This window comes from Eubalaena glacialis, chromosome 5, assembly GCF_028564815.1.
Source record: "Eubalaena glacialis isolate mEubGla1 chromosome 5, mEubGla1.1.hap2.+ XY, whole genome shotgun sequence".
In the NCBI taxonomy this organism is placed as follows: domain Eukaryota; kingdom Metazoa; phylum Chordata; class Mammalia; order Artiodactyla; family Balaenidae; genus Eubalaena; species Eubalaena glacialis.
In genome coordinates, this window is record NC_083720.1 from 47,022,915 (window position 1) to 47,167,093 (window position 144,179).

Below are 144,179 nucleotides of genomic sequence, written 5' to 3' on the forward strand. Positions count from 1 at the left end.
CTTGCTTTTAACATGCTCATGTCGTATGTGGAGGAAAAACATAGAGCAAGAAGAGTAGAAAGGAAATTAACAGCTGAGTTATAGCATCATATGCATTCAGTCTTTTCTTTCTTTTTATAGAATATCTTAGATGAAATGGGGATAAGGATTATAAAGAAGGTCCAAAGAATATAAAAAAGATCAATTCCTTACAATAGAGAAGTATAGATGTGCACAATCAAAGATGAGCTCTTTGCACAAGCTATATTTTATAGCAAACATTATAATAGTTTGATTAGGAATCAAAATAGCCTGTAGTTCACTTGAGAAAATATCATGAAAGCTTTTATGTCTAATGAAAAGCTCAACAAATTCTTCAACTTCATAACAGTATCAGGTAAGAGTAGATTTAGCTATTGTCTAGTTTGAGGTAAGATTTTCTCATAAACTGTTTAGATTTGGCAATATCTCTTGAGGTTGTAATATAATTAAATTTAAAAGCATTGACTCTTTCATTCTTGCAGGGTGTCTGCTCCTGTGAGAATATGATAAAAGTTATGGACCTTGCCATAAGAATAATATACATATGCACACATATTTGAAATATTTCAGAATTCCATAACCCGATTTCCCCCTTTTCTGAAGTGCTCTCATTCACCCTTGAGAAGTCATGAACCTCTGCTTTTGAGAATATTGTCTTCCAAAGCTAAATAATTGTCCCAGGAAATCCAGATTTTCACTTCTCATTCTAATGCACAAAACAAGCAGGAAAGTTTGTGGAATTTCAAAGATGATGGATTTTTAAAAGTCTACTTTAGTTTGCTAATGCAGAAGAGAACAGAGCAAGTTAAATCATTTTGAAGGATAGAGATAGCTGTGCTCATCAAAAGTTCCTTCTCTTTCCTCTTGGAGATGCATTCTAGCTTTGTATAAGCTTTTTAGAGGTAAGTTGGGATTGTATAAAGAAAATAGACTTTGATATTAATTGTATATGAAACCCAGCAATGGATCAGGCCCAGACATAACAAAAATGGGACATTCACAATAGAAAAATTTGGCCAAAGCAAACACTCCCCTCTGACTCCTCTGCAGTCCATAGGGTACTATTAACATCATGGTTGGCTGAGCAAAAATTCCCAGGATATGAATTCTCCCAAGAAAGTCATGGCAAAGCCACCAGCCTCCAGGTTGAAGAAGCCAAAGAAGTCACAGGACTGGCAGGGCTGCCATCTGTTCTCTTTGTGCCACCATCTTTTTTATCCTCTGCACTTCAAACCGACCAAGAGCTGATTTCTGTCTAGGGAGGGTTAAGATGCATGCAGGTGGCTTTACCACCTGTGACCATGGAGATTCGGCCAAAACAATGCTCTCTGGAATGCATGGCTGGGAATTTGGATAAATGCTAAGAGATGACTCAGAGACCAGAGCGGAAGAAGACTGTTTCAAAAGTGGGGAGAGAGCAGGGAAGGTGAAGGTCAAATAATACATATGAGTGATTCTCCTACCTCCTGCCTCTCTTTGCCTCTTAATTCATTACATGATGGATGGTTGATTAAGTAAAGATATTGATACTTCATGTTAAAATGCACAGTCCTATTAAGAACAAATGATTTACACCTGGCATTTGTGTACTTTGGGTTTTACTTTATTCCTGAGACTGTTTTTGCTTCTATTTCCACTGAATCTTTCTCCTGGGCTTTAAATTTAATGCTTCCTGTCAGAAAGACTTTTCTATATCTCCCTTCTGTGGGATGATACAGACATCTGAAAAGGAGAGAAAAAAATACTTTGGATTATCATGCTAAAACACAAGCATCATGAGATATATTCATTTATTAAGTGCTTACTTTGTGCCATATACTGTGGTGAGTATTTTACATGGATAGTTTGCAATCATCACAACAACTCTGCAAAAGGCTTTCATTACATGCATTTTCAATTGAAGAAACTGAGACACAGAGATATTAAATGAACTGACAATCTTATCTGTGAAGGAGAAAGACCAGAAAATACCTTAAAGGAGGGCCAGAAAGTGTGAGAATTAATAAAGGCCAACATTTGGGCCATATAATCTCTGCCATGACTATTCCAAATACTTTGCATATACTTATTATTACCGGAATTATATGAGGTAGTCTCATTTTAACAGACGAAAAAACTGAGACACAGAGAATTCAAAGTCAATTTGATAGCAAGTCTCATGGTCCCAGAGAATCCCTGAGTTCTTAGAGAATGGTGGGAACACAAAATAAAAGGAGGCTGGATTCCTGAATTTTTACAGTGAGAAAATCTTGCCCTATTTGGACACTTTGGAGAGTTACGTCAACACGAAATAAATGTTTAGTATGTTAAGCAACCGAAATATTGGTGTTTATTTTTAGAGTTGCTACCTTCACCTTAACTAAGTTAATGATTATGATAAGGACAAAGGTTATAGCAATTATTATATTTTCCCAAACACATAAATTTATTAAGAAGTAGAATCAGTATTATAACCTAGAAATAGCTAGATTTAGTTCTAGTTATAGCTATATATATCTATATCAATCGATCGATAGATTATAAATAGGTAGATAGATCTATATATACCCACATGTCTGTCTATCTAGTTATCTATCTATCTATCCATAAACTTTTACTGTAGCATCAAACAATTCTGATATCTCAATTGTTTTAAATATATAGTTCTTATTCATGTACACAAGAATAGCAATCTGCAGTTAGATTAGGTTTATCTGAGCTGTGCCAGGCTTCTGGACTACGTTGTGCTTGGTTCTATATGTCTCCTTATTTCAGAAACAAGGCTAAAATTATAGTTCTCCTCTGTGACATAATTTTCTTATAATAGAGGCCAAATAAGAGACAGAAACATGCACAAGTACTTTGAAAATTTTGGTTCATGTGTGGTATATAGCATATTCACATTTAATTGTCCAAAGGAAGCCACATGTCTAAGCCCAAAGGTAATCAAGCAAGAGATTATATCCTCTCTAGTAGAAAACATGGCAAGTGCAGGGAACAAATGAATAATCATGAACCAATAATACATCCACTACATTTTGGGGTCCATATTCTTTGCATTATGATATTTTAGCAATAGCTATGGAAGAAGATGAACATCATCATATACTCCTAATAAAGCTGCTTAACTAATAGAGTGATCAGTTGACCTTATTAAAGACTAATCTTATGCCCTTACCTATAGATAAGACACATATTGAAGACAGCATGTTAAAACGGGATATGGAAAAGAATACAGGGTGTTTTTAAGGAGGCATCTGAGCCATCATAATACAAATGTATCCATTTTTCTATTTGTGCCAAACAAATCATGAAAGCCACCACCTTAAAGTAATTTTTTAACTCTTCAAATTTGTACAATTCCATATGTGGAATTTACTCAATGAAAATTCAGTTAATAGTTATGAATCTCAAAATGTATTGAATTTTGTCATTAAGAACTAATATAATTTGAAATAATCACTTCCACTCTACCCAGAACCCTTAACAAAACTTTTTCTTCTCTTTCTTCTCTTTATAACATCTGGCTAGAAGAACACAGATATCCTCTTTGAAAACCATTTGGTGAGTAAGGCCACCCATGATTGAAGTCAGTCATACAACTGAATTTATCTCGCTAGTTTTAAAACATCCAATTGTTTGATGAAATTCAGTCTGGTATCTACCTTTTTTCCCTTCAAGCTGGAATAGTGTGTTCCTTTGTGTGTGTGTGTGTAATATCCTCAACTGTAAGTTCCACTTATTGATACCAGTTAAGAAAAAACAATTAGAGAATGATGGCTGACTGGGTAAATTTTCCACATCTCACTCAGACACACAGGTGTTGTGCTCTTATACAGAAGACATTGTATAAACATAAGTTCACTGCAAATTAATTAAACAACTAGACATGTAAAAAATATATAAAATAGTTTGTATTGGTTCACTTTCATTAATGGTGGGCAGGATACACTGGATCTCTATTAAGTTAAAAAGACGTGCTGAAGGGTTAAGGGAATGGGCAGTTGTTATTTAACAAATATAAAGTTTCAATTTTACTAGATGAATGAGTTTTAGAGATGTGCTATATAACATAGTGTCTATAGTTTACAGTATGGTATTGTGCACTTCAAAGTTTGTTAAGAGGGTAAATCTCATGTAAATTATTCTTATCAAACACATACACAGAGACAAGCACACAGACACAGAACAATGGGACACACAGAAGTTTCAAGAGTTGTTGGATGAATATAATGTACATTACCTTAATTGTGGTAATGGTGTCATAGGTGTTTACATATGTCTAAGTTCATCAAATTGTACACATTAACTATATGTGGTTCTGTGTATATTAATTATACCTTGATGGAGCTGTTAAAGTTGCATATAGACTTCATTAAACATATCTTCACAACTGAACATTAATATAGGTGCTGTAATGCCAATTTACTTATTAGGCTCAGAGTTACCAAATGATAGTAACACTTGTATATATCAAAATACAGTCCGTTTCTTCCTAGGTCTGTCAGAGTTTCTTTTGCTTCATGGAAGAAATTATACCTATTTCTGTGAGTCTCCTAAGCACTACCTTGTCATGTGGCTGTGACTAGATTCAAAATAATAATAATAATAGTGATGATGATGATGATGATGATTATAATAGACACGATCTTCACCCTCTGTGAGTTGATGGGTAATCTATATGACAGTAAGATGGACATAATACTCACAGTACATCAAGCAACTTAGACATCTTTAACCCCTTGGAAGGCACATGCTATTAATTAATAGAAATACAGTTCTTACATTTCAGTTCAAAATATATACATGTAGCATTTATCTCCATGTCAGTGGCTTAAGGAGGGATTAAGCAATTTAGTCTAAGGACAAGATCAGTTGACCTCAGTCTGGTATTTCATTCTTAAGGTACTTTGGGATAAAATGGGTGGGATGCCTTCTCTTTCATGTTATGTAACTTGGAGCACACTGTAAAGACTTAATTCTAGAAGAACTTAAAGCAATAAATTCTTATAACTTCATTAATGGTTTTATAACAAGAGACATTAAAATTCTTCCATGTTAATCAGCTGCATGGGAGGAAAGAAATATATGAAAGAAAGAAAACAAAAATTTTAAATTTTAAATTGTATGTTCAAAACTTTAATAAAATAATTGATGCTGTGATTTCAAAGACTCAGGGCAAAGTCAACATTGATTATAATCATGAAAAATTAGAAAGATCCTAAATATCCAAAAATAGGAAAAAAGTTACTCAAATTTTGATACATGTACATAATTTAACATTAGGAAGTTATCAGTAAAATATACTTTTTATACTACATATTGTGTGAATAGTGAAAATCCAAGTATAAAATATAGTGAAAATAGTGGAAAGAGAGAAACAAAATATATAACATAATGTAAACATTAGATATATTTGAGTGATAAGAACATTTAATTTTCCTTTTATTTAACAAATACTAATATAATACTAGGTGACAGGCATGAATTCAGCATCTTGTGAATATTAATTTATTTATCCTCCAAATAATTATATGAAAGAGGGGCTATGCATTAGTTTTCTATTGCTGTGTAAAAAATTAGCACAAACTCAGTTGTAGTTGCACTTCAGCAGGGCTGCATTCTGATCTGGAGGCTCAACTAGGAAAGAGTCTTCTTCTGAGCTTATGCACATTGTGGGCAGAATTCATTTCCTGTGGCTTTATGAGTAAAGGCCCTGGTTTCTGACTGTCAGTTGGAAAATATCCTCAGGTTTTTAGAAGCTGCCTGAACTCCCCTGCCACATGGTCCTCTCATAGGGCATTAAAGACACGGCTGTTTGTGTCCTCAGTGTCAGCAGGGAATCTCTCTTGCTGCAGTCTGCTGAGACAGAGTCATATAATGTAAGGGAGTCAGGGAGTGATAGTCTATCTTGTTTGCCATACAATGTAGCCTAATCAATGGAGTGACATCCCATCATTTTGACATATTCTATTGATTAGAAGCAAGTCACAGATTCTCCACGCACTCAGGAGGAAATTATACAAGGACATGACTCTTTGGAGGTAACCTTAATTTGCATCAGCCACATAATATTTTTCTTATCATTTCATGAATAAGAAAATTGAGATTCAGAGAGATTAAGTAGCTTGCCTATGGTTAAACGTTAGTAGTAGGAAATGCCGGTATTTGAACTCAAGCAATATGAATCTAGGATCCTTGTTCTTAATCTTATCTTTTCTAAAATTCAATATACATTCAATATATAAATTGAGTGTCTCCAATGTGTTAGGTAGTATGGTAACATTGGAACTACTGTAGCAGAAAAGATATAATCTTTGCCCTCAAAGACTATGCAGTCTAGTGGGGAGATGATATAACCAGGTGCGCAACAAATACAATCGAGTATAAAGACAATGCAGACAAAGTGTGGAGTGCTGTGGAAGCCCAGAGAAGGGCCACCTAATCTAGAATTGTAGAATCAGTGGAGACGCCCAAGAAAGCATGACATGAAAGCTATGGTGAGATGAACGGATAGGAATGGAGATGGAGGGCAAGAAATGAGTAAAGGCAGCAGGTACGCAAAGTGCTTCAGGAGATGGAAGAAACAATATTCAGAGGTACCATGGTGAGAATAACATCACTCTGACCAGGAATTAAACGTATCTTCACAGCTTCAGCCAAAGATTCTGGGGCCATAATGGGAAGGGTAGACATAAAACTTCTGGGTTAGGAAGGGACTTGTGAAGGAACTTGGCTTTATATGAGAAAATGGGAAATCATTGAAGAAAATATTTTCTCAACTTATAAATATTTTACTGGCTACAGATAGAAGGATAACTGCAGGCTGGGGGCCCAGCTAGAATATTGTTGTAATAACCCAGGTGAGAGATAATAATGGTATGGGCCAGGTTAGTGAGATTTGGGTTGGACAGGGTTGATACATTAAGAGACTATCTCTATGCTTTTTTGTCTTCCTTACAGTTTTCTGTATGTTTTCAGGATTATAAACGATAAGCATATCTCACTTTTAATGTCAGAGATACGTGCTTTTAATAAGGAGTCAAAGCAGATATTCTCCCCAAACATCGTGCTCTACTAATTTTCCTACTAAAGTTAGGTTCATTTACTGAGAAGAATAATTTTTACCAGCTGGGGCACTTATGCATCTTTTCTACCTTCTTTCCTAAAGAGCTTAGGGTTTCATAATGAAAAGCTGCTTCATTAGTTTTAATGGTTTCCCTGTCACATGGGTCTATCCAGAATTAGTTTTTCGTACTTATCTGTAGGAAATCAAAAGACTCAAAAACCTAACTTATAAGGGCCACGAGATAGGAATGCGGGAGTGTTCCCAGAAACGGGCCACAGTGCTTATATTTCATGCTCGCTGGACTGCAGTGGCACATAGGGAGTGAGCAACTCAGTGTGAGTCTCAGCATTGTCTCCTCCCCAGATGCTCAAAGATATGTGATATAAAAAGCTTGGCACCAAGAGTCCAGAGTCCTGACTCCGGAGCATCTGCCCCATTTCCATCATCTCAGAATGTTCCATTGAATACCCTTGGTATATACATTCTCCCCAAGTTTTACAACGGTTTAAATTCTTCATTCTAAATGGCACTGAGACTTGGATGTGTTTGAACTCTCCTCTGTCTGAAAAAAGAAAAACAAAAACAAAAAACTATTCTCAATCAATCATGCTGCACCCCCAAGATTAAGCTATTACCTGGAAGCAGTTTGAGAGATAGACAGCAGGCTGGATAATGACCATATAAAGATACCAAGTCTTAATCCTTGAAGCTTGTAAATCTTACCTTATTTGGGAAAATGTCTTTTGCAGATATAATTAAGGATTTTAAGATGTGGAGATTACCTTCAGTTATGCAGTTGGGCCCTAAATGCTATCACAAGTATCCTGATAATAGAGAGAGACAAAAGGAGATAACAGAAGAGAATGATGCTGGATGGAGCAGAGAGAAATGCAGCCACAATCAAGGAATGCCAACAGCTGCCAGAAGCTGGAAGAGGTGAGGAATGGATTCTACCTTAGAGCCTCCAGAGGGTGTACTGCTCTGCTGACATCTTGATTTCAGGCTTCTAGCCTCTAGAACTGTTAGAAAACACAATTATATGCCTTAAGCCTCTAAGTTTGTGGTAATTTGTTATGACAGCCCTAGGAAAGTAACACAGGAGGGATAAGATAATGTTAGAACATTTTCTGTGCAAATTAAAAAAGGAGTTTGCTCTTTGAATGGACAGAGTTCCATAGACAACCAGCCTGGAGAAGAGGTACCTGGGTTGGATTTTAGCCTCCACTTATCTCTTCAGAAGGTACCTTTGTAAACAGAACAACTTGCACCACAGTCCTAAGAGTGGAAGAGACAACAAGATTCTGGGTTTACACAAAGGCAGAAAGAGAGTGCAGAAATAAGAGTCAGGTGGCATGGAGGACGCATTAAATCATGATTAGAATTCTCACTTCAGAGTGTATCTCAAAAATGCTTCATGTGAATTACCTCTGTGGCCTCACAATATCCCTTGAGAAAGACACTAGCCCAGTTGCCTCTGAATTCTGTTGGATACTCTAAGAAGATTCACTTCCAAATATTCTCCTCTGTTTCTTAGTTTCCTGTCACCGTTGGGTTGACTAGGCAGAATCACTTTATTCTATACAGAGTTTAATTAAGCAATTCTTTCAGGAAGCCCAGCAAGTCTAGATTGATTAAGATTGCTTTCAGAATGATATTTAATTGGGATAATGGTTTTCATTGGTTATTGATGGGGGGAAGATTTGCTTGTGACTAGCTTAATTCCCTCTGGATGCGATCAGAAAGCTTTCCCCGGCCAGTATGTAGTTCCTCGGATAATTTGAAAAAAATTATATTAGGCATAATTAGCGACTGAGAAAATGCTTGACTAAGGTGATCTAAGAATTTAGCCAAACCATCAAGAGTATAAACTCTCTAGAGGAGACACACTCTAAGTGACAAACGATTTCCACAGAGTTGACTGTGAATTTCATGCTAATTTTTTGCTTTCATAATATATACTACAGGTCAGAGGCAGGCATTTGCAGGGTAAGCAACAACTAAGAAGTCCGGAGTCCTGCCAAAAACAGAATTAGGCATTGGACACTCCATACCTTTAATCATTATGCTGCTCTGAGTAGAATTTTATCATTCTCGTTTAACAAGGTTCAGAGATATCAAATAAATAATCCAAGACCACACAATGAGTAAATGGTGATTGGTAGCTTTAAAGCTCAGATCCCTCGGAGTCTGATGCTAGTTCATTCATTCAGCAACTATTTAATAAATACCTACTGTGAACTAGGCACTAATCTAGGCACTTGGGATAAAGCAGAATAAATTAGATTCTGTCATCTGAAAGCATACATTTGAGTGTGGGAATCAGAGAGTGAAACGATATAAAGGGAAATAAATTAAATATCAGGGTATAGGAGAAGTTAAATGTCCCAAAACATACTGTTCTCTCATTCACTCTTTCCTCTTTTTTCCCCAAGATACTGTCTTGTCAGGGACCACACAAGGTCATGGATTCAAACAAGAACTTTTAATAGTAAGTTTCCAGGAAGATATCCTCTAAGCAGACAAGGGCAATGTGAAGAGTGCCTCGTTTCTAAGAGGTTACAATGGTGATTTTATAAAGATGAGGTCTTAATAATCCCCCCTGTTGTGGAACTTCTCAAATCATCCCATCTAACCTATTTATCACTCCATTTATTTGTTAATCATTGATGCTCTGGGACAAAGAGGAGAAAATTCTTACTTGAGTGTAGGATTCCATGGTAAGATTATTCAAGGTTGAAATTAGACCTTGTCATCCACTAGTTGAGGCTCAGTTTTCTTATCTGTACAGGGGACCAAAGAATCAATGGGAAAGCATAGAGAAAGTGCTTAGGATAGGGACTGGTACATAGTAAATGCTCAATAAATGTTAGCTATTAATACTAATCATTATTCCATCAAAATACTTTATGGTGAAGAAAACAGGTTGGGGATTGGGCAAGGTCTTTGATGACAAAGTTCTGAGGCTTCCTTCTGTCCCCAACTCTCTCCCCAGCTTGTCCTGTGATTGATTCTCTCCCTTATCTGTGTGTCCCACAACCCAACTTACATAGTCCTGCCTCCTCCTCATACTTGCCCAGCATTTTCTTGTCAACTTGAAAGTCAATTCCCCTAAGTTCTGGCTTTGCCCTTTCATGCCTGTGTGGCCTTCAGCAAGTTTCCTAACCATCTGAGCCTGTTTTATTATTTTTCAAAATCAGGATAGTAACTCCATCACAGCATTGTTATGGAAGCTAATAATTGCTATAACTACTATATGTATACATATATATAGGTTATATATATATATATACATATATATACACATATATATGTATGTGTATATATATATATATATATATGTATGTATTTTTATCAAGCAGAGGGTAAGCAATTTACGAGAGTATCTTCACAGCAACCCTATCCAGTGAATATTACTTTTCTTTTCTTTTTATGTTTATTTATTTATTTTCTTATTAGTCATCCATTTTATACACATCAGTGTATACATGTCAATCCCAATCTCCCAATTCATCCCACCACAACCTCCACCCACCACCGCTTTCCCCCCATGGTGTCCATATGTTTGTTCTCTACATCTATGTCTCAATTTCTGCTCTGCAAACCAGTTTATCTGTACCATTTTCTAGGTTCCACATATATGCGTTAATATACGATATTTGTTTTTCTCTTTCTGACTTACTTCACTATGTATGATAGTCTCTAGATCCATCCACAACACTACAAATGACGCAATTTCGTTCCTTTTCATGGCTGAGTAATATTCCATTGTATATATGTACCACATCTTCTTTATCCTTTTGTCTGTCAATGGGCATTTACATTGCTTCCGTGACCTGGCTATTGTAAATAGTGCTGCAATGAACATTGGAGTGCATGTGTCTTTTTGAATCATGGTTTTCTCTGGGTATATGCCCAGTAGTGGGATTGCTGGGTCATATGGTAATTCTATTTTTAGTTCTTTAAGGAACCTCCATACTGTTCTCCATAGTGGCTGTATCAATTTACATTCCCACCAACAGTGCAAGAGGGTTCCCTTTTCTCCACACCCTCTCCAGCATTTGTTTTTTGTAGATTTTCTGATGATGTCCATTCTAACTGGTGTGAGGTGATACCTCATTGTAGTTTTGATTTGCATTTCTCTAATAATTAGTGATGTTGAGCAGGTTTTCATGTGCTTCTTGGCCATCTGTATGTCTTCTTTGGAGAAATGTCTATTTAGGTCTTCTGCTCATTTTTGGATTGGGTTGTTTGTTTTTTTTTAATATTGAGCTGCATGAGCTGTTTATATATTTTGGAGATTAATGTTTTGTCTGATGATTCATTTGCAAATATTTTCTCCCATTGTGAGTATTGTCTTTTTGTCTTGTTTATGGTTTCCTTTGCTGTGCAAAAGCTTTTAAGTTTCATTAGGTCACATTTGTTTATTTTTGTTTTTATTTCCATTACTCTAGGAGGTGGACCAAAAAATATCTTGCTGTGATTTATGTCAAAGAGTGTTCTTCCTATGTTTTCCTCTAAGAGTTTTATAGTGCCCGGTCTTACATTTAGGTCTCTAATCCATTTTGAGTTTATTTTTGTGCATGGTGTTAGGGAGTGTTCTAATTTCATTCTTTTACATGTAGCTGTCCAGTTTTCCTAGCGCCACTTATTGAAGAGGCTGTCTTTTCCCTATTGTATATCCTTGCCTCCTTTGTCATAGACTTGTTGACCATAGGTGCGTGGGTTTATCTCTGGGCTTTCTATCTTGTTCCATTGATCTATATTTCTGTTTTTGTGCTAGTACCATATTGTCTTCATTACTGTAGCTTTGTATTATAGTCTGAAATCAGGGAGTCTGATTCCTCCAGCTCCGTTTTTTTCCCTCAAGTCTGCTTTGGCTATTCGGGGTCTTTTGTGTCTCCATAAAATTTTAAGATTTTTTTGTTCTAATTCTGTAAAAAATGCCATTGGTAATTTGATAGGGATCACATTGAATCTGTAGATTGCTTTGGGTAGTATAGTAATTTTCACAATATTGATCTTCCAATCCAAGAACATGGTATATCTCTCCATCTGTTGGTATCATCTTTAATTTCTCTCATCAGTGTCTTATAGTTTGCTGCATACAGGTCTTTTGTCTCCTTAGGTAGGTTTATTCCTAGATATTTTATTCTTTTTGTTGCAGTGGTAAATGGGAGTGTTTTCTTAATTTCTCTTTCAGATTTTTCATCATTAGTGTATAGGAATGCAAGAGATTTCTGTGCATTAATTTTGTATCCTGCAACTTTACCAAATTCATTGATTAGCTCTAGTAGTTTTCTGGCAGCATTTTTAGGATTCTCTATATATAGTATCATATCATCTGCAAACAGTGACAGTTTAACTTCTTCTTTTCCTATTTGTATTCCCTTTATTTCTTTTTCTTCTGTGATTCCCGTGGCTAGGACTTCCAAAACTATGTTGAATAATAGTGGTGAGAGTGGACATCCTTGTCTTGTTCCTGATCTTAGAGGAAATGCTTTCAGTTTTTCACCATTGAGAACAATGTTGGCTGTGGGTTTATCTTATATGGCCTTTATTATATTGAAGTAGGTTCCATCGATGCCCACTTTCTGGAGAGTGTTTATCATAAATTGGTGTTGAATTTTGTCAAAAGCTTTTTCTGCATCTATTGAGATGATCATATGGTTTTTATTCTTCAATTTATTAATATGGTGTATCACATTGAATGATTTGCATATATTGAAGAATCCTTGCATCCCTGAGATAAATCCCACTTGATCATGGTGTATGATCCTTTTAACGTGTTGTTGGATTCTGTTTGCTATTATTTTGTTGAGGATTTTTGCATCTATATTCATCAGTGATATTGGTCTGTAATTTTCTTTTTTTGTAGTTTCTTTGTCTTGTTTTGGTATCAGGGTGATGGTGGCCTCATAGAATGAGTTTGGGAGTTTTCCTTCCTCTGCAATTTTTTGGAAGAGTTTGAGAAAGATGGGTATTAGCTCTTCTCTAAATGTTTGATAGAATTCACCTGTGAAGCCATCTGGTCCTGGGCTTTTGTTTGTTGGAAGATTTTTAATCACAGTTTCAATTTCATTACTTGTGATTGGACTGTTCATATTTTCTATTTCTTCCTTGTTCAGTCTTGGCAGGTTATACCTTTCTAAGAATTTGTCCATTTCTTCCAGGTTGTCCATTTTATTGGCATAGAGTTGTTTACGGTAGTCTCTTAGTATGCTTTGTATTTCTGCGGTGTCTGTTGTAACTTCTCCTTTTTCGTTTCTAATTTTATTGATTTGAGTCCTCTCCCTCTTTTTCTTGATGAGTCTGGCTAATGGTGTATCAATTTTATCTTCTCAAAGAACCAGCTTTTAGTTTTATTGATCTTTGCTATTGTGTTCTTTGTTTCTATTTCATTTATTTCTGCTCTAATCTTTATGATTTCTTTCCTTCTGCTAACTTTGGGTTTTGTTTGTTCTTCTTTCTCTAACTCCTTTAGGTGTAAGGTTAGATTACTTATTTGAGATTTTTCTTGTTTCTTGAGGTAGTCTTGTATAGCTATAAACTTCCCTCTTAGAACTGCTTTTGCTGCATCCCATAGGTTTTGGCTCAACATGTTTTCATTGTCATTTGTCTCCAGGTGTTTTTTGATTTCCTCTTTGATTTCTTCAGTGATCTCTTGGTTATTTAGTAACGTATTGTTTAGCCTCCATGTATTTGTTTTTCTCACATTTTTTTCCCTGTAATTGATTTCTAATCTCATAGTGTTGTGGTCAGAAAAGATGCTTGATATGATTTCAATTTTCTTAAATTTTCTGAGGCTTGATTTGTTACCCAAGATGTGATCTATCCTGGAGAATGTTCCATGCGCACTTGAGAAGAAAATGTAATCTGCTGTTTTTGGGTGGAATGTCCTATAAAAATCAATTAAATCTAACTGGTCTATTGTGTCATTTAAAGCTTGTGTTTCCTTATTAATTTTCTGTTTGGATGATCTGTCCATTGGTGTTAGTGAGGTGTTAAAGTCCCTCACTATTATTGCATTACTGTCAATTTCCTCTTTTAGAGCTGTTAGCAGTTGCCTTATGTATTGAGGTGCTCTATGTTGGGTGCATATGTATTTATAATTGTTATATCTTCTTCTTGGATTGATCCCGTGATCATTACGTAGTGTCCTTCCTTGTCTCTTGTAACATTCTTTATTTTAAAGTCTATTGTATCTGATATGAGACTTGCTACTCCAGCTTTCTTTTGATTTCCATTTGCATGGAATATCTTTTTCCATCCCCTCACTTTCAGTCTGTATGTGTCCCTAGGTCTGAAGTGGGTCTCTTGTAGACAGCAAATATATGGGTCTTGTTTTTGTATCCATTCAGTAAGCCTGTGTCTTTTGGTTGGAGCATTTAATCCATTCACATTTAAGGTAATTATCAGTATGTATGTTCCTATTACAATTTTCTTAATTGTTTTTGGTTTGTTTTTGTAGGTCCTTCTCTTCTCTTGTGTTTCCCACTTAGAGAAGTGCCTTTAGCATTTGTTGTAGAGTTGGTTTGGTGGTGCTGAATTCTCTTAGCTTTTGCTTGTCTGTAAAGCTTTTGGTTTCTCCATCGACTCTGAATGAGATCCTTGCTGGGTAGAGTAATCTTGGTTGTACTTTCTTCCCTTTCATCACTTTAAGTATATCATGCCACTCCCTTTTGGCTTGTAGAGTTTCTGCTGAGAAATCAGCTGTTAATCTTATGGGAGTTCCCTTATATGTTATTTGTCATTTTTTCCTTGCTGCTTTCAATACTTTTTCTTTGTCTTTAATTTTTGCCAATTTGATTACTATGTGTCTCTCCTTGGGTTTATCCTGTACGGGACTCTCTGTGCTTCCTGGACTTGGGTGGCTATTTCCTTTCCCATGTTAGGGAAGTTTTCGACTATAATCGCTTCAAATATTTTCTTGGGTCCTTTCTCTCTCTCTTCTCCTTCTGGGACCCCTATAATATGAATGTCGTTGCATTTAATGTTGTCCCAGAGGTCTCTTAGGCTGTCTTCATTTCTTTTCATTCTTTTTTCTTTATTCTGTTCCGCAACAGTGAATTCCCCCATTCTTTCTTCCAGGTCACTTATCCGTTCTTCTGCCTCAGTTATTCTGCTATTGATTCCTTCTAGTGTATTTTCCATTTCAGTTATTGTATTGTTCATCTCTGTTTGTTTGTTCTTTAATTCTTCTAGGTCTTTGTTAAACATTTCTTGAATCTTCTCGATCTTTGCCTCCATTCTTTTTCCGAGGTCCTGGATCATCTTCACTCTCATTATTCTAAATTCTTTTTCTGGAATATTGCCTATCTACATTTCATATAGTTGTTTTTCTGGGGTTTTATCTTGTTCCTTCATCTGGTACATAGTCCTCTACATTTTCATCTTGTCTATCTTTCTGCGAATGTGGTTTTTGTTCCACAGGCTGCAGGATTGTAGTTCTTCTTGCTTCTGCTGTCTGCCGTCTCATGGGTGAGGCTATCTAAGAGGCTTATGGAAGTTTCCTGATGGGAGGGACTGGTGGTGGGTAGAGCTGGCTATTGCTCTGGTGGGCAGAGCTCAGTAAAACTTTAATCTGCTTGTCTGCTGATGGGTGGGGCTGGGTTCCCTCCCTGTTCATTGTTTGGGCTGTGGCAACCCAACACTGGAGCCTACCCGGGCTCTTTGGTGTGGCTAATGGCAGACTCCAGTAGGGCTCATGCCAAGGAGTATTTCCCAGAAGTTCTGCTGCCAGTGTCCTTGTCCCTTGGTGAGCCACAGGTGCCCCCCGCCTCTGCAGGAGACCCTCCAACACTAGCAGGTAAGTCTGGTTCAGTCTCCTATGGGGTCAATGCTCCTTCCCCTGGGTCCTGATGCACACACCAGTTTGTGTGTGCCCTCCAAGAGTGGAGTCTCTGTTTCCCCCAGTCTTGCCGAAGTCCTGCAATCAAATCCTGCTAGCCTTCAAAGTCTGATTCTCTAAGAATTCCTCCTCCTGTTGCCAGACCCCCAGGTTGGGAAGCCTGATGTGTGGCTCAGAACCTTCACTCCAGTGGGTGGACTTCTGTGGTATAAGTGTTCTCCCATTTGTGAGTCACCCACTCAGTAGTTATGGGATTTGATTTTATTGTGATAGCACTCCTCCTTCCATCTCATTGAAGCTTCTCCTTTGTCTTTGCATGTGAGGTATCTTTTCTGGTGAGTTCCAGTGTCTTTCTGTCGATGATTATTCAGCAGTTAGTTGTGATTCCTGTGTTCTTGAAAGAGGGAGTGAGAGCATGTCCTTCTACTCTGCCATCTTCAATATTATTTTTCCTAATTTGCTTTACAGATGAGAAAAAGGAGGCTTAGTGACTAAACATGATATGAGATTGAGTATGGAAAAGTAATGCAAGATTAACAATAGAAGTGACATAACAAAAGAAGCCAGGATACAATTTCCTTTAGAGGCCCAATGAAATTGTAATGGTTATGTATAATTTCAAAAGGCATTGCTATAAATTTAAATTGAAACTTAAAGGACCTGGAAGACTTTGATCAGCCAAGGTAGCAGAAGGTGCTAGGAGAAGATACAGTTTTTAAAATTAAAAACTATACCCCCATACAGTTTTTTCACTCTCAACATTTCTAAAAAAGTGGTGTGTCTTAAAATTGATGAGATCATTTTAGGCCATGCTATTTCTTTTTTCCTCTAAAAATCTATCATCAAAACAATGGTTTTGTTTTGTTTTATTTTTGTTTAAATAACTAATGTTGGAAAACCAGGATAATTTTCCTGTCCAACTCATAGGGTTGGTTACAAATTTAATAAATACGAACTCTCCTGACATCTTTAATATTCTGTATTAAATGTCTTTTACATTTAAAAAACTAAAAATAGAACTACCATACGACCCAGCAATCCCACTACTGGGCATATACCCAGAGAAAACCATAATTCAGAAAGAGTCATGTACATTTTTGTAAATTTTTTAAGGCCATCAAAAACATTGAATTTTTTTTCTGTATCTTTGTTTATTTGGGTAGTATTGGCCTGTTGAATAAACATATGATTGAATAGTTATTATGGTAAAATATTTTGATAAAAGTGTAAAAAACAAAACAAAACAAAAGAACCACACACACACACACACACACACACGCACACACCACACACAGGCACCTGTTATTGTTAGGCAACCAACTACTGGAAATCAAAGAACCACCAAAATTTAGCTTGTATTATGTGCCCCACACTATTCTAGAAGTTGGAGATGCCATTGTGAACAGGATAAACACAAGTCCTGCCCGCAGTGCCTTATAATCTTGTAGGATTTAAAGCATCTGCAGACAGTTCAGCAGAGGCAACGACAGCCTCTCAGGGTGTAGTGAATTATATTCCCTTTAAAAATTTTATTTGGAAAGTAGTGAATCACTTTGATCATTCAGACAGCTTTTCATAATTTTTAAGTTAGCACCTATAGTATAGAAATAGAAAAAATTACATTTCAAAACTTGGATAAGACCTATTTTGTTTCCTGACCCTGGATATTGTAAAATATATGCAAAGACAGAATACTGACTTAAATTCACTAATTTTTAAAATGATTTTTTAAATTTCAAAAACTGTATAAATAGATGAATTGGTTTATTTTATTTTATTTATTTATTTTTTAAGTGGTTTTATTTATTTTTGGCTGTGTTGGGTCTTCGTTGCCGCGCGCAGGCTTTCTCTAGTTGCAATGAGTGGGGGTTACTCTTTGTTGCAGTGCGTGGGCTTCTCATTGCAGTGGCTTCTCTTGTTGTGGAGCACGGGCTCTAGGCACGTGGGCTTCAGTAGTTGTGGCACAGGGGCTCAGTAGTTGTGGTAGATGGGCTTAGTTGCTCCGCGGCATGTGGGATCTTCCCAGGCCAGGGATTGAACCCGAGTCCTCTGCTTTGGCATGCAGATTCTTAACCACTGCACCACCAGGGAAGTCCCATATTTTATTTTTAAAGACATTTCTAATGTTACAATTTCATAGGAATTCCCCATAAAACAATAAAGAAATAAGTAATCTAGCAATGTCTGTTTCTTTTCATGATTAATTATTAAGCAAACTTAGAATTTCCTTCAGAATTAATAATAAAACTCTCTGGATTTCAGTAGCATTCCAATTAGCAGATGAGTGTTTAAAAGAATAGACTAATCTGTGAGAGCTACCTTCATGTGTGCAAAACCCCTGCTTAATATTTGAATGACTATCTAGGTGTCATTCTGGTAGCAGAATTTTTAGAATAAGAAGACAAAAAGATCACCTTTGCAGGGTATATGTTTATCTTGATATTAATAAGGAACATCAGGAAAGAGGATTCTATGCCCAATGCATTCAGAGAGAGTGATTTTCTTATCCTATTACAGTATAGCTAATTTCTTAATTATTCTAGATTTCTTTCTGATACACTTAACAAACTGAATAATAGGTCCATTCACTCCCTTGTCAAATAATGCCTTTTCTATATTGCTGGTTGACAACTGAGTTATTGGTTGAGAGTAACTCTTGGATTTTAAATAATTCAGATCTAAGGAAAATAGAAATAAAATCTCTGTGAAGAGAATAGCTGAGTGATTCTTGTAAAATAGCTGAAGATGTATTTGTTCACTTCTGCTGCCAGAAAGCCCCAAAAGAAATGAAGAAAATATGTCTTAAAACAAGATGGCAGGGCTAGATCAAACATAACTTTCATAGCAAACATTGAATTAAAAAATCACAAAAGTATATACTATGTAAAAGCAAAAAACTGGAAGCAATGTGATTCAGAAAAGTTTAAAATGAAAGGATGGGCAAAGGCATAGAAAATAATATAAAACTACAAGGAGACTTAGGCAGAAACACAGTATTATGAGTTATTAATATGTTTCTTTTTTACATCCACTTCCCAATTTAAGCAAAGAATAATAAGAATGATATAGAGAATGTATTTTTAAATGGCCATGAAAAAGATCATATAATAGATAAAAATTAAACAATGTTTATTAGAGTTCTAACTAGTGGAATTAGTACATCTTGGATACTTTGATACAGATGGCCTGATTTCCCATTCCAGCTCAGCCACCTTGGACAATTCCCGTAGTCTTTCCATGCCTCAGCATTCTCATTGTAAAATGGAAATTATAATGTTACCTACCTTATAGGGTTATTGTATGTGTTAAAAGGTTAATAATAAGTAAAGCTCCTAGAACATTGTCTGGCACTATATAAATGTTAACTGTTATTATTTCTAGTTCTCTTCCTATCAAATAATTTCTCTGTTCTGTATATCTCTTTTCTACAATCATTTATTTTTCTTTTGCTTCTGCATTCTGGAGGGCCTTTACAGCTTTGCTGCAGTTCTCAGCAATGCCAGTTCTTTATTACCTACAAATACATTTCAATTTTGCTATTGCATTTCATATAACCTCATATTTTCACACAATAGTCTGATTATTTTTCATCTCTGAAATTATTTCATCATACCACCATATGATATCTTACTCTCAATTTATTAAAAATACACCTTCTTGCAAATATCTTATATTTAGGCAATGCTTTCTAAAAGTTTAATTTTTTAAATAATTATTTTCAGAGAATCTTATTTTTCTGAATTTTAAGACAATACAACCTTTTCACACATTTCCTTGAAAACAGATAGAATAACTGTGTTCACTTGTGATATATGTTTACAGTCTTCATTTATTCACAGAGAGAATAATTGTGTCTGTAGTATTTTTCATCATGCAATCAGTGACTAGACTTTTTTTAGCCATCAGATATCCATTCAATTTTCAATAAAATGTATACTGAGGACTTACTAACTTGCAAACACTGTTCTAGATGATGGGGACACATGAAGCACAGGTCAGAAATGATTACTGATTATGTGATGGACAGACAGCTGACAAACAATATATGCATACATAAAATAATGTTAGTACTAGGAAACAGAAAGCAGGATAAGGGGCTGGAGAGTTACAGAGAATAGAACAGAGGGAGAATGTGACTAGCCAGAGAACCTTTTATCTCATAGCACTATCCTAGATGTAATTATATATGTTTTTGTCTTTTTATATAATACCTGTCTCCATCATTAGATTTCAAGTTCACTGACAACAGGGTTGATGTCTGTTTCATTTATCACTGTACTCTAAGCCTATCACAATGTTTGCCCCATATGAAATGTTTTAATTATTATTTGTATTTAGGAGGAATGAGAGGAAGACCAAATAACATAGAAGGTGTTTGATACATATGTATTCAATGAGTGCATTATGAGAGAAAGAAAGGGAACAGGAGATGAAGGGAACTGTGGAAGAAAATCACATCACCAAGAAAATAAAAACAAAAAACACACCGAGAAATAAAAGTAGAAAATGAGAAAAGAATTGGGTTTGGTCAGCCTAGTGTTATTCAATACTAGCTTCCTGTTTTTTGTGGAAAATCTTCTAAGAAATATATATTATAGTTAAGTATGAAATTTATATTTCATCATCAAGAAATTTCTAGTTAACACAAATATTCCTACCATAATAACAGTAGACAAATCACCTCACTTACAAAATAATATTTCATGCTTTATGTGTAAGATACAAGAGAGAGATTCACTGAAGACTCATGTCTTCTAAATTATACATATATCGAAAGAGGAATTAGTCTGGTTTTGGTAAGAAAGTGGGGGGGACCAAAGAGGTATGGTGAGGTGAGGGGATATTAAAAATATCAACTTGCTCAAAGTTCTCGATGAGAGATCAGGGAAAGTAGAGAATATAGGTTGTGTTCAAAGATAAACTGAGGCATATTAAAAATCTGAAGAGTTTATTTGACCAAAAATCCATTGGAATAAGGTAGCGCCAAACCAAAAGTAGTTAGGAGTGCTCCAACTATAGGAGCTGGGGAAAACCTTTTGTACAGAAAAGGCAGGAAACAAAGTAGGAAAATTATTGATTGACTATAGCATAAAGCCCAGTTGGCTGTTTGCAATTGGTTGTCCTTAGGTTTTGATTTTGTAATCTTGAGGTATTTAAAAATTTAGATTTTGGTTTTCTCATGTAGGCCACCACTGCATTAGAGCCACCTCAGTCTAATATGGCCACCTTGTTTAATTAATTTAACAGTTAAAATAAATTGTTTTTTCTAGAGAAATGGAGAAAGAGCAAGAAATAATTACTATGTTATCTTATAAAACAGGAGATTTTAAGAGTAGAAAGGTCAATTTTCAGTTTCTTAAGGAACCTATATACTGTTTTCCTTAGTGGCTGCACCAATCTACATTCCCACCAACAGTGTTGGATGGTTCCCTTTTCTCCACACCCTCTCCAGCATTTATTGTTTGTGGATATTTTGATGATGGCCATTCTGACTGGTGTGAGGTGATATCTCATTGTAGTTTTGATTTGCATTTCTCTAATAATTAGCGATGTTGAACATCTTTTCATGTGCCTCTTGGCCATCTGCTTATATGCAGAATCTAGAAAAAATGATACAAATGAACTTATTTACAAAACAGAAACAGACTCACAGACTTAGAGAGCAAACTTATGGTTACCAGGGGGGAAGGGATAGTTACAGAGTCTGGGATTGACATGTACACACTGCTATATTTAAAATGGATAACCAACAAGGACCTACTATGTAGCACAGGGAACTCTGCTCAGTATTATGTAACAACCGAAATGGGAAAAGAATATGAAAAAGAATAGATACATGTATCTGTATAACTGAATTACTTTGCTGTACACCTGAAACTAACACAACATAATCAACTATATTGCCATATAAAGTAAAAAGTGAAAGAAAACCCAAAAAACAAAAAAGGTGTAAACAGGTCAAGATTTCTCTTACCCTGCTTGAGGACAGTTGGACAGGGAGAATGTTTCCTAAACAAACTTCTTCAGTTAGGGGTTCATGCTTGAAAACTGATAGAAAACAGGAAGAACCAAGAAATTAAAAGGAAAGACTGTTCCTGCAAGATTTCCGTGCCTCTCTTGCAGATTCAAGTACTTCAAGGTCTTCCATGCAAACTAAGCCTACAACCTAAAACACTGGTCCCAGAGGAAGGAAAGGAATTCAGTCTAAGTAATCAGGGCCCTAGTTGTGAATGGCTCATCCTAAGAAAGTAAGCTAGGTGTAGTCTAACAATATTTTTTTTTTCTTATCAGTTGCTTAGTGAACACAACAGGAATGCAGGAGCAGTGGAAGCAAGCTCAGCTAACAATTCACATGGAATCATCTTAGTAATGGACAAAAGTAGAAAAACATTGTCTCACATTTTAGAATATTGAGGAAAGAAATATCAAAGTCACCATTAAAAGTAAATTGTGATATCATATGATATTTGTCTTCCTCTGTCTGGCTTACTTCAATTAGTATGATAATCTTTAGGTCCATCCATGTTGCTGCAAATGGTATTACTTCATTCTTTTTTATGGCTGGGTAATATTCCATTGTATAAATATACCACATCTTCTTTATCTACATGATATTGCTTATATGTGGAATCTAAAAAAAAAATGATACAAAGGAACTTATATACAAAACAGAAATAGACCCACAGACATAGAAAACAAACTTATGGCTACCAAAGGGGAAGGTGGGGAGAGGGATAAATTAGGAGCTTGGGATGAACATATACACACTACTATATATAAAATAGATAACCAACAAGGACCTACTGTTTAGCACAGGGAACTATACTCAAGGAATCTGAAAAAATATATATATGTACATATATATATATATATATATACACACACACACATACACACACATATATAAGTGAATCACTTTGCTGTACACCTGAAACTAACACAGCATTGTAAATCAGCTATATTTCAATTAAAAAAATAAGTTTAAAAAAGTCAGTTGCAATAAGCAGAGTGGGGAATAGCAGAATGAAGGAGGAGAGAAGACTTTCAATAGAGAAGATTTGGGAAATTCATAAAGACATTCTGCCTTCCAGAGAAAGAGCCAGAGCCAAATCTACTCTGTTCTATACCCTGTACTCTAACTTGACTTCTTCATATAAACTTTGAAGAATATGCGCCTTTGAATTTTTCAATGGCATACAAAATAAGAAATCCCAAGAGCAAAGATCAGATTTAGAGCATAAAGAAAAAGAAGAAAATATATTTTTCACTTGAGATAATTTATTACTATTATTTTCACTAATGATAATTACAAAGAGGTTTTCCTTTTCCACAGAAAGCTTTCCTTCAGGAAGGAAATTGGAATTAAGGTTTAAGTTGATGGAAAACAAAAAGTACAATAATATTCATTTAAGAATCTACTTGACATTTTCCAGGCACTCTTCCCTTTCTCTGTTTCAGGAATGAGGGAGGGATTTTTGGCTTTCCTGAGTTCTGAGCCTCTAAAGAGATAGGAGCAAAACAGCTAAAAGAAACCAGAGGAGAGCTGTGGTTCATAATGGGGCTCACAGGACTCCAGAGTGAGGTATTGGGGTTCGAGTGACAGCATTTCCTTCCCAGATGCCTTTACTCAGGTGTGAAATGGAAAGAGTTCCTACTTCATTTGTTTGTCTCTTGATGATTATTCCCTCCAAATATTTTCTTTATACATGTATGTTAGAATGATGAGTTACCACATGGTTAAACCCAGGAAATCAGTAATCTCTAAAAATAGAACCACCTTCAGTAATTCATGGAAAAGCCAAGCCTCCAGGATACAATTTATGAAAACAGGGATAATGAATAATAATTGGAACCTCGTATTAATTAACAGCTATGATATCCAATATTCCTGGTATAGCCTCTTAATCACATTAGAAATGACTCACTGGTGCTCTTTAAGTCCAATAATTGCACTAAAGGCTTAGCTAGATTTCTGGTTTTCTTGGCAGATAAAGAAGACTCTGACCTCTGCTCTTGCTGAGATGGTGTCCTTTCATGAAAATCCAATACTTAAAGAAAATATTTTTACCTCCTCAATCAGTTTAATTTTACTTTAAAAAGATCTTTGCCACTTAAGGCAACCTAATAGAATTCCAGATGAAGACCCCTTGTCACCTGTATTACCTATATACATGAGATAGGGGAGAGACCCATAGGATCTACAGCAGAAGTAATGGTGACTTTTGTAAAGGGCTAGAACATTACATATTTAATAAATACATGAATAATTGTCATCTGGAAAACATTGTTCTGGTCCTATGATGGCTACAAAGGTCATATGGATCAGAAATGTTGTTTAGAAGCTCACGGTTTTGTAATGGAGATGAAATGTGTGCATAAATAACTCAAATAATAGTCAGAACTAATATAAATCCACCCTAAACAAAAACCCAATATGAGAATACAAAACAGAGAATAGCAGCCATAGAAGTTAAAATAAGGAAAATGTATTCCTCCTACGGAAAATAAGGATGTTTTAAATGAAGAATACGGCAAGTTCTAAATGGAAAGACAAGATGTAAGAGAAAGTAAGGGATATTTTGGATATAAGGAACAACTTGGGCAATAAAGATAGGCTAGAAATTATAAGGATATTTATTCCAGGTTTCTAGGGTCATAGAATATATTTTCACCAATGGCAATAAAGTGGGAGAATTACTTTCTGGGTTATGAAAATTTTTGGATGCATGTGAAGAATTAAGAGTGCTGAGTGAAAGCTTCTTTGAAGGAGACTACCTGAGGCCTTTATGTGATTAGAACTAGACACTTAGAATATTAATCTGTCAATAGTTATTAAGATAGATTTTGGTGGTTAGAAACTGACTGAAGTATTCCAACTAAGAGATTACTGCTGTGAAATTTTTGTAACAGTACCATTAGAGTGGCAAATATTAATATTGGCACCTGATTAGATGGCAGACACAAAAGTCCAGGAAAAAAATGCTATGAAATGTTTTATTTAGGGTAAAATTATTACATGTCTGTTCTACACAATACTAATTAAAAAGAGTTGCTATACCTAAAAGTGCTCTCTGGTGAAATGTGTTGAGTACATAATAAAAAGCCTTCATTTTATTGACTGACCTTGTCAAGAGAGTGGTATTATAAATGTTGATATCTAGAGACTAATAACGATGATAATGATGATGATGAAGATGATGATGATGATTTCAACAACATTGTGTCAAACAGTGTGCCAAACTCTTTATATGCATTATCTCATTTAAAACCATTAGTGGCCTTATGAAATAGGTATTATTATTATGCCCATTTATGAACAAAAATCTTCAGATGCAGATAGCTTAATAATTTGCCTAAGGTCACATGGCTTATATGTCATGAATCTGCAGTTTGAACACAGGCAGTTGACTCCTAACCTACACTCTTAACCATGATGATATAATTACTAAGAAATTATTTATATCTGTGATTTTAGAAGTATTTAATAGAGGGTTAAACTGTTATTAAAAATGTAGGGCTTCCCTGGTGGTGCAGTGGTTGAGAATCTGCCTGCCAATGCTAGGGGACACGGGTTCGAGCCCTGGTCCGGGAAGATCCCACATGCCGCGGAGCAACTGGGCCCGTGAGCCACAGTTACTGAGCCTGCGCGTCTGGAGCCTGTGCTCCGCAACAAGAGAGGCCGCGACAGTGAGAGGCCCGCGCACCGCGATGAAGAGTGGCCCCCGCTCACCGCAACTAGAGAAAGCCCTCGCACAGAAACGAACACCCAACACAGCCAAAAATAAATAAATAAATTTATTAAAAAAAAAAAAAATGTAAAAATAGAAACTCCCTAAATGTTCCAAATTATGGAATAAACACATCCTTTTTATGAAATAGTGTTAGTAAGCATCAAAACCTATATTTTCAAGTACTAGTCATGTCACCTGACTATAACCAAGTACAATATTAAGTGAGAAATACAGTACACAAAACAATATATAGTGATTTTGTATCTGATTACATAAAAAAAGTAAAAGAAAGAGAACATCACATTTGCACATTTTTCCTAATTGATATGTTTATATGTGAGTTCAATTTTTTCATATTTTTCTCTATTTTCTAAATAAACCATAATTAGGGTGTATTACTGTTATAGTTATTTGAGTTTTATAATCAGCATTTGAGCATTTTCATCGTAGAACATAGTCTCTAAATAGGATAGGCAATGACCTCTACATTTATGTTATCCACCAGCTGAAATCTCTCTAATCACCATCCATTCCTCTTAAAAGAAAATCCAAACCTTTCAATGGCCTCCAAGGCAAAAGTCAGAATGAGTAGGTGATCAGGCCAGTCTGGTTCAAGGAAAGTATTTTGGGAGATGAGATTGACTTATTAAAGTAGGGCCAGATGAAAGCAAAGCAAACCATGTGTGGCTATAGCTCTTCATATGGGACATCATCAAAATCATGGTTCCACATTTGCCTGAGCTGGGGAAAGGCGACAATATTTTGTTTTCACCTAATTCCTTATACACCTGTATTTATTTGAAGCTTTCCATTTTGTGTATAATCTAAACTGCCAAGAGAACCCCATGTTTTATTGCTTTCATATATTAGTGGGCATTAAGACACTAGTGACTAGTCTCTGAGAAACAGTCATGGTGAATCTGATATAATCTAAGTATTATGTCTTTCTCAGAGTTAACCATGTCACCACAGATGACTCAGCAATCATTTTAGCTACAGTTAGAAAATCCATTTCAGACTGGAGATTTTCTTTCTCTTTTCTTTTTACTTGTTCTGTTGTATGACTAGGGGTCAGGGACCCATTTCAACATATACAACTTTCAAAATTAAACTTGGCTAAAACAGTGAGACTTTATTTTCAAACAATTTGTTCAATGTTGTTAACACAAACAGATAAAGTTGGATTGTTTAGCAAGTTGATTTTTTTTTCTTCAAATTAAAGGATTAGTTTGAACCATAAAAGGAAGACAGTCTTACTGTTAGTAAATATGAGAGTTTTTCATATCCAGGGAGATTTTGAATATTTAAAATACATTTTTTGTTGTTTTCCTATAAGTTTAAAAAATCAAACATTAACATGCAGAAAACTTAAACCAAATGTAAAACAAAGAGTGGAATATATTTTCTATGTAAGGAAGAGAGATATTTTTACTAAGAATACACAGTGGGAAAAGGAGAATCAGTTAACTGACAGTTTAAACTTTTAAGGGTGAAGAGAGAGAGCCATCTGTAGTTAATCAGCATAAATCTATAGCTTGCCATAGCTCCACAATTAAGATACTCATAAAAATCCACTGTGTAAGAGCTTTCCTGAATCATAATTTAACCACTGTACATCAAATGACTTTTTTATTCTTCAATTTAAGACCACCAAGAAAATACATGAAGCAACTAGGTGCTGAAAAAGGAAAAAAATATTTACCAGTTGGCTGTTACTTTTCTTCTTGTTAATATAAGTGATAAGAAGTAATTACTTTAATGATTTGATCATTCTAATTTTATAATTTATGATATTATTTATTAATATGTTATATAATAATAACAGATGAAATCGATTTACTTTTCATAAGTCAAATTAAAAGAAACTTTAGATGTTTTAATTTTGGAAGAAGCAATTATCATATCACCATATTAATAATGTATGGGAAACTATGGACTCTAGCTCTAGTGTGCTTGAATTTTAGGAGACAGATTTTCATTACTATATGTTCCATTTCATTTTGTTGCATTTTATATAGATCTAAAATACTATCAAGTTTCAGAAAATATAGAAGATATATGGGTGGATTAAAAAACAAAATACAATAAAGAAAAACTTAAATTGGAAAATGGTGGAATTCAAACTCGAACACTTGAACAGTGGATTGGTGAAATCAAGAAAAAGCTTTTATCACATATTCGTGTCTTTTACAACAGAGAGAAGAATTTTAGTAAATGAGGCAGAAATGAGATTTGGAGCTTAGCAGAAACAGGACATTCAGAGTCACTAGATAGTCAAAGAAATATTGGGGAAGGAAATGACATTTTCAACATTTCCTGAGATGATGTCTAACCTAATTTTATTTAAATCTCTAAAAGTAACATAATGTCAGTGGACATCTGGATTAAGCTGAAGAAAACCCTCAGTCGATAAGTTTGAGAGAGAAAAGAACAAAGATGCTGTGACAATATTGATGAGAACCTCAGTGGAGGGTACAGAATACTAAAAGCTTGGTAGAGAAGGATGCAGTTAAATAAAGAGACAATTATCTATGGCTATGACATAGATGAGCAAATGATCTATAAGCAAAGCTTAAAATGTTAACAGTGGTTGAGTTTGTGAAGCATGAGGCTCTCAGAAGAGTAAAAAACAAAGAAAAATAGTGGCCAAGAGATGTATAAGGGCACAGTTAGGAAGTACCCTTACTCTAGAAGGGATTGGAATAATTAAGTACCATCCTATGTATGGATTAAGGAAGACTTTGTACAAGGGGATTCTGTAGAACACTTACTTGCCTGTGAAAAGATCTGCCCCTCCCCAATTAGGAGAGAAGTAGCTCTGTACTCAAATCAACTTGGAAAGTGCTGTAGAACATCCCCACACTCCTCCATGGAAATTCATAATTCATATTAGCACACTACAATTCCTGAAAAATTGTGCATTGAAAAATAAATATTTTTAACCAATTTACCTTTATTTAACACAGTGTTAAAACCTCTTGCAAGGGACATCATTTACTCTCCCATGAAAGTGTGATAAAAGTTGTAAAATAGTAATTTTTTTATTTGGCCGAGTTGGGTCTTCGTTGCTGTGCGTGGGCTTTCTCTAGTTGAGGTGAGCGGGGGCTGCTCTTCGTTGCGGTGCGCAGGCTGCTCATTTTGGTGGCTTCTCTTGTTATGGAGCACGGGCTCTAGGGGCGCCAGCTTCAGTAGTTGTGGCGCATGGGCTCAGTAGTTGTGGCTCAAGGGCTCTAGAGCGCAGGCTCAGTAGTTGTGGCGCATGGGCTTAGTTGCTCTGCAGCACGTGAGATCTTCCCGGACCAGGGATCGAACCCATGTTCCCTGCATTGGCAGGCGGATTCTCAACCACTGTGCCACCAGGGAAGTCCCAGAAAATAGCGAAGAGAACGTTCAAAAATTTAAGCCTATACTGAGCTGAGTTCCTGTGATTTTTCTGAACAGTAAATTATATTTTCTGGAAATATCCATTTTGTGTGTGTGGTAACAATTTTCTTCCTGAATTGATACTGGGTTTTGGACTAGAGTAGAGAGCAAGCCAAGTAACAGGTGCTGCCAAATAAGAATGAAATATAGAGTAGGCTTTCCTTGTCCCTTTCTCATACACTCATGGACCCTACAACAAAAACCAAGACCAGTAGTGGTGGTAACTGGACTTAGAGGGTCTTCTCTTTGAGTTTGCACAGAGAGAGGACTTCTAGCAAAAGCCATACAACTAGTTGTTATTCTAAGAGAATAAATAACTTGTAGTATACACATATGATAGAATAATACTGAGTAAGAAAAAGGAGCAAACTATTGACACATGTTACAGTAAGGATGAATCTTGAATATTATATTGACAAATGAAACCAGAAGAATATATACTGTATAGGTCCATTTATATGAAGTTCTAAAACAGGTAAAAATAATCAATGATGAAAACAGATCAGAAAAGTGCTTGCTTCAGGAGATTTGTTGGCTGCCAAGAAGCACAGTGGAACTTTCTTGGGAGACGAAGAAGTTCTATATCTCGACTGTGGTATAGGCTACATTGGAGTATATATCTGTCAAAATCCATCTAATTGTATACTTAGGATCTGTGCATACCATTATATGTAAATGTCACGTCCCCCCATAAAAAAGAAACAATAATCAAATTTAGGACTCTAGTTAGTAAAGTTTCATTTTTTAATAATTATATGGGTTAGAAATTCAGGAACTACTTTTTATGTATTTTTAGCTTAAGAAGTAAGTATATATATTAAAGGTAACAGGAGACAAATTTCTCGCTATTGATTATGAAGTTCTTCATATAAAAATGTGTAAGACTAAATATACTCTGCAGAGCTGGAGTGGAATTGAAAATCTCAGAATGTATTCATATTTCATAAACACATACATACACATGTACAGGTATATACGTAATAAATGCACACACATATATATGTAGATACATATACAAATACAAATACAAATATATATATATATATATATATATATATATATATATACAGGGAAAGAGAAACAGAGAAATAGGCAAATATACTTGTTTTTCCACATACAGACACAAACACACACACAGAGATAGAAAGAGAGAAATAGAAATGGGTAAATATGTTTATATATGTGCATATATATATATAGTTACACATGTGTGCATATGTGCGCCTGCGCCTATGGGTTTCCCAGCTCTGTATGATGAGGGGGGCTAGAACTATTATTGGCAACTCATTAACAATGTGCAAATTGTTTCCAAATCCTGCTCTCCACTAACAGGAACTATGGATTCTTGGAGAAAAAGCTAAATCCTGGATTGGAGCAGAATATCTGGAGCTTTAATAGATAAGAAATGAAGAAAGTTATATAAGAATGATGGCAACTTATCAAAAGGACAGAGGGGCCAACTTGAGGGAGCTCCTCCTACCTAAAACTGGGATATTTTGAGAATCAATATAAATAGTGGCAATACTGTATTATAGCTCAAAGAATAAAATAAAAATCCTCAAGTCTATAGTTAGTTATACAAAACAATTTAATCAATCAATACAGAGAGAGCAAAGCTCTTTTTTACAGTAGAATATCAAATTAAAAAACATAGAAGGAATGATGGAGTAAGAAAGTTATTGAGTTAGAAGATGTTACATGGTATTATGATATCTCCCCACAAATTACCTATTTGATGCAAAGGAAACATCATAGTGGAAAACAGTTAAGATCTCCAATGTTGGGAAAAATCAACATCATGTGATGTGATGCACAAAAAAGGATGTATCGCTTTTGATATTCCTCCCCAAATGCACAAATAAATATAAACCTAAATAGAATGGAATTCTATAAAATGTCTGGTCTGTGCTCTTAGGAACTGTCAAGACTAAGAAAAATATTGAAGGAGACAAAGGAAATAGGATAACTAAATTAGTGAAAGATTCTACATTGAATCCTGGAATAAATAGTTATAAAGAATAATATTGGGACAATTGCTGATATTTGAATATGGTTAATGGAGTTTTATCCAAGATCTACCATCTCTTTTTCTATAAGTTCTGATAAATGTTTTAGATATTGGAAGCTATATGGTCTCTATTGTAACTACTCAACTCTGTGTTGTAGCAAGAAAGCAGCCTGGATAATATGTAAATGAATGAGTTTCTGTTCAAAATAAACTTATTTATAAAAACAGGTGTCATGGCAACAGAGTCCAGACTGATATCCAGGAATGTTTTCCTTATTCTTCTGTCTTCTCTGGTATTAATCAAAAATTTTATATAGTTCTACTTCAACTTCTCTTTCAACATATTAGTCATATTTCTTTATAAATATTTTTTACCTTCAAATATCAATATATCATTTCCATGTAATTCAGGTACCTTATAACAGGGTGTTTCCAATTTCTTCATCCCATGTCTTATGACATTGCTGTCTTTCACTTAATTTATCCATATGATGCAAACACCCAATGTAATATTATTATTATGTTAACAGTTATCTTATAGATTAAGAGGAAAAAAATTTTTTTTTCTATATTACCCTCTTTGATTCCTTCACTACTGACCTTCCTTTTTGTAGATACAAGTTTATGACATACGTAATTTTTCCTTTTGGCTGAAGAATTTCTTTTGAACATTTCTTGCAGGACAGATCTGCTGGTAGCAGATCTGATGTATTCTTTCAATTTTTGTTTGTCAAAGAACGTTTTTATTTCTCCTTCACTTTTGAAGGATAATTTCCCTGAGTGTAAAATTCAAGGTTGTTGGTTCTATCTTTTATCACTTTGCATGTTTCACTCCACTCTTTTCTTATTCGTGTGGTTTCTGACAAGAAGTCTGCTATAATTCTTACCCTTATTTGTCTATAGGTAAACTGTTTTCTCCTTACCCTATGACTTCTTTCATTATTTTCTCTTTGTCTTTGGTTTTCTGCAGGTTGAATATGATATGCCCAGATGTAGATTTGTTTGGTTTTCTTGTTTATTTTGACTTTTGGCTTGATACTTTTGTATTTTTTGTTATTGTTCTTGTTGTTTTTATAGTGGTAGTATTTATCCTGCTTGCTCTTCTCTGAGATTCATGAATTTTGCTTTGATGTCTATTCCTATTTTTAGAAACTTCTTGGCCATTATTGCTTCAACTATTCCTTCCACTCTGTTCTCTCTTGCTGGTATTCCAATTATGCATATGTTACATCTTTGGAAATTGTCCTATGGTTCATGGATGCTTTTAATTTTTTTTCCCATTTCAGTTCATGAGGTTTCAATTGATCTTACTTCAAAATCATTGATCCTTTTCTCAACCATGCCCAGTCTCCTCAGGTATCCATCAAAGTCAATACCATTTATATCATTTTTTTAATTTCTACTATTCCCTTTTGAGTCAATTTCCATCTCACTGTTTATCTTTTCTTGCAGGTCATCTACTTTTTATCATTAGAGTCCTTAATATATTAATTATAGCTACTTTATGGTCCCTGTCTGATAATTTCAACATCTCTCTCATATTTGGGATGCTTTTTTAATCTCTTAAAATTATTTTTTGTTTTCAAGGGGGGCTTGATATGCCTTGTGATTTTTTGTTGAAAGCTGGACATGTTGTAAATTTATAGGAAATGAGGTAAAGAATGAATGGATATATGTTAATTTGTGTAAGGAGTTGGGCTGTGTTTAAGGTGTCAAGGTTTTTCTAAGGTTTGTTGTACCTGTAAGTGCCAGAGGCTTCACTTCATTCCAGTGTCATTTATTTTTTTCTCCCTTGTTTTCAGGTGTTCCTAAGAACTCCTTCGTAAGTAGAATCTGTATCTTAAAGCTTGTTCATTGTAATTCACTATTATTATACTAGAACCCTATTAGTGTGGTGGTAAGGTGTGGGGCAGGAGAATTGTTCTATAATCTTACGATTAAATTACATTCTTTTACTGAACCTATGTCAAAGGACTGTGCCTTTCACAGAAATTGTTCCATTAATATATCTCCTCTCCCCTTTTTTTGTGATATGGGAAGGCTAGAGGGGTCTAGAGTGGGAGAAATGCCTTTCTCTGGATGAAATAAGGCTGCAATAAAGTCTTTTTCCCTTTTTTTTTGAGAATATAGTGAGAGTGTTTCGCAATATGACTTTTCCCTTACCCCTTCCAGAGACCCGAAGAGAATCTTTCTTGACTCTTTATAGTGAGAACTTGGGGGATACTTAGAGGTCAAACCCACAAAAATATAGGCATGCCTCTAAGCCTGTAGCCCCTAGGAGTTTCTCACTCTCATGCTAGTGCACACTCAACCTCACGTAATCTGTCAAAAACAGTTACCATTTAATTGTTTTCAAAAGTTTGTGACTTTAACAGCTTCTGCTCCAGGGAAGCTAATTTTGGTTGTGACCCTCTGGATTCTCCTATCTCCCCAGATTTGTTCAGTTTTTTTCTGTTGTAAAGACAGGAGCAGTGACTTCTAAGCTCTTTAACTGTCAGAGTTGTATAAAGAAATATTTCAATTGGGCCTTTAAGATAAATTCTTTTGGAGACTCCCCCCCCCATCCTTATATTATACGAATTCTCAATCTAGAACACAAATATACTTTACTTTCGTTTTGGGGAAAGGGACATTCTTCACTGAGAAACCTCTGTGAAATATGTTCAGGTTTTCCAATAGATGAATTTTCCCATCAAGGACTTCAATTGCATTTCAGTAAAGTTCCTTGTTCATCTATAGGTCATTCTTTTGGAGGAGCATAACCTTCTAAAGTCTCTAAATGCTTACATGGATGTGACTGGCAGTTCCTATTGATCTAGTGGTATCCTAGATAATATTTAACAATGTTTACTTTGAATAATTCCAATCATTGTGTCTGAAAACAACTCCACATGATTCTAATTAGAACTCAGAAAATAACATCATGTAGTGACCTAGAACACATGCCTGCAATATTATCATATCTTTTTTAAAACTCTTACAGAACCCAAGACTTAAGAGAAAAATTAGAGATGTTGGTAACACTCTATCTCATGTCACTTAATCCACTTATTTCCTTTTTTCCTTCTCCCTTGCCTTCTTCCTCTCATTTCCCCATTCCTTCCTTTTATGTTTATGATTATTTCCCCTTTCTGTTCTGCCTTCTCTCGATTTAACTTCATTTATTTGTTCATTCATTTATCTATTTTCTTTTTTCTTTCTCTTTCTTTCTCTCTTTCTTTCTTCTTTCTTTCTTCCTTCCTTCCTTCCTTCCTCTCTTCTTTCCTTTCTTTCTCTCTGTCTCTCTTTCTCTCTTTCTTTCCTTCTTGTTTATACCTTTTTACCCTCAAGGTTGTCCTTAAAGCCTATAGTGACTCTCTAACACAGGAGGAACATTGATGCCTTAAGCATTTGCTGACCTCTGGTTTGCAGAAAACAAAAGAAAGAAAACGCACTGATACATTGATTTCTAAGAGCTGACCAGAAGATTACTTCCTTTATTCTCAGGGAGTTAAGGCACTGATAACTTTTTATCCTTTACATAACTGATGTTTTTTCATATCACCACAAATGTAGTTTATTCAGGATGAAACTACTATAAAAATCCTCAGAATCTGTTTTGTCATTCAGCTTTGAGGTGGAAGTTTACAGTTGCTGAACCAACCTTCTAGAATGTGCCATTGAGTGGGAAACCAAATAATTGCTTGATATCTTGATGTTAATACCACCTCATTCTTTCACAGTGAAGAAAAATTAATAAAACTGTAGACATGGAAAATTTTTGGAATTCTGTCTGGAGAAAATGGATTTAGTGCAGAATCATGAACATGGTAACCAAATAACCACTGTGTCACCCACAGCTTTTAAAACTTTCAAAAAATAGATGAGGATTCAGAAGGAAAAGGGAGATCATACACTTTACAATAAAATGCTAACCTTTTGAGCTCAGGGAATCAGTTTTATACTGTTTCCTATTCTCCACATTAGCATTACCTACAAAGTGCTAAGAGCACGATAGCTTCTTGATTAGTACGTGCTAGTTATAGCATGTACTGATCGAGTAACCAGTGCTGACTGGGTAAGGAATTGTGGTTTCCTTACTGGCTTTAGAGACAGAACTTGTCTACATTTCTTAAGAGGGGTGAAGGAAGTGATGAAAGAAATAGCATGGACATTTAAAAATATGTCTGCAAAGTCTCTTGACACTTCTTTCACTGAGATAGTGATCTGTGTGTCCCCTCCTTAAAAATGGGTGTATCGTTGTGGCTGTTTCAACCAACAGAGTTCAACATTCAACAGGACATAATATTAGCAACTCATGAAGCTAGATTATAAAAAATGATGTAGCTTCAGCCTTGATCACTGGAATATTCACACTTGAAATCTTTAGATGTCATGTAAACACTATGGCAGCTTGGGGCTGTCAAGCTGTGAAGAAACTGAAAGTAGCTCAAATGGAGAGACTACATGTAGCGGCTTTGAGACCACACAGACATACACACACATGCACACATGCACATATGCCCCCCTACACACACAATCACACACATGCTCAGAAAGCCCCAGTTGTTCCAATCACCTGATGTTCCAGTTCCAGCCACAGTCTGGCTGGAACTGCATGAGAGAACCCAAACCAGAACTCCCTATTTTGAGTCTTTCCCAATTTCCTAATCCACAGAATCCAAGACAGCATGAAAGATAACATAGTGATAACTGTTGTTTTAAGCCAATAATAAGTTGTTACATAGCATTAGATGGCCAGAACAAGTGTGCTTCTTGTTTGTTTTTCTTATTTTTCCTAATAGGACCTCAAATTTAATGATGTGTGGTTACATATAGTGTCTGAAATGAGTGTAAAGTTCAAGAGTCATTAAGTAAACAATAACCAGAAAATACCCACCTATATTCACTAATGCAGGGTTCTGCAGAGAAAAAGAACCAACACACTTATATAGACTTATTTTAAATAATTGGCTCATGTAATTGTGGAGTCTAAAAAAAGTCCAAAATCTGATTGGAGACACAGGCTGGAGATCCAGGAAAGAGTTGCTGTTTGAATCCAGGGGCAGTCTGCTGGTGAACAAGGAAGAGTTGATGATGCAGAAAAAGTACAAAGGAGGTCTGTTGGCAGAATTCCTTCTTGCTCAGGGAAGGTAAGCCTTTTGTTCTAGTCAGACCTTTAACTTATTAGATGAGACCCACCACATCCTGGAAGGCAATCTGCTTTACTCTAAATATACTTATTTAAATATAAATCTCATCCAAGAATCATGTTTACATCTAGAATAATGTGTCACCAAATATCTGGGCACCATGACACAGCCAAGTTGACACACAGAATTAACCGTTACACCACCTAAGTAAAAAGCAAGGTCATCTCTTTTGATACAGGGTCAAATTTCTTCATTAATTGCTTGAAAGACAGAAGAGGTTTTTTAACCTTTCTTGCCTCATTATCATTCTGTATGACATTAGTTCAGTAATACAATTTATAAGGATATTATAAAATTATAAATAAAAGTTGCTAATATGTCTAAAACATTTATGCCTGGCATACAGTGAGCATCAATGAATGGTAACACCTGTACTCTTCACTTTAATATATGTCACGGATAAACAGAGAAATGTGTAACAATAGGATTGGTACCTTGGGGGTCATCTAGTCCATATTTATATCAAAAACATCTTACTATTCTTTTTATTCATTGAATAGAAGCCAGAATATGAAAGGCAACAATGCAATACCTGTGCAACCAGGTGTCCCAGGTCCTGGCAGTACTAACTGATCCATTTAGTTGAGCCCTTAAGAGGCAAGGAATCCCTCCCAACATAATATTGTCAGCAGTCACTACTAACAAATATGATTTGATATTTAAGATGAAACAATGGTTTCCTGACCATGGTCCAGTAATTCCATCATCATTAAATATACATTCCGGACCTCCTACTATGTGCCATGCCCTGTGTCCTTTTAACATATGCTGCCTTACTCTTCACATTTATTAATTTCCCTCTAAGCTTTATGTATGCATGTATAGCCTTGCTTTAAAAAAAGTAGCCTGGTAGACACCTTATATTTGTTACATACTACTTTATCCTGGATGCATTTATGAAAGGAAAGGGGAGGTTATGAGAAAGATGTGGTGTAAGAGAGAAATTTACCTAGGTGCAATTACTGAGATAATTTCCAAGTCCTGGGGCCACCTTTGGGAACTAAGATGAAAGAGACACCAGTGAAATATAATTATGTGAGGAATTCAGTTCAAGGGGTGCAGTAAAGATATAGTATTCCAAACATAAATTGACCAATTCTGTTTCTGTATAGGTCAATAAAATACTGAGCATTGGGTAAGTCCAAACCAGAATAAGTCATCTTAGAAGTAGAATATGACAGTAATTTGTTAAAATAGATAATGAATATTGGGGAAATATGAAGGTAAATTTCTTTATTCACTAAGTGTTCACAACAGATTAATGGATAAAGAAGATGTGGTATGTACATATATATATATATGTACAATGGAATACCACTCAGCCATAAAAAAGAATAAAATTTTACCATTTGCAGTAACATGGATGGACTTGAAGGGCATCATGCTAAGTGAAATAAGTCAGACAGAGAAGACAAATATTGTATAATATCAGTTACATGTGGAAGCTAAAAAATCAAACAAACCAGTGAATATAACAAAAAATAAACAGACTCACAGGTATAGAAAACAAACTAGTGTTTCAGTGGAGAAAGTGGGGAGTGGCAAGATAGGGGTAAGGGATTAAGAGGTACAAACTATTATGTATGAAATAAATAAGCTATGAGGATATATTGTACAACACAGAGAATATAGTCAAAATTTTATGATAACTATGTCAATGTCAAATGTAATATTAATGTAAAACTATAAGTTAAATAATAATAATTATAAACTTATGCTGACCTGTTATATAAAACAATTTATGATAACTATAAATGGAATACAACCTTTAAAATGGTGAATCAGTATGTTGTACACCTGTAACTTATAAAATATTTTACCTCAACTAGACTTCAAACATTTTTTTTTTTTAATTGACTGGCCTTAATGAAGAATAATGGCAATAATTTTATTCTGAAAGGATAACTCCTAGCACTTACAATAAGAAGAGGAGATTGATGCTGGAAAGATCAGTTAGGTGAAAAATACTGAGGACTTGAAGCAAAGCTCTTATGATGGTAGAAAGGAGGTGACAGGTGGAAGAAACATTCAGAAAACCAGGTAATTCAAGTGTGACATAAAAAGGATGATTCAAGCATGACCCTGGGGTTGCAGACTTGAATAACTGAATGTTTTAACTAGAATAGATTTATTTACCGGAATAAAATACAGAAGACATTGGAATAAAAGGCACAGATTCAGAGCCTAGAGAAACAACAAGCTGAGTTTAGTTTAAAATGTTCAGCTTGAGATTCTCAGGGATGTATTACATCTCATCACATTAGTGTCAGTCTATCATTTCAGTCTTTTTGACCCTTCACAAATATCAGTTTTTCATCTGGATTGTGAGCTAGACTTCCTGGCTGTGATATCATTGATGATGAGAAATATGTGAAACGAAATAGGATTAAAATTATCCTTCCTTGAGCCCCTTCTTTGTATCAGACACCTCTCTACATGATATTCATATATTTGTTTTAATCTAAAGTTCAGAATTGTTAATGAGTAGAAACAAGGTCTTTGTGAAATGTGCCATTTTTTGAGGTCAATTATCTTCATAAATATATCTAAACAATACTCATAACCAATTGGATACTCTTGATATTCAGTGGTAGACAGGAAGAGTTCCATTAAATATTTTACAGAGTGGTAATTTGAGACATGCAGAGAAATCTTTCTGGTTAAATACATGTTATCTCCTTCCAAGTATTTTAGTACCTTTTCCATTTCTTTCACTCAGCTTTCACATGCTACCCCATTATTGAGCTATTGGGGATGCTATCCACCTCTGTTAAGGAGGCCACAGGATGAATTGTGTCTTCATGTTGTAAACCACCTAGAGTTTTCTGGGTAGAGTAAATGTTACCACTTGAGGGCATCCTGTCATTATGTTCTGTGATAGTCCTGAACTTCTAAATCTACCTCAAAACCACAGCTCTCTGACAGAAGGGACTAAGGGAAGGAAAAAAAAAATCTTTGCGGGAAACGCTGAGGCAGCAGTGAAAATGGTAATTTACCATGCTAAATGGGTGTTTCCTGGAGTACTAGGTCAGTGAAGAATGTATTTCAGGAAATGCTAAGTCAACAGAAGAGGGCAAGTGACACAGATAGTAGTTGATGGAATCTTCCTGGCAGGGACCAAAATAGATCTTTCAGACACACTGAGTGCTCTACACGTTAAAGTGATTTTGGAGGAGGAATCTGCATTCAAAGACTTCTTTGAGCAGAGCAGGCAAGGAAAACACCACGGTCAGCAGCATTCCTTCAGGTAATAGTGGCAGCTTTTCTACTTTGAGCCCATCAGTTGTGGGGAAGAAGTTGAGAATGAATTACATATCTAATTGGAAAATTTTAATTGACAGTAACCCTAAATATTTAGGATGTTTTTCCCTTGGGTTTTCAATAAATATGATCAGACAAATGCATTAAAATATGTGTAAGTATGTCTGCAAATTTAGAATTGCGGTTAGAATACTTTTTTAATCTAATGTAGAATAGTAAATTTAAAATATAGATACTCATTATGAACACTTAATTTTCCCTCTGTGCCTATTCAGGCTTACAGAAAATAACAAAAAACATAAAACCTAACTAAGGCATTAGTTCTAAGGAAGGAGAAGTATTGTGCCCTAAAGAGAAAGTCATAGTCAAAATTAGGGTGCAGTATACAAAATTATATTATAAAATATTAAACTCTGGTGAACCAATACATTTAATTGATCTAATAAAATCTACTGTTTGGGAGAGTGTCAAAGTATTTATGAAAAAAAGTAAGTTTCTTGTTTCATCCAAACCCTCAAATTTTTAGCAGTACATTTTACATTTAAAATGGATAACAATAATTTGTAGTACACCAAATTGCCTTTACTATTGTTGGGGGGAGTATAAAAAGTCATATTTTTGAAAAAAAACCAGCCTATATGACAAGCCTATTTCTTGTGTTTAAAGGACATTGAACTATTTTTTCTATTAAATTTAGTATGATGAGTATAATATAAAGAGGAAATATGTTTACAATAAGGAAACCCAAATCAGAACTAATCATAAATAAATTATACCCATATATAACAAAACATAACATATAACTCTTAAGTACCAAGGTTAATTATATTTACAGAGCAGCTAGTTAGTCTTAGGAAATTTGGTTCAATACTATTCCTGACAGTTTTTAAATGAAGGGATCATGAGTGATAGATTTTTTTTCTGTCTTCATGGTTTAATGCTTCTCACCAGTAGCTACTTTTAGGCTATTAGCAGCCACAGCAGGTCAGCAGAGGAATGAGCCATGTCAAGTCCTTATTGGTTTAGGGTCAGCGTTCTTTAACACACTGTCATGACTGCTTCCTTATGACAAGATAGCATCTTAAAAAGATCTGGAAGTAAATTTCTTGTTAAAGGCAAACTATCAATTCTCCCAACCAGGAACATTTGTCAGCGATTTTCTCAGAAGCTTGGTCTTAGATTTCTATTCAAAATAGAGTTAAAATCCTGCTTATTCATTCAGGAAAAAAAAAAAAAAAAAAAAAAAAAAAAGCCCTGGCTCCAGAAATACAGACTATGACAGTCGGATAAAATAAAATTTTCTAGTTTGGATTTTACTGATAGCTTCAGTAAGACAGAAGCTCTAGTGGTAGCAGACTAGAAAAAAACATCCATTAAGGAATTGAAAGTCATTTATTGTAGGCAAACCAACAAGGAGTGGAGGACAAAATCTAGTGAGTTCTTGTTTATAGTAAACTTCAAACAAAGCAAGTGTATGTGATGTATAATAATCTACTACCCCAAAATGATTTCCTTGAGGGGAAAAAAAAGTTGCTATCCAGCAAACTTTATTTATTTCTCTTTAATAAAGTTTTTTTTTAAAATAAATTTATTTATTTTATCTTTGGCTGTGTTGGGTCTTCATTGCTGTGCACGGGCTTTCTCTAGTTACGATGAGCGGGGGCTAGTCTTCGTTGCGGTGTGCAGGCTTCTCATTGAGGTGGCTTCTCTTGTTGCAGAGCATGGGCTCTAGGTGTGTGGGCTTCAGTAGTTGTGGCACGTGGGCTCAGTAGTTGTGACTCACAGGCTCTAGAGCTCAGTCTCAGTAGTTGTGGCACACAGGCTTAGCTGCTCCGTGGCATGTGGGATATTCCTGGACCAGGGATTGAACCCACGTCCCCTGCATTGGCAGGCAGATTCTTAACCATCATGCCACCAGGGAAGCTCCCAGCAAACTTTAAAAGCAACACCAGGAAAAAAACACACAGAGATCATTACTATGAAATTTTTAATCACCTTATAAATGGAGGGTAAAAAGCAATGGATTGCAGGACTAACTCCTTTTTCATCTAATCAACAAGTTGCTCCTGTTCCGTGAAATGAATGCCATGGCCTTTTTAAGCAGCATGGGGGATCTATTTATTGTGAGAAGAGATTTGCTGAATAACTGTAAAATGCAGAGATAATTTTGGAAATCAGTTAACAGCTTTGCCGTGGACACTCTCAGATCCCACCTGCCCATGATATCTGTTCCCCTCCAACAGGCATCTGGAAATCACTTTTCTTGCAATCATCAGCCAAGGTATCTGCTCAGTTTAAAAAAAAAAAACAGGAGTTTCAAAAAGTGACAGTGACAATGACATGTGCTAATTCTTGGCGTGGTAAAGATAAGGGACATGAAAAATTGTCATTCAGTGTCTATTAATTGCATTGTAAAACAGAAGAGGGAATGTGTTTCAGACTTTTTTCATTAGCACATGTCTGCTGTGGTTCTTTGTGTGAATGACATGAAAGGAAGGTGAGCGGTGATATGAAAAAGGTACAGTCTCTTTTGGTGGTCCATGAAAGTATTCCTCACTCTATTGGCTAGAAGGAGATGGGCTTGTTAAAAGATGTTGTAAATTGAATCTTTACTGTTATTTTGAATATCAATTATAAACTTTTGGAAATGTAATTTTCTGGAATTTTACTTTTACCCTAAGTTATAATGCAAAACAAAATAGTAGCATTCATTTTTGTACCAATATTTAAAGCAGAGATAATGAAATCCTGATAAAATATGTAAAGATGCTCAAAAGCATAAAATATATAAAGTCATTCCCATATTTAGCAAAGTAGCTTATATAAAGAGGAAAAGCAATAATAAGAATTTAACCAAAAGCAGTAAACTCATTCAGAACCCTTCCTCCCCCTTTCTCACCCTCAGGTTTTATTCAACCAATTGTGCATATTTAATGGTAAAATAAGTAAATGATTTTTTGAGAATAGTTAGAAGATAAATACATTTTAGGCTTGAAGACATTTCTTTGGAATAAAGGAGTGAAGGAAACACAAAAAGAGCAGAGATCATGATTCAGAGCATAACAGTAACACAGTAAGGGAAAGTATATTTCTTGAACATGTGTGACATTCAGTAAAGCCCAATTATCTGAATAGTGAAATACTGGCCTCCTTTAAAATTATATAGATGTCAATTTTTATAGATCTCTACATAAACAGGTATTCTGTCATTGAGTTCTGACTTAAATGGCAGACTTCTATTTCCAGTAGCATGATGGTCTCTATACCCTGAATGACCATCTCCATAAAACCAATTAAGTGTTTGAAAATAAAACATTTTAAATCTTATTTACTGCATTCCTGAGCAGGCATGATAGAAAAGACATCATCAGAGACCAAAGTAAAGCTAAAGCAGAAGAAATCCTAGAGAGTAAGTGATCTCCAAAACCATCTGGGGGTTTTGGCCTAAAACTGGAACCCCCAACATGCTATATCTGTCTTTTAAAACTCCAGAGACTAAGCTCTTAACCATTACATATAGACATATAGTGCCTGACCATATGAGAAACCCCAGACACAATTTCACATAGCCTCCAGAAGTCCTGCAGTTAGGTTTTCCTGATGTCTTTTGGACCAGGAAGAAAAAGTTTTGCTTTTAAACTGTTTTACAGTTTAGAAGACATTTAGACATCTATTTCCTCATTTAACCTCAAAACGACTCTATGATGTCAGAATCTTTTATTACCCTGGTTAAGCGATTAGGAGGCCCATGGTCAGTGAGAACAAAGACTGATGCAGAGTTTGGAATTGAACTTAGTTTTTCTGATTCTGAAGCCTGTTTGCTGTCCAAACACAGTCTGTTAATGTGCTGAACTTCACCTCCTAAAGCATCTAGCCTACATCTGCAGAGTAGTTCCTGCTCTGGGAAACTTTAACTCCCTGCCTAATAGATTGTTAAGAGCCTTAAAAATGTGCAACAGTTTTTAAAAATTTATTTATGTATGTACGTATGTATATATGTACGTATGTATGCATTTTCTGATGACCCAACTTAGAAATACAAACAGAGCAGCAGAAAGCAATGATACCCACATGTCATCCTGAGGCTTTTCTCAGAACAGTAAGGTAATGGTCTTTAAAATAGCTATGGATGTTATTAAACACAATGTACTTAAGTCACACCTGAGTAGATAGTTCAATTAATCAGAACCAGAAGAGTCAACCAAAGTGTCAATTCAAAACCATCTCCTTCTGAGATTTCATACCAACTCCTTTCTCTTCCTCAAATGCATTGGGCCATCTATGAGTCTGAAAGGGGTTTTGCATTAACAATCCTAAAATCTGTGTTTAAAATTTTTATTTAATGAGACAATCTAATGCTTTAATCAGAAGTCTGATTTTAAAAAAACCAAAAAGCTAAAAACAAAACAAAAATAACAAAGTAACCTAATACCCAACTGCAGAAATTTCATGGCAAATAAAATCTCACACAAAGAAAACAGTGGGAGTTAAGTTTTCATCAAAAGGAAAATTTTAATGATGATGGTGATGACGATATTGATGAAAATTGTGTATCATGTGAAACATATATTTCTATGTATCTATATCTTTCTATCTATCTATATCTATCTGTCTATCTATCTATCTATCTATCTATCTATCTATCTATCTATCTATCTAATATCTCTCCCTTATATACTTAGAGGTAATTATATTAAGGTGTTTTCCTTTGACGTTTGAGATATTCACAAATGGAAGAGTACAGGGACTAGGGCTATACCATTAGAAGGACAACCTATTACACTGCAACACTGAAAGGCTACTAATGAAATGGGGGACTAGCTTCCACAGTCCTGAGGGATTTGACAGCTCAGTAATCCAGCAGATGACAGTTTCATATCCTGGAGGCTGGTAGTAGAGTAAGTGAAAAGAATTTTGAATTCATATTTGGATGGGTGAATTTCTCTCTTTCTCCTCTCTCTCTCACTTTGATTTTTATCATCCAAAAAGAGTGAAGTACCAAAAAAGTGTTATTTACAAAACAAAAATAGACCCACAGACATAGAAAACAAACTTATGGTTATCAAAGGGGTAAGGGGGGAGGGATAAATTAGAAAGATGGAATTAACAGGTATACACTACCATATATAAAATAGATAACAAACAAGGACCTACTGTATAGCACAGGGATCTATACTCAATATTTTCCCCTATAAGGAAAAGAATCTGAAAAATAATATATATATATAATACATATATATATGTATATATATAAACTGAATCACCGTGCTGTACACCTGAAACTAACGGGGCATTGTAAATCAACTATACTTCAATTTTTTAAAAGAAAGATGAATTTTGGTCTCTTCACTGATACAGTACAAAGATGACTGGGGTACATTTGTGCACCTTGCCTCCACCCGCAGTAGGAAATTCTTTTTCCAGCTCCTCCTTCAAAGTCTGCCGTCTCCTTCAGGCTTTTCACAAAATAGTAATAATAACAACACTGCTAAATTGCAAAGATATCCCTCTTCAGAAATTCATAAAACTCTTCCTAAATATCATTTTATTTAATTATTACCACAGCTGTAATATGCTAGAAGGGCAGGCACTTCCATCTCCATTTTGTAGATGGAGATACTAAAGTTTAGAGTGGAGACTTATTACTGAGGTTCACAGTGATTGCTCCCTCTTGTGAAGTCTTACAGAACATGCAGCCTGTACCATTTTTTAACCTAGGTCTTTGATGGAGATGTTAAGATCTTCCTGATGAGTAATAACATAATGGCAACTACCACGTATCGTTCTTGCTATATGTCAAGCACTGTTGAAGAGTTTCACATGTATCAATTCATTTAATCCTCACCATACCCTATGAGTTAGGCAATATTTTATTCACATTTTACTGATGAGGAAACTGAAACACAGAGAGGTTGAATGACTTCCGCAAGGTGGTAGAGACTGGACTATAATGGCTTGGTTCCAGAATTTGTATTCTAGTAGACTAGCCTTAAAATCCAGTTTTGGTATAAATGGCATTGCCTTTACTATTTTCAGTGATAACTAAAATGCTTTATGTTTAATTATAGTTGCAAGGATACTTTCAATTATTTAATAGAATAATTGTGGAATTCTGTTTGAAAACTATCAACCTCCAAATGCTCATGGAGAGGCTTATCAGCGATCTGTGACTGTCTCAAGCCCCATAACTCAATTACTTGTTAACTATAATAGAATATAATGTAGATTAGAAAATGGGAGTGATGGCTCCTAAGATCATCAGGTTTCTTCGGCCAACTATAATTTTACTATTGATCTATTAAAGTGGCAGTGTGCCTCTGAAAGGAGAAGGGTAGAGACTGACCGTATTTATAGTTATCCCATATTTTACAAAACAGTATATCAAGGGAACCAGCTGTTGTTATTTTGTTTATTTGACAAAGTTGGTTTACTTTTCTATTTTACCTTTGGTTCACATCCCCAAGAGCATTTCAACATTTTAACATGTTTTCACTTTAGTAAAAGTGTTCTTTCCTGGAAAAACCACTGTGTCTCCATTATCCAGAATTCAGCTGGAAGTGAAGTGGTCCATGTTTCTCTCCACTGGAGTCCTAGAAAGTTGGGAAGGTTCACCATACCCACAATTAATGTCTCTCTCCTGGGTCCTGAAGTCACCAGATAGGTCACAATACATCCTACGGATATTTGTGAGATTAGCTCTCCAGCATGATGGGCCCTGGCTCTTGGGATTTTTTTTTCCCCCTTCTAGTATTAAACCTCCCCATAACCAATAATTTGGAAGTCATTTAGAAGGATCCTGCACAATTCCAGGTGATTGGTTAATCAACATATATTTAAGTGCTTGAGATTCAATTCAGGGAATCTTGAAGACCGTTTAATTCAAAATACTAACAGAGATAGTGCAGGAGGACTAATGTCAACTCTCTGGCTTATTCCCATTGCAAAGATTTGATAATTTTGGCATTCTATATGAGGCTAGAGAAAACATAGTACAGTGGTTAAAAGCAGATTCTGGAGGTAGCCTGCCTGGATTGACCTGATTATGCCACCTGGCAAGAGGGCATTTTCAAACACTTAGAATAGTGCCTGGTACATAGCATGCCATGCAAGAGTTCCTAGTATCATCATTATGACCTACAAAGAAGATGTTATCCTCTAGATTATTTGTACAAAAAGTATATTCTACCTACGAATGACATGAGGAGACAGTTAAAAATATGTTTATGAACTCCACTCAGAACTATTTAATTTATATCTCTAGCAAATTGCAGCCTAGAAATTTCAATTTGAAAAAAAATTGATGATGTTTATGCAGGGGGTTCTGACATAGTAGGTTGAAGACAATTCCTTGAGCACAACTGACGAAGACTTTTTTGACATATATAGCAGTATTTCCTTAATGCTGTTAAATCTTCACATTTGTAAGGTATTGCACGAAAACTGCAAGAAGACTCCATCCTTGAGTATTTATAAAATGTCTAGCTTATCTATTTTGCTTGTTTTCTAGCTAGAATAGACATGGCAGTGTTCACATTCATCTCACAACAAAGTAGAGGATATTGAATCCTACCCCAAATTATCTTCCCATCCAGCCCTTAGGACGCTCCGGGTGCCATTAAAAATTTTTTGTGGGGCTTCCCTGGTGGCGCAGTGGTTGAGAATCTGCCTGCTAATTCAGGGGACACCGGTTCGAGCCCTGGTCTGGGAAGATCCCACATGCCGCGGAGCAACTAGGCCCGTGAGCCACAACTACTGAGCCTGCGCGTCTGGAGCCTGTGCTCCGCAACAAGAGAGGCCGCGATAGTGAGAGGCCCGCGCACCGCGATGAAGAGTGGCCCCCGCTTGCCGCAACTAGAGAAAGCCCTCGCCCAGAAACGAAGATCCAACACAACCATAAATAAATAAATAAATTAAAAAAAAAAAAATTTGTGAACATTAGCAATTAAGGGGGAAAGGGCAGTAAGAGACCAGGTTATTCTTTTGAGAATCCTAATACAAAGGTGGTGAGTGGGTATTTCCTTCAACTTCCCCCAGTGTGATTGTTGGGTTACTTACACGATAGGAAACACTTGAGCAGAGAAAATGAAAACTCAATGCTCTGACAGAGAAATGATGAGTTCTCAGAGCAAAAGAAGGAGTAACGTCAACAAGTAACAGAGACTCTGATGTGCCATAATCAGTCTGAACCAGCTCTACAGCAGAGTTAAGGGAAAGGAACAGCTTAAATGCTTAAGCACTACTAAAGAGAATGTGTAACCTTTGGGAAAGATTGTGAGACCGGTTAGCTCAAGAGGCTTAGGCAGGGTTCTCTCAGTTTCACTTAGAGGCAGTCAGTCAAGCTACTTTACATCACACAACATGAATTATACTCCTTGAAGATGAGGAGTTTATAGCTGTAAAATTGAGGGTGGAGGGAACAATGGTATTTACGTTATCAGGTTGTTGTGATGGTTTAAAGGGATAATATTTTGAAAACACATAGAAGAGTCCTTTGCACATGATTGTGTTATGTAATTATTAGGGTAAACATTATAATATGTCTTATTAAGATTACTTTATACTGGAAGTGCTCAAAGTATGGCCTGCAGACTACTGGGTATCTCAGAGGAACTTTACGCGCTCAAAAAGATCAAAACTTTTTTTTTTTTTTAATTTCAATTGTGGTAAAAATTAAAAAAGAAACACATATCAGAATTGATAAGCAAAATGTGGTATATATAAACAACATTTTATTTATTCATCCAGCCATTGATGGACAATTGGATTGCTTCTGCCTTTTGCATATTGCAAATAATGCTATTATCAGCATGGATGCACAAATATCTATTCTAACTCCTGCTTTCACTTCTTTTGAGTATATACTCAGAAGTTAGACTGATGGATCTTACAGTAATTCTATTTTCAAATTTTTGAGGAACCACCATGTTTTCTTTAGTGGCTGCATCATTTTACATTTCCAACAGTACATAAGTGTTCCAATGTCTCCACATTCTCACCAAAACTTGTTAATTTTTTTGTAGTAGCCATCTTAATTGGTGTGAAGTAGTTAGCCCTCATTCTTAAAGTGATAATTTCATTAGAATGGAGTTTTCTCCTAACTTTGTAGATATTATTCTTTGAATTCAGTCTTCTAATGCTGCTTCTGAGAATTCAGCTATGAGTATAAATAATCATCTTTCATTTACAAGTAAATTTGTCCTTTCTTTCTGATTGCTTTTAAGACTGTCTGTCTTTAGTGTTCAGTACTTTGATTCACGTGTGTCTAGGTGTTCACTGATCTATTGAAATGTACTTATGAAGCCAACAATGACCTCCAAACTAACTCCTAAAATACATTAATATCTGTCCCTCAGTCTTTCTACACATTTTGGTGTTATTCAGCAGAAATAAATACTCCCATATATTAGAAATATTCTTTCAATTTTTGTGATTTCACATTCTCATAGTTTTCCTTTATCTAACTGATAATTCCATGTAGGAATTTTTTTAAAATTTATTCCTTATTCCTATCTGACCTCTAAATATTTGCTATTCCCAAGATTGGTCCTAGGTTTTACTTTCTTCTCTCTCTATATACCTTCTCTCTGAGTTATCACCTCCATGTCAGTTGCTTTACATATCAACTATATGCTCATGACTCCCAGTTATATATTTCTGGCCCAAACTTGCTCTGAACTTCACATACATGACAGATTTTGCTATATCGAGTGATCTCTGAAACTTATTAAGAATGATATTAATGGCTCTCACCATTCTAATATTTTTGTCACTCAACTCAGTCTGTTCCATATAAATAAATGATACCACCATCAAACCAGATGTTCAAGCCAAAATGTAGTAGTTAGTCCTCTCTCTGTTTCCCATACATCTAAACTCTTCACATATTTATTCTATAATTATCATCTACATCTTCACTGCTTATCCATAAATAAAACCACTCTCATATCTCACCTTGTCACCTCCAATAAAGTCTCTCAGACTGGGCTTTCCATCTTACCTTCATATAATCTATTCTACTTTAACTAGAGCAATCTTTTAAAAATGTAAATCAGATTAAATTACTCCCCTGCTCAAAAGCTTCCAATGGACTTAGAATAAAATTTGAACTTCCTAATGAGGGTCCACAAACTTAACATGATTTTTTCTTTGTCCACCTCTGTTACTGCTCTCTTCTTTCCTCACTGGTCTGCAGCACAGGCGTTTCCTTGCAGTTGCTTGAAGCTGATTTGTGCCTTGTAGTCTTTGTACTTGTTGTCTCTATGATTGAAATATTCTTTCTGGTTCCTTTTCAGCCTTCAGATCTCAGTTTAAATTCCATCGAGGCCAAACCTCAATCCTTTCTTGAGTGGCACCATCCTCTCATCCCCAATCATTACTACTTCAAGGCTTTTTATTTTCTGTGAAGCACTTATCAAAATCCAATATCATCCTAAATATTTTAATGTCTACCACCTTCTACAAGAAGATAAACTTCCTGAGGCAGAGACTATGTTTATCCAGGACCTATCATGGATTCTATCAAAGATCCTCAATAAATATTTGCTGAATTAACTCTAAATAATTAATCAAATAGTAAATGGTGATTAAAATATGTCCCTAACCTTATCTCTGTCTAATAGTGGAGACTGGCATGAAAAAAATATATTTCCCAATAATAATAAACTGTGATAATAATATGAAAGATGATATAGAATTATAGTTACTTATACTACATAAAAATTCTATTTTCGACTCTGATTTTGTACTTATTTTTACATTCAGAAGAGTAACTTTTATGAAATAAATGACCACATCTAATTAGATAATAGAGTCTATGTATCAGAAACATCTGGCTCCTCTTAGATAGACAAAGAGGGACTGGTGAACATCTTCTGGATCTTCAAGAGGGATTATATTGCAGAAGGCTTTATCTGCCAAAATCAATTTGTTCTCTCCTTTGACTTCTTTGTGTTCTACTTGCTTCCTACAGCTTCAGGTCTTGACAGGTTTTTATTATACTTCACCAAAGTCATTGCTAGTAGCATTTACTTGCCTCTGACATTATTCTCTTTACCCGCATCCTCTTGAGACTCCTCCGTAGCATCTGGGGACATTTTTCATATTTTTAACTGCTCCACTAGCTCTGACCTCCAACATAGCTTTTAGTTTTACTGTCAGACGACCAAGTCTTGTTTAGAATAGTGGTGCTGAAATAGTTAAAAGAAGAAAGACAGCAACTGGACCAGAATAGTTAAGGTTGCCTTACATAGTTGGTTCCTTATCATCGTGAGTATCGCATGATGGAGTTACTTCCATTACTGTAAACTCAGAATTTTACATCTTAGATACTTGAGAATAAAAACCACTTAAGCAAAAACAAAATTATACCATCTACCATCCTAAAGTAACTTTAAGTTCTTCATATGTGACTGCCCACCACAAACAAGATTCATTCCTTTAAAAAAAAAAATTATGGAGGTGTCATTTTCTTCCAAGCGCTGTTCAAGCATTGGGAAATCCACAGTGAACATGAAAAAAAAGGGGTCTCTGCCCTCATGAAATATATATTTTAGTGGGGAAGGGAAAGATAATAAACAAATAAATATATACTTGAGATAAATCAACATGTAATGAGTGAATATATGTGACAAACATTGTTCTAGGTACTTGTATTGCAGCAATTTAAAAAAAAAATAACTAACAAATTCTATGGAAAAATAAAATGGAGTAATAAGATGGAGAGTAATGATTAAGAATGGAAGAGAATAGCATAATACATTTAGATCCATGGTCAGAGAAGAATACCAAGTTGGAATTTGAATGATCATGAGGCAGCAATCATGCAAAGATCTGAGGAAAGAAGAGACAGAGGAAACAGTCCAAACATAGCAAGTAGTGAACTTGGCTTGATCAAGAGACAGCAGAAAGTCATTGTGTCTGTAACATGATGAAAGGGAAAGTAGTAGGAGATGAGACTGTGTAAACAGGCAAGCTCAAGGGTTTAGAGATAATGGTCAGAAATGTTGATTTTATCCAATCACGTTGTACAGTCATGAATTAAATTCTTCATAAGGATGTTGGGTACAGACAACCAGCCTGATCTGTGCATCCAATGTCTTCACAAGTAATTGTTCTACAAAATATTGTCCTAGCTACTCTTGCCTTGAGTCAGAAGCCCTAGTCACATCCCTTGATTAAGCCATCCATCGGAGTCAACAATATGCCTCTACAGGAAGTGGACCTTCCCTGGCCTCACAGATGACTTTTAATATCTGGTTACAATGCTAGGGGGACTTTACAGAGTGTAATGTCTGGAAGTTCCATTGGTGAATTAAAGAACAATTGTTTTCCTAATACTTAAAATAGACAATTACAGGAAGATCATTTTTATTTTGTATTTTTAAAATTTGGTTTTGGTAAAACGTTTACTTCCCCTCAGATAAACTTGCATATAAACTGTTTTGGTGAGTGTGTCTTCTGTCCATTTGGTCTCTGAAACATTGTTAATTAGTAATGTTGAGGTTAAGAATGCTCTTCATCAAATTATAAAAGTTTGAATGTAAAAAGGACTAAGAGATTTATACACCAATCTCCAAATATGCTCCTCAAGTCTGTCCTCCATATTTTTAGTAACCCATATACTACTTGAGACAGCTCAATCATATTTTGATCATATTCCATTGTTAGAAAAATTTATCTAATGAATGAAATTTTTCTTGAGACTTCCACTCTGTGTGGTCCTGGTTTTATTCTCCGGAAAGACTTCATAGCCCATAAACAGTCATGCAAGAACACGATCATATCTCAGCCTAACTCCTCTCTAAATTATACACATAAAATTTTCTCAAATTGTTTCCATTCAAATTAGTTTGAAAACCATTTTCTATTTGGTTGCTTCCCAGGGATATAATCAAGTAAATCAGTATTCTTTTTAAAGTGTTATGTCTAGAAAAACGAAATATTTCTGATCGACTCTATCGAGCACTAAGTAGTTATTATCACCTTCTTTCTGAAACTCCCTGTTCTTTCTAAAAACTTAATCACTAAGATGTTTCTTGCTCTAGAACTTTGTCTTAAAGAACTTTTCACATTAAACACTAGTTTTGTTTGTTCATGGAAGCCCTCCTCATGACCTATGTTGCCTTCTTCTCTTTCATAATAATAGACAGCATCTATGGAGCTGTTATTATGCACCACGTGCTATTACAAACTCTTCATTCGCCAAGTCATTTAATGTTCATCCCTATGAGATAGATGCTGTTTTTATTCCCATTTTATTGATGGATGATTGAGTGAAAGAATAAATGAGTGAAAGAATTCCGATCATTCTCCCACCTTGTCCGGAGCCACAAGTGGAGTCTGAATATCATCCTTATTCTTGAAACATCATGCTTTCAGGATGCCATTAGCTAACTTGCTAATGGAGAATATTACCTCTCAAATAAGGGAGTCTGAGATGTAGACAACTTTTTGAAAGTATCAAAAATAAAACTATCATGAACAAAGCAATACACATGGAATTGATTTCGAACTGAGGGCTTGTTCACCTTAAAAATCATGCCATTTAGGCAATGCCTTATTTTCTGCACACTCCAGCAGCTGTACCTGCCCAAATCCACACAGGTGATCTCTCAGGAACCCAGACAAGGTAATTATAGGGAGGCTTCCATTCTTGTCCCCTCACTCCGGTGTGCCAAACTGCCATTCAGTCAATCTGGGTAGTTTCTAGGAATTATCCCTGTTCCCTGCAATTCCCGTAAGGCAGCAGCCTACATATTCCCCTTTTCTTAGCATACAGAAGGTTCCCCTTCATTTGTTATTGTGATTTAGACAGCACAGACTAACTCCCAAATTTAATTTCAGACACATGTGCCTTGGATCAAATATTCTGCTGGCTGCTGTCCAAACCTTTTTTTTTTACCTTGGATTTCCTGACTTAATTATCTCAAACTCAGATAAAGCCAGATCCAAATTGTATGAAAAATCATATCAATAGCCATTATGGAATGGGCTTCAGATTTAAAACAATTGCAGAACATAAGCTGCAGTAAAATAATGAGGAACAACATTCACTCCTAAAACAGTTTTCCTATTCAGCATTTTACTAGGTGTGAATATGTTTTAAATGTGTTTTGTTCTACTTGCCATCTTTGTCAATTCCCCAGTAAATAGGTCTGTGTAGTAAGACCTGGACTGGAATTGTGGAAGAGTGACTCAATAACCACCTTCATTATCATGAGTATGATTATATGGAGGATGGTGACCAGCTGTTCTCTCTCTGATGAGGGCAGAAGAAGAGAATAAGGGCATAAATTGCAGCTGGAGGGAATTCAGATGATGTAAGGAGGAACTCTGGGGGTAGCAAGCATGGTAAGTAGCAGAGGAGTTAGCAGAGCAGTTAATTCTATCCCTGACAATGTGTCTGGAATTGTTTGGTGAGCTTTACATAAGGCAAGGTGTCCACCTAGATGACTTCAACAGAAATTTCTGGTTCCAAGATTCTGCCTTCATTCCTCACTCTGCATTTCAATTGGTGGCCCTCACAGTCTTTATAATGCAAATGAATTGCAAAAGTAAAATCAATGGAGGCATTTTAAAAGTTAGGCAACTAAAGAAATAATATATATTGTACAGATTACAAAAATTGAACTTGAGAATCAAGCAGACAAGAGGAGTCCAGGCTCAGCTATGTATTTGTTTTTTGACCTCAGGCAAGTCATGTTATGTTCCTTGACTCAGTTCATGGTGATGTCATGAGAAATGGATAAATTGTCTGTAAAGCACAAAATACATATAAATGAAAATATTCCTACTTTAATCAGCAAATCTTGGTGGACTTTGTAATTGTTTCTTTAGAGCATATATAGGATTTGTTTATATCTCACCTCTTGAATTTTCCCATAACCCTTGAGATCAAGGGTTAGTATTTTATCGTGCCAGAAACTGAGACTTAAAGAAATTGAGAAACTTGTCCAAGATCACATGGTTAATAAAGATGATTTAGACGCTAGAACTGAAACTTTGCCTTGCTTTTCCAGATCTAGATCAATTGTTTCTATTGTTTCATTATTTATCACACTTCATCTAATAAAGTTTGTAAATTTACTGTGACAAAAGAAGGGAACAACAATAATTGTCACAACTGTGACCTTTTCTCAGAATGAGAAAGCACTTTAAATCAGCCTGTTCTGGGGACATTTTAATCCATAGTTCCAAAAAAAAAGTCGATGTTATTTTATGACAGTTTGCAGCAGTAACGTCTTTACTTAGCAAGTTCCTTTTTCTCTTTGTATATACTTATACTATTTTGCAATAATCCCATCATCACAGACAGTGGCCAATGGGACCTGATGCACCATCTTCATTGGCTAAATTCATATGACCATATATCTATATGGGTATTTCTTTAAGGGTAGAAAAGATCCTATGGAAATTGGGAAGACCTATTAAGTAGCTTCCTTAGGAGTAAGATTCTGAAAAACTTAGCTTAGACTGGAAGAAACTAATTCTCATGTGTGCCCCCCTCCATCTGGCCCTAAATTGGGGGTCAGCATTTGCTGCTCAAATGATCTCTTTCCCACAGTTTGTTGAGAGTGACAGAATGTGCATAGCTTTCCTCAGCTCCTCAGTTGGGATTCTTCATCTAAACTGTATAACCCAGAAAATGATTCCAGTGACTATTATCTCAATTCCTTCAAAGATGATAGTTAGGTAGTATCATACTAGATGAAGAGGAAAGAAGGAAACTCATTAGGTAAAATAGATGTCTCTTGGAGCTTCAGGGCTTAATTTTCTTGTGGAGCCCCTGTTTTTTTTGTTTGTTTGTTTGTTTTTTGTCTTCTGTTATTTTGCTGCACCGTGGCATGTGGGATCTTAGTTCAAGGACCAGGGATCAAATCCAGGCCCCAGCAGTGAAAGCACGAGTCCTAACCACTGGACCGCCAGGGAATTCATGGACCCCTGTTTAGAAAGGCAGATGAAAGCAACTATGTAGTTGGTCTTTCCTCATTCATTGGTGTTCCTAATGGTCTCAGTCTTCCTAAGATGCTCCAGCTCCACTGTCTGCTTGCAAAATGTAATTGGTACTAACAGTCCTCATCATCCATGGGCCCTAATACGATCTATAGACTGCTCTAGCCTAGTTTCAGCACTAACTAGTAAAAGCAAATAGCAAATTGAATATGAGAAAGGGCTGAGTCATGTGAATACAAATGTTTATGTAAATTCAATTCATATTGGATACATTTTACAAGCATATAACTGTGCTAAATTTCACAAGGACAAGGAGGTTTGTGATAATCTCATTTTGGCTCACCATCCAGATCATTATTTATCCAATGATTTCAACCCTGATATATTTAGAAACAATAGAGGACAATAGGGCACAGTGAAATGTCATAAAAATTATTTGACAGCAATTTTCAAGGTAAAATATAAGAACTAGATACTCAAGTGTTGTGTCCACCAAAATGCCCAGATTTGGGAAAGAATATGAATAGAATCTGACTAGAAGTCTGGTTGGCAAAAATATCAATTTATTATGGAAGCAATATAACTAAATATATGTATATATTTAGTTTTATATATCTATGTATATATAATTAAATTTGTTCCAGTTAAATGTGGGAGGTTGGAGGCAAGTTAGCTGAGCTGGAAACATGTTAAAATTAACTTGTATATTCTGGTCTCTGTTAGAGGTACAAAAATGAAAAACGGATGCTCACCTCTTAGCTTGTTTGCACAGTGACACAGGATCCAGTGATCTCACCTGGACCTGCCTTTCCCCAGTTTTCCAAGGCAAAAGGATGAGTGAAAGGAGAAGATACCAAGGAAAACACTGTAGATCCTTAGTGATGGCATCTTTGCCCTGCCTGGATGGGCAAAGATGATTATGTAAAGACGATTTACCTACTATGATTAGGTAAAATTAAAACTGCCGTATATTTGGCAATGTGGCCAGATGTTAGGTTATATTAGCAATCTCTATCCAGAGCAGAGGTTCCAGGGAACCCATCTGGAGTTCAAGATAAAATTTCAGCCCTTCCACATACATACAGTGGCATATTACTCAGCCATAAAAAGAAACAAAGTTGAGTTATTGGTAGTGAGGTGGATGGACCTAGAGTCTGTCATACAGAGTGAAGTAAGTCAGAAAGAGAAAAACAAATACCGTATGCTAACACATATATATGGAATCTAAAAAGAAAAAAAATGGTCATGAAGAGCCTAGGGACAGGACGGGAATAAAGACACAGATCTACTAGAGAATGGACTTGAGGACAAGGGGAGGGGGAAGGGTAAGCTGGGACAAAGTGAGAGAGTGACACGGACATATATACACTACCAAATGCAAAACCGATAGCTAGTGGGAAGCAGCCGCATAGCACAGGGAGATCAGCTCGGTGCTTTGTGACCACCTAGAGGGGTGGAATAGGGAGGGTGAGAGGGAGAGAGATGCAAGAGGGAAGAGATATGGGGATATATGTATATGTATAGCTGATTCACTTTGTTATAAAGCAGAGACTAACACACTAGTGTAAAGCAATTATACTCCAATAAAGATGTTAAAAAAAAAATTCAGGCTTTCTATTTAACAGTGATGTAACTGTATGTTAGTAACTTAAATTCATTAAATCTCTGTTTTTCTATCTGAAAAATATGGATAATACATAAACTTGCAGTGTTGGAGAGAAGATCAGCACTTAGGTATATACACTGTAGATACACAAATGGTAATTATTTTCTAGATAAATACTTGAACTGATTTTTTCCCCAACTATAATAAAAATATATGTATATAAAAACATGCCTCCATCTTGATTTGGATATTTTTCCCTTTGGGGGTCATCTTACTTTTTCCCCTCTCATGAAACTGGTGGGTAAAGAGGGGATGTTTAGTACAACTCCAGGAAACAAACACAATGTCCACTATATAATCCCTCTGCCTGTTCCTTTGTTGAGTAGGAAATACAAGACCAGGTGCCTTAGAAAACCAACCAAAATATTGCATTTGTACGATAAAAATGGTCAAACGGAATGACCACAGAATGGTCAAACTCTTTGTCAATTCAAATGCCTGCAGATGCAGGTGGTATTGGAGCAGCAGTTTAATTTTACCTCGTGCTGCACCAACCTTCCATTCAGCCCCTGAGCAAAGTCACTGTAATTGAATAAGAAAGAACAATAGCAAAAGAGAGAGTAAAAGGGAATTTTGGGGAGTTAAACTGGTAACAGACTGAGAGAGAAGGGAGAACTGGTAATGGACTAACCGTCTGAAGCACGGCATTGGATCTCACACAAATTGTGACTGAAAGTCATTACCACCTGCAAGCTGCCCGTTCAACTGTGAGAATGTGTTCTCAGCATTGATTCTATTCCCACTGGTCACAGGTCCAGCGCAGGGACTCATCACTTGGGACATCTTTAGCAGCAAACAGGACAAAAATTAAATAAGTAAATTTAAAAAAGGAGGAAAAAGAAGCAAGTGCTGGTCTAGTATAGAGAGTAGCCTTTTGCCCTGCAAATTCTTTCTCTGAATGGGGCCACCACAAAGCAATGGTTCTCTGCGACAATAAAAATGGCTCAGACATATCCAATCCTTTCCACAAGCAGGAAGCAATAAATCACAAATTAACAAACAGTAAACAACTATTTTTCCCAGCGTATCTTTTTGAAACTTCTATACCTTTAACTTGTTAAGAAGAATTATAGATGACCTGTGACTTTAATGCAGATGATAGGCTGGAAAAAGATGACAACCTCAAGAATATTAGACAAGAATAGACACATTCTAAATTAATAGTATTACAATGATTGAAAAGCTACTGAGATAAAACTTTGCATACATTTTCTCATTTAATTTCCACAACAATAATATTATTCATATAACTTTAAACCTCTTTTACAGGGGAGGAAGAGGAGTGTTGTATGTTAAATTGTGTCCCCCAAGATTCGTATGTTGAATCCTTAACCCCCCTCGGAATGTTAACTTATTTGGAAATAGGGTTATTGCAGATGTGATTAGCTAAGATGAGGTTTGGAGTAGAGTTATGCCTGGGGAAATTTGGACATAGACACATATACAAGGAGAAGACCATGTTGATTACTGCAAGCCAAAGAACAACCGGCAGCTAGGAGGGAAGCCTAGAAGAGATCCTTCCCTTACTTCAGAGGAAACATAGCCCTGTCAACACCTTGATCTCAGAATTATAGCTTCCAAAACTGTGAGATAGTCAATTTCTGTTGTTTAAATTTCCAGTTTGTGGTACCTTGTCATGGTAGCTGTTGGTGGGACTGTAAATATACAGCCACTATGGAGAACAGTATGGAGGTTACTTAAAAAACTAAAACTAGAACTACCATACGACCCAGAAATCCCACTACTGGGCATATACCCTGAGAAAACCATAATTCCAAAAGAGTCATGTGCCACAATGTTCATTGCAGCTCTATTTACAATAGCCAGGACATGGAAGCAGCCTAAGTGTCGATCAACAGATGAATGGAAAAAGAAGATGTGGCACATATATACAATGGAATATTACTCAGCCATAAACAGAAACAAAACTGAGTTATTTGTACTGAGGTAGATGGACCTAGAGTCTGTCGTACAGAGTGAAGTAAGTCAGAAAAAGAAAAACAAATACCGTATGCTAGCACATATATATGGAATGTTTAAAAAAAAATGTTTCTGAAGAATCTAGGGGCAGGACAGGAATAAAGACGCAGATGTAGAGAATGGACTTGAGGACATGGGGAGTGAGAAGGGTAATTTGGGACGAAGTGAGAGTGGAATGGACATATATACACTACCAAATGTAAAATAGATAGCTAGTGAGAAGCAGCCACATAGCACAGGGAGATCAGCTCGGTGCTTTGTGACCACCTAGAAGGGTGGGATAGGGAGGGTGGGAGGGAGACGCAAGAGGGATGAGGTATGGGGATATATGTATATGTATAGCTGATTCACTCTGTTACAAAGCAGATACTAACACACCATTGTAAAGCAATTATACTCCAATAAAGATGTTAAAATAAATAAATAAATAAAAGAGTCCTTCATCTCAATCCATACTCTTAACACTGCATTGCAATAGAAGGTATTCATGCATCCTTGTGGCCAAATCTTCAACATTTAGTCTAAGTGCCATCTCCAACTGTCTTTCTGGTATTATTAGTTACCCTTCCTATGCTTCCTTTCTTATTCTTCTATCTCACTATTGTGTCCTTCACAAAGTATGTTGAAAATATTGTTAATTCTCAAACTCTGGTTCTTACTTCCCATTTTCTCTTCCACCTATTCCAATCTGGCTTCCTATCTACTGAAACTTGTTATGTCCACAAATGATCTGGTTGCTGAATCAAATACACAGTTTTTAATTTTCAAATTTACATTAATTTTGTGGCACACATTGTCAGTTTCCTGTAAAACATCTCTTATTCTTGTCTTCCTTTCTAACAGAATGTTAGCTATTCTAGGCACATAACCTTTCACCACTAAGCCACATGCACTAGGAGATACCTGTCCCACTCTCAGTACCATCATGGTTGGTCTTTAAGTCTTTCCATTTCTCTTACTCATGTAAAAATGAGCAGGTGACCCAATCGTAGGTAATGGAACATAAAAAGGTGTTTGTGGAAGACTTCTGGGAAAGATCTCAAAAAAGGGAAAGATTTCTTTTAAAGGATGTGAACTCATATAACTCTGTTTTCAACTGGCAAGAGGGAAGCTGGTCTGAAGATGAAATTTACACTATGGACAGCAGAGCAAAGAGGTAGAAAAATCATGCTAATTTACGTCCTTGCTGAGATGCTGGATCAATCAGCCATAATATTTAATCCAATATAAGTTCTTGTTCTTTAAGCCAAATATCTCTAGTGTATCTAAAATATCCCTACAAATATACTTTTCAAAACCGTGACAGACAGCTTTTATGACAATCCCCTGATATTTCTCTTAACTCTTTGTCTACTTTTCCACATTATGCTTTTCATGATTCTGCTCTTTTTTCTGACTAAATCTGAGTGGTCCTGAGGCCTCATCTCCTATGCTCTGATAGCACAGGGCTATTGGCATGTCTAAGAATTTGAGACAGATTTGGCTTCACATGCTGATTTCTTTTTTTTTTTTTTTGGTCAGGAAGTTTCTTTCATGGTCTCCATCTCTTGCCTGCAAAGATTCTATACATTCTACAAGTCATGTCTTAAATATAATGTCCTTAGAAAGTTTTTTATTTTTCAACCCCTAATCTATTTCAGAGTTCCTGCTATAATTCCTCATAAGTTCCTCCACTTTTTCTTTATAGCAGTTGTTCAATTTGTTTTTTAATCTTGATAACGCTCATCATAAAACTTCTCCAAACAGAAAAAGAAATTAAAATTAGATGATATCACAGGTAAATAGAGATGCAAATATTAAAGAGCATGCTGATAAATCAAAGAAATCTGTACATTAAAGAAAGCTCTGTAGCTTTATACTGAAGCATATAAAGGGGGGTTGATATAATGAAAATAATAATATCAATAGTGCAAATGAGAAGAAATGGTAATATTCATTAATTCCAATTATTAAATAACATTTCTCTATTAAAAACCCTAACTGTATATTTTTTGTAAATTAATCTTTGGTTTTGATACAATGCCTATTAACATGTCAAATATGTTTTTTAATGTTTCTGACATGTTCCACTAAAAATGCTATTTGTAAAAATATTTCTAAAGTCATTCTCCAAATTAATGTTCTAGAGTTAATGTAGTAGTGTACAAAATCTAGAATACTCAGGAAAATTTTTTAAATGGAGTATAATGAGGACTTTTTAAACCATTATTAAAAGGTATTATAAAACTAAGATAATTAAAATTAGTGTGATGAGTGCCAGATTATTGACATACAGATCAATAGAACTATTTGTAGACTCAGGAAGTAGATCCATGGTATGTATATGTAGTATATGTATGGACATGTACATGTGTACATATATATGTACATATATAAATGTATACATTTGCATATATATGTGTACACATATGCACATAAATACATATTTGTATAATTATGTATTATAACATCATATATATTATTCATTAGACAAATTATTTCATAAAAGTCACATACTGATTTATTTATTTTAAGTTAATCTTTATCTTACATCATATAGTAAAGCAAATGTTAAGGTTATTCAATATTTCATTTAAAACAGAAAAGTAAATATTAGACGTTATAGGTGACTATTTTAAAATATTGCAATGTGGAGTATTATTTGAAAACATTACCAAAATTTGAAATTAAAGATAAAATGGTTTAGAATTATTATAATTGTAATGAAGGAAAAAACAATGAAGTCAAACAAATGGCAAATGGAGAAATAGTTAAAATATATATGTAAAAGACATACATAATCAAACATTATTTCAAACTATAATAGTATAGAAAAGATAACATTCACCCACCAGGCTATTCCCTTCCACAACTCCAGTTGTGTGTTCTCCATTCTCTCTGCTAACCTTGCATTCACCCTGCATTGATAATTAAAGAGATATATTACATCATAATGTTAAGAACACATGATATTAGGTCCAACAGACCTGAATTCCACTTCTTTTGCCATTCTTCATACTTTCTGAATTTGGTAGTTACTTAGCATCAGTGGTCCTGTATTTGTGAAGGAGAAGAAGATATACCTATTTTATAGGATTAGTGAGGAGAATTTACTGTGAGCTAACATTTACTCTAGTACCCAGCACACAGTAAGGGCTTAATATACATTAGCTTTTTTAGTATATATGCAAACAGAGAAAAGTTAAGAGAAAGCATTTGTGTAAAATAGAATGGGATTCATATATTTCGAATCTTTAGAGGAGAAAAATGAAGAAGTAACAAAAATAGGTACGACGTAATGGAAGCATAAATCAAATAAGAAAAAATAAAATAAAATGACAAAATTAAGACCAACTATATCTAATATGATGATAAGTGTAAATGTGTTAAACCTCTCCCATAAAAAATATTCTCAGGTTGACTTTGAAATACTTAACACAGCTTGATGTTTTTATAGGAATGACATGGGAAATGTGCCTTGTATATGGTTTATTATCAAAACCACAGTACAAAAATGTATGTGTGTGAAAGAAACTCTTTTGGAAATGAGTGAAGTGCCAAATGGAAGCATTTCCAGATGTCAGTCATGACAGTAGACGGTTTGAAAACTACAGGCATTTTATTGCCAGACCAATTTGACAATGCCAATAAATTAATTACTTAATTAAAGAATCTCTACTGTCTTATTTATTGTGTATATTATTTTCCCTTTTATGAACAAAGCCTCTGAATAACTCACTCTAGAGAGGGTCCTAATAAGTTTGTTCCTGACAATTTTTACTTATTTTAGAGGTAAGGTGTTCAAGATCGTCTGTTTGCCTGGTGAATTGTTCAGGGTTTCACACTAGAGAAGAAAATGTTACAATATTCAAGTGGAGCAACCAAGAGGCTTTTATATCTACTTGAACTCCAAACAATAAGATTGAACAAGCTATCTCAGTGCTGCAGAAAAGGCTAAGAAACACAGAGGCAACTACATGGAAGAAAAAGCTTATAATCAGTACAATTATAGTTAGAGCAAGACCTCCTTGAAACTTCCCTGGGGAAAATGCCTTTATTAACAAGGGCCCACACCCTGGGGAACATTTATTTATTTTCTTTTGTACTTATATTACTTTTTAAATAGCCCCTTACTAGACACTTTCCTAGACACCCTAGTCTCTCTACTTTCTTTTCACATGTTACCCTCTTCAAGTTGTAGTGGAATCATTTCAATTGACATGATTTGTCATTGTTCCCTTTTCTTTCTAATGTTTTTTATTCAATTCTGTCTTTATTTGCTCATCCTTTCAAGAAAGTGATAATAAAATCTAAGTCCCTTATCTTGAGAGATGCAGTTTTTCTCCAAATTTGCTTCAAAATTGTCCTTTTTGTTCTTCTCCCTATGGTTTTCTCTAGCCACAGAATACTTGTTCTTAAGTGTCCAAATAGTGTTATATGATACACCTTCAGGAATTATGAATTAGTATAATTTAAAATTAATTTTGATTTTCAAATAAATTTTCATTTTCATATCATCAGTCTACAGGAATTTGCTTTATTTCTCTTTTGGAATCTGCAATTTTGGGGCACGTTTATTGAAAAAAATTAATAACCCAATCTTTGTGATATAAACTACTCAATATGTACTAGAGTAAAATAAACCTCCATAACTTTAAAATTTCAATATTTTCTTCTACATGAAACTTTCAATACACAGAAGTATCTAGAGTATATTTGAAATCAGGTTTTCCTCAATAAATGCTGTCCTTTTAAATATTAAGGTGGAAAGTCAACCTAAAAAGTGTATTAATTCCTCTTGCTTGAAATGCTTTTAGTAAATAGTTCTCTGCCCAAAAATGAGAAAATGGGGAATATTAATTCTAACTCCAGACTAAATCACTCACCAGTTAAGAGTATCTGTTTCTAAATTATTTCAATCATTCTGATACTGCAAATAAAAATATGTGCAGTATTTTTAAGAATCACAAGTACTTTGAGATTTATGAAATGGGGGAACCTTAGCCATTTTTCCATTCAGCTGTTGCAACCCTGAGAGTTATTGATGGATTAATGATATGTGTGACAGTGATATAAGTAGATGGAAAGTATCAGAAGTCTGGAATGCATAAGTTTTACGTCAAGTGACTTTGAAATGGAGAATTCGTGCAGTTCACTTACAGCAACATTAAATAGCTATTCACTTAGGTTCCAATTTTAGCCTTTATAATTGGTTCGCTGAAAAACAATAACACACCAAAATTCTTATTCAAACAATTTTTCTATAGCAACAAGGCTTTTTTTATTACTTATGTATTTTGGTTTAGTTTTTAAGAGTCAGGTAATTCCCAAAGAGATTTGTATGTTTCCATTGAATTTTTTAAAGTAATGAGTTTCCATCTTATAAATGAAAGACAGGATGGAAGGTTAATTTTTCAGTGGAAGAAGCTATAGGAACCAATAGACCACGTTTGTATTTCATTCAGGCAGACAATTTGCTGCATTTGCTCAGTGGGAGCCCAGTGGTTACTTCCATCAGTGGTCAGTTAGCAGGGGACCAAATTTCAGTATGTTCTGAGATGTAGACTGCTATTTAAATATTTCACCCATTTTACAACTAATCTTCAAAACCATGGCAGCTGGTCAGTGAGGTAGACATTGGGATCTCATGGTTCCCTACCATTCAGTATGTTCTGTGGGGCCACCTGGTAGACAGGAAACAACTAGGTGCCTTTTTGGTCTTCAGTTGCCATAGTAGATAATCTTACATTAAAATAGTCCATTTTTAAGAAGGCCTATAAAAGAAAGAAATTAATAGGGATTATGAAGTTAGCAAAATTCATATAATATATGAATAAACTTTGTGTAGGTCATAGCACACAGTTAGAGTCTTTGAGAAACATCACCCAAAGCTTCATGTAGGAAACCTGAACAAGTTACTACATAGAGAGCGGTAGGCCATCTGTAGGAATGAGCACCTGTTGAAGTAGCTATCCCATCACCATGCTGTCATTTTCTCTGAACAATGGTGCCATTCAGGAAATGAAAGTTTGGTTTGATAGTTTTTAAAAGGATTATATTACCTTAATAAGCCTCATCTTGTTTGAGGGAGTGTGGTAGATAAACTCCAGTATAACAACCAGGATCCTCACCTTCTGATGTTCTGCCCTTCTTTGGTCCCTTCACCTTGACGGTGGGCATGACCTGTGACTTATCTCTAATGAAGAGAACACAGCAAAGGTGGCAGGATGCATGTAATTAGGTGTCTATGATATTCACATAACATTGTAGAACCTGTCTTCTTGGAGTCCCTTTCTATTTTGCTGGATTTGAAGAAGCAAGTGGCCATTTTGGGAAACCTTATGTGTCAAGGAACTGTGCACAGTTTCTAGAGCTAGGGCTGCCTCTTGTTGACAGCTGGCAAGAACCTGGAGCCCACAGTCCTATACTTCAAAGAACTGAATTCTGTCAATGTTCTGAGTGAACTTAGAAGTGCATCTTTCCCCAGTCAAACTTCAGATTAGACAACAGCCGTGGCCAATATCTTGATTGCAATATTATAGAGAACATAGCTAAACTATGACAGGAGTCCTGATTCATAGAAACTGTGATATAATAAAGAAGAATCATGCAGTGTCCAGTATCTGTTTGTTTTTTAATAAAAATAAATAAATAAAATCTATAAATTTGTAACACATACCTCAGCAACTCAGGAATGTTCTTTCAAATCTGCATTTTGCTCTTTTGGCTAAGGTTTTTTTGAGTTCCTATGCTATATCAAGTATTTCTTCAGTATTTTAAATATATTTGCTTTAAGCCAAGACATTTTTACAAAGGTTTGCACTCTTCATTTACTGATGAAATTAAACATCAAGAAGGCTGTTATTTTCCAAAGTTCATTCAACTGGAAATCCAGGCTTGCAAAACTCCAGAACCCATTCTCTAAACTTTATGATGTATCTCTCAACCAAAATGTCATTACAAATAACTCTTGTGTGAAAGATATCATGCTGTTAATTTTGATAAATTTTCTCAATCCTCAAAATTCTAAGTGTAATCCTCTTTACAAAGCAGGAAACCAACTTAGAGTGTTTTAGTAATGCCACACTAAAGTAAGTCGTCTACCTAGGAATCAAACTTATGTCTTCTATTCCACATTTACACCATGTCTACTGTACCATTTTATATCCCATACTGAAAAGAGTTTTGTATTTTGTGGCAGTTTTTTGGCGTCTCCCCATCATAAAGACTTATGTAAATGGGCAATCAGGTGAGTGGTATGCAGGGCTAAATTTGTTGGCTGCACTAGAAAAATCAGACCACTCATTGAGATATGAGATAATTAATTTGATACCCATTTAGTCAGTTCCAAGTGTTTTGTAAAACAAAACAAAACATATACAAACAAAAACAACAATAACCTAGAAAATCAGAAACGTGACCATCTGCAGTGGTAGATTTATTGAATGGAAATTAATAATGATGGTTCAAATAACTCTAAGGGTTAAAACATGGAGCACTTCCAATTTCAGCATATTCTCTCTAGCTAGTTCCGGGTAACACTGGTGAGGCCAGATGTACTTACTATCAGGACAATACGAGACACACAGATACACACACAGACAGTCAAATGCAGAGGACATCTTCTAAATTTTTATAATGACCACCACTGATGCCATAAAAATGTACAAAAAACTAAAACGTGGGAATATGCATGGATATTAAAAGGAATGAAATAAATCATTCAAATTCTTAAAAATTAAGACATGTAGATCTTAAATATTAAATGTGTTTATTTTTTGTTTGTATGTATTATAGAACAAATAAATTAAGTGCAACTTTAAAAGATGACTCATTTCATAAATTACATAAAACAGAAAATTGAAGTCATTAAGTAAACTAGGAATGGAAAAAAAGAAAAGTACTTTCATTACAACCAACATTTGCTGAGTTTTCACTATGCTTTCAGCAGAATGCAAGGCATACTGTGGAATGCAGAACAGCATGAGCCACAGTTCTCCTCCCTAAAGATAGTACAACCTAGTTGAGAAGACAATACCAACATTTACAAGACAGAATTGATCTGTACAAAACAGGGATTTTTTTCAGCAATGAGTTTCACGGAATTGATCGTAAGCACAATAAGAATTCAGAGAATGGCCCTTCAGCAGGGCTTCCTGTCCTCTGTCTTGACAAGGAAGATTTTAAGAAGATGAATGAATTAAGGTCTTGAAAGATGAGTAAAAATTGTCTGGAAAGAGATGCCAAAATAGAAGTCAAGTTGAGGTATATGAAGGAAGCCAAGAGGACAGAGACTGACAGGAAGAGTATGGCTTTTTATTTTTTTAAACAGAGAATAAAGAAAATAGATGAGTAAAAGTCTGATTAAGAAGAACTAGATGATACCAAGGGGAAAAGGTGGGGGCGGTGGGACAGATTGGGAGATTGGGATTGACACATATACACTACTGATACTGTGTATAAAATAGATAACTGATGAAAGCATACTGTATAGCACAGGGAACTGTACTAAATGAACTGTGGTGACCTAAATGGGAAGGAAATCCCACAAAGAGGGGATATATGTATATGTATAGCTGATTCATTTTGCTGTACAGTAGAAACTAACACCACACTGTAAAGCAACTATATGCCAATAAAAATTAATTGAAAAAAATAATAAGGACTAGAAAGACAGGAGAGGAGACCAGCCAGAAAGAGTCAGTCAAGGGAGATTCTTTGAGCAAGGAAGTGACTTGATAAAGTTAGTTTTGAATAAGTTGATGGAGAGACTGGAGCTAGAAAAGTGAGCTAGGAGATGATTGAAAATATGTCATGAGGTAGGAAGCTAAGCTAAGCTAAAGTGTTGGTTCAGGGGATGGAGATGATTTATTTAAGTACAGGACTTACATGAAGAAAAAGCTAAGAATTGTCAGCGTATTATATCTTCAGAAATCATATACATTGAACATTAGCTACTCTTGGGACTACTTAATAACAAAACAAAATAGATATCCAGTGACAGTAAAAAAGAAAAGTTGTGCACCTGTGTGTATATTTAACCAGAAATTCACCCAACCTAAGGAATCAGTTTTTTATATTACATGAATGAGAGAAATGAGAGAATAAAGAAAGGCACCTCAATAGAAATTCCTAAGTAGTTTGATGAATGAAAGATTTGAATTATACACCAAAAAGGAGCAAAATCAAAGTGCTAGTTTCTGGTTCAGTGGAGTGAGTTGCAGTTTCTAGTTTAGTCCTTTGCCCACTCATATCCTTATTACAGGGAAGAAGAAAATTTTTCCCTTTCTTCACCTACTTAATTCAGTTGGCTTATAAGATTAGCTCACATTTTAACCACTTACCCTGTGTGCAGGTTGAAGCAAGCACACCTCTTCTGTATCCCACTATACTACTCATTGCTCCTATCACAGCACTTTTCACATTTTATTATAATTTTGTATTTACTGACCATCTCTTCATTAGATGGTGAGCTTCCTTTTCTTTTAAAATTCAGAACAGAATTACAAGAAATCAAGAAAAATAAAGCCAAAACACAGTGCTGAATAAATGACTAAATGACAAAGGCAACTTCTGAACTTAGGACACCTATGTTTGATATTCACACAGGATGGGAAGAAGGATAGTGGCACCTGAAAGGAGGTCTGAGATGCAAGTAGAAATTGTGCACATTGAAAATGCTTAACTTGCAGATAATTCCCAGTCAAGTAAAGACCTGCATATACTCACATATGCAAAGTGAACATATATTCGCCTTAAGTGTTTGGCTTCTTCCCAAATCTTTCGTGAAAACTCTGCTTTTGCAGTGGTCAGCAACAAAACTCAACCTGGCTTTTCTTTTCTCTGCTCATTCTATCACCATTTCCCTGATAAATGTCTTCCATGAAGACATCAAGGTCTGTGTACCTTCTCCTTTGCCATCCCTCATTGGGAAATGGGATTTATGGAAATAGATTTCATGGGACATGACAACATCTCAGATCATGCCCTTTCCTTACTAAAAACTGAGAAAGAGCCTCCAGCTAAAATAAAATTACAATGTGTGAAACTAGTGAAATAAGACTCTCAGGTAAGTTGTGAGGTTAACTAAGAATGTGAATTGTTCTTGGAGGGAGGGGCAAGATGGCGGAAGAGTAAGACGCGGAGATCACCTTCCTCCCCACAGATACATGAGAAATACATCTACACGTGGAACTGCTCCTACAGAACACCCACTGAACGCTGGCAGAAGACGTCAGACCTCCCAAAAGGCAAGAAAATCCCCACGTACTTGGGTAGGGCAAAAGAAAAAAGAAATAACAGAGACAAAAGAATAGGGACAGGACCTGCACCAGTGGGAGGGAGCTGTGAAGGAGGAAAGGTTTCCACACACTAGGAAGCCCCTTCGTGGGCAGAGACTGCGGGTAGCAGAGGGGGGAAGCTTCGGAGCCACGGAGGAGAGCGCAGCCACAGTGGTGCGGAGGGCAAAGCGGAGATTCCCGCACAGAGGAGCGGTGCCGACCAGCACTCACCAGCCCGAGAGGCTTGTCTGCTCAGCCGCCGGGGCGGGCGGGGCCTGGGAGCTGGGGCTCGGGCTTCGGTGCTAGCCGGGAGGGAGTCCGGGAAAAAGACTGCAGCTGCTGAAGAGGCAAGAGACTTTTTCTTGCCTCTTTGTTTCGCGGCGCGCAAGGAGAGGGGATTCAGAGCGCCGCCTAAACGAGCTCCAGAGACGGGTGCGAGCCGCGGCTATCAGCGCGGATCCCACAGCAACAGGGGCGCAGAGGGAAAAACGGAGAGATTCCCGCACAGAGGCTCGGCGCCGAGCAGCACTCACCAGCCCGAGAGGCTTGTCTGCTCACCCGCCGGGCCGGGCGGGGGCTGGGAGCTGAGGCGCGGGCTTCGGTCGGCTCGCAGGGAGAGGACTGGGGTTGGCGGCGTGAACACAGCCTGAAGGGGCTAGCTCACCACAGCTAGCCGGGAGGGAGCCCGAGAGAAAGTCTGCAGCTGCCGAAGAGGCAGGAGACATTTTCTTGCCTCTTTGTTTCGCGGCGTGCAAGGAGAGGGGATTCAGAACGCCACTTAAACGAACTCCAGAGACGGGCACGAGCCGCGACTATCAGCGCGGACCCCAGAGACGGGCTTGAGACGCTAAGGCTGCTGCTGCCGCCACCAAAAAGCCTGTGGGCGAGCACAGGTTATTCTCCACACTGCCCCTCCCGGGAGCCTGTGCAGCCCGCCACGGCCAGGCTCCCGTAATCCGGGGACAACTTCCCCGGGAGAACGCACGGCGCGCCTCAGGCTGCTGCAACGTCACGCCGGCTTCTGCCGCCGCGGGCTCGCCCCGCCTCCTCCGTACCGCTCCCTCCCCCCGGCCTGACTGAGCCAGAGCCCCCGAATCAGCTGCTCCTTTAACCCCGTTCTGTCTGGGCGGGGAACAGACGCCCCCAGGCGACCTACACGCAGAGGCGGGTCCAAATCCAAAACTGAACCCCGGGAGCTGTACGAACAAAGAAGAGAAAGGGAAATCTCTCCCAGCAGCCTCAGAAGCAGCGGATTAAAGCTCCACAAACAACTTGATGTGCCTGCATCTGTTGAATACATGAATAGACAACGAATCATCCCAAATTTAGGAGGTGGACTTTGGGAGCAGGATATATTAACTTTTCCCCTTTTCCTTTTTTTTGTGAGTGTAGATGTGTATGCTTCTGGGTGAGATTTTGTCTGTATAGCTTTGCTCTCACCCTTAGTCCTAGGGTTAGGTCCGTCCGTTTTTTTTTTTTTTTTTTTTTTTGGCTTAAAAATTTTCTTTTTTCCCTAATAAATGTTTTCTTAATAATTTTTTCCTTATTTTCTCTTTTTAAAAAAATTTTTAATAAGTTTTTTCATATTTTTTATTTTAAAAAATTAAAAAAATTTTTTTCTTAATAAATTTTTTCTAAATAATTTTTTTCTTATTTTTAGTATAAAAAATTAATAAATCTATTTTTAAAAATTAAAAAAAATTTTTTTTCTTAATAAATTTACTCTTAATAATTTTTTTTCTTATTTTTTATTATAATTGCTTTATTTTATTTTATTTTATCCTCTTTTTTTCGTTCTTTCCATTTTTTCTCCCTTTTATTCTGAGCCGTGTGGATGAAAGGCTCTTGGTGCTCCAGCCAGGCATCAGGGCTGTGCCTCTGAGGTGGGAGAGCCAACTTCAGGACACTGGTCCACAAGAGACCTCCCAGCTCCACGTAATACCAAACGGCGAAAATCTCTCACAGATCTCCATCTCAACATCAAGACCCAGCTTCACTCAACGACCAGCAAGCTACAGTGCTGGACACCCTATGCCAAACAACTAGCAAGAGAGGAACACAGCCCCATCCATTAACAGAGAGGCTGCCTAAAATCATAATAAGGCCACAGACACCCCAAAACACACCACCAGACGTCGACGAACCCACCAGAAAAACAACATCCAGCCTCATCCACCAGAACACAGGCACTAGTTCCCTCCACCAGGAAACCTACACAACCCACTGAACCAACCTTAGCCACTGGGGACAGATACCAAAAACAACGGGAACTACGAACCTGCAGCCTGTGAAAAGGAGACCCCAAACACAGTAAGATAAGCAAAATGAGAAGACAGAAAAACACACAGCAGATGAAGGAGCAGGGTCAAAACACACCAGACCTAACAAATGAAGAGGAAATAGGTAGTCTACCTGAAAAAGAATTCCGAATAATGATAGTAAGGATGATCCAAAGTCTTGGAAATAGAATAGACAAAATGCAAGAAACATTTAACAAGGACGTAGAAGAACTAAAGAGGAACCAAGAAACGATGACAAGCACAATAAATGAAATTAAAAATACTCTAGATGGGATCAATAGCAGAATAACTGAGGCAGAAGAACGGATAAGTGACCTGGAAGATAAAATGGTGGAAATAACTACTGCAGACCAGAATAAAGAAAAAAGAATGAAAAGAACTGAGGACAGTCTCAGAGACCTCTGGGACAACATTAAACGCACCAACATTCGAATTATAGGGGTCCCAGAAGAAGAAGAGAAAAAGAAAGGGACTGAGAAAATATTTGAAGAGATTATAGTTGAAAACTTCCCTAATATGGGAAAGGAAATAGTTAATCAAGTCCTGGAAGCACAGAGAGTCCCATACAGGATAAATCCAAGGAGAAACACACCAAGGCACATATTAATCAAACTATCAAAAATTAAATATAAAGAAAACATATTAAAAGCAGCAAGGGAAAAACAACAGATAACACACAAGGGCATCCCCATAAGGTTAACAGCTGATCTTTCAGCAGAAACGCTGCAAGCCAGAAGGGAGTGGCAGGATATACTTAAAGTGATGAAGGAGAAAAACCTACAACCAAGATTACTCTACCCAGCAAGGATCTCATTCAGATTTGATGGAGAAATTAAAACCTTTACAGACAAGCAAAAGCTGAGAGAGTTCAGCACCACCAAACCAGCTTTACAACAAATGCTAAAGGAACTTCTCTAGGCAAGAAACACAAGAGAAGGAAAACACCTACAATAACAAACCCAAAACATTTAAGAAAATGGGAATAGGAACATACATATCGATAATTACCTTAAATGTAAATGGATTAAATGCTCCCACCAAAAGACACAGACTGGCTGAATGGATACAAAAACAAGACCCATATATATGCTGTCTACAAGAGACCCACTTCAGACCTAGAGACACATACAGACTGAAAGTGAGGGGATGGAAAAAGATATTCCATGCAAATGGAAATCAAAAGAAAGCTGGAGTAGCAATTCTCATATCAGACAAAATAGACTTTAAAATAAAGACAATTACAAGAGACAAAGACGGACACTATATAATGATCAAGGGATCGATCCAAGAGGAAGGTATAACAATTGTAAATATTTATGCACCCAACATAGGAGCACCTCAATACATAAGGCAAATACTAACAGCCATAAAAGGGGAAATCGACAGTAACACAATCATAGTAGGGGACTTTAACACCCCACTTTCACCAATGGACAGATCATCCAAAATGAAAATCAATAAGGAAACACAAGCTTTAAATGATACATTAAACAAGATGGACTTAATTGATATTTATAGGACATTCCACCCAAAAACAACAGAATACACATTTTTCTCAAGTGCTCATGGAACATTCTCCAGGATAGATCATATCTTGGGTCACAAATCAAGCCTTGGTAAATTTAAAAAAATTGAAATCGTATCAAGTATCTTTTCCGACCACAACGCTATGAGACTAGATATCAATTACAGGAAAAGATCTGTAAAAAATACAAACACATGGAGGCTACACAATACACTACTTAATAACGAAGTGATCACTGAAGAAATCAAAGGGGAAATCAAAAAATACCTAGAAACAAATGACAATGGAGACACGACGATCCAAAACCTATGGGATGCAGCAAAAGCAGTTCTAAGAGGGAAGTTTATAGCAATACAAGCCTACATCAAGAAACAGGAAACATCTCGAATAAACAACCTAACCTTGCACCTAAAGCAATTAGAGAAAGAAGAACAAAAAAACGCCAAAGCTAGCAGAAGGAAAGAAATCATAAAGATCAGATCAGAAATAAATGAAAAAGAAATGAAGGAAACAATAGCAAAAATCAATGAAACTAAAAGCTGGTTCTTTGAGAAGATAAACAAAATTGATAAACCATTAGCCAGACTCATCAAGAGAAAAAAGGAGAAGACTCAAATTAATAGAATTAGAAATGAAAAAGGAGAAGTAACCACTGACACTGCAGAAATACAAACGATCATAAGAGATTACTACAAGCAACTCTATGCTAATAAAATGGACAACCTGGAAGAAATGGACAGATTCTTAGAAATGCACAACCTGCCGAGACTGAACCAGGAAGAAATAGAAAATATGAACAGACCAATCACAAGCACTGAAATTGAAACTGTGATTAAAAATCTTCCAACACACAAAAGCCCAGGACCAGATGGCTTCACAGGCGAATTCTATCAAACATTTAGAGAAGAGCTAACACCTATCCTTCTCAAACTCTTCCAAAATATTGCAGAGGGAGGAACACTCCCCAACTCATTCTACGAGGCCACCATCACCCTGATACCAAAACCAGGCAAAGATGTCACAAAGAAAGAAAACTACAGGCCAATATCACTGATGAACATAGATGCAAAAATCCTCAACAAAATACTAGCAAACAGAATCCAACAGCACATTAAAAGGATCATACACCATGATCAAGTGGGGTTTATTCCAGGAATGCAAGGATTCTTCAATATACGCAAATCAATCAACGTGATACATCATATTAACAAATTGAAGGAGAAAAACCATATGATCATCTCAATAGATGCAGAGAAAGCTTTCGACAAAATTCAACACCCATTTATGATAAAAGTCCTGCAGAAAGTAGGCATAGAGGGAACTTTCCTCAACATAATAAAGGCCGTATATGACAAACCCACAGCCAACATTGTCCTCAATGGTGAAAAACTGAAACCATTTCCACTAAGATCAGGAACAAGACAAGGTTGCCCACTCTCACCACTATTATTCAACATAGTTTTGGAAGTGTTAGCCACAGCAATCAGAGACGAAAAAGAAATAAAAGGAATCCAAATCGGAAAAGAAGAAGTAAAGCTGTCACTGTTTGCAGATGACATGATACCATACATAGAGAATCCAAAAGATGCTACCAGAAAACTACTAGAGCTAATCAATGAATTTGGTAAAGTAGCAGGATACAAAATTAATGCACAGAAATCTCTTGCATTCCTGTATACTAATGATGCAAAATCTGAAAGTGAAATTAAGAAAACACTCCCGTTTACCATTGCAACAAAAAGAATAAAATACCTAGGAATAAACCTACCTAAGGAGACAAAAGACCTGTATGCAGAAAATTATAGGACACTGATGAAAGAAATTAAAGATGATACAAATAGATGGAGAGATATACCATGTTCTTGGATTGGAAGAATCAACATTGTGAAAATGACTCTGCTACCCAAAGCAATCTACAGATTCAATGCAATCCCTATCAAACTACCACTGGCATTTTTCACAGAACTAGAACAAAAAATTTCACAATTTGTATGGAAACACAAAAGACCCCGAATAGCCAAAGCAATCTTGAGAACGAAAAATGGAGCTGGAGGAATCAGGCTCCCTGACTTCAGACTATATTACAAAGCTACAGTAATCAAGACAGTTTGGTACTGGCACAAAAACAGAAATATAGATCAATGGAACAGGATAGAAAGCCCAGAGATAAGCCCACGCACATATGGTCACCTTATCTTTGATAAAGGAGGCAAGCATATACAGTGGAGAAAAGACAGCTTCTTCAATAAGTGGTGCTGGGAAAATTGGACAGGTACATGTAAAAGTATGAAATTAGAACACTCCCTAACACCATACACAAAAATAAACTCAAAATGGATTAAAGACCTAAGTGTAAGGCCAGACACTATCAAACTCTTAGAGGAAAACATAGGCAGAACACTGTATGACATAAGTCACAGCAAGATCCTTTTTGACCCAGGTCCTAGAGAAATGGAAATAAAAACACAAATAAACAAATGGGACCTAATGAAACTTAAAAGCTTTTGCACAGCAAAGGAAACCATAAACAAGACCAAAAGACAACCCTCAGAATGGGAGAAAATATTTGCAAATGAAGCAACGGACAAAGGATTAATCTCCAAGATTTACAAGCAGCTCATGCAGCTCAATAACAAAAAAACAAACAACCCAATCCAAAAATGGGCAGAAGACCTAAATAGACATTTCTCCAAAGAAGAGATACAGATTGCCAACAGACACATGAAAGAATGCTCAACATCATTAATCATTAGAGAAATGCAAATCAAAACTACAATGAGGTATCATCTCACACCGGTCAGAATGGCCATCATCAAAAAATCTAGAAACAATAAATGCTGGAGAGGGTGTGGAGAAAAGGGAACACTCTTGCACTGTTGGTGGGAATGTAAATTGATACAGCCACTATGGAGAACAGTATGGAGGTTCCTTAAAAAACTAAAAATAGAACTACCATATGACCCAGCAATCCCACTACTGGGCATATACCCTGAGAAAACCATAATTCAGAAAGAGTCATGTACCAAAATATTCATTGCAGCTCTGTTTACAATAGCCAGGACATGGAAGCAACCTAGGTGTCCATCATCGGATGAATGGATAAAGAAGATGTGGCACATATATACAATGGAATATTACTCAGCCATAAAAAGAAATGAAATGGAGGTGTTTGTAATGAGGTGGATGGAGTTAGAGTCTGTCATACAGAGTGAAGTAAGTCAGAAAGAGAAAAACAAATACAGTATGCTAACACATATATATGGAATCTAAGGGAAAAAAAAAAAAAAAAAAAAAAAAAGAGGTCTTGAAGAACCTAGTGGCAAGATGGGAATAAAGACACAGACCTACTAGAGAATGGACTTGAGGATATGGGGAGGGGGAGGGGTGAGATGTGACAGGGTGAGAGAGTGTCATGGACATATATACACTACCAAATGTAAAATAGATAACTAGTGGGAAGCAGCCGCATAGCACAGGGAGATCAGCTCGGTGCTTTGTGACCACCTAGAGGGGTGGGATAGGGAGGGTGGGAGGGAGGGAGATGCAAGAGGGAAGAGATATGGCAACATATGTATATGTGTAACTGATTCACTTTGTTGTAAAGCAGAAGCTAGCACACCATTGTAAAGCAATTATACTTCAATAAAGATGTTTAAAAAAAAAAAAAAAAGAATGTGAATTGTTCTTAAATTTGTCGTAAGTAGTTTGAAAAAAAGAGTCCTAAAGCCCAAATTTAACATTAGGTATCTAGTCTGCTGTGAGTTCCCAGAATCAGTGTCTCTTCCTTCCTTGAAGTTCAAAGACTGCTACCCTTCACATTTTGGAAGATGCAGTGCAGGAAGCTCAGCTACAAGCCTGGGGTGATGCCTGTGGAGTATCACTGTTTTATCAAAGCGACTTTGGAAAACTAACTTCCTTCAGCGGCTCCTGAGGAAAAACAGGTAATTGATTCTTTAGGGTGGCTGTTGTTTTAACTTGCTTCATTATTCTTGTTTTATAGTTTTGTGTGACATGTATACAGCAAGCAGGGAGCACAAAGAGATGGAAATGTGCACTGGGTTAACATGCTTTATTTTCACTGGAATAAAATGACATTTCAAAAGCAGGGACACCGTATTATCTGCAGTTTTCCTTAAAAAACTCTTAACAATGTATAATGCTTATTTTGACCCTCAGTTCCTAGGTAAGGCTACCATCGGCCCAAACTGTGTGGCTTTCAATAACAGGGCCTTATTCCTCGCTCTCAGTAGTGGCTGTGGGTTTTGTGGAACTCTGCAACTCATGTTTTCTCATTTCAGGTTTCAGGCTAAGGAATATACTGCTCCCCAGGAAGACACTGAAAATCACACCGCAGTTAATAGGTAGGAATAATGCTTTAATAGAGAAATGGAGAAGATAATTGGGCACTTACCCACCGTATCTGTTTATATAACAATTATTTCTCTAGGCCCCCTTTCACTACCCTTTCCCTTTCTCCTCCTCTTGTTCTCCCTCCTTTCCTACTCCTTTTTCTTCTGACAGCAGAATTACTGTAAAAACACTCTGTTTCAATATTGCTCAAATGTGAGTCATGTAAGGTACAATTTTACAGGAAAATTATACCTATGGACTTCTGCCATTGATTTACTTTTATCATAATGTTAATATTTAAATATTCACATTATAAAGCTAGTATAATTTTCTTGTGCTTATATCTCTTTTTCAAGCAGGAAAGAGAAACAAATTTATATATTAAATGCAAAAAGACTGCAAAATATTAAAATTTAACTTCAAAACATTAATTTATTGTGCCCAATGATACATTTTTACATAAACTACCTCACCTATGTCAAGTTAAATTGTGGAAAAAGTATTATCTGGCCCAGCTCAGGGATAGTGTTGAAATAATGTTAATGCAGAAAATGCTTATTTTCATTAATATGTATAAAAATGACATTAATGCATCTAATTTATCTTTGTATCCTCCAGACCTGCCAAGGTGCCTGGTTCACAGTAGATGTAAAGATATTATATATCAAACTTTATTTACCAGCTCATGATAATCAGACCCCATATTTAACAAATGTTTAAGAAAATGATCCCTCAGCTGCTTATTTTAATGAGTGCCAGGCACCCTGTCAGGCATTGAGAATATGATGAAAAGCAAAACAGATTATTTCTTAGCCTGCAATGAATAAAGAAAATAAAAAAAAAAACATGGTAAATGTTAAAAAGTAGAATTATCTGTTGCTCAAGAATATTTAAAGGACAATTAATCTAGTCGGAAAGATCAGAAAGTAATGATTGAGCTAAGATATGAAGGAAAAGAAGAGTTAACTGTGCAGTGGAGGAGAGAGGAAGGAGGCATCTCAGGCAGGAAACAACAATTATGAAGGCATTGTGGTGGGAGGGTACACAGTGCATGAAATAAGGCCAGTGTGCTAGATCACAGGGAGAAAAGGGAGCACAGGGTGTAATATTGCTGTGGAGATGCATTAAATGAGGTATCAAGTATTAGTACTCTAAAAGCTGTTATTCTAAGAAAAAAATAGAGGCTACTAATTTTTTTTTTTTAGTTAGTAAAAATGTTGGTCATTTATTGATTGTGTGATTATGTATCTACCCAAAAGAATTTACAATCTACTTGAACTTTCAGGTCTTCTTTAAATTCACTCAGCAATATTTTATAATTTTTCACATAAAATTTGTACATTTTAAAAATTTATTCCAAGATATTTGATTATCTTGTTACTATTATAAATATTTTAAGTTGATTTTCTAGATGTCCATGTTAGTAAGTATTAATCTTGTAACTAAATGTTTTAAGCAGAGAAAAATGACCAATTATATATCACAAAAATAAGTGACTTCAGATTATGGTCAAGTGAGAAGGTAGGAAAATCCTCTCCTCATAAATTCGGACAATAAGTACAAAAATAAAAAATACAAACCCACACCCACACAAAATCACATAAAGCTCAAAATACCTTTGTAGTGATTTGGAAATTAATGAAACCAAAGGCGTAAAATATTATGAGAAGTATCTTTGCAAAAAAAAAAACAAAAAACAAACAAAAAAAATCCTGCTGACCTTAGAAGAGTGAACATCAGAAGAGTGGAAATCTGTGAAATTCTGGCCCAAGGCTGTTTCTTAACTCACTCACATCCTCACAAGTTAGTAGACATTAAAGTTCTGCCAGAGCAGGGCAAGCCATATGGAATAGCAGCTTCTGCTGCCATCCAAAGGGGCTCCCTTATTTTGTAGTGATGGTGATGCCCACTCTCAGTGGCAAGAAGGACCAATGGCTCTACTAGCCTGATTTGGTAGTTGTTGTATATAAGAATATGTTTGAGGCTTGACTGAGGCTAAGACATGGAGGACCTCAGCCAGCCACACACTCCTTACCAAATCTGAGGATGCTCATATGAGCACAGAAAATTAAAAAGGGCTCAATAGAAAGTAAAATCTGGAGTATATATGAAACCAATCTGAATTTGAATGCACTTTTCTATACAGGCAAATACATGTCATATGCAGAGTACAAAAGTCTTACGGACTTGAAGTGGATGAGCATAACCTCAATTATTAGTTGATGACTAAGGTATGCAAACACTGGGAGACCTCTTAAAAATAATTTAAAAAACAATAATAAAAAAAGAACTGATGAAAGACATCAGTAGCTGCACACTGAAAGGGAGACAGACTTCATTACTTTAGTCCAATCAACCATTAAAGGAAAAATAAAAAATAAAAAATGAAAGGAAATAAACAAAAAAACCCCACCCACAATTATCATTCAGTAAAAGTCAGAATCAAAAGTTGCTACAACTAGTTTATCTAAAATGTTCTGTTTCAACAACAACAACAAAAAATTTGATATGCAAAGAAACAAGGAAGTATGACCTAAACCATGAAAAAACAGCCAATACAAACTATTTCTGAGGGATCTCAGGCATTTCATTTAGAAGACAAAGACTTCAAAACAACTATAAATATGAGCAAAGAGCTAAAGAAAAGCACATTTCAGGATTTAAAAGAAAGCATAACAACAATAAATCAAAGATATACATCCTAAAATTTATAAATTAAGAACTAAATTGAAATTTAATGGTAGAAAAGTACAATAACTGAAATTAAAATTTGTCAGTAGAACTCAACAGCAGATTGAATAACTAATGAAAATACTTTCTTCAAAGAAAAGCCCAGGCCCAGATGGCTTCACTGGAAACTTCTATCAAATATTTAAAGAATAAATAATACCAGTCCTTCACAAACTCTTACATAATTTAGACAAGGAGGACATACTACCCAACTCACTATGAATCCAGTGTTACCCTGATACCAAAGAAAGATAAAAACTTCATAAGAATATTACATAACAATATCCATGATGAATATATGGGCAAAAGATCTGTAACAAGACATTAGCATACTGAGTCTAGCAATGAATAAATGGATTATACACTATGGTGAAGTGGGACTCATCTCAGGAATGCAAGGTTGGTTTAACAACCAAAAATCAATTAATATTATACCACAGTAGTAAAGGACATAAAGGACAAAAACCACATTATTATTTCAATAGATATAGAAAAAGCATTTTAAATATCACAACACCAATTCATGATAAAAACTCCCCTAAAAATTGGAGTAGAAGAGCACTTAAACTCAGTCTGTTAAAAGCCATCTCTGAAAATTGTGTAGGCAACATCAAAGTTAATGTTGACAGACAATATGTTTTCCCTGATATTTGGAATAAGGTGAGAATGTCTAGTTTTGCCAATTCTACTCAACATTGTACTAGAAGTTCTAACTAGTGTGATAAGGCAGTAACTAAGAGAGAAAGAGATAGAGGCATTCAAATTGGAAAGGGAATAGTAACGTTTCTTTATGATTTTAACATTCTATGAAGGAAACCTTAAGAAATTCATGGAGATAAGGATGGTTAATAGAAATATAAATAAGTTAAAAATTCTAGGATAGAAGATCAGTATACAAAAATCAATTCTCTTTCTCTTCACTAGCAATGAAACACACAAAAAGGAAATTATGAAAACAATTCTTATTTCAATAGCATCAAAAATAATAAAATGCTTCATTATAATGGAAGAAAAAAATAATTGCAAGACTCACAAACTGAATATTACAAAACATGGATGAGGGAAAATAAGATGATCTAAAATAATGGAAAGATATTTCATTTTCATGGATTGGAAGACTCAATATCGTTAAATGATGATTCTCCCCCGATTGATCTATAAATTCCATGAAATCTTTTTTAAAATCCCAGTAGTCTTTTGAAGAAATTATTAAGTAGATTCTAAACTTTATACAGAAATTCAAAAAACCAAGAAATCCATCACACTTTTGAAAAAGAAGAAAGTTGGAGATTGTACAGTATCTGATTTCAAGGCAAAGTATAAAGCCATAGTAATCGAAATAGTGTATTGGCACAAAGATAGGTATATAGATTGATAGAACAAAATTATGGGTCTGAATGATGCTGAAACAATTGTAAATCCCTATGCAAAAAGAAGAATGAGAAAGAGGAGGAGGAGGAAGAGGAAGGGGACTAGAGGAACTTAAACCTTTAACTCACACCATAAGAAAAAATTAACTCAAAATTAATCAGATGTAAATGTAAGACTTAAAACTATAAAACTTCTAAAATGTAGGACAAAATATTTGTGACCTTAGGTTGGGCAGCAAATTCTAAAAAATGGCAATGAACATAAGAGAATAAAATGAATAAATTGGACTTCACCAAAATTAAAAAGTTTGTGTTTCAAAAATACAATTTAGAAAATCCACAAACTAAAAGAAAATATTTATGTCTCATATCTGAAAAAGACTTGCATCCATAATATATAAAGAACCTTTTCAACTTATTATAAGTGGACCAACAACCCAAATGAAATGGGCAAATTCTCTGAACAGACATTTCACTGAAAATTTCACTATCAAAAACTAAAAAGCTCAAGAAAAGTTTTCCAACAGTATTAGCAATTAGATAACTGGAAATTAAAACCACAATAATATTCACCAAATAGAATGACTGTAATCAAAAAGATATACAATACCAGTATTTGGCCAAAATGTTGAAAACTGAATTCTTCATACATTGCTGACTGAAATGTAAAATAATACAACTACTTTGGAAAACCATTTGGCAATTTCTTAAAAAGTTAATGTTTCCATAAGACCAAGCTGTTTCAATTCTAATGATCTACCCAAGAGAAAAAAAAAAAACAAAAAACTGTGCCCCAAATGAAATGTACACAAATGTTAACAGCAGCATTATTCATAATAGCCAGGATTTGGAGACAATGCAAATTCCCACCAGCTGTTAAATAAATAGACAAGATGTGGTAATATCCATACTAAGCAATACTATTGATCAAGAAAAAGGAATGAACTACTGATACATACTATAATATAGTAGAAACTTAAACCATTATGAAAAGTGAAAGAAGCCAGACACAAAAGACTGCATATTGTATAATTGAATTTTTATAAAATGCTCAGAAAATGCAAATTATATAAAGATGGATAGCAGATCAGCTGATGAGTGGTATTGGTAGTGAGTTCAGGATTAAATGTAAACAGGTACGGAAGAGATTTTGGAGTTTATGAAAATGTTGTAAATTGTGATGATTATTAAAAACTCTATAAATTTGCTAACGATCATTGAATTGTACAATTACAATAGGGAAATTTTGTAGTATGGAATTATATCTTAATAAAGTCATTGAAGGATGAATGGCTGTAGAAGAGAGAACTGTTTGGTGGGTGGTGAATAAGGAATTTGATACAGAAGATTAATTAGAAACATATTGCACAAATACAGGTGAAAGAAGATTAAATGAAAGTGCCATGCATGCACCGATGCACAGAGTTAGAAATGGAAGTGACCCTAGAGATCTTTGTCTCCTCACACTACTGGATTTTAAATTAAAACTCAGTAAGAGTAAGTGAGTTTTCTATTTTCAAATAGCTTTATTGGAAGAACCAAAAGTAGATCTTAGGTCTGTTGAAATATTCAGCACTCATTATACTGTTCATTATTCAGGAGTTGGTAAAAACTCAGTTGAAATTGTTAAAAGCAAAGTTTTCTCTTTAAAAACATTATTGTTCACAATATGCTTTATTGGCACAAAAAAGCAAATGTTTTTGTATGAACTGTGTTAGAATGGGCTCTGAGTATGTATTAAGAAAGAAATAAAATAAAATAAAACCAGCTAAAGGTGTTATTCAGAACTTTAAAAAATTTGAATGCATTTTTTCCAAAGGAAACAATGAATACCAATTTGTCCAAAAAAATAAATAAATAAAACAAAACAAAACCATTAAATTGGGACGTTTCAGATGTAAGCAATTTCCTTGAAATCATAGGCAAGATATAATTCTGATCATGTTTGTTCCACTTGGCAAAGAAGGAAAGGAGGTTGGTGGATGTGGGTTCGAGGGCGGGGATGATACCAATGAGACCAGTTAACCCAGGTAGTAAAAATTTGGTGTTCAGGTCAATTCATTCATTTTAGAATGACTACTAGATTTATTTGGATTTAACAAAAGGAGTGAAGATTCCAAAAACCACAATTTCCCTAGAAATAAGATAAGCAAATTTTAGTTCATTTTCCCTGAATTAATACTGAATGAGTGAATTCATTTCTGGAAGCAAAAAATGATTTACATTCAATATCTCTGCAATTTCAAGGTGACAAGCCTAGCCTGTGGAATACTACATGCATGGAAAATCAATCCAAGGAATTTCTTTTTCCTGTGAAACAGATATTTCAATAATTAACCTGCCATCAAGTGACACCTACTATAATAATATCTTTCTTACAATGAATTCTAAGAGCTTAATATACAGTGCTCTTCTTATTCTACAAGCACCTATTTTGAGGAGGAGTGAATCTAGAGATTGTTAACGCAATGCCAGCTGATTGAAGGCATTGCATAGATTCAGATCTTCATATAAATGTTACCTGACTACAGTGATCATGATCTAAGTTCTCTAGCCCCTCACCTTCCATGGTAGAAATTCCATGGGATGGAAATATTTGAAATCTAATCCTGGTAATATCACTAACTATCTCTGGAACTTTAGGGAAATTGTTTTAAATCTTTGAGCCTTAGTATCGCCTACTATAAAATGGGAGCAATTGCACTTGTCATTCCTATCTCAAAAGATCTGTATTAGTCAGTTTAGGCTAGGCATGTTATGGTGAAAATTAAAATAAAATAACCCTCACACGTCTGTGTTTTATTTCCCACTCATGTGAAATTCAATCTAGATTGTTGGCCCTCCTCTACCTTGTAACTATATTATCTGGAACATGTGCTATTCAAGGTTACCGTCATAGGGAATGGGAGAGATATAAAGAGGCACCTAACTCTCAATTGCCTCAGTGTGGAATTGACTCACATAATTGTCCCTCACATTTCATTTACCAGTAGTAATCACATGGTCCCAATAAATTTGCAATGAGACCTGCAAATGTGGAGGACTACCTGATGGGCACTGTCATTGCACAGTATGATTGATGACAATAATGGTAATATTATAACTAACAGCAATTATTTCATGTAATCTACTCTACCATCCTCTCCTAAAATAACTATCATGCTTCCATTTTAGGGATGGGCAATTTAATTAATTTATATTTTTTGCTCAAGGTCACATAGCTACTAAGTGTTGAAACTAGGAGTCAGATTCAGATATGTCTGATTCCAAAGCTTCTCCTGTAAACCACTATGCTATTCAGAATAGAGATATGGAAGGCAAATTTAATTCTCATGGTGTTAAACACAGAGTGCTTCACCTTCTTCTGTACTATTTTGGTCCTATAGCTTCTGATCTAGCCTCTAGATAACCCGAACCGTTGTAAGAGCTCATAATGATTTTTCTTTGAGGAGCATTTGCAAAGACTAGCAATTTTTAAATAAAGGTGTTTTTATATCTCTTTTTAGGCTTAAATATTGTTGATGTTGCTTATGTTAATTTAAATAAATTGACATTAGTTGATGTTTCATTAATACAATGTTCTGTTCTTCATGAAAATATGACTGCTTAATGAAAACATTTTAATAGCACAATTGACAACAAAAGTGACAGGCTAATAAATATTATCCTGTTGATATAGTACTTTATATATACAAACAGATACTATATAGAGTTAGATTATAATATATTGTCTGCCATTTTAACCTTTCCAAATAAACCCTGGGCTCTGTTTTGTCTTTTTTTTTTTTTTTTTTTAGCATATAACAACTTATATTGTGCCACTAAATGGCATCTCTCTTCAGAGATTACAAAACAATGATATATGCATTAATGAACATGCTGCTGCGTTGAGAACATTATGAAAGAGAAAGCATATTGGCAGTGATATTAAATGATCTACAATTCAGAAAGGTAAGCTGTAAATGACTAAAATATTCCTTGCTATTATTTAAGTGTAACTCATTTTTCTAGACATTCAATGTACAATGAATGCCTTTTATATAAGTGGAAAGAAGAAGTTAGCAACACGATATCAATTTACATAAAAGCTGGTCCATTAATAACCTTGCCTATCAGGTTGAGGTCAAAAATTCAATTAAGTTCCACTATAATGATGATTCTTTCTACTAGAAATCTGATTCTCACCTATCCTGATAATAGAATGATTCAATCTTGGGAATTAGAAGTGTCAAGAGCAATTAGATTAACATGTTTGTATTTTGCTATAAAAACATTGGAAGAAAGAATGCTTTGTAAGACATAACAACTATATTAAATTTGATTGAATTGTAGAACTAATTCCTGATATGTAGTTCCTATACTTACAATTCATTCTAAAAGCTTTACAGTATAGAAGATATTTGTAGTTAGATGAATATATGTTTACTATTGTTTAGCAGTGATTTTTTTTGTTTGACTTTCTTCCTTTTTTATTTTTTTGTAAACAAAATATATTTCTTTCCCTGGGCTGTAGTTGTAAATTAGCATTTGAATTCAAATGACAGCATGTTCCTTTTCTTTTCCTGTACAATTCTTGTCACAAATGTGCTGTTTTTAATGGCAAATCAGCTAATTAGAGACAGTGTGGTGTGGAAAATGAATGGAGCTAATTGAATTAGTATTAAAACACTTAGTAATTAATCACTTCTTGCATAGCTATTATTCAGAGCTTAAAATTGTTGGCAAAGCTTATTCTTATCCATAAGTTATTCTCAATATTACTAGCATTAAAAAGAAGGTATTTAGGGCATATCCTAAACACACAAAAGTTTGCAAAGGAACGATTACTTAATTTAAGATTGTGTACACCTACAGAATTCACAACGTCATTAATTTTTCTTAAGATCCTATATTTAAATGCTAACTTTCCTATAAAGAGTTAGTAGATATTGAAAAGAAGACTCTAGGATAAAATATTACTATAAGAGCTTGTTTTCAATCGTTAATTTCCCTTGTAACTTGTGGGCTGCTCACTGAACACCAGGTGTTCTTCACTCACAGCATCTCTGACTTCTAGGATAATATTGGCCTTCAAATCTCAGGTCTTTCAGTAACTGTTTTTTTCACTCATCCAGCTTGCCTGAAAATCAACAGCTAACTCACATCTTGTGAACCTTTCCTCTAACTTGTGAGTCACTTAGAGAAAGCTTCTTATTCTCTAACGTTTATAGTTTGTTCTCCTTTGGCAATACAGAAGTATAGGGAAAGATGATAAATTACTGACAGATTGGTTAATTGAGAGTAGAACGTTGGCATGAAGAGTTTTTTATTTAAATTACTGCTTCAGTTCTGTTGTACAAAAGCTTTGAATTTGGTTGCATAAATCAAGGAAATATCTTAACACGATTTTTATACGTATATGTGATGTTGTTAGTTTTTATTCATTCATTCATGTATTCAGTCACTTATTCATTGAAACAATAGTTCTATACGGGTGGGACTCAACCCTCAACCCTAACTGAGGCTCTGAAACCACTTTGGACTATTTTAAAAATAGACATGTCTGTACCCTTGAACATTCTTCATCAATAGACCTGCAGTGGGTCCAGACCAAACATATTATTAAGGCTATATAGAAGATGAGATAATGGTACATACTGGGGTTAAGAACCACTATTCCAGATGTTATTCTAGGCACAGGGACTATAAAGACTAACAAGAAATGGTCCCTGTAGTAGCTTTCAGTCTAAAACAGTTATGAACCACTAAGTAAAATGAGAATAATTATCCCTCTTACATGTGACACTGAGAGTGAACAGCTGACCATAGTAGTACATCCAATGGCTGAGGAAATTTCCCCCAGAATCATTTTTATTTCTAAATTATTGAGTTTAAAATCTAACTTAAATATATTCATTTTAGTATATACACAAGAATATTGGGACTGATTAGAAGTGATATCAAGAGAAATGATGTTTTCTCAATTATAGATTATAGATTTAGAATTAATATTCAAAACAGTATTTTAAAAATATATTTTCTATGGCATATGGATGTCAGGCCCAGGTTTTATTCAGCATTTTATTGCAAGATCAAAACTGTGAGAGATGCATAGAGATCACTCTATAAATTTTTGTTGAATTAATGACCAAATGAATAAATAATGTATCTCTGAAATGATGATTATATTGGTTATTGCTTTGCTTTGACTAAATTAATTTCACTAATCACTGCCCCTCCCCCCCATTCTTTTAGTGAATGTCAAGGAAACCTTTTAAGTATTATGAAAGGAGTTTTCTGAATTGCCTCCCCAAAGCATGACAGCCATAATGACTAACAGAAGAAATTTTCTCACCTGCTGAGAAAACTACCTCAGCAATCTGTGCAAAGTCAAATGCTATTACTGCCAAGATGGGATTTTGAATTCTACAAATCTTGGATCCTTCTTCCTAGAATATAACCAAAACAAGATTCATGAAACCAAGCAAAATGCTGCCAAGGCAATTACATTGTTGCTTTCCAATTCCTGACTGCTTTAGAAGGCAAATAGCATTGGGAACCAAATTCTGTCAAGAATTAATTATGGAATTAGGTGATAATGACAAAGATGACAGATAATTTGAGTCAATTTGGAGAATTAACTGAAGAATTAAAACTACAGTAACATGGCAACAATTGAGAGGATTTATAGTACTTACAGTGTAGCTTTTGCCCTGATTTCAGCACGAGTAAATGATGAAAATTCTGAAACTCTAAATATCAGTCTCAGACAGAGAGGTGAGAGAACTGACTTATCAGAAGCAACTCCTGAGATTAATAATAGTAGCTCACACTTATCTAATGTTTCTTGTACCATGTCGCAATGATCTCATCCCTGCTCTGAGCATGTTATAAATACTGACCCCTTTAACCTTCCCAAAACCCTATAAGGGAAGTTCAATTATTACTTTTTTTCTTCCTAATATTTTTATGGATGAGGCAGACAGCTCTTCTCAGCATCAGAACCAAGATTTGAACCCAAGCTTTCTGGTTCTAGCGTCTTATGATTTTAACCACTGTGCTGAAAGAAAAGAATTTTACAACATCCCATTTTGAACAATATGCTCTCTTGGCATTTCCATGCTTGCCTGTTCAGAGACAATAAATGAAATATTTTATGTATTATTTAGTTTCCAGAAAATATAGTCTTATTTTCAAACCCCTCTTCCTTCTATTATGACACTATTTCTCCATTATTGAAAAGCCATCCTAGTCATCATTCATTTTTACTCCAAAATATAGTAATATTATTAGATTTACTGTCAATAAGGACCTGCTTAAACCTGAAGTATTTGAGATACAAATGTGTACAACAGGATGTTGAATACATTTCTGAGATTCCATGACTCTGTATAACACTTAGCAGTTTCAGTGATGATATCTTTGACAGTGTGTTACTGGTGGGAATTCTTTTCAGCTATACCATAAATATATTTGGAAAATATTCCTATGTTTTGTGATTTCAGTTTAGAGAGAAAACTGCTAAATGAAAACAGGAATTTAATGGATCAGGTTGACTTTTGAAAAAAGAAGTAAAGAATATTACTCAGCTATAAAAAGGAATGAAATAGTTCCATTTGCAGAGACGTGGATGGACTTAGAGATTGCCATACAGAGTGAAATAAGTTAGAAAGAGAAAAACAAATATTGTGTAATATCGCTTATATGTGGAATCTAGAAAAATGGTACAAATGAACTTATTGACAAAGCAGAAATAGAATCACAGAAGTAGAGAACAAACTTATGGTTACCAAGGGGGGAAAGGGAGATGGGACGAATTGGGAGACTGGGATTGACATATATACACTACTATGTATAAAATACATAAGAAATAGGAACTTATTGTTTAGCACAGGGAACCCTACTCAATGATCTGTGGTGACTTAAATGGGAAGGAAATCTAAAAATCAGTGGATATATGTATATGCATACTTGATTCACTTTGCTGTACAGCAGAAACTAACACAACATTGTAAAGCAACTATATGCCAATAAAAGTTAATAATAAATAAAAATTTTAAAAAAGAATTGAATATAAGACTAAACTCCACTTGTGTTACTATCTTGGTTCTCTTTGAATAGCAGAATTTCAATTGTGTCCAGACAGTCTTGCCACAGTAAGAATCTTTATCCTCTTCTCAAGCCTTCTCAGACAGGCTGCTTGACCTAAAGAGCTGAAAAATTTCTTCCTTTTCCTTTTTGAATTAACCCAGAGGATAAAACATGTGGGTTTATAAGCTTGTCATGATGTCTTACATTTTGAACTTTCATAATTCTAGGCTTCATTCCAACCATAGTCTTGGCTCTTGGTTGTCTCCTACAGGTTAAGATGTGCCATTTATGGATTCAGAGGAATCATTTTCCTTTCTACTAACAAGGATGTAAAATCTTAAAAACTTGACATGATTCTGGCATCTCTCAGCTACAGTCAATAATAAAATTCACCTGCAGGCTTAGTCCAGCCAAATTCCTGAACACTTATGAACTTCTGATCATCAGCAGCATTGGCATCTGGATCTTATGTTATGTCTCTTGTTTTGGCTGGATTTGTATATCCAGTCTTTAGTTTCTGGGTTCAATGCTCCACTGTCCCTATGGGATGGAAATCTTTCCTTGAGTCCTAGACTGCTTGCCCTTTGCCAGTTTAATCTCATGTTTTCAATGCTCATGGTCACTAGAATCTATGTGTGAATAGTTTAAGCTTAATGAATATAAACACCTTAACTCTGCATTTCTAACCATGTGTCTTATCCGTATAGTCCTTGATTACTGAAGGAAAGGCAATCCTCTTGTAAATAGAGTCTGGCTCCATATTTAATATTTGATTGCTGATATCTCCTTCTACCCCACATCTGGGAAAGCTGATAAGAAAGCCTACTTTCTCTCTCCTTTGATGCCAATGGGAAGATCAAACCCCATAAGCTCCAGCCTGTACATGGGAGTCCTCACCACAGCCTCATTCCCTAACCACCCTAAAACCCCAAGTTAGTCTCTTTTCTCTGTTCTCTCAAGCCCTTCTTGCACCAGTTTCAGAGCTCACCCCTGTTCTCCCGGAAAGTCTCTGTGTGACTAATAAACCTTTCATAACTTCTTGGTGCATGTATGACATCATTAAGATTGACATCTGAACCAAATTTGGGGTGAGTGTTTATTCTGCTTCTTTGGAGTGACCAAAATTAGTTGTCATTCTTCTTAGGACTTTTCTCGTTTTTTTATTTCTCTATATTTCCTGCAGCCTGATTCCTTTTGATTCTGATTTCATTTCTGAATCCTTTCAACTATTTTTTTTTTTTTTTCCTGGAAAAAGAAGGCTTATCTACCTATTTCCTCACCTTCTTCATGGACTTTTTTCTCTACTACCTTGCGTTCTCTTAATCCTGGATCTGCCTAAGGACATCACTTCCTCTACAGGACTCAACAATGGATAATATTCATTTTACCAAACCCATCGTGGATAATCCCACCTGGCTTTTACCATTCCAATTATGCATCACTCCTTTTCCACAAACAAACTTGTACTGAAAAGTTCTGTGCCTGGTTTAGATTTTCATTCTTTATCCTAGATATTTTCACCATATATCTAGGAAACATCAATAATTATGAACAAAGTCCGTCCAAATAACCAGGTGCTAAATTCCTGGGCTTCCTCCATTTACTGGCTTCATCTATGCTCTGCTTCATTATTTTCTTCCTATACCATTTCATGAACCTTCTTTTATCAGGCAGACTAGCATAAAAGAAATCTTAATATCAAGCAAGATTACTCTCTGACCAATAAATCTTGTCCTTCCAAGAATCTCACACCCTCACATTTACTAAACTTTCTAATTAAAGTACTGAGGCCACCAATTCTTTGACCTCTCTTTTCTTCCGTCTTAATGGAAGCTCAGCAATATTAAGTCAGTATCACACAGATAGTAACTAGACAATTCCTTGGTTTGCTTGGAAAATAGAGTTATTATGCATGGTCTCTCTCAACTCTCCTCCCCTCTGTCTGCTCCTCAACTTCATTACTATCTATACTTACCTCCTTTTCTGTAATTCCAAAGAATGAGATCCCTCTTCCTATTCTTAGGCAACCTCTGACTCTATCAACGTCTTTGACCTCATTAATCCCTGACTCTTTTGGAATCTTGTACCATCAGTGATCCACCCTCTAGCTTTTCTATCTTCAACCTCTTCTCTATTCAGACAGTTTTTAGCCTAAGTATCTCATCCTTGAATCACGTTACTCCCAAGCTCTTATCCTTCTCAAGCCATTCTAATCCATGATTTCAAAATAATCAGCAACAGTCTCTATCTCCATTGTCTCACCTCCCATTCCCTCCAAAATAAATCATAAAAATCTATGTAAATTTTTGACTTACATGGTACCAATAACATCAATTCTCAAATGCAATGGATATTTTCTATTCTTTTCTTCCTTAACCTTTACTCTGTATTTAATTGGCAATTCCTTCCATCTTGAAATGCTGTTTCTCTTTGATTCTGTAATATCATTCTCTCCTGCCCTCTTCATAGCTTTGAAGATATCTTTCTGGTCTTGTCTACCCCCTCCTTTTCCTCTACCCATTATGCTCTTATTACTCATATGTTTTCGCATGACAAGGGCATCCAATTACATAGTTTCATGCTAATCACACTCATATGGATTGCTCAAGTCACCTTCATATATCCACATTAAATTCTGCTGAACTCCTTCACCTGAATATGCCCCAAGCTCTATATATTGACTATGTGCCAATTAAATCTCCACTTAATTATGTACCATTTGAGTTGCTCAACTCTAAGTCATCTTTCAAGAACTTAGCTGTCATCTTCACTTTTCTTTTACCTTCAGCCACCACTTTCAGTTATTTACCAAGCCCTAAATACTTCACATCCAATATATATATGAAATAAAGACATATTTCACATTATGTGTATATTATATCCATTTATATCTGTCTATATCTATCTGTCTATCACTCCTCTGCTTTCAAATCAATCTTTCTGCCCTAGTCATGTCCCCCAAATCTCAAAACTGGATTATTGCACTAATTCCCTAGCTAATCTCTCTGCTTTCATTCTTCACTCTTTGGATTATGCTGGTTTCAGTGTTCTGTAAATACAAACCCAACTGTGACAATTCTATTGAAAATTCTACCTTCACTCCACATTTTCTAAATATGGTTTACCAGGCATTGTAAGGTTTCGACCTACTCATGCAGACTTACTTCCTGCTATCTTCCTTTATACCTTTCATACTCCAGCAGCAACGAATTGCTTATATTTTCTCTATACCTCAATCCCTCCCCAATATATCACACTGCTTTTGCTTATGTTTATCTTTGCCTAGCTATCCCTTCCTAGGTATAGGCCTCCTCCTACCTCCACTCCCTCAGTCTACCTGGAAAACTTCTATCCCTACTTATCTTTTAAGATTCAGATTAGAGGTCACTCCTTCCAAAGCCTTTGCTCTGACCTCTCTAGACTGCATTATGTGTCCCTCTTCTGTATGTCTTTTACTTATTAGACTCTATAGCATATTTTTTGCCTATCTGTACCATTAGATTATGATGTCCTTTAGGGCACAGGCTATGTCTCATAAATCGTTGTTACTCCAGCACCTAGCAAAGTTCCTGACACATGGCCAATAAACTTTTATTGCATGGGGAGTCTTCAAGCCATAAAATGATTCACAGGAGAATTAATGGAGAAGTAACATGGTCTGAGCACGCCTTTGGGAATCAGTACTCTGCGTGATGCTGGTGAGGTCACTTAACCTTTCTGCATCTCTATTCTCTCAGCCGAAGAGAGACCACCTACATATTAAGATTCTTTTTCAGCTCCATATTTCTAAGAAATGTGTACTCTTCATGCTGCACTTACATTTTTGATTATAGAAATTTAACAACTCCCTTGAGATATTTGCAGACACTACACACAGTAACTACACTGAAGTTAGGAAGTTATTTTGAACCAAGTCATTTATACAGATAAAGTTCCCTAGGAAAGTAATGTAAGTAAATGTGAATTGAATAAATAATAAACTTTTGTGACTTTAAAAAATTTCTTGAAAATATTATATATGCAATGGAAGTACTAAACATATGCATATATGTATATACTTATTCAATACATTCTATATATAAAATCATACATATAAACCATACATATTTCTCTCCAGTACTGTTTTTTTGCTTCTGTGGCAATGGTCACTTTTTTCTTGACACTGGATTTAGAAGGTTCTTTCTTTTGTAATGTTTTACTTTCTTTAAGGTCCAACGCAAGCACATTTCACCTTAAAGAAATCAGCATCGAGTCCCTCCTCCTCCTCCTCATCATTTCCGTCCAAGAACTGCATAGAAATATCCTTGATTTTCTGTACCTCATCAGTGTTAGAGACCAATTGAGCTTGAGATCCTTTTGCTTTTCCCAATTTCTCTTTCCTTTTTTATTCATCTTCCTTCTTTTTTTCTTCTTCATGATTAATGCAATTAACCAGTCTCTACTCTGCCCCTTCTGGTCTTTTCCCATCTTTTTGAAGGATGGACATTTTCTCATTGAAGTAGGCTCTAAATTCTTCCACCTCATCATTGGTGAGGGAGGGGGCCCTTGGCTCAATTACTTTATTATCTTGACTTACTACCAGTTCTTTGGTGGGTTGTTTCTGAATTTTCTGAAGAAATTTTACCCATGGTGACACAGCAAGACTAAGAGACAAGGCACATTCAGGCATAGGTAACATGCCCACATTAAATACATTTTATCCTTCATCAGATATACTGAATGTATGCAGAGAACAAAACACCTTCGAGCTCTTTCTTTTGAATCTTGGGGCTAAAAAAATTCCATTATTTTTCTGGATGTCTAAAAGTTTTTTCTGGATTTATTTTGATTTTCTTCACAGGCACTTTCTTCTGGAGAAGCTGCTGTACCATCTCTCTGCCTTCTGAGGGAAGCAAAATTAGTAAAGTGTCACCATTCTCTTTGTACCTACAAGTTTTATGTGTTGGTGTCCTATGGACAAACCCAAGAACCCAATTCACAGCCAGGAAGCCCAGCCCCCTGGCTGTAATATCAGCAACAAAGAATATTGCAGATCTCTTGAAGGCAAATTCATTACAGTAACTTCCATTCTCCTCATTGCTGCTGTCACACATGGAGGGCAAGGATAGAAATACCAGGAAGACCAATAGCTGGCAGATCTCTTGGTACAAATACTAAACCTCTTTACAACTGAAGGACGATGTAATATGCTTCTTCTTTAGGTGGCTTCTCAAAAAGGAATATATCCCACTTCTTTCTTACTGCAGCTCACAATCTATGTAATTCTGTTCCAAAGTGACAGGGGTGATGTATTTTGCTTTTTCATGAATTTTATATATATATATATATATGTATATATGTGTGTGTATATATATATATATATATATATATGTATATATGTGTGTGTATATATATATATATAAACTTATATGTATGATTTTTGTCAAAAAAGTGTAAAACATAATCAAATATCTACAAGGTTTTATTTTTTTGGGGGGGTGGGTGGAGGGAGTATGAATACTTCAGATAAGCTATGTGCTAAAACCAAACCATTCTTCATTAAACCAACATTTTGTTTTTAGAATCTACTGAATTCCAAGACTTTTATTGTATGCAGTGGGCAGTCAATCATCAAAAACAATTTTATCAAAATTATCAATTTAATTCTATTTTCATTCCACTAAATACTTAGTTTATGTGTCTGGGGAATTTCTTACTCATCTCTCTATGTTCCTGGTAGAATATAAGTTCTGGAAATTCACCATTTGAATTAAGATTCTGGCCCTGCATATCCCACTCGTGTGGCCTGAGGCAAGATATTTGAATTTCCTGTGACTTTGAGTCCTCTTCCATAAAGAGGAGAGAAATATCAGAGAACCTACCCATAGATTGGATTAGGCATATCGAATGAGTTACTACATGCAACAGAAAAACAAAAATGTGTAAACTTAACTTAGCATGTAGCAACTTAAAATAGCATGTAGTATATAATATGCCCCAAAATATTATTGTAGTAGATACTTACTAAATATATGGTGAATAACATGAAGTTGACAAGGCATATAGATAATAAAAACATAGACGATAAGCCATATATAGAAGAAGTCTAATGAAAGGTAAAAAAAAATTGGTATCCTTTTGGAGATGTGAATTGTATTATTAGGATTCAAAGTTGAGTTATATTACTGACACTTACACTTTTTAAAAAATTGTTGTTCATTCAAAAAATTTATCAAATATGTAATACATAACAGATATGGTGCTAGGTGCTAGAAATAAAGTGGGAACAAAATGTGGTTCATGTCCTGACCTTATGGTGTTTTCAGTGGAGAGGATATACATTGAATAACTGTTTGCATTTATGGAATATTAAGATGATAAAGTTTGATGTTCTATAGGAGCACATAAAAAATAAATCCAATATAATCTGTGTGGAACATAGGGAGGACATTGTGAAGGAAGTAATTTTTTGGCTGAAAACCTAAAAAGGAAATAGTTATTGAGTGCTGCAGGAGGTGGAACTGAGAAGTAGTGAAAGAAAAGAAACACATTTATTAAAATGAGAAAGATTAGCAAAAAATAACCTGACCCAAGTTCAAAACTCTTTCCATGCTACTTCGCAGACTATCCAATATTGAATTTATTTTCCACTTTGAAATCCCCTTTTATAACCACTGTAGCTTACGCATTCTCCTGGGTTATGATTACATGGGCTCTTCCAGAATGTGCTTTGGGGATCTTCCACACCACTGTGTCAGAAAATTATCATGAATAACTAATGTAGTAAAATTTTATACAATGATAACCACCTAAATATTTACGTCAGACTTTAAAACCTTATTTTGATACACATTGTCTCACTTAAATTTCACAGTTACTAGTGACTTGCATGTAAATTTTCTCATTTAAAAAAAAAGGAAAATAAAGCTGATTGGCTTGTGCAAAGTTACACAGCTAATGTTGCTAGAAATCATGTGACCAAACTAGATCCTGAAGATGATGCAGTACAGAGACCCAGTTTCTTTGTACTGATCAGGGCTCAATCTGCAGAGCAAATACAAGGGAGAGCTATTCATTCAATAAATACTTAATAGGTACCCAGCAAGCACCAGGCATTGGTTTAGGGGTTGAGAATAAAGCACAGACTAATACAAGCTACAGTCTTGTCTTTGTGCAGCTAACCTTCTAGATGGGAAAGGCAGAAAATAAACAAAATAAAGAGCAAAATATGTAACATGTTATTCTGGACTCAGAATAAAAATAAAGTAGGTATGGGGGATAAAGAGTACCAATGTGTTATTTTTGAATGGTTAGAGAAATCCTCACTAGAATGATAACATTTGATTAAAGACCTGTAGAAGGACAGGGGTGCCCTGAGATCTCAGAGAAGGGCTTTCCAAGTAAAGGCAATTATAGTAAAAGGCCCCCTGGCAGAAGATGCCTGGGCCTGGTGTGTATGCAGAACAAGGAGGTCAGAGTACCTGGAGTAGAAGAAACAAAGGAGAGAATGGGGAGAAAGCTAACAAGAAGCCAGAATTTATAAGGCTTCATAGTCCATTGTAAGAATTGGGGGTATTAGATTGAGTGAGAAGCTCAGTCACTGCAGGGTTTAGAACAAAAGAAAGACAGTATCTGGTTTACATCATAAGATCACCTAAGCTGTTGTGTTGGGATGAGACTCTGTTGATAAAGACAAATGTAGAAAAGTCAGGAACGACTGAAATAATCAGTGATAAGGGATGTGGCCAATCACAAGGAGGTGATGAGACTGGATCAAATTCTGGATATCTTTTTAAGGTTAAGGTGACAGTACTTGATTTAGGACTAGATGTGGGCTGTGAAAGGAAGAGAGGCATCAACGAATACCACACATTTAAAAGGTAATAAGTTGTATATAATACTCATTAATTTTCCTGCTAACCCTGTGGGTATGTACTGCTGGGTTTGTTGCTGTTGTTGTTATTGCTGTTTATCTGTTTATGAGTTGTTTTTCATGAGTGGCTTGAGAAAGTAGAATAGAAAGTGTCAGAGGATGAGGGAATTAGTTGGAATTTGGGATAAGTTCAAAGAAACTTTAGGAACTGTATTCATAGCAGGCCTGCAGTAAAAATATCATTACAGAAGGCAAAACTCCATTGCTTGCTTTGCTTTTTAACCTAGAAAATAGTTACTGTTACATGGGCAGAAATTGGGAAAAAATGGTAGAATTCGGTTATATTTTCTGTGGAATTTGGCTTATCGTAACCACGTCAACAAAAATTGTCTCCACACAGCATCCTTTAAGAGATAACAACAGCTTGGCTATCCAAAACTCTTGTTTGAAATGCTATTTGTTTTCAGTAGTATTTTACCTGGACTGAAAAATCAAGCATCGTGTTTAAACATCAGAAGTCATGCTTATCAGTATACAATTTTTTCAAACTTGGAAGTCCAGTCGCTTTGAGAGCAAATACCTTGAGGTGGATACTTGGAAAGTGTATTTAAGGAGTAGCAGGGCAGATATTAATGCTGAACAATGACAAGTATGACACAGGTGCTAGCCTTCACACTGAGGGGTCACCGCACATGTTATTTCACAATGGCTGCCTCAGTAGATGAGCTGACATAACAACCCACTGCCAGTGCCATAAACAATTGCCAATTTCGTTTTACAGGAGTCGCATCGGTGAGTTGAACCAGAAAAAGTGATGAGGATAGGTGAAACTGAATATGTTATGACTCATTCAGAGCTAGCTTATTAGTCCACGGGCACTAGGACAGATTCAACATTGGAGAGACCAGGTTCAAACCCTAAGCCTGCCATTTAGTAGCTGCATGAGCTTTAGCAGAATGCTGAGATAGTTTACTCACTTTAAAAAGGAGGAAATTAATGTAGACTTTACACTAGAGAATCAGGCAACTCAAATGAGACAAGGCATGTGTAAAAATGGTTTAAAGCATCATATAAATATTTCATGTTATTATTGAAAAGCTTTCCCTTTGAAAAATGGAAAGGGAGAGAGTAAGAATGCCTTAGCAATTATTGAATACTCTCTGTGGTTTCAGGAATTCCCCACATACAATAACAATGGCATATCTATCTATCTATCTATCTATCTATCTATCTATCTATCTATCTATCTATCTATCCATACATCCAAGAACTCTGTTGTGCATCTTGTCCAATGTCATTTCGTATGTTAGAGTCAAGATCCAAACTTAGGCCGATCTTTGTGTCCAAGCCTGCATAATTCCTGTTATACCAAGTCATTGCCTGGTCATTTTACATGCAGCAACACTGTGTCAGAAATGGAAGAAATAATAGAAATCATCTAATGGAATTGTTTTCAAATATTTCGTTGCAAAGTCTTACTGGGAAGCTCAATATTTTCTAGAAATAGAGCTGACCTTGATAAAGCAGATGTGGGAACTCCAAAGTTGCTTCTCCTCCACTGAGCCCTCTTCTACCTCTCTGGGGATGGTAGGTACTTTAGGGTCTGAAAAACATTAATATAGTCCATTCCTCTCAGTTTAATGATTGAAAACAGAGTTTCAGGGAGTTTAAATGATTTACCCAAGAACAAAAAATTTTTTAATGACAAAAAAAGAACAAGGAGCCCAGTTCTGTGCAATTTTGTAACATATACTCCCATTTACTTCCTACATTGTTCCTACAATATTAACATCTGAAGGGTCTCCTATCTCCCACTCAAATTCTGAAGGAGTTAAGAGATATATAAAGAAGTTTATCCTATGGAGATTAAAATATAACTCATATAACTGATGGAGAGCACAGCTCACTGTGTGATAACAAAAGGCTGCTCCCCAGGACCAGGGCTCACCTTGTCGCAGGTAGCACTGCTTCCTCCACATGGAAGGAGCCTTTACCAATAAACTTAAGCACTGGGGACAAAAACGGGCCAGAATACAAGCTTCTTGGAGGCCAGACTAAAACTGAATGGGTAGTAGGTTGAGCTCTGCCTACCTAGTTTCTACTCCCTAAATTTCTAGCTCACTATCTTCCATGGGAGTGAGAGGTCAGTAAGAGTCCAGTGCGACCTTAATATAAGACCCTTGTTATAAAATGAAACATCGGGAGAATGGGTTTAGTGACTCCACATAATGGTATGAGGGGCACAGGTCTGGTGAGATCACACATCATAACATATGGTTTTATTTTGTTTAAACTTCTGGTTTTAATTTTTGATTTGTGTATTATTCTATGAAGAATTAACATTCTCATGAACATATTTCAATGTTTGAGTACATATCAAATTTATAAATGTTATATTTTTCCTTGTGGCTTTGTAATTTATAGATGAACTTATTTCTGAAACTGAAAGTTACTGTAGTGAGATGTTATGTGAGGCAAAACCAAATGGGGATAAATCTTGAAACATCATTTTCCCCTATCACCCTGAAAGAGCAGAGTAGGAGTAATTGTCATATCTTTAAAACAGGAGATATCCCAAGAACAGGGTGGAAGTTAGAGTCTTAGAATCAGTGAGACCTTGCAGGACTTATGAGGATTAAATAAAGAAGCTGTGAATAGACAGTAATTGATGAAAGAAGCTTGGTGGTAAAGAAGGGCTTGAAACACATACCCTCCAGGTAATAATATTTACCTAAGTAAAATTCCAATATATCTTGAATCTATGATTAAAAGAGGATTACTAGATATTTAATTTGAAATAAATATTCAATTTAATTCAAAAACAAGTTTAGCACTTGGGAGCATCAATTTCAAGAGCAACCATTGAAAAGTCAATGTACTCTGGAGGTTACAAAAACCATCTTTCTATGTATATAATTATAATATATGGTTTCAAGAGCTAAGAGTTCAAAATTACTATAAAATTAATATAAATCCTAGCTTCAATCCCCCAAAAGAGAAAATTGCATATTCCTTCCCATTATTCTCCACTTTTCTTTGAATCTCAGATCTAATTTCTATCACTGGGATGTAGATCACTCTGGTGAAAGTCCTGCCTCCACTGATGTTGCTATTGTCACTAAATTCAACTCATCTTCTGATTCTCAGCTTAAATATCACCTCTGCAAGGAGCTCTCCCATGATCTTCAAATGATAATGAGTTCCCCCAGTTGTGTCTCTCATACTACTCTAAGATTCCTCCTGTCCCTTTTTATAACAGCCCCACTCTTGCTCATTTGGTCAATCAAAAATGTTTATTGAGCATATATTACATGTCAGGCATGTTTCTAGTTTCTGAATATACAGTGGTGAGGAAGACAGGCTAGATTCCTGCTCTTATGGAATACACATTCCATGCCATCAGGAATCTTAGTGGCTTTTCTTTTTTTTTTCCTACTGATGTTTGCTAAACGTCTATAATAGCTGTTGATACATGTATGTGCTCAATAAATATTTATTGAATACATGAGTGAATAAATAAATGGGAATTATGGGGAATAAATAAACATATAAGATATTCATTAATGTTTTGCAGAGAATTCATACTGGGTGAAAAAATTGATAGTGGATGACTTATCCTAGATTAGTTGTTCATGGAAGACTTCTCTGAGGTTTTAACATTGAAGTTGAGATATGCCTGGTAGGAAAAAATCAGTTTTACATGATTTACATGGTCAGAAATTACCATGCTTTGAAAAGTTCCAGCAGTGGGGAGAGACCTAGAGTTTGAGAAACCTCAGAGGGAGAGAATGAGAGTGAGGGAGAGGGGATGAGAGAGAGGGTTGGGGGAAAGAGGGGAAGAAGGAATGAAAAAGAGAGAGAGGCAGGGAGAGGAAAAAAGAGGAGAGGAGAGGAACGAAGAGAAGAGGGGAGAGGAGAGGAGAAGAGAAGAAAGGAGAGGAGAGGAGAGCTGGCAAGGTGAACCAAGGCAACAAGCATGAGAGACGAAGCCATTTGGAAGTGGATCGTCCAGCCATGACTATCACCATGTGCATCAGAGATGAACCATCCAAATTCCTTTCCCACAAAATTGAGAGTAAAGGTAAAATGGCTGTTTAAGTCCCTGTGTCCTAGAGTTGTATCACAGCAGCAAATAATTGAAATGTGTCGTTCACAGTCACTGTAGCATCCACAAAGCTCAATTACCGGCCCACATTAGGTGAGAAAAAAAAAAAAAAAATGGAGGAATCACATCACTAGCTGCTTCTTAGACTCGAGTTTTTATTTATTTATTGGAGTATAGTTGTTTTACAATATTGTGTTAGTTTATACTGTACAGCAAAGTGAATTAGCTGTATGTATACATATATCCCCTCTTTTGTGGATGTCCTTCTCATTTACGTCACCACAGAGCACTGACTAGAGTTTCCTGAGCTATGCAGTAGGTTCTCATTAGTTATCTATTTTATACATAGTATCAATAGTATATATATGTCAATTCCAATCTCCCAATTCATCCCACCTCCCCTTTTCCCCCTTGGTATCCATATCTTTGTTCTCTCTGTCTGTGTCTCTATTTCTGCTTTGTAAATAAGATCATCTATACCAATTTTTTCAGATTCCACATACATGCGTTCATATACAATACTTGTTTTTCTCTTTGTGACTTACTTCACTCGTATGACAGTAAAAATATGGAACGCTTCACGAATTTGCATGTCATCCTTGCACAGGGGCCATGTTAATCTTCTCTGTATTGTTCCAATTTTAGTGTATGTGTTGCCAAAAGGAGCATGACTCTGAGTTTTAGTGTCTTTACATGTGGACTAAGGATGCTATATAATTTTCAGAATGTTTAAGAGAAGTAAATCAGGTAATATATGTAATATGTTTAATACTGTGCTTGCACACTGTAGTTACAGAAGTAGTAGAAATATGTTGTTCATTTCATTCACTGTTTATTCCCAGTGACTAAAGCATCACCTATTAGACAGAGTCCTCATTAGTATTTTTTTAATGAATGAGAAAATGAATGCATAGAGCAATCTATTAGACACTGTTTAGGTGACTAGGATCATAAAGAATAACAGCTCACTATTTTATAGTGGCTATAGATATGCTCTCTGTTCTAATACAATAATATAAGTGCTATAGTCATGGTCTGTGCAAGGGTTTATAAGAGCCAAGAATGGAGCATCAGATTTTGCCTGGAGAGAGAAAGTCAGGAAATATTTTACTAATGTAAGGACTTCTGTTAGCTCTGAGTCTTGGAGCATGCCAAATTGATCATTATGAAAACATGAAATCAATTCATTCCTAACAAAAAAAATTTTGACTTTAAAAAAGAAGACCAAACTGAGACTAATATATGACATATAAAGACACTTCAGATTGGACTTCTGAGGGACTTATATCAGGCATAGGATATAGGTGGGAGAATGACATGGTAGTCACATAAGCAGAAATCAGATGATGAAAGGCTGAGCATGCCATCACAATGCATTTGCCCTTCATTGTATAGGGAATAGAGACAGTTACATATTCTATTCAGAAGTCTGGCACTCTTAGACTCTCATTTTATGAAAGTTACTCTAGATCATTGTGAAGAATGGATTGGAAAGCTTGAGATGGAGGCATCTAAGATGCTGGCGCTGTTACCTCTCCTATTACCAAGGAGAGAAATAATGCTGACGTGAACTAAAGCAGTGGCATATGATTAGTGAGTAAAGGAAAATTATGGAGAAATTGAATAGGGATAATTTATTGGACCTGGTTGACTGATTATATATGGAAGTTGAGGAAAACAGTTCAGTCAAGATTGATTCATTTAGATTTTTGTAACTGAGAACAAGATGATACAGTCAACAAAAATTTTCAGTACAATTTTGGATACTGTAGCAATTGAATATGGCCTTTCATAATAGTTCATAACAAATAACCTCAAAATCCCAGTGACTAATGAAACAAACTTTTTCTTTTTTGCTCATATGACTACATGTCTGCGAGGGATGAGCTGCAGGGTGTGGGTGGAGCTCAGATCTGTTCCATATGTCATTCACTCTCTTTAGACCAGAGGCTAGCTGGAGCACATATGTCTCATGGAAAGTCCAGAAGCCAGGAAAATAATCAGAAACATGCAGGGCCTCTTAAAGTGTAGGTACATATCCCACATACTGCCAATCCTATCCACATGCCATCAGTGAAAGTAAGTAAAATGGCCAAGTCAAACATCAACAGGACAGCAACACACATTCTGTCACACCAGGAAGTACTACATAGTCATATGACAAAGGACATGGATACACAATTCTAATATAGGGAATCAAGTGAGGAATTGGGAACAAAGACCCAATGACCATGATAGTCATGTCAGTGCATCAGGTAAGTATATCCATGAATAGACCTGAAAAGAGAAACATTAGAAATGTCCACACTGAATATCTTTCTTGCCACAAAGCTTCTTTACCCTCACTTCATGGTACTTTGAAATCATTGCTTTATGGGGCTTTCTATACTAAGTTAGTTATTTTGTAAATCACATTTGCCTAATTTTTGTACTACTTCATGTAAAGAAAGATGCCATAATAAAAATCAAGCCAACCTTCCCCAATAACAACAAGAGACAAACAATGGCACTTGTAGATGAATGTTGGTACTCATAGTCTCAAAGATTATTCCCCAAGAATGACCTATTCCTTGGTAAATAAATACCACTTAGGCATCAAGGTGCTGCTGTCTTCTTAAGGCACAAATTTGGACTCATAACTGTTCTCTTACTAACTGCAAACTTGACCAGTACTATGAGGAGGAAGGAAGACAAGGCTTTGCTAAGGGTTCAGGAATGAAAAAAGGGTAAATAGTTCAAGATAGTATCAAGATAAGTTTAACTCCTCTTCACTTCATGATCCAGACAGGGACCCTTTTACCTGGCTCATATACCATGCTCTACATCTCTATAACTACCTTTGCTGGTGGTTATACAGGAGTACTTGAGATTCTGCCAAAACCAGTTGAAATTCATATCCAAGAGAAGGGAACCTAGAAGTTCTTGGTCAAACCATTGTGGTAGGAAGAATTAGGATTCCCCAAAGATATTTGTATCCTAATCCCTAGATCCTCTGAATATGTTGGGTTACAAGGCAATGGACAATTAAGTTGCAAATGTAATTAATTTTACTAATCTTTACTTACTTAAAGATCAAGATATTATCCTGTATTATCTAGGTGGTCTCAAGGTAATCACAAGAAGATTCTTTAAAATAGAAGAGAGAGGCAGAAGAAGAAATCAGAGTCAGAGAGAGATTTTAATATACTGTGTTGTTGGCTTTGAAGTTGGAGGAAGTGGCCACAAAGTAAGAAAGGCAGCCGTCTCTAGATTGGAAAAAACAAGGACCAGATACCCCTTAAAACTTTCAGAAGAAACGCAGCCCTGCTGACACCTTGATTTTAGATTTAGTACATTTCTGACATTGTACTTCTAGAACAGTTAAGATAATCAATTTCTGATTTTTTAGACCACAAAATTTGTGGTAATTTGTTACAACAACAATAGAAAGTGAATGAAGTCCCATATCTTTTGCTGATGATTGATACCAGAAATACCAAGCCCCTTTAAAGAAAGAGCTCTTCAACTGGGGATTAAATTTATCCGATGGATAACCATACCAAAATGCAGTAAGATCACTGTCTTCCCATAAAAGACAAAGCCAGCAAACTAATATGATTTTCCCCCTTTAAACCATTTACCATCTATTCTTCAAGCATAGCTTCAAAAATACTGACATTCTGAGGCAAAACAACAAAAATGATACCAATTTATTGACTATGTCTTGGAAATATGGTTTTCTTCCCCTTCAGTAGGGAGAGAGGATCTACTAGGGGGAAAATTCAATTTTCTTCAAATAAGTCACAAATTTAATTTACCCTTTGGGATTGTAAACTACCCATAGGTAATAAATAAATAAATAAATAAATAAATAAATAAATAAATAAATAAATTCCTCTTTGTATACATCACAGTCCCAGATTTATGCTTTATGCATAATAAAAATATTTATGCCTTGCTACCTCAATACCATAACATTCTTGTCTCATTCAGTTGTCAGTGAGCTCAGATTAATGGCCATTTCATTTCTGACTCTCTAGAGTCTAACAAACATGCTTGGCATATAATTCCCACTGCATCATCGTTGGATTCATTAATTAACCTTAAGTGCTTGTTGAATTGATCCATAACACTTCATAATTTATAAACAGGTCTGAGGATGAGATTTTTGCAGACCAGATCCTTTTTAGAGATAGTTCAGGCATAATGGGCAAGCCTAGGATAAGTTAGTAATATTAACATATTCACCATGTTAAATTGCTGGGACAATGAAAGATAATTACTGAAGGGAGAAAAATATCTGTAGGCACAGTTTTAAGAACAGAATGATTTCTCCTAAAATGTATTAAAATTGTTTGGCAATAACAGTGTACATTGAGCATTTGATTATTTTTAAGTGTTTTCATTTTTGTTCACTTTCTCTGTGCAGTATTCTTAAATAACCTTCCACCAATATTTTTTTCCTTTCTTTAGATCTATGAAATGTAAATGAATTTAATCAATATGCCCAGAGGATTAATTAGTTATAATATCTTCAGGACATTCAAAACTAAAAATAGTGCAGTTAAAAAAGTGAATATGCTCTAAGTGATATTCCAGAAGTGTTATTAAAGGAAATAAAAGCTGTTTAAAATAAACAGACATTTTGGCAATTGAATACACATGGGTTTCATCTTATGTTACTATTTGGTTTGACTAAGTTAAATTGTCCAAGTAAAATAATGGCTTAGCTGTTATAATGCCCCCCCACGTTCTCATCTGCTATTTCTAGTCCTTGAATGTTTCAGGACCTATAAGACTTACAGAACTCACAGTAAGATACTGTATGCAAAAGGCAAGTAATGGTGGCCTAGAAAACACAGAGCAACTGGACTCATATCTATGAATAATTTTATTGTGGCTTAAAAATTTACATAAAATGAATGCAATTAAATTATTTTAGATTAAACCAAGAATGTTCCTGACTTTATAAGATGAATGCTGCTCCACACTCTGTAAGTGTAGGGTCCCACGAAATGAGATAAAAATAAGACATTCAAATTTTTAGGAACGAGAGATACGTATTCTCTGTGCTCACATACAACACGTGAACAAACCAAGGATTTCAGTAGCAAAGACATGTGCTGGTCTTTTCTTTTTAACTTGACGTTGCAGCTGTCCAGCACCCAGTCACTCACAATCTCTCACAGCAAGATCCAAACAGCTGGGTCTTAAGGGAGAGGGCAGCAGGTTTAACCACACAGAGGCCACGATTTAGGAAAAGAAGGTGATCTATACATATTCGCAGTGACTGAGACCTGGGAATGTAATTAGAAGATGTGGCACCACGTCAGCTGCAAAAACAGCAGTGAAATATGAAATGGAGAATGATACTAATGTCATTGGACAGTACTCATGTTGGTATTCCTCAGATTTTGCTTAAGTCATGTAGAGCATGTTAGTATAAAGGCATGAGATGGAACTCATTCTGTGTGTGTATGTGTGTCTGTGGGGTGTGTGTGTGTGTGTGTGTGTGTGTGTGTGTGTGTATAATCATTTTGGCTCTTGCCTATATCACTTAGAAATTTGGGCAGGTATTTTAACTTCTCTGCATCTCATGAGAACACTGAAAATTAATTCTCAGAGTTTTATTTTGCCAGAATCTGGAAAGATTTTCTAATTATAGCAGTGACCTAAGAAGCACAGCTGGTTTCCAATGCATTGTTTGCCATCAGAAATGGAGTAAACCCACTGGGCTAAAAGGAGGGGAGGAGATGTTATTTTTCCTTCATTTTCTGCCCTTGTCTCAGAGACTGAAGAACTGGATATACTTTGTAAGAAGGACAGCATATAGCATTCTTCCTTCCCTTTAATACTTCTCATTCTAAGAATATTTAGTGACTTCCATTTACAAAATCAGGATAAGAAGGAAAATGAGAGGTAGGAACTAACTGTGCCTCATTGGATCTTTGAAACGTGCATTTCCAGAAAAAAAAAAAAAAAAAAAAGATATAGGGAAGCAAAACCCAAAAGCATTCCAGAGCTAGTGCAAGCTGTGGAGTGTAACTTATGAAATTCATGTTTCTATGTGAACAAAATAAGGGAATGGGGGTAGAAAATGATCCCACTTTTATTTAGCATGGCTCCTTTAGTTAAATTTCTTATTGTTTTCCTAGGTTTTTTGAGATATAATGGACATATAACATTGTGTAAGTTTAAGGTGTACAATGTGATGATTTGAAACACGTATATATTGAGTAATATTTACCACAGTAAGGTTATTTAAAGTTTAATCACCACATAAACAGAACATCAAAACTTAATATTATCGTGTAATCTGATGAATAGCATTATATTTTTTATTGACATAAAAACATTTAAAATGTTAACATTAAAACAAGTCACCTCATATAATTAACATTTTGTTGCTGTTGTTATTTCATTTCCCTGGGATACATACCATACGTAGGATTGCTGAATCACTTTGTAGTTTTACTTTTAAGATTTTGAGGAAACTCCATAGTGTTTTCCATCTTGACTGTACTAATTTACATTACCACCAACAGTGCTCAGGTGTTCCCTTTTCTTCACAGCCTTGCGAATTTTTATTGTCACTTGTCTTTTCTAACTGGTGTAAAGTGATATTTCGTTGTGGTTTTGATTTACATTTTCCTGAGATTAGTGATGTTTATCACCTTTTCGTATACTTGTTGCCAACTTGTATGACTTCTTTGGAAGAATGTCTATTCAGGTAACCTATCCTTTTTTAATCCAATTATTTGATGAAATATTGAATTATATGAGTTCCTTATATAATTTGTATATTAATCCCTTATCAGATGTATGATTTGTAAATATTTTCACACATTCCATAGGTTGCCTTGTCACATTGTTGTTTCTTTTGTTGTACTTATTAGTTTGATGTAATCCCACTTGTTTATTTTAGCTTTTGTGGATTGAGCTTTTGGTGTCACATACAAAAGTTATTGCCAAGAACAATATCAAGGAGCTTTTTCCTTATGTTTTCTTATAAGAGGTTTATGGCTTCAGGTCTTATGTTTAAGTCCTTAATGTATTTTGAGTTAACTTTTGTGAATGGTGTAAGACAGTGGTCCAATTTCATACTTTTGCATGGGAATAATCAATTTTCCTCAAACCATTTATTAGAGACTATCCTTTCCCCATTGAGTAGTCCTGTCTCCCTTCTCAATATTTGTTCACTATGATGAATGGGTTTATTTCTAAAATCTGTTCCACTGGTCAATGTGTCTGTTTTTATGCCAGTACCATACTGTTTTGATTACTGCAGCTTTGTAATATAGTTTAAAATCGGAATGTGTGCTGCCTCCAGCTTTATTCTTCTTTCTCTGGATTGCTTTTGTTATTTGGGGTCTTTCATCATTCCTTAAAAATTTTAGTGTTCTTTTTTCTATTTCTGTGAAAATTACATTGGAATTTTTATAGAGATTGCATTGAATCTATAGATGGCTTTGGGTATTATGTACATTTGAACAATATTAATTCTTCTGACCCATGTACTTAGGATATCTTTTAATTTATTTGTGTCTCCTTCAGTTTGCTTCATCAGTGTCTTATAGGATTCAGTATACAGATCTTTCATTTCTTTGGTTAAATATATTCCTAAATTTTTATGGTTTTTTATGCTAATGTAAATGGAACTATTATCTTTATATCTTTTTCAGATAGTTCATTGTTAGTGTATAGAAGTGCATCTGACTTTTGTATTTTCATTTCATACCTAAAAACTTTACTGAATTTTTCTATTAGTTATTTGTGGAGTCTTCAGAATTTTCTACATCTATGATTTTTTCATTCTTCCTTCCCTTTTGGTGTGGTTATTCTCAGGGTTTTTTTGTCTCACTCTGTTGCATAAAATGGATATTTGAGCTCTCTAAGAATTATTTTCATTTATGGATAGCTGTGTCATTGTTGATCTTTGAGGAGAATGGAGGCTGGGTTTTCTACTCTGCTATATTGGTGAAATCAGATAAATTTCTTTTTGATAATGGCTATCGGATTTATCTTTGAAAAACCTTTCTGCAACTGTTAATCTGAGAAACAGCTTCTACCTAAAAGGCCAGTGGACAGTGAGTACGGTTGACAAATCCTATGCAGGAAACATGCTTCTCAGACATTAATGTATCTATGAATCACCTGTGGATCCAGCAAAAATATAAATCTTAAGACAAAGCTTGTGGTGATGCATTTCTAATAAGCTTCTAAGTGCTTGTTGCTGGAGACCATTCATTGGTGTGGTAAGCAACATCAAATTAGTTGGACATTGTCTTAGGATGCATAAACAGGAAAAAAAGGAGAGAGAGGTGTACAACCAAAAATATAGAAGGATAAATGACATAAAACGTGAGAAATACCTTAATTAAATCAGAAAAAAAAGAGATAGGAAGTTAAAAAAGTTAGGAAGTTGGAAGAAGGAAGGAAGGGAAGGAGGGAAGGAGGAAGGAAGGGAAGGAGGGAGGAAGGGAGGGAGGGAGGGAGGAAGAAGAAGAAATGGAGGGAGGGAAGGAAAGAAGAGAGAAAGTAAAGAAAAATGACATAAAAAGGACCAAGAAAAAATATAGTCTGGAAGAGCTAAAAGACAACCCAAAGAAAATTGTACCTTTCCTAAAGAGTGTTTAATTAAAGTTTGGAACTTGTTAAGATTCTAATCTAAAATATATAAATAAGCCCTTCACAATAAGGTGCTAAAATGAGGAAATGGTTTGACAATAGAGACTATAAAGTAGAAGAAATTAACATAAAATACTATTACAGAACAAACTTGTAGACTAGACACAGCAAGGAATAGGATGGGCACAACTGAAAGTGAAGAAAAAAAATAAATAAATAAAGCAGGATGTGTGGCTGAATCTGCTTGGATTTGAAACCCAGCTCAACCACAAACTAAACACATGGCCTTAGTCAATTACCTAACATCTCTGAGCCTCCTTTTCCTTGCTTGAACAGTGGCAATAAGAACAGCAACTTCTTCACTGGGTATTGTGGGAATTTTAAAATAGAGATTCCTGGAAACATACTTAAAAGAGTAACTGGAACATTCAGTCAATTCCTGTCACTCCTTTACTGGTAACTTCCAATGGTTTCTCATATTCCTCAGAGTACAAAGCGAAGCCCCTCAAATGGTCTCCAAAGCCCTGTATGATCCAGTCACTGCTGCGCCTCTGCCCCTTTCCCTACTATAGTCATCCTTGCTCATTCTCCTTCAGCCACGCTGTTCTCCTTGCATATCCTGACTCAAAATCTTTACTCAGATTCTTCCTTCTCCCTGAAATGTGCTCCTCCTGTTACTTACACAGCTCCTTTGCTCATCTCCATGTCTTTACACATAGTTTATCTTTTCACTGCTGGCCACTCCCTCTAAAATCCACAATTTATCACATATTTCTAAATTTACAGTCCTTCCCACCTTTGTCCCGAGAGCACTTGCAGCTCCTGGACCTTGATTAGCATTGTCACACACACTGTGTTAGTACTTGTCTATCATCTGCCTCCCTCTCACTAAAATATAAAGTCTATGAGATTGAGACTTTGGCTATTTGGGTCACTGCTATGTCTCTGGCACCTAAACAGTATCTGAGACTCAATATATATTCGTTGAAAGAATGAATTTCATGCATCAAGTCAGTATTAAGATTTAAAATAAGGCCAAATTTTGTGACATACACATACATATAATCAAACACATAGTCATTTATTGATGACGTAACTGATGCCTCTCACTTTACTAGATATTATATACACATTATTTTACTTATTTATAATAACAAATCTGAAGTAGAGTTTATCGTGCCCATTCTTCAGCTTTAGAAATTGTGCCTCTGAAAAATTAAATAATGTACACTCAGTCACACACATAACAATTCTTAAAACTGAATCTGTGTGATTGCAGCCCATCCTGCTCATCATACCTGGCCTGATACTGTATTTGCACTTGACCTAAAAATGAGTCAATACATCCACTCTGACTCTATAAATTGTCAGTCCCATTCACACAAGTAATAGGCAGCCATTTAAAAATGAACCTTGCTTAATTCCTGGCATTGTCTTTCGTTAGCAGAGCTCCTGACTTGAGATTGACTGGTTATGGTTTCACAAGCTTGCTTTCATTAGAAATATCTGAACAATAAGAAAAGAAAACAAAAAGTTGGCTTATTTTGCATTTTTTTAGATATCAAGTATCTATTTTTTTAAAAAAAGTGGTATGTTATAAAATAGCAATTGGCATTTTTACATAAATATCTAAAAGTAATAGTTCAGTAGAAAGGCATGTAATTTTGATCTAGTTTTTTCAGTTTATCAAAATTCTTGGAGTCTCCACTCTGATTTGATTTTGGTCCTTGTTCATTGATGTGACAGGTTTAATGATCACATGTCAGTATTCCAAGAGCCTCCTGTTTAACAGAAGAGCACTGTTCCCTGGAATACTCTAGTCCCCGCTCATCAACTGACCTTTCCCCTGGAAACATTCATCACCAGTGACACTGACTGATGAGCAGCATGATCTCCTGACCTCCAATTTATTCATGTTGATGGTCTTGACACTCTTCGCAGTCTCCCAGGCTCCACACAGCTGCCTAATATCATCACTGGATTTTTACTTCCCAGAAATACTTTCTATTTCCTCACTGTACAGACAGTATTACTTTCTTCTCCATCCAGCATGAACTGTCACTATTTTTCCACTGATTGCTTTTCAAAATCCTCAGATTTTCTCCCACCCCCACTGACATTTCTAGGTCTCTCATTGAGTAACCTACAGTCTATCCATCTTAGGGGGTCATTTGCTGAGGAAAGTATACTCTTCCTGGTAGAATATCCTCATCAGTTTGGTAAGAAATTCCACATCAGTAATAAAGGGACAACTCAACCTAAGCATACCTCTCCCATCTTCAGATTACAGTAACCATTTTCATGACCTCACTTAATGACTACTATTATTAATTCCATGTCCCTTCCTTAAGAAGTTTCAGCAATTCATGCTGCTAATAAGTATACTATCACTATTAATAGTAATAACTACCATCGTTTTTACTATTTTTCAAAAAAGAATAAATGAAGGAAGAAAGGAACACATTTAATATCAATATTTGTAATAATAAAATACCGTTCCTGAATGGTATTTTACAATGTGTTTGAAACTGTGGTCAGTAATAAGTATTACAGTATCCTCCACTTTTCAGAAAGTTCACTCTATGTTACTTCACTTTTACAAGACCTACATTAGTACCTGTTTTCGCTAACAAAATAAATCCGAAGAGCATTTTCACTTTATGAAAAAATGTGTAAAGCAAAACCAGCATCCAGCGTTTGTTTTGCAGTGAGCCCTTATAGAGGCAGCGCATGTTCCAGTGGTGAGAGGGGCACCACCAAGCTCTTTCCTGAGGAACTATACTCTGCTTCTCAGCATCAAGCTGCCACAGCTTTGAACTGTGTCTGTGAGCATCTGTGCTTTATCTCAATTTATTTTTTGCATCCATTAGCAAGACGTGCCCTAAGGTAATTGTTTCTTCCTTTTATGCCATTTAAACTTCTGAAAGATTTCGTAGAAATGCTCTACCTTCAAATAGCAAGAGAAACCTGTATCTCATTTAACACTTCCATCAGTTCTGTGCGGTAAATGATATTACCATCCTTATTTTGAAAACAAGAAAACTGAGACACAGTAAAGTAATCAGTAGGTAAATAACATGCCCAATGTCACACTGCTTTTCATTGGCAGAACCAAGATTTTGTTAGATGATTCAATAATTATCTTGGATTAGCAAGTTTCATCAACCGAATTTGACTCAAAGAAAAAAATAGTTACGATGATGAGGATCATGGTGATGGTGGTGATGATGATGATGAAGAAGAAATATTACTAATAAAATCTGTTATATTTGGTAACAGACAATATTCTGTGTACTTTATATACAGATTCTTGCTTGTTTTAGTTCTTACAAGAAAGCAAGATAGTTATCATCATGACTACTCTATAAATCAGGTGATTGAAAATTGGAGAGGTGAAGTATTTTTCCTGAGATGATGGGAGTGATTCTTAGCAATTTTGTTGGCCATATGAGTGTCCAGAGCATGAATCATTACATTGAGAAAAATCTTTACCCACAGTAACAGCTGATGGGAAGTTTGATCAAAGTCTCTTTACAGGTAGGCATATAATTTCCTCATCTTCCCCTTAAATGAACTGGAACTTTCTTGACAGCAAGTGTTCTGTGTTATCTGAGAATCTAGTCCATACACTCTCAAGAAATAGTTGTTGAATTAAAAGCACTGAAGGCAAGAAAGCTGAGAGACGTTTAGGTGCTTGACCAGGCTCCCAGGGCTGGTTGGTAGATGAGCTGCGATCTAGTGCCATGATTTGTATTGCAATGCTCTTACGTAGTCACCTTCTGATGGATTTACAGATGAAGAATTAAAATAAGAAATGGAAAATATGCTTGTCTGGTAGGTTTTCAATGGTGAACTGAGGTCAGAATATGCTATTCTAATTTCCATTTCAGTCTTTATTTCTCAACTATTTATCTACAATTAATTATTGAACATAACATTTATCCTTTATTCATAAACATTTATTATTTTTCTATCTCTATTTTGTCTCCTCCTTCCAAGTGGTTTGTCACAGCTCATTAGTCATTTAAAACATAAAAATGCATTCATGTATTTGTAAAAATCTGGTTCATTTATATATAGGTCTTAAAGGAAAATAAATCTTAGATGTGTCGCATAATTTTGAAAAGACACTTTCCCCTTAAATATTTGTAAATACTTCTATTTGTAATGGGTGAAATAAATGAGTTTTTCAAGTATTAAAAAGATGCTTGGGGCTTCCCTGGTGGCGCAGTGGTTGAGAGTCTGCCTGCCAATGCAGGGGACACGGGTTCGAGCCCTGGTCTGGGAAGATCCCACGTGCCGCGGAGCAGCTGGGCCCGTGAGCCACAACTGCTGAGCCTGCGCGTCTGGAGCCTGTGCTCTGCAACGGGAGGGACCGCCATAGTGAGAGGCCCGTGCACCGCGATGAGGAGTGGCCCCCGCTTGCCACAGCTGGAGAAAGCCCTCGCGCAGAGGCGAGGACCCAACACAGCCATAAATAAATAAATAAACAAATACTTAAAAAAAAAAAAAAAAAGTAACACAATCATCATTAAAAAAAAAAAAAAAAGATGCTTATACTTGCTTGTGTGATCACTGCTGATCACATTTGAAGCAGTATACTGATTGTTTTACATTTCCCAAGATAATTTAATTATGTCAATGACTCTGGTTTCTGTACGTAATTTGGAAGAAGGCTAACTGAATGATAGGTGTTCTACTTTATCTTGACCCATTGAAAAGCATAAACACTTTGTCTTAAATACACCTTCAAGTATTTAAATATTAAGATATAGAAAAATATCACATTCATCTAACTTCATTTTTCTTAACTTTCCAGAATGCACTATTATATTTATGTTCTTAATATGTATGTTGCTTATATTTGTCCTTTCATTTTATAGTCCTCCCATCACTTACATCACTAACAGCAATAGTTTTATAAGTCTTGATAACATTTCACAATTTTTTCTTCCTTAAGAATTGCTTGAGGAGTGACATCAGCAAAATGGTGGCATAGGAGTTTTTAGTGTTTGTCTTCCCAGGCAGCTCCCCAACATCAATTTAGAAAATTATCCATGTGTAAAAATAATTCACAATAGTTAAGGATCCCAGGTAAGAGATTATAGCACCCAGATGAGGCACAGAAATAAGAAAAGATGCATTGAGGACGGTAAGAAAGATAGATTCACATTACCCCCCATAACTACCCCTCAAGCCAGGGTAGCCCAGTGCAGAGAGAGACACCATCCCATGGAGGAAGGAGAGGAAAGTGAGCATCTACTTCACCATGGACCCCAAAGCTAGCCCACCCCAACATCATGCCAACTCCCATGGCATTAGGTGGCTCCCTGCAGGCTACCATGAACCAGGGACCCCAACTTTCACTGGCAATTGCCAGCTCCTTTGGCTACATGTGAGTCTCACAACACTAGGATGCTGGAGGTCTCCAGCAATTACAGGCTCCCAGTCCACCAAAGTGCCAGCAAGTTTCCATGGCTTGAGTGACACTGGGGCCCCAGGATCCCAGCAAGGTCCCGTAAACCTAGGCTCCCGGCCCATCCCAGCAATGAGTGGCTCTCCTGGCACCAGGCTTTTAGCAGACTCTTGCCAACCAGGATCTCAGCTCACCCCAGCACTGGATGGCTTCCACGGACTTGGGAAGCTCCTATGGCACCAGACTCCTGATTGTCTCCCATGGCCCTAGGAAGCTCCTATGGCCCCAGGATACCAATTAGCCCCTATGAACCCTGGCTCCTGACTGGGTCCAATGCCAGAATAACTACACAGACCCAGGCTTTTGACACAACCCTGCCCGAGGCTGGATCACATACACCCAGGCTCCTTGCCTGCTCCAGTACAAAACAAATTCAGTAGCACAGTATAAGGATAATATACCATAATCAAGGAGAATTTATTCCTGGAATGCAAGGATGGTTCAACATGAACAAATCAATAAATGTGATGTAACACATTAATAGAATGGAAGATAAAAATCATGTGATCATCTCAATAGATATAGAAAAAGCATTTGACAAAATTCAACATGCTTTCAGGATAAAAACTCTCAACAAATTGGGTATAGAAGGAATATACCTCAACATTATAAAGGTCATAAGTGGTAAACTCACAGCTAAATCATAGTCAGCAGTGAAGCGTTGAAAGCTTTCCAGCTAAAATCACAAACAAGACAACTGTGCTCCCTATCACCACTTTTAATCAACATAGAACTAGAAATCATTCCCAGAGCAATTAGGAAATAAAAAGTAATGAAAGGCATCCAAGTCAGAAAGGAAGAAGTAAAATTGTCTCTAACTGCAGATGAAACGATATTATATATAGAAAATCCTAAGACACCAGCAAAGAACTATTAGAACCAATAAATAAATTCAGTAAAATTAACATACAAAAATCAATTCTATTTCTATACTCTAACACATAACCTTCTGAAAAAGAAAGAAAGCCATTCCACTTGCAATAGCATAAAAAATATATATAATATCTAGAGATAAATTTAACTGTACTCTGAAAATTATGACAGTGATGAAGTAAATTAAGAAGACACAAAAATGGAAAGATATCTCATGTTCATTATTGTAAAAATTAACATTATTAAAATGTCCATACTACTCAAAGCTATCTATAGATTCAATGCAGTCCCTATCAAAATTTCAATGACATTTTTCACAAAAATAGAAGAAAAAGCAATTCAAAAATTCTTATGGAACCATAAAAGACCCTAAATATCCAAAGACATCCAGAGAAAGAATAAAAAAGCTGTAAACATCATAATTCCTGATTTCAAACTTTATTACAAGCTATAGTAATAAAAACAATGTAATGAATACAGTATTTACATAAAACAGACACATAAATCAATACAACAGAATCAAGAGCCCAAAAATAAAACTACATATATATGGTCAACTAAAATTTGACAAAGGAACCAAAAAAAACTCAATGTGTAAAGTATAGTTTTTTCAATAAATGATGTTGAGAAAGCTAGCTATTCACATACCAAAAAATAAAATTTGACCCTGATTTTACACTGCTCTCATGATTAACTTGCTATGTATTAAAGACTTATATGTAAGACCTGAAAATGTAAAACTACTAGAAGAAAACATATGGGAAAAGTTCCTTGACATTAGTCTTGGCAATGGTTTTTTAAATATGATGCCAAATGCTCAAGCAACAAAGCAAAAATAAACAAGTAGGACTATAAAACTAAAAAACATCTGCACAGAAAAAGAAATAATTAACAAAATGAAAAGCTAATTTTGGAGTGGGAGAAAACATGCAGACCATGTATCTGATGAAGGGTCCATGATCAATTTGAATCTGTATAAGTAACTCATACAAGTCAATAGCAAACAAAAACAAACAAACAAAAAACCAACCAATCGGATTAAAAAATAGGCAGAGGACTTGAATAGACATTTTTCCAAAGGAGATATACAAATGGCCAAATGGTATATGAAAAGATGCTCAACATCACTAATCATCAATGAAATGCAAAGCAAAACCACAATGAGTTATCACCTTACACTTTTTGGAAAGGCAAAAAGATGAGACAATAAATATTGACCATCCCGTGGAGAAAAGGAAATTCTTGTGCTTTGTTGGTGAGAATGTAAATTGGTGCAGTAACTATGGAAAACAGTGTGGAGATTCCACAAAATTTTTAAATTAGAACTATCATATGATCCAGCAATCTCACTTCTCAGCATATATCCAAAAGGATGGAAATCACTACCTCAAAGAGATATCTGAATTCCTATGTTCATTGTAGCATTATTCTCAATATTCAAGACATGGAAACAACCTAAGTCTCTATCACAGATGAATAGATAAAATGTAATTCCATTGACCCTTGAACAATGTGTGTTTGAACTCTGTGGGTCCACTTATACGCAGATATTTTTCAATAAATTCATACTACACCATTATCCGAGGTTGGTTGAATCCACGGATGTGGCACCTTGGATATGGAGTGCCATCTGTAACTTACATGTGGATTTTTGATTGTGTGGAGGGTCAGTAACCCTAAGCCCGATGTTGTGCAAGGGTCAACTGTATATATATATATAATTCAGTCTTTAAAAAAAGAAGGAAATCCTACCTTTTTCACCAACATGGGTGGACCTGAGGACATCATGCTAAGTGAAAGAAGTCAGACAGAGAAAGACAAATACCATATGTTCTCACTTCTATGTGGAATCTGAAAAAGCCAAACTCATAGAATATAAAGTAGAATGGTGGTGCTAGGGACTGAGATGGGGGAAATAGGGAGATGTGGGTCAAAATGTACAAAATTCCAACCATAAGAGAATAAGTTTAGAGGATCTGATGTACAGCATGGTGATTATAATTAACAATACTCTATTATGTACTTCAAATTTATTATGGGAGTACATCTTTAATATTATCACCACAGATTTAAAAAATGGTAGTTATGAGAGGTGATGGAGGTGTTAACTAACCTTATCGTAATCATTTTAAAATATATACATGTATCAAATCATCATGTGTACACCTTAAACTTGTATGTTACATGTCAATAATACTCTAACATATAAAAAGGAAAATAAGAGAATTATTTGAAGAATTAATCTATAGTTAAATAATCCTACTCAAAATCTACCTCCCCATATATCACCATAGATTCAGTATTTCATTTTTCCAATTACACACCCAGATCTTGATATTCTCTCATGGAGAATTTGATTTCACATGTAGTCCTTACCAGTAGAATATCATAGATTAAGAATGATTATAAATCATAGGAGGAACATTTGAATTAAGAGTTGGTTTGCTTTTAGAGGTAATACAGCATGTAACATTAATGTACCTCATCTTTTGTCATTAGGTATTTACTGGGCACTGCAAAGATCAGGTGTCATGCTGGGTTCCAGGGGTATAATAATGGTTAATATTCATTACTCTATGGAAGTGTATAGTCCAAGTGAAGAGGCAAAAAAATATACAGAAAAGTACAATACATGGTGAAAATTGGTAGGTGCAAGGTGCTTGTCGGAGGTTTACCAGCTTAGCCAGGCTTTGGGGTCAAGTAGGGTTCCTCTGACAATATGTTACCTCTACCAAGTTGTGACTAGTGCTTAGGAGTTAGCTAGGTGAGAGAAGATGGGAAAAGTAATCCGAGTTGAGACAAACTGCATGTGGAGAAGCTAGGCAAGAGAGCTGGACATTTCTAGTGAATTTTGAGTTGATCTTGACTGGAACGGAACAGAGGAGTCAGTGTCTGGAGACAGCTATGGAGAGGAGATTGTTATCCAGGCTCTATGGAACCATGATCCCAAAGGTAACAATGACCATGGAGAGTATAAGTTAGAAAGTGACTCATTGGATTAATTTGAATTAATATTTTAGTAAATTCTTTAGGCAAAATATGACTTGTTTAGCATCTGATAAAAGCATTTTGTGTGATATGTGACAAAAAATCATAGGTATCTAAGATCCTCTCATATACTTTTTAATCATACTTGGGATGTGAATAAAAAAATAGAAAAATATACAAGTGTCCTAGAATAAAGAATGGATAATCTAGTAGAAATAAAGAGAAATCAATCAAGGTTAATTAATGTAATTATTCAACAAATATTTATTTAATTTCCATCATGTGCTGGATATTGTGCTAAAGTGAGCACTCAGTGATGGGCAAAGTAGATATGTTCCCCATTCTCTAGGAACTCATGGTCTAGTTAGTGAGAAAAAGAACCATGAATATGTGATGTGTGTAGCAGACTTCCAAAGGCAATCTCTGCCTTAGGGCTGGGGAGGTTTCTGGCAGGAAGGCAAGAAGGTCACAAATTCGTGCCCACAGGTGTCAAGCAAGGTAACACTAATGCATGAAGTAACCCAGGTGCTAAGTTTCTTTTCTTGGAATCAAGATTAATGCATGACTAATAATATTCTTTTTTGAAATATCGTGCAAACAAAATAAAAGCTCAAATCAAAGCATGCTCATTACCTGAGATCTAAATTCTCTGGCTATAAGATTATGTGAGGGAGACCTTACAATGCCCATCATAGAAGCTCCATGACCGTGGATCATCAAGATTGGAGGACAGAAGTACACAGGTGCCCTATGACAAACGATGAAGAATAATCACATCGCTCAGAGAAAAAGGGTCCATTAGAGAAACAGATTTATACTGTACATCAGCTCAAGATAGCAACTGAGAAAATAATAAGAGAAAAAAAAATAACCCTCTATCCTAAGACAATAATCATAAATCTAAAAATATATACACACCAGGAGATTCATAACAATAATAATGATGTAGTAGTGATGATTAAATGGAGAAAATATAATTGTCTGAAAACAGTGACCTGGTTAGCTAATGTATGGCAGATACCCACAATAGAATATTATGCCACAGTTGAAATTCTGCTCCAAATGCCTTTAGTATAGCTGGGATGTTAGCAAAGCATGTGTTGGTAGCCTAATTTTCTAATTGCACCAACTTTTTTTCTCTTCAGACCACAGGGTAGTTTTTTGTTTATTTGTTTTGTCTTGTTCCTATTGTTAGTAGTATTTACCCATGCACTTTTCTTTCATCCTCTATACCCTATATCCTTTTGTTCTAGATTTATCTAAATCCCTCTCACAAAGTTAAAGATTTATTTATCAGTGTCTAATGATAACTTATCTGTTCACAGAGGATCACATCCTAATAGGTATTAAAATCTTAAGGTTAATATGGAAGTATTTTAGACACCAGGCAGTAAAAGGAGATAGATTTCTGAAGATTGAGTCTGTAGCACTGAATCTGAAAGCACCATAGATAGCATGCAAATGGTTTTGCACAAAACTGGCCATCCTCATTTCCCTTTTTTAAAATTAAGGTATAATTGACATAGAAGATCATATTAGTTTTAGGTGTACAATGTAACAATTCAGTATTTGTATATATTGCAAAATGATCACCATAATGTCTAATCAATATCTGTAACCATACACAGTTACACTTTTTTCTTGTGATAAGAATTTTTAAGATCGACTTTCTTAGCAACTTTCAAATATGCTGTACAGTATTATTAGCTATAGTCATCATGTTGTATATCACATCTCCATGACTTACTTCACATTTTTTTGTGACCATCATTCTCCTCATTTTACAGATAATGGAAGTGAGACAAAAGGAGAATTAACACAGCTGAGAGCCAAACTCAGGTAGTCTGTTTCCAGTCCATTATGCTCTTATGCCCAATACCATGAGGCTTCCCCAGTCATTTCTTTTGCAATCATTTCCGATTACACCTTACTTTTCAAATGTGACGCTTGGTGTTGCTGGCCACAATTCTGTTCACCTTGTTTCAGATTTCCTCTCTTGCCCTCTGCTGCTTTGGACTGCCAAAGGCAGTGTCTATTCCTAGACACTTCCAACAGTCTGCATCTCAAGATTTACATTTTGTTGCTGATAGAAAGATATATTACAAAGGAAATGTAGATCTCTTGAAGAGAAAAATCATACTGTTTATATATTGCCTGGGGCTAGTCTGATTCAGTTTGAGTTAAAATTCTTTACTATACATCTCAATAACTTGTATTTTCCAGAATATGACCAACAGCACAGTAGCATCGTGGCCATGAGTATGAACAACATTTTTGCATTTCTGATACCCAATTTAAAGTTTATTGATTCCATAATATTTATTTCATCTAAAAACCACTGTCTAAAATTAATATGTGTTCTAAATAAGAATGGTAGCATCATTTTGATAAAGTAAAAGACATCAAATATTGTCTCAAAGTCTAACTACTGATGCCAGTAAAGATAGAGACCAACTTTTAAACAAAAGAGTCACCATGGAGTGACAGAGATTGTTTTTCTTGGTAAGAAAAAAGATACTTCCCCTGAGATAATAATGAGAACATGAAAATTTGAGTAATCATTGCCTTCATCTGTAATGTGTATTTTCCTCTCTGACTTACCCTTTCTTTTTCTTTTCCAGTAAAATTATTATCTTGTATGAGGGTTAAATTCAAAATTAACTGTTTCCCTGTACCTTTTACTATCATTAAGAAGTACACCCTCAGATGAATGATTTAGTGATTGCTTTCATGTTCATGTTTGACTGTATTGATTAACCTTCAAGATGGAAGCTTTTGTGTGCATGGCAGAGGTTGCCAGCACTCATTGGAATTTTTTCTCCTTCTGGGTTCATAAGAAGATGGTATATCCCAGTTTCAATCAGTTAGGAGTGGCCATGAGATTATCTGAGTGAGAGAGTTTTAGGTGGAAATGACATATGTCGTTTCTGGGCCAGAGTATTTAGTCACAAGAATGAGACTCTATAGCACACTTTTTGTCTGCTGTCATGGACATTTATGTGGGCATGGAATAGCAATCAGGATGTACCTGACTAGGTTTGAAACATAGAGTCCCCCTTGGAAATCTACATTACACAAAGAGCAAAAGCAAGATAAAAACCTTTATTTTATTATTTGTTGTTTTTATTTGTTTTCTTTTTTTATTTTGCTTAATGTGTTTTAATAAAATATTATTGTTTTTATGGCTTAGGCTATTCTGAGAGATATTGTATTACATTAAACTTTGATTCCACAACAGTACAATACTAATCTCAGTGTTTGAATATGCTGAACATTTAAGACTTGAAGTTAATACTTTTCTCACATTTTGTCTTTGCTTATTTATTAATTAGTTTATACAATGTACTAACTGCTAGGGTAGCTGTTTTAAGGATTAAAAATATTATCAGCATTCAAGGGATTTCTTTTCAATGCCATAGACTATATATGAATTTCTTTTAATGTAGGTACACGGAATTCTTTGACCAGGTGAGAATGTTACCCAGAAATATTTTTATTATTATTCCCTTGTCACCATACCAAAAAGTGCACGTAGTTATTCAGGTTTTGTATTAGAATCCAGAAATTGGACTATTTTTTTAGTAATAAGAAAAAAAAAGAACTTTATTTCAGATCAAAATACTCTTAAATGTTCATAGCATTTATTAGGTGGTAAAATATTTCACAATAAAATTCAGCCTAATTTAAAGAAACATAGCAAAGCCTGCACTCCAAAATTTTTGAATCATGATTTGTTTTAAGAGTTAATCCTATTGACCCTAAGAAAAACTTTATCCATGTGCATGGAAGTGCAGGATGCGTATGTGTATTGAAAAATAATATTGATGAATTTGGGTAATCAAATACTCTAACAGGACCTCCAGATACTGTAGGAGGGAGGCAAGTTTTCTCTAACTGGAGCACTAGGTATGATCACCAAATTCACAATCCCATAGGGATAACATTTATTATCATAAAAAGAACTATAGCATTTGAAATCTGAGGTTAAATGTTTACTACAAGGTTTATGAGGAGACTATGAAGCTCAAGTGAATTCACTGCATGAGAAAAGTGAATTTATTATCAAGGGCATGAAAGGAATCAGTCTTCTGAATGCTTAATACACTCTGTTAAAGCTTCATAATAAACTGTTCACCTCACTGCGTGCTATTCCAAAGTCTACAATGCAAGATATGACTAACTTCTAAACCACAGTCCTTTTAAGGCACTGCCAATAAGGTAACTAATTCATGTGTATTCATTATGAAAAAAATATGCCAAATAGCATTATGCTACTGACTTTTCTAAGATCTTCTGTAGAATAGATTCTAGCTAATTTCTAATGTAAAGAACTTGCCTTCAATACATACAAAATATTCGAAATCTCAAAAGATCATAAAATATCAGAGATAAAGTGATGGGCAGAGCTGACAATTTTTCAAAGCATCTTGGAGGATACAAAGTACTTTTTTGTTGGTTCACAAACACTAAACTGGTTACTCCATGAGTACTGGATTTTAAAATCTATAACTGCCTCAAAAATCTCACCTTAGGAAAGGTTAGTAAGCCTGAACTGGCAATATCATGAGATCTCTGATGGAATCTAATTAGCACGAAGTTCACATTCTGAAAACATTTTGTTAGACTGACAAGAGGTTAGAAAAGAAACAGATGATACCTGAGAAAGGTCTTTTCCTCCTTAATATACGTGCGTAATTTCCATTATGGGTAATTAGAACTTCATACATGGAACAGTGAAAGAATAGACCAGAACATATTTTCTTCCTTAAAAAGCACTATTTTAGCAGCAATGGAACAGACTGCTGAGGTCAGAAGGGTCCCAGAGCTAGACAGTGTTTACAAAGCCAGGGAACAGGTTTCAGTGTGAAAGAAATTCTCCTAGCCAAATGATGGAAACATAAGGAAATTATTCTGATGAATATGAAACATGTTAAGCATTATTTAGTTTTCATCATAAAATAGTATAATGGGCTTTCATTTTACTACACATAGCTTTTGGAGCATACATTTCTCCAACAAATAACAAATGGGAAAGCAAGTTGGAATTAGGCAAGCCCTGGGGATGGCATAAGGTAAAATGTCCATCCAAGCTGTGAGCTTGCTGTTGAATTGATGTTACTACTGAGTAAATGGAAATCAAAGGATGAGAGGAATAAAAACGGTATAAGGACATTTGTAAACAGGTTTAGATGACACTCTTTTGGTCCCTGAGTTAGAACCAAGCAAGGCTTTCCCTTCAGAAACTAGGTAATCTTTCAACAAAAAGGCAAAATAGGATGAAAGCAGGTGGCAATACATTCAAAAAGAATAAGGAGGTGCTCACTCTCTTCTGATTTATATGACCACCAATACCAGACTTGCCTACTAATTTTCCTTATCGCTATAATAATTGTTATGATGCTCTATAGCAATCATTATTTCACACACCTTCTTCCCTCTCTACAGTGTGCTAAGGCTATGAGAAGCATGGCTGAACACATTTCCATTTTGTGGTTTTGACTCTCATTTTCTCCTGAAAGTCACTAATTGCCACAGAAGTTTCATGACGAAAAGTCAGATTTCTGACCTGAACTCCCCTGAGGTCAATGTACCTACGTAAAGGAGTAGGGCAGGGTAATGTTCTTACATGTAATCCAAAGTATTTTTCTTTTTTAAAAATTTATGTTTCCTCCCTGGAATCATCTTGCAATTAAGACTAGGCCAAGGGGATTAGGTTTATTGCCATAGATAAGAGGCAGGCAGACATTGCCTAGGAAAAAAGAAGTCAATGCTTAGCTTTGAACTTAAAACTAAATGCCTCAGGTTGAGTTCTTTGGAAGCAGATGCTGAGACAGTTTAGCATGGGAGAAATTTATTCGGGATTCACACCTGTGGCAAAGAGTGAGAGGAAGTAGGATCAGGCAGAGGGAGAAGTGGAATTGCCATCCAGGTCAGAGAAAGCCTTGGATAGGTCAACTTCTAGCGAACGGTGGGTGTAAAGCCCCCTCTGTGGTTTGTATGTTTTGTGACCCATGAAGGGAAAAGAAGCTCCCTGAAGCTGAGGCTGCTGCTGGCAGCTGAGGCTACAAATCTTTTCTTGAAGAAGAATCTTGGCAGTGTATCTCTGAGTCAGGCACTGGCTTTGAATAAAACTCAACTGCAAAGTTTTCAGCCACATTTTCGAATCATAGAAAGGGGATTTCTTGAACATCCTAAAGCTGGGTTTTTACATGTCCACAACCTTGAATTAGAGGATTAATCTCAGAGTAAACCAAGAGTAGGGGGAATGCAAGCTTTAAAGTGAAGAAATTTACCACACCACTGACAAACTCCTTCCAAGATTGGTGAGGGTATGAGAAAGGAAAGGGAGGATTTCATTATGATCTCTTGCGAAAACACTCAGAGTTTTTGGAGAATCTCTCAAAACCTCAATGATGCTTCTCTGCATCCTGACCTAGCCTGGAGATTCTGGCAGCCTCTGGGAGAATCCTGCTTTGTATGGCCTGGGATTAGTAGAGTTGTAATGGCTGAGAAAGGCCTAAGAGTTGGGCTCCAGGGCTTCCTTACTGGGAATTGTTCAAACCAGCCTCTTCAGGGAAAGCAGATGAGACTTCTTTATTCTCTAGAGTTAGGAATCAGATATTTTGTGAGAAACAGTAGATATGAATAGACCTGGGGGTCAAAAGAAGGTCACTTACACAAGCAGAAGCAACATCCATAGTCATTAAGTTTAGGTATTAACACAATCTCTAAATGATGAAGGGAACTAAAATTAAATTAAGATCAAACAAATGAAATTAAATAAAGTTGAATAAAATAAAAAATTCAATTCCTTTTTTTTTCTAACCACATCTCTGGAGCTCAAGAGTGACAAAAGCCTAGTGGCTACTATATTGGACAAGTTATATACAGACCATTACCTTTATCACAGAATGTTCTATTGGGCAGTGCTACTTGAGAGAAATGTGAGATTATTTCAAATATATATTTTTTACATTTTTAACATCTGAATTCTAATGTATCTTTTGATCATGTCATATGAAGAAATAATTTTTCAACCCTGTTTAGAGCTAGGAAGAAGAAAAAAAAATTTTTTTTGAAAAATAGATTGTAGCGAGGCCAATTTTGTCACTCTGCATGAAAACACCATACTCACTACAACTCTTGTGTTTTCATCGATTTGCATTCTATTCCAAATATCATATATCTGAAAAATTCCTTGATGAATCAGTCTCTCCACAAAGCCCTCTCTTATAGAATGCATGATCACTAAGTGTTATCCATCATTTCTCCAATACCCAAAGCAATATAAAAGTAATTAAGTTTGTCTCAGAAGACTTTGTATCAGGCTTCTTTTACCTAGCATATTTTTGAGGTTCTTATACATTGCAGCAGGCATCAGTGCTTCATTTCTTTTTGTGGCTGAATAATATTCTATTGTGTGGATATGTACATTTTGTTAATCCATTCATTTGTTGATGGACATTTTGGTTGTTTCCACCTTTTGGTTACTGGGGATAATGATGCAAACATTTCTTGTTATGAAGGTACTTGTTTAAATACTAGTTTTTAATTCTTTGGGGTATACACTATAGAAGTGAGACTACTGGTTCATATGATAATTCTATGTTTAATATTTGGAGGAACCATCAGACAGTTCTCCACTGCTTTTGCAGCATTTTATATTCCAGCCACCAATGTATGAGGGTTCCACTTTCTCCACATCCTCACCAACACGTTATCTTCCATTTTTTGTTTGTTTGTTGTTTGTTTGTTTTTAATACATCCTACTTTAATGGGTATAAAATGGTTTTTATTTGTGTTTCCCTAAGCCCTAATAATGTTGAGTATCCTTTCATTTGCTTGTTGCCCATTTATATATCTTCTTTGTAGAAAGGTCTATTCAAGTTTAAAACACTCATTTAACATGTGAGAAAATAGACACCAAATAGTTTAATTGTTGTGGTTATATAACAATAGAAATCATTATCAAATATTGATACTTAGCTCCCACCAAGAATATATATTAAGCTTTGCACTTTTTATTTCACTTTTTCTTCATAACAACTATGAAGTTTGTATGAAAGAATTTCTCATTTTACGTATTTTACTCTCCACAAGAGTTAAGTAAAAGATTGGTCTAGAAATTGCTTTCTGATTCAAAACTCATCATTGGTAATATTTTGTGCATTTTTAGAATTGCTATCAAATTTTGGAGTGTTTTTATATAAATATTTTAAGAATTCAGGGATGTCCTCTTTTTTTCTTTCACCATTCCTAACCTTGACTGTTCATTGATTTTTTAAATTCACTATGCAATTTGTAATCTATACCCTCATTGCAGAAGCATACTATGAGTTTTAAGCTCATGTTTATGGATTTCAATAAGTCTTCTAAAAGTAGTGATATTTTAATGAGTTATAATGTATGTATAGTAAATTGTGTAAAGTTCACTAACTTTAAACCTTAAGCTAAATGTATCTTTATCACCCAACAATACTATCACCCAAATCAAGAAATAGAGCATTCTCAGCATCTCAGAGTGTTCTCTTTTGTCCATTCCCAGTCTAACCTCAACTTTCAGAGGCGACAACTGTTGTTAATTCTTTCATAAAATTTGTCTATCCCTAGTACAGTATATTATATACTATTTTCTGTCTAGATTTTTTCATTCAGCATAATATCTCAGAGATCCATTCAAGTTGTTGCATTAGTTTGTTCTTTTTTTATTGCTTTGCAGATTTCTATTTTATGTATATAACAAAATGTATGTATCTATTTTCTTGCTGATGATATCCAGGTTGTTTCCAGTTATTAGTTATTATAAATAAAACTGTTTTTGGGTGGACATATATACTTATTTCTCTTGGACTCTTAGGACTGAAATTGCTGTGTCATTTTTAGTTGTGATAAGCAAATTCTAAGATGGCCCACAATAATCTCCACTTCCTGGGGATCAACCCCTGTGAAATTTCTCCCTCTTGGACATGGGATAGATTTACTGATTTACTCCGAAGAAACCTAATATGGTAGAAATAATGAGATGTCACTTCTGAAATTAGGACCTAAAAAGATTGGCTTCTGCCTGAAGTACACTTTCTTTCTCTCTCTTGGATTTCTAGAAGACATTCGAGCTAGCCCTATAAAAAGGCCCAACTGAGTGAGCTCAAAAGTAGATATTCTGAAGACTTTCAATAGTGGTGTGATCCTGGAAACAACTCTTCTGAAGTCCACCGACAGACGTGTGAGTAGGCTTCATGGATAATCTTCCCTCAGTCAAAATTTGAGATGATTGCAGGATGAGCTGATATTTCAGTGAGATACCCTGAGCAAGAAACAGCCAGCTAAACTGATTCTAGATTCATGATCTATGGAAACTGTGAGGTAAAAAATATTTATAGTTTTTGTCTTAATTAATATAATTTTAAAATATATGTTTAGTTTTAATAATTATTGAAAGTAAATTTTTAAGTGTTTGTATCATTTTATACTTCAATCAACAATGTATGAAAGTCCCAATTGTTCCACATCTTTGAAAACAGTTAGTATTGTCAGTCTTTTAAAGTTTAATCATTGTGGTTAAATTATCATTTCTCTGAAGACTAGTGGTATGGAGCACATTTTTTATTCTTATTAGCTACTTGTATATTTTTGTTTATGAAGTGCCTGTAGAAATATGTTGCCTGTTTCTATGTTAGCTTTATATTTTTCTTATCGATGTATCAAGCTTCTTTATATGTCATAGACCTATGTCATTTGTCTAATATATATTTTCTAAAATCTCATAGTCTGTGCCTTGCCTATTCCCTTTCCTAATGGTTTATTTTTGTGAAAAAGCAACTCTAATAACTCTGTCATAAATCACATGACTTTATTTTTTGACTCTATTTATTAACTACCGTGCTTCATGAGTGTTTTGTCTATAATTGGACCATTATCACACTGTAGTAAATACTGCAATATGCTTTAAGTCTTAAATAAAAATAGGCATCTTCAAATTTATATTTTTATTTAAGACTTTCTTAACTGTTTTGGTCCTTTTCATTTCCATATAAACCTTAGGATAGGCTTACAAATGTTCACACACACACACACCTCCTAAGATTATGATTTGTATTGTATTGAAAGTATAGATCAGTTTGGACTTTACATTGTAAAAATATTGAGTTCTCCAATACATTAACTTGTATATCTCTCCATTTATTCAGTTGATTTAAATTCTTTCAATAATTTTGGAGTTTCTGGAGTAGATACCTTACACATATTTCTTCCTATATATTTCATATCATTTCTACACTCAATAATATTATATTTTAATTTCAATTTTGCATTTGCTAGTATATAGAAATGTAGTGCAATTACTGCTATTAGATTTTTTGTAGATTTTTTGCGATTTTCCGTGAACACATTTATGTCATCTATGAATAAGTACAATTTTCCTTTTTCCTTTTGATTATTTCTTTCCATATTTTTCTTGTTGCTTTGCCTAGGACCCTCGTACAATATTTGAGAGGTTGTAATACTAGAATTATTTGGCTTTTTACCATAATGAGGAAGAGAATACTCATTATTTCACTAATAAGTATATTTCGTCAGCACATCAAAGATAGTATTCCACTACCTTCTGCCTTCTTTATTGCTGTGGAAAAGTTTGCTGTCAGTCCACGTGTCATTGCTCTGTAAGTATTCTATCTTTAAAAAGTTGTCTTTTCTTTTATGGTTTGCACTTTCACTAAGATATAACAAGGCGTGAATTTTTTAAGTATATGAGCTTCGGATTGATTGTACTACCCAAACTTTAAGATTCTTGTTTTTACCAAAAAGTCCATGCTGTTTCTGGAAAATTCTCAGCAGCATATTCTTCACCCATTCCTTTCTTCTCTCAAATTCCCTTTATTATCTTCTTTCTTAACTCAAATATATAATAGTTTTTCATTCTATTTTCCATTTTTAAATTTTTGTTCTCTTCAGATTGGATCGCTGAAGACATTATTTTTTTCATCAAGTAAGGGTTTTTATGGGGAATTCTATTTTAACATAGTCATATCATATATGAACTAAGTAGAAAGTCAAAATTATTATTGACTTAGGGATTAACTTATCAAGTAAGAAATAACAGTGAGACACTTTCATGACAATCAAATTGATATAATACAATGAATAAAGCAAATATTTACTAATGATTTCAGAAATAGCATAATTTTCTCATACTTAATCTAGTTCCCCAGTTTAAATAATATGTATAATATGTATGGGTTTATGTTTCCCAAGTTTATAATTTTACTACTAAACACTTTCATGAGCTTCAGACTCACATCCAAGGCCTGACGTTTATACTTCAAAGTTAAACCTTCCCAAAACAAAATTTCTGAATTCCCCCCAAAAAAGCCTATTCCTTCAGAACTAATCTTCATTTTATTATTGGCAAAATCACCCATCTAGTAACTCAGGTCAAGTTTTTAGATATTATTTTAAATTTTCCCTTTCCCTTACCCCCTACATCATCCCTCCACTACAGCCATGTTGGCTATACTCAAAAATTGCTCCTGAAATTAACATTTTTTCCACTGTTCACTGCTACTCTTCTAGGCCAAACTACCATAAGAACATTCCTGAACTTCTGCAATAGCCCCTTTATTCTTCTCCTTTTTTCATTTTTGTCCCATTTTAGTACCTCTTCTAGGAAACAGCCAGGGTAATCCCTGAAAAAGATCCATTAGTTATTTTTCCATTTCTTAAATGCTTCTACTGCCTTCTTACTTCAATTAGAATAAAATTCTACTGCTTTTCAGAGTCTTCAAGGCCCTGTTTGTCTATTCATCTCTCCAGTCCCAACTTATATCACTTCTTCCTCATTGATGTCTTTTAATAGCACTTGAGTTCTTGTTGAACCTTGAAAATATCAAGATTTTCTTGCTAAAGCACTTCTTAAATTTTTAACTTCCTTTCCTCAATATTCTTCTTGCCACAGATATTTAAATCATTGTCTCTTTATCATCACTTTTTAAGGAAGTGCTTAAACAGTGTCATGAGGACAGAGGAGACAACCTGAAAGGACTTTCACCATCCAAGTCTAAGGTAGTTTGAGCATCAAAAATAATGGAAATAATGGTTTATAAAATTCATGTGTCCATAAGAATGAAAGAAAGAAAAAAGGAAAGAAAGAAAGAAAGAAAGAAAGAAAGAAAAAAGGAAAGAAAAAAAAGAAAGAAAAAAGGAAAGAAAGAAAGGTAATGCTTTTTTTGTAGTGGAATGCCAACTAGTAAATGCAGAAGAAACAGTGGAGTTAAAACATTTATCATTTTTCAACCATCAAAGGAATAATTAGTTGCATAAAGAGTCAGAGATGGATGTTAAAGCTAGTGGTAAAAGTTTAATAAGGAAGAGGATATATACATAATTTTAATATATTTTCCCACAAATTACTTATCAATACAAATGGTAAAAATAATAATGTTATAGTGAAGAAACCTAACAAACATAACCTTAATCAAGCTATCAAAGTTGACTTTACCAATAATGGGCCAAACCTATATCAGGTACTTTTTTATATGATGCACTAAGAAGAACATGATAACAACATTATGCATATTCTGAATCTCATCATGAGAAAACATCAGACAAACTCAAACTGAGGAACATTCTACAAAAGCAAAACAAAACAAAACTGGTCTGTATTCTTCAAAAATGTTAATTTCATGTAATACATAGACGTCTGAGAAACTGTTCCAGATTAAAGGAGATCAAACACACATGCCAAAAAAGTGGCATCATGTCTACAGTTACTCTGAAATAGTCCAGATATATGAATATTGGACTATTTGTGAATTTCAAAAAAAAAAAAAAAAATTTACTTTGGACTCAACTCCTCCAATTCTGCCTTGATTCATTTGAACCACATTTCCCACCTCCACATTATATCTTACCTTTTTGTGGATGGATTTCTGATAATTCATTGGACCTAGTGCATGTTCTAAGAGGAATTTTTTCTTTATAAAATGATTGATTTGTCAGAGAGGTAAATCAAAAAATATCTATGCATCGAAGCCAAACATATGGCAAACACCTGAAAATAGGTCAAGAAAGTAATCACAAGTGGGACTATTGCTATAAGAACTTTAAAACTATCAGTATTACCTTCTGGCCTATAAAGATAATGAAGGCTAGGAAAACTCTACAGTAAATATCGTGATGATTTCTCATACAACTTTATAACCCTCTTCTGTTTATAACTTCAAAGAAACTGTTTTTGGACTTTGCAATGTTTTTAATATTTTATCAGTTGTAAATGAAATTCAGCTTTTCTATTGAAATTGCTAAGTGGCTAGACTATAATCTTTGGAAGCAATGTTTATTACCTACATTGTATATCAAACAGTGCTAAAAGTTTGATTTAAAAAATATAACATAAAAAGTGATAGTTAAAATATGTAGTCATTGGAATCATTTTTTTGTTGTTAAATTGCTGTGGAAAATATATAAGAAGATTAGAAAAATAAATGCCTACTCAATGTCATGCTGTTTTGTTTGTTAAAACATATAAGACATAGTATATTATTTACTTAACAAAAAATGTTAATTAATCACCAACTATGTATAGGCAATGAGCTATTTGCTGGGAGTTGTGGGTACACACGTATGACCTCGCATATGTAGGGATTTCTAAGCTGAAGACAAGATTGCACTCTAGAGCCTGGAGGAAATGAGATGATGTATCTTTATCCTTAAAAGGCATCTCCATTTTCCATTATGAAATTCACAATTTTAAAGAAGTTAGCAAATTGGATAAATTCCTCTAGAGCACCATTCTTTTGTTTTCCTAAAATTGTTGATGCATTAAGAGTGGGAAAATGGAGCCACATTTTTGTTTATATCATGCTATCAGGTTTGGCAAGATATAGCACATGGTTCTCTAGCTGCTTTCTTTCTTTAATTTTTAGACCCAGACATTTTTTCACAGAAATTCAATCCTTATGTTCTTCATTCCTTTCCATTTAACTCATCAACAAGTGGCTCTACATGAGATTTTGACATTCAACATAAATTTTATTATGTTTTCTTAAACATAGGAAGTTGTATTTTGCCAAGGGTAAACAAAAATATTTAACTTCAGTTTGACTTCATCCAGTAATATACATACTTGTGTGCTTATTTGTGTGTATGCTACTTTTGGTAAAACAGATTTCTTCCTCTGTTCTAAAAACTTTACTGGCATGATAACGAATGAAGAGGAAGGAAGGAAAGAATACACATGACATTCAGCATGAACAAATTAATCATCCTGGAATAAAATGTTGAGAGAATAATGAGTGTACACCACAAGAAGTAATGAATTCATTCCATAATTCTTCGTCCTCCAGTGTTTAAGTTGTATTCACTGGTACTAAATATTTTATAAACTAATGTTTCAGAAAAAGTAACATCTAATACTTACTAGAAACCATCTGTCATTTGTTTTGTACAATATGTATTATGTATTTCTTAATTTTTATATAATCTTGAGAATTAAGAACAATTATTTACATTATGCAAATGAGAAATTTAAGGCATTGAAAGATTAAGTATCTTCCGCAATCACACACCTATAATTGAGTGACTGAAACAGGATTCATACCCTTTCCTCCTGATTGCAAAGTCTATGAATTTTAGCATACCTTATACTTTCTCATTCTATTTGGCATATAACCCACTATGACCTTCAAATTTTTTTAAAAGGAATAAATTAGTTTGATTTGTCTCAATCTTCATTGAACTTTTAGTTCACTTATATTAAAAATATGTCAAAGATCACCTGTTGGTAAAATTTTATGTTTCTTCACATGTTCATAAGTAGTTTGTGCATCAAAATGAGATTTATTTAGGTATTATTATTCAAAGTCCTGGCTTTCACCTTTAAACATTATTCTTCTTTGTCAATGATTAAGATCTTGAAATTAAATATAAATCCATTATTAAATTTATTAACAACATTTATAAGATCATAAATAACAAATGAACATTATTGGTAATGAGCCAAGGGAGTTAAGTTTATAAACAGTCTTCATGTAGAAGTTTCCATAAGAATTATATAAAAGGTGCTTTCCTACTAAATTCTAATTTAAATGTGGTTAAGCAACTGGACACAGAAGTCATCCTGCTATTAAAGCTCAACTTAAGCCTTAAAAACCACTTCTGCTTTTCATTGCACAAACGTAAAGAATACATAAATTCATTGACTGTAGAAAACCTGAAGCAACTTGTTCCTTGTAGAAAAGGAACATTGAGTTGGGTAAATATGTAGACAATTTTTTTGCCAATTTTTCACAAGCGCATGAAAAACATTTTTCCAAAAATGAGATGTTAGCTTTATTATTATATTAGAAAATCAGAAAGTGATTCTAAGTCTCAACTAATCAGATATTTCACTGGTGATGATGATGATTATGACAATGATGATGATAATGATGATGGAATTATTGATATGCATGCACGTGTGCTGACTATGGGACAGAGTTTACAACTAAAAGAAGACCAGGTTTAAAGTCCTCATGTAGGTTAAACAAATAGATGCATAGAAAGGATGACACAAGTACAGTGTTTAGTCCTTCAGATAGACCCACAAGTTGCCACCTGCTGCTGGATTCAAACATTTTTCTTTGTGGCTGAATAACACATTAGATAAAAGTTACATGGAGATAACTTTCAGTTAATCTCTGGAAAGATTATGTAAGAGAATGAAGCTACCCTAAAATAAGAAGTAGGACACTGAGAGCGTATATCCCACCTCCCAGAATAGTTGTATTTTTTGATTACCTCCATATACTATTATAGCACCAATTGCAATGTATGTTCATGTTTGTTATGTCTGCTGGCTGTATCTGTCCATTTCTAAGATAGAAGCGTTGAGGTGTCCAACTATGATAATGGATTCTTCTATTTCTCCTTGCAGCTGTATGAGTTTTTGCCTCAAGTAGTTTGATGCTCCATTGTTAGGTGTACACACAGTAAGAATTGCTTACATCTTCTTGGAGAATTGACCTCTTTATCACTATGTAGTACCCTTCTTTATCTTTGATAACTTTTCTTTAAATTAATATAGCTACTCTGTTTTATTTTGATTAATACTAACCTGGTATATATTTTGCCATCTGTTTACTTTTAATCTATATGTATCTTTATATTTAAAGTGAGTTTCCTGTAGTAAACATATAGTTGGGTCATGTTTTTTGATCTACTCTGACAATATCTGTCTTTTAATTGGTGCATTTAGATCATTGACATTCAAAGTGATGACTGATATACTTGGATTAATGTCTACTATATTCATTATTGTTTTGTATTTGTTGCTCTGGTTCTTTGGTCCTATTTTTGTCTTCTACTCTTTTTCTGCCTTTTGTGGTTTTAATTAAGCAATTTATATTATTCCATGATTTTTTTCCTTTCTTAACACATCAGTCATACTTTTTTTCACTTTTTTTAGTGGTTGCCCTACAGTTTGCAATATATGTTTGTAATTAATCTAAGTTCACTTTCAAATAATAATATACCACTTCATGAGTAGTATGAGTACCTTATAATAACAAAAGGATCTTAATTTCTTTCTCCTGTCTCTTGTAACACTGCTGTTATTCATTTCACTTATATATAAACATACTTAAACAGGTATATAAATATATATATGATATATACATAAGCATACATAATCAAATACAGTGTGGCTATTATTATATTAACAAACTTTTACTTGTTAGATCAATTAAGAATAAGAAAAATTGAATTTTTAATTATACCTTCACTTATTCTTTCTTCAATGTATTTTCTTTCTTTAGATAGATGGGAGTTTCTGACCTATATTATTAATTTTTTCTCTCTGAAGAATTTGTTTTAGCACTTCTTGCAAGGCAGGTCTATTTTCAACAAATCCCTCAATTTTTATTTGTCTTCAAAAGGCTTTGGGGAGGGGCAAGATGGCGGAAGAGTAAGACGCGGAGATCACCTTCCTCCCCACAGATACATGAGAAATACATCTACACGTGGAACTGCTCCTACAGAACACCCACTGAACGCTGGCAGAAGACGTCAGACCTCCCAAAAGGCAAGAAAATCCCCACGTACTTGGGTAGGGCAAAAGAAAAAAGAAATAACAGAGACAAAAGAATAGGGACGGGACCTGCACCAGTGGGAGGGAGCTGTGAAGGAGGAAAGGTTTCCACACACTAGGAAGCCCCTTCGTGGGCAGAGACTGCGGGTAGCAGAGGGGGGAAGCTTCGGAGCCACGGAGGAGAGCGCAGCCACAGTGGTGCGGAGGGCAAAGCGGAGATTCCCGCACAGAGGAGCGGTGCCGACCAGCACTCACCAGCCCGAGAGGCTTGTCTGCTCAGCCGCCGGGGCGGGCGGGGCCTGGGAGCTGGGGCTCGGGCTTCGGTGCTAGCCGGGAGGGAGTCCGGGAAAAAGACTGCGGCTGCCAAAGAGGCAAGAGAATTTTTCTTGCCTCTTTGTTTCGCGGCGCGCAAGGAGAGGGGATTCAGAGCGCCGCCTAAACGAGCTCCAGAGACGGGCGCGAGCCGCGGCTATCAGCGCGGATCCCACAGCAACAGGGACGCAGAGGGAAAAACGGAGAGATTCCCGCACAGAGGCTCGGCGCCGAGCAGCACTCACCAGCCCAAGAGGCTTGTCTGCTCCCCCGCCGGGGCGGGCGGGGGCTGGGAGCTGAGGCGCGGGCTTCGGTCGGATCCCAGGGAGAGGACTGGGGTTGGCTGCGTGAACACAGCCTGAAGGGTCTAGCGCACCACAACTAGCCGGGAGGGTGCACGAGAAAAAGTCTGCAGCTGCCGAAGAGGCGGGAGACTTTTTCTTGCCTCTTTGTTTCGCGGCGTGCAAGGAGAGGGGATTCAGAGCGCCGCCTGGACGAGCTCCAGAGACGGGCGCGAGCCGCGGCTATCAGCGCGGATCCCACAGCAACAGGGACGCAGAGGGAAAAACGGAGAGATTCCCGCACAGAGGCTCGGCGCCGAGCAGCACTCACCAGCCCGAGAGGCTTGTCTGCTCACCCGCCGGGGCGGGCGGGGGCTGGGAGCTGAGGCGCGGGCTTAGGTCGGATCCCAGGGAGAGGACTGGGGTTGGCTGCGTGAACACAGCCTGAAGGGTCTAGCGCACCACAACTAGCCGGGAGGGTGCACGAGAAAAAGTCTGCAGCTGCCGAAGAGGCAGGAGACTTTTTCTTGCCTCTTTGTTTCGCGGCGTGCAAGGAGAGGGGATTCAGAGCGCCACTTAAACGAACTCCAGAGACGGGCGCGAGCCGCGGCTATCAGCGCGGACCCCAGAGACGGGCATGAGACGCTAAGGCCGCTGCTGCTGCCACCAAGAAGCCTGTGTGCGAGCACAGGTCATTCTCCACACCGCCCCTCCCGGGAGCCTGTGCAGCCCGCCACGGCCAGGCTCCCGTGATCCGGGGACAACTTCCCCGGGAGAGCGCACGGCGCGCCTCAGGCTGCTGCAACGTCACGCCGGCTTCTGCCGCCGCAGGCTCGCCCCGCCTCCTCCGTACCGCTCCCTCCCCCCGGCCTGACTGAGCCGGAGCCCCCGAATCAGCTGCTCCTTTAACCCCGTTCTGTCTGGGCGGGGAACAGACGCCCTCAGGCGACCTACACGCAGAGGCGGGTCCAAATCCAAAGCTGAACCCCGGGAGCTGTACGAACAAAGAAGAGAAAGGGAAATCTCTCCCAGCAGCCTCAGAAGCAGCGGATTAAAGCTCCACAAACAACTTGATGTGCCTGCATCTGTTGAATACCTGAATAGACAACGAATCATCCCAAATTTAGGAGATGGACTTTGGGAGCAGGATATATTAACTTTTCCCCTTTTCCTTTTTTTTGTGAGTGTAGATGTGTATGCTTCTGGGTGAGATTTTGTCTGTATAGCTTTGCTCTCACCCTTAGTCCTAGGGTTAGGTCCGTCCGTTTCTTTTTATTTATTTATTTATTTTTTGGCTTAAAAATTTTTTTTCCCTAATAAATGTTTTCTTAATAATTTTTTCCTTATTTTCTATTTTTAAAAAAATGTTTAATAAGTTTTTTCATATTTTTTATTTTAAAAAATTAAAAAAATTTTTTTCTTAATAAATTTTTTCTAAATAATTTTTTTCTTATTTTTAGTATAAAAAATTAATAAATCTATTTTTAAAAATTAAAAAAAAATTTTTTTTCTTAATAAATTTACTCTTAATAATTTTTTTTCTTATTTTTTATTATAATTGCTTTATTTTATTTTATTTTATCCTCTTTTTTTCTTTCTTTCCATTTTTTCTCCCTTTTATTCTGAGCCGTGTGGATGAAAGGCTCTTGGTGCTCCAGCCAGGCATCAGGGCTGTGCCTCTGAGGTGGGAGAGCCAACTTCAGGACACTGGTCCACAAGAGACCTCCCAGCTCCACGTAATACCAAACGGCGAAAATCTCTCACAGATCTCCATCTCAACATCAAGACCCAGCTTCACTCAACGACCAGCAAGCTACAGTGCTGGACACCCTATGCCAAACAACTAGCAAGAGAGGAACACAGCCCCATCCATTAACAGAGAGGCTGCCTAAAATCATAATAAGGCCACAGACACCCCAAAACACACCACCAGACGTGGACGAACCCACCAGAAAGACAACATCCAGCCTCATCCACCAGAACACAGGCACTAGTTCCCTCCACCAGGAAACCTACACAACCCACTGAACCAACCTTAGCCACTGGGGACAGATACCAAAAACAACGGGAACTACGAACCTGCAGCCTGTGAAAAGGAGACCCCAAACACAGTAAGATAAGCAAAATGAGAAGACAGAAAAACACACAGCAGATGAAGGAGCAGGGTCAAAACACACCAGACCTAACAAATGAAGAGGAAATAGGTAGTCTACCTGAAAAAGAATTCAGAATAATGATAGTAAGGATGATCCAAAGTCTTGGAAATAGAATAGACAAAATGCAAGAAACATTTAACAAGGACGTAGAAGAACTAAAGAGGAACCAAGAAACGATGACAAGCACAATAAATGAAATTAAAAATACTCTAGATGGGATCAATAGCAGAATAACTGAGGCAGAAGAACGGATAAGTGACCTGGAAGATAAAATGGTGGAAATAACTACTGCAGAGCAGAATAAAGAAAAAAGAATGAAAAGAACTGAGGACAGTCTCAGAGACCTCTGGGACAACATTAAACGCACCAACATTCGAATTATAGGGGTCCCAGAAGAAGAAGAGAAAAAGAAAGGGACTGAGAAAATATTTGAAGAGATTATAGTTGAAAACTTCCCTAATATGGGAAAGGAAATAGTTAATCAAGTCCTGGAAGCACAGAGAGTCCCATACAGGATAAATCCAAGGAGAAACACACCAAGACACATATTAATCAAACTATCAAAAATTAAATATAAAGAAAACATATTAAAAGCAGCAAGGGAAAAACAACAGATAACACACAAGGGCATCCCCATAAGGTTAACAGCTGATCTTTCAGCAGAAACGCTGCAAGCCAGAAGGGAGTGGCAGGATATACTTAAAGTGATGAAGGAGAAAAACCTACAACCAAGATTACTCTACCCAGCAAGGATCTCATTCAGATTTGATGGAGAAATTAAAACCTTTACAGACAAGCAAAAGCTGAGAGAGTTCAGCACCACCAAACCAGCTTTACAACAAATGCTAAAGGAACTTCTCTAGGCAAGAAACACAAGAGAAGGAAAACACCTACAATAACAAACCCAAAACATTTAAGAAAATGGGAATAGGAACATACATATCGATAATTACCTTAAATGTAAATGGATTAAATGCTCCCACCAAAAGACACAGACTGGCTGAATGGATACAAAAACAAGACCCATATATATGCTGTCTACAAGAGACCCACTTCAGACCTAGAGACACATACAGACTGAAAGTGAGGGGATGGAAAAAGATATTCCATGCAAATGGAAATCAAAAGAAAGCTGGAGTAGCAATTCTCATATCAGACAAAATAGACTTTAAAATAAAGACAATTACAAGAGACAAAGACGGACACTATATAATGATCAAGGGATCGATCCAAGAGGAAGGTATAACAATTGTAAATCTTTATGCACCCAACATAGGAGCACCTCAATACATAAGGCAAATACTAACAGCCATAAAAGGGGAAATCGACAGTAACACAATCATAGTAGGGGACTTTAACACCCCACTTTCACCAATGGACAGATCATCCAAAATGAAAATCAATAAGGAAACACAAGCTTTAAATGATACATTAAACAAGATGGACTTAATTGATATTTATAGGACATTCCACCCAAAAACAACAGAATACACATTTTTCTCAAGTGCTCATGGAACATTCTCCAGGATAGATCATATCTTGGGTCACAAATCAAGCCTTGGTAAATTTAAAAAAATTGAAATCGTATCAAGTATCTTTTCCGACCACAACGCTATGAGACTAGATATCAATTACAGGAAAAGATCTGTAAAAAATACAAACACATGGAGGCTACACAATACACTACTTAATAACGAAGTGATCACTGAAGAAATCAAAGGGGAAATCAAAAAATACCTAGAAACAAATGACAATGGAGACACGACGATCCAAAACCTATGGGATGCAGCAAAAGCAGTTTTAAGAGGGAAGTTTATAGCAATACAAGCCTACATCAAGAAACAGGAAACATCTCGAATAAACAACCTAACCTTGCACCTAAAGCAATTAGAGAAAGAAGAACAAAAAAACCCCAAAGCTAGCAGAAGGAAAGAAATCATAAAGATCAGATCAGAAATAAATGAAAAAGAAATGAAGGAAACAATAGCAAAAATCAATGAAACTAAAAGCTGGTTCTTTGAGAAGATAAACAAAATTGATAAACCATTAGCCAGACTCATCAAGAGAAAAAAGGAGAAGACTCAAATTAATAGAATTAGAAATGAAAAAGGAGAAGTAACCACTGACACTGCAGAAATACAAACAATCATAAGAGATTACTACAAGCAACTCTATGCTAATAAAATGGACAACCTGGAAGAAATGGACAGATTCTTAGAAATGCACAACCTGCCGAGACTGAACCAGGAAGAAATAGAAAATATGAACAGACCAATCACAAGCACTGAAATTGAAACTGTGATTAAAAATCTTCCAACACACAAAAGCCCAGGACCAGATGGCTTCACAGGCGAATTCTATCAAACATTTAGAGAAGAGCTAACACCTATCCTTCTCAAACTCTTCCAAAATATTGCAGAGGGAGGAACACTCCCCAACTCATTCTACGAGGCCACCATCACCCTGATACCAAAACCAGACAAAGATGTCACAAAGAAAGAAAACTACAGGCCAATATCACTGATGAACATAGATGCAAAAATCCTCAACAAAATACTAGCAAACAGAATCCAACAGCACATTAAAAGGATCATACACCATGATCAAGTGGGGTTTATTCCAGGAATGCAAGGATTCTTCAATATACGCAAATCAATCAACGTGATACATCATATTAACAAATTGAAGGAGAAAAACCATATGATCATCTCAATAGATGCAGAGAAAGCTTTCGACAAAATTCAACACCCATTTATGATAAAAGTCCTGCAGAAAGTAGGCATAGAGGGAACTTTCCTCAACATAATAAAGGCCGTATATGACAAACCCACAGCCAACATTGTCCTCAATGGTGAAAAACTGAAACCATTTCCACTAAGATCAGGAACAGGACAAGGTTGCCCACTCTCACCACTATTATTCAACATAGTTTTGGAAGTGTTAGCCACAGCAATCAGAGACGAAAAAGAAATAAAAGGAATCCAAATCGGAAAAGAAGAAGTAAAGCTGTCACTGTTTGCAGATGACATGATACTATACATAGAGAATCCAAAAGATGCTACCAGAAAACTACTAGAGCTAATCAACGAATTTGGTAAAGTAGCAGGATACAAAATTAATGCACAGAAATCTCTTGCATTCCTGTATACTAATGATGAAAAATCTGAAAGTGAAATTAAGAAAACACTCCCGTTTACCATTGCAACAAAAAGAATAAAATACCTAGGAATAAACCTACCTAAGGAGACAAAAGACCTGTATGCAGAAAATTATAGGACACTGATGAAAGAAATTAAAGATGATACAAATAGATGGAGAGATATACCATGTTCTTGGATTGGAAGAATCAACATTGTGAAAATGACTCTGCTACCCAAAGCAATCTACAGATTCAATGCAATCCCTATCAAACTACCACTGGCATTTTTCACAGAACTAGAACAAAAAATTTCACAATTTGTATGGAAACACAAAAGACCCCGAATAGCCAAAGCAATCTTGAGAACGAAAAATGGAGCTGGAGGAATCAGGCTCCCTGACTTCAGACTATATTACAAAGCTACAGTAATCAAGACAGTTTGGTACTGGCACAAAAACAGAAATATAGATCAATGGAACAGGATAGAAAGCCCAGAGATAAGCCCACGCACATATGGTCACCTTATCTTTGATAAAGGAGGCAAGCATATACAGTGGAGAAAAGACAGCTTCTTCAATAAGTGGTGCTGGGAAAATTGGACAGGTACATGTAAAAGTATGAAATTAGAACACTCCCTAACACCATACACAAAAATAAACTCAAAATGGATTAAAGACCTAAGTGTAAGGCCAGACACTATCAAACTCTTAGAGGAAAACATAGGCAGAACACTGTATGACATAAGTCACAGCAAGATCCTTTTTGACCCAGGTCCTAGAGAAATGGAAATAAAAACACAAATAAACAAATGGGACCTAATGAAACTTAAAAGCTTTTGCACAGCAAAGGAAACCATAAACAAGACCAAAAGACAACCCTCAGAATGGGAGAAAATATTTGCAAATGAAGCAACGGACAAAGGATTAATCTCCAAGATTTACAAGCAGCTCATGCAGCTCAATAACAAAAAAACAAACAACCCAATCCAAAAATGGGCAGAAGACCTAAATAGACATTTCTCCAAAGAAGAGATACAGATTGCCAACAGATACGTGAAAGAATGCTCAACATCATTAATCATTAGAGAAATGCAAATCAAAACTACAATGAGGTATCATCTCACACCGGTCAGAATGGCCATCATCAAAAAATCTAGAAACAATAAATGCTGGAGAGGGTGTGGAGAAAAGGGAACACTCTTGCACTGTTGGTGGGAATGTAAATTGATACAGCCACTATGGAGAACAGTATGGAGGTTCCTTAAAAAACTAAAAATAGAACTACCATATGACCCAGCAATCCCACTACTGGGCATATACCCTGAGAAAACCATAATTCAGAAAGAGTCATGTACCAAAATATTCATTGCAGCTCTGTTTACAATAGCCAGGACATGGAAGCAACCTAGGTGTCCATCATCGGATGAATGGATAAAGAAGATGTGGCACATATATACAATGGAATATTACTCAGCCATAAAAAGAAATGAAATGGAGGTGTTTGTAATGAGGTGGATGGAGTTAGAGTCTGTCATACAGAGTGAAGTAAGTCAGAAAGAGAAAAACAAATACAGTATGCTAACACATATATATGGAATC

The 144,179-nt window shown here is 35.7% G+C and overlaps 1 non-coding gene and 1 pseudogene across 1 annotated transcript; both read right to left on the reverse strand.

The window, feature by feature from the left end:
* Window positions 1–7,350: 7,350 nt before the first annotated feature.
* Window positions 7,351–95,042, reverse strand: LOC133091770 (probable ATP-dependent RNA helicase DDX10; annotated as a pseudogene).
* Window positions 95,043–102,252: 7,210 nt separating this feature from the next.
* On the reverse strand, window positions 102,253–102,359 carry LOC133092849 (U6 spliceosomal RNA). The gene has a single exon (XR_009701200.1). It is a non-coding gene; the product is annotated as a U6 spliceosomal RNA (small nuclear RNA).
* Between the last annotated feature and the right edge of the window lie 41,820 nt (window positions 102,360–144,179).